The sequence below is a fragment of the Perna viridis genome, chromosome 2 (assembly GCF_037379345.1).
Source record: "Perna viridis isolate PV_CMFRI_1.1 ecotype Kerala chromosome 2, ASM3737934v1, whole genome shotgun sequence".
Classification (NCBI taxonomy): Eukaryota; Metazoa; Mollusca; class Bivalvia; order Mytilida; family Mytilidae; genus Perna; species Perna viridis.
The window spans coordinates 63081921-63200126 of NC_142446.1; the positions used below are offsets into that span (position 1 = coordinate 63081921).

The 118206-nt window shown below is 31.8% G+C and overlaps 4 protein-coding genes and 1 long non-coding RNA gene across 7 annotated transcripts; all 5 read right to left on the bottom strand.

Moving 5' to 3' along the window:
• Window positions 1–1281: 1281 nt before the first annotated feature.
• On the bottom strand, window positions 1282–4585 carry LOC148626404 (uncharacterized). Its single transcript, XM_088570371.1, has 2 exons — window positions 4432–4585; window positions 1282–2446 (listed from the first exon to the last, which is right to left on the bottom strand). The coding sequence occupies exon 2, from the start codon at window positions 2438–2440 to the stop codon at window positions 1433–1435; it is 1008 nt and encodes a 335-aa protein (XP_088426497.1). The 5' UTR covers window positions 2441–2446; window positions 4432–4585; the 3' UTR covers window positions 1282–1432.
• A 1035-nt stretch (window positions 4586–5620) lies between these two features.
• Window positions 5621–49344, bottom strand: LOC148626405 (mediator of RNA polymerase II transcription subunit 12-like protein). 2 transcript variants are annotated; one of them, XM_088570372.1, is made up of 41 exons: window positions 49226–49344; window positions 48264–48329; window positions 47518–47556; window positions 46777–46881; window positions 45368–45448; window positions 44659–44818; window positions 43081–43274; window positions 42617–42727; window positions 41886–42028; window positions 40724–41094; window positions 39334–39470; window positions 38318–38449; window positions 37539–37665; window positions 36905–37119; window positions 35606–35714; window positions 34873–35444; window positions 33670–33833; window positions 33135–33243; window positions 32399–32529; window positions 31566–31682; window positions 31081–31222; window positions 30010–30136; window positions 28941–29165; window positions 28361–28487; window positions 27555–27717; window positions 26727–26904; window positions 25341–25396; window positions 22774–22892; window positions 21450–21608; window positions 19970–20102; window positions 18910–18978; window positions 16833–16942; window positions 16132–16255; window positions 15430–15585; window positions 15127–15266; window positions 14339–14441; window positions 13334–13438; window positions 12607–12709; window positions 11427–11654; window positions 10324–10510; window positions 5621–8721 (listed from the first exon to the last, which is right to left on the bottom strand). In XM_088570372.1, the coding sequence occupies exons 1-41, from the start codon at window positions 49316–49318 to the stop codon at window positions 8430–8432; spliced, it is 6222 nt and encodes a 2073-aa protein (XP_088426498.1). In that variant the 5' UTR covers window positions 49319–49344; the 3' UTR covers window positions 5621–8429. The 2 variants fall into 2 exon arrangements, with proteins under 2 accessions (XP_088426498.1, XP_088426499.1); XM_088570373.1 differs by lacking the exon at window positions 25341–25396 and having other exon boundaries at window positions 26728–26904.
• A 6644-nt stretch (window positions 49345–55988) lies between these two features.
• LOC148626406 (protein phosphatase 1L-like) lies at window positions 55989–62399 on the bottom strand. Its single transcript, XM_088570374.1, has 5 exons — window positions 62086–62399; window positions 59328–59513; window positions 58586–58754; window positions 57710–57840; window positions 55989–57367 (listed from the first exon to the last, which is right to left on the bottom strand). The coding sequence occupies exons 1-5, from the start codon at window positions 62278–62280 to the stop codon at window positions 56978–56980; spliced, it is 1071 nt and encodes a 356-aa protein (XP_088426500.1). The 5' UTR covers window positions 62281–62399; the 3' UTR covers window positions 55989–56977.
• Window positions 62400–81078: 18679 nt separating this feature from the next.
• Window positions 81079–85945, bottom strand: LOC148626407 (uncharacterized). Of its 2 annotated transcripts, none has more exons than XR_015920207.1 (2): window positions 85807–85945; window positions 81079–81739 (listed from the first exon to the last, which is right to left on the bottom strand). It is a non-coding gene; the product is annotated as an uncharacterized LOC148626407 (long non-coding RNA). The 2 variants fall into 2 exon arrangements; XR_015920208.1 differs by lacking the exon at window positions 85807–85945 and adding an exon at window positions 82286–82413.
• Window positions 85946–100285: 14340 nt separating this feature from the next.
• LOC148626408 (uncharacterized) lies at window positions 100286–106091 on the bottom strand. Its single transcript, XM_088570375.1, has 2 exons — window positions 105867–106091; window positions 100286–101367 (listed from the first exon to the last, which is right to left on the bottom strand). The coding sequence occupies exons 1-2, from the start codon at window positions 105905–105907 to the stop codon at window positions 100437–100439; spliced, it is 972 nt and encodes a 323-aa protein (XP_088426501.1). The 5' UTR covers window positions 105908–106091; the 3' UTR covers window positions 100286–100436.
• Between the last annotated feature and the right edge of the window lie 12115 nt (window positions 106092–118206).

The following is a 118206-nucleotide window of genomic DNA, read 5'->3' on the forward strand; positions in this document are numbered from 1 at the left end:
TATTCATTCTTTTGTTACCATGTACAGCTAGGACAGCAAGAACGGCAAGGACAGCTAGGGCAGTATTTTTTATACTTTATACATTGATCAATTTACACTGTTTACCGGATAAGTTGTTGCTCCCCTTTAACTACCTTCGTTGCAATGATGAATAAAGGCTATAATTCAGACAAATAAACACTGGTGTCTTCTCAGCAATTACTCGAAATTCCTTTAAACAACCGTCAACGAACACCTGATGCAGTAATATCATATAAGCTTGCAGCATTATGCAGTCTGGGGGATTTGCCAGAGTGCATTGTTGCAGACAGATTAGATGCTCTCGGTAATGTTGTAAATTTGCAAAGTTGGTATCTGACCGAAATATTTTTTTTCAAGGCAGTCGTAATTTCAACAAATCCAAGAACGTATCACTACTATCAAAAACAATGTACCTATAAATATTCATGTAAACCCCATTTTAAATGTTCCAAAAAAGTGCTTTGTCGTTCGTTTACCTGCGATCAGCATCAGTCTAATTAAAATATGAACTATATGGTTTCCATTAAGTGTAAGCAGTGGTAAGAATCAGGCAAAATGTGAAAAATCAGAAACATGCATGTCAAACCCCGCCGATCTGACAATATAATTTATCAAATAATGCTATCTCTGTATGAAGAGAGCATAATTTGATCTCTAAATCATTGGATTTGTTCAGAAATGTTTCAATACAATGTTAGAAAAATGAGGTTTTGACAGAGTTGTCTGCCCTTTAAATATTCATTTACAGTGCATATCAATGAAATTATATCTCAATTTACCAACATGATATGGAAAATCTTGCCTGATTTCCTTGGCTCCTTGATGGTGCAAATATTCAAATTACTTTCATAATGATGGTTTCACCCACTGCCTGATTCTTACAGAGACTAACACGTAACGCCATATTATACTCAGACTGCGTCCTATAAACGAAGAATGTGTACTTATAAAAGTTTGTTTGATGTTTGCTTATGGCAAACTTTTCTACCAGTCTAAGGAAAGAGAGAGTCCACCATTCCAATTCAGAGTTTCTTCGTCACCAGTGAACTTTCTTAAACTTTTTGCAGTATTAGCCGAACAGAAAATTAAACCCTCATTAAAAAAGTCCTAAAGGTTCAATATTGGTGTCTGACCGAGATGCATTCAGTTGTTCTCCAGTCAGACGGAATTTTAAGTTAGGTATAACAACAGTCCGACACGCTACGTCGAATATTTAATGTACTGGCCCTCGCAGAATCATCATTTCTCAGCAGTCAAACAGATGATAATAAATATTTATCTGACTATTTATACATGTAGCTTACATATATATACATATAACTTACACATTTTTACGAAAGTGGATATCGAACAAAATCACATCAATCATGTCGTATACTCGTGCAATATTTATAATACTGAACGCTTATGTTTAAAGGCATTTTGGGGTTGGGAAATGTTTAGGCTGTCGACCAGGAATATGGACACATGTTTTCCGACCAGTTTCTCGCAGAATATGTTTCACTTTACCCGACCGACCTTTATTTAAGTTTCTTGCAGCATCAGGGGTGGTTACCCTCGGATCGGGTCTCGGACTTAACATTACTTTCCCCGTATGCATAAGTCTTTCCATTCTATGACCACGATCAAGTTCATAATTCGGATCCCCCTCAGGCTTTACCCTTGGGACGGGTCTAGCAGATAAAGGCATTTGTCCATATTCATAAAATAGCCTCTTCGCGCGTTTCCCTTTGTCGAGTTCGGCATTTTCGCTTCCTTCCGGTTTGACACGAGGGACTGCTGGTTCAGACATCATTCCATTCATGTAAAGTCCTGAATGAACGATCGGTTTCATCCGTTTTCCTGTGTGAATCAACGCTGTTTGCTCAGCCTCTGGTTTCACCCGAGGCACCGGACGAGCGGACAAAGGACCCGGGCAGCTATGAATAAGTATGTTCATTCGTCCACCTTTATGTACCTCTGCTGTTTGTTCAGCTTCTGGCTTAATTCGAGGTACTCTAGTTGAAGCCGGTGCCTGGCCAAACTCGTGCACAATTTTCTTCATTCGTTTCCCTCTGCTAATCGAAGCAATTGGTTCGCCCTCAGATTTGATTCTACAAGGTGCCGAATCTGGTCTTGGCGTTGCTTCTCCATTCAGCAAGGCACCAACCGAACCGTGCTTATCTCTGTTATAATATTCAACCGACTGAGCAGTCGGGCATCTTGGGACTGGTCTCGGAGACTCGTATGATTTGTCATTTCTTTTAAAGACCCATTTATCAATAGATCCCTTATTTTTCTGCGCGAAGTCCACTCCTTCAAATTTAAGTCTTGTTCCTGGTACAGGATTCCGATATGTTCCATGTTGATCAAATCCTGGATATGGTGAAACTGGGGACACAATACCGGAACTGACCGATCGGGATGTTTGGTAAACCATTTTATGCTAAAATAAAAAAATAACATTTACAAACAAATAAATAATTTTGATTTCTTGTCGACATCGCAGGGTAACATACACCATGTACATGTGCACATAGAAGTCGGTATTTTTGTTGTAATTCAAGAGACTTTACCAAAACTCTTAACTGAAACTAATAAAAAACATAATCTGACAAATTGATGAAAACAATGTAGACAAATCATTGAACACAATGTTATCTATGTTGTTGCAAATATCATGTAATGCGTCGGGCTATAAATCTGTTGGTTTGTATATGATGACCTTTATTGCTGGTTCTAGAATCATCAGATAGTTTATATAATGTCTACTAGGTAATCAAGGTGTTGACCGTATATACTATTGTTTGTTTTGACGTATTGGGCAGTTAGAGTAATTGATTACGGAACCAAAATTCTAGAGGAAATAAAAAATAATATCATCCTGGGACATAGACCTGACATGGGAAACAGACAAACACAACTAAGAACATAAAGTAACTGAAATGATACATGCAAAGTAACAAGAGTAAATAAGCAACTCAGACTCCACTAAAAACTTGGAGCATGGACCAGGTGCACCGGTAGGGTAAGCGTCCTCTGCTTTTCTAGAAACACCCGCCGAGTTGCTCATAAAAAAGTCAAGTCCGGGGTAGACGAAAGAGAAAAGGAAAACTATAACACATTGAACAAATCAGTTTTCATGGTGCAGATGAATACACCGTAACGATCCACGAGTTCATGAAGACGACCATAAAACTCTGTAGTGGTTACTTCAATCTTGACGCAACATAACCCTGTTCCAGAAGCCTAATTGCAAGAAGTCTAGCGCGATACAAAAAGTCTGCACAGTTACAGCAAGCGCTGGCATAATGTATGAGCCAAAGTACTGATTATTTTTTTTAAAGAATTTTAGCGGATTTCAGTCTATTATGGTCCTTTAGTATATTGCTGAAGTCGTTTTATGTGTGTAACGCGCATGTTCGTTCTTTCTTATTAAAAGTTATGAAAACATTCAGATCAGAATACAGAATAAGTGTAACCACAAAAACGCAAAAAAAAAAATAAATAAAAAAATAAAAAAAACAAAAAACAAAAACAAAACGAACTGAAACGAAACAAAACAAAATACTTCAAACCAGGTCAACCTGTAGTACATGTAGTTAACTTTGGCCTTTACATAGATGGGTAAGCGGATTTTGATCAGAAGAAACCTAAAGCTCCTTTGAATCAGGGTTTTAAGCACGAATTTTTATCAAATTGATATGTGTACATTATATAAATGGCCTTTTATGAATACGCTTGGCTTTGTTACAAACAGAGAGTGGTCTATGTATTAAATATTTGGCTCGGATCATTGGTCGCTTAGTGTTATACAATATTACATTAAAACACTTGTTAAAACGCCTGTTAAATTATTAATCGGTGACTTGTGTATGTTTATACAAAGATCAAACATTCAATTTGCTTTTACGGGTTAAGAAAGACAAAACTGAGAATGCATACCTGTCAACCTTAGTATACATTGCTGATATGGATGTATATACATATATTCATTGGTATTAGTCAGATAAAGTATTACTAGTGGAACTTGGTTCTGATCGATTTTTCAAATTATGTAATAAGTTTATTTGAATTCAGCATGTTAATTGTTGTTCAATGCCATTTTAAAATAGCAGTTTTCGTGCAGTGGACTGTCAAATATTTGCATGCGATCCCCTCAATTATCTCTGTAATATCTTAATGCAGTAAAATTGACAAAAAAAGAAATTAGAAACCAACGGAATAGCATTGAATTTCCATACACTCAATTTTTTTTTATCAAATTACAATACGTTTTTTGATAAATCCTAATTTAGTTTCATTCGCATTGCTACATGTACATGAATGTTATTATTGACTGGGAAAATCCTCCATTATAGCAGATGTGGCACGTTTTCCTACTGATTTAAAATTGATTTCTTACTTCCTTTCAATTAACAATTATCTTACCTTATTTCATTGTTTTCTAAACATATGATAGAAATCTACATCAAAGACTTTAATCTTCCGGATTCAATTATGTGCACATTTAATTTCCCGACCGATCAAAGCTGGATTTTTACGGTTCCTTAAGTTGTGGGGGCGGTATCAAAACATCGATTTATCTGTCGTCTGCTAATACGTACATGGCCGATCGTGGCCATTTCATTTGTCTAGGTCAACGGTTTCACTTGGATATTGACCAAGATAAGACAATATGTTACCATCCTTGTATGTTTAATTTAAATAAATAAGCCTTTAGAGGTTTGCATAGTGTAATGAACGTCAATTGTCATATAGATCACAATGTAGTTTCATTAGTGGTGTAATTTCTGTCTGAATGGTTTGAAATCGTATGTTGTGAGAAGAATACCTCATATAATGCTACTAAAATCAGACGACATTGTCAAATAACGTCCAACGACTGTTTCAGATATATATGTACCGGTAGCTATCTATATTTAACTTCTTGAGAATAATAATCAACACTGAATTGCATTCTTTTAAGAGTATAATTCAACAAAAAGCCATTTCAACATTTAGAAATCAAAATTACGTTGTTCAAAAACAATTTTCAAAATGATCCTTGATGGTGTTCCAATTGGTATTGAAACTGCTTGTTAACTACATGTAGCTGCCATATTATAGACTTATAGAAATACCAAAAACTTAAAACCAAACTTTTTGATGTTGAGTGTGGGGAGGGGGAATTAATCCAAAAGACAAGTAAAATACCCCCATTTTAATTTTGAAAAAAATATTCTAACAAAAGAGGGCCTCTGCATATTTGGCCAATACAAACCAATGGAAACAAAAGAACAGTGTTCCAATGTCCCCCATGACAAAAAAAAAGTGAAAAACTTGAAATTTACTGAAATTTTCTAAGTCCAAGAGCAATAACTTCCATAAAAATCAATCAACTGTAACAAAAGATAAAATTAATAGGTAAAAGCATTACAAAAAAAGTGTCGAAAACTAAATTCACCAACATTTTCTAAGTCCAAGGGCCATAACTTCCGTAAAAATCATTCAACCGTTACCAGAAACACTTATTTGGTAAAAGCATAACAAAAAAAAAGTGTGGAAAACAAGGACATCGCGGGGGAAAATAAAATCTTTTGAACATTCCATGTAAGAAGAATCTTATAAGAATTAGAAATCAAATTTAAGACATTTATTTATAACAATAACAATATACAAAATTTACAGAAATATACAATCATTAAAAATATACAACAAATATCTAGGAAAGTCTTTACCATTTTTTTCTATATGAAAATGTTCAATATCATGCAATTAAATTAAGAAAAGGAGGGGTTGCACTCCAAGTATACATAATTGGAAGCATATCTAATGGATACTAGGACAGGCAATGGAGACAATCTTAGTATGAAAGTATCTTGGAAGGGTGTCCAGAGATTTTTGAAAAGGGTGATCCTGAGGTGTCCATAAAAAAGGGTTCCAGGCTTTTATTTGCTCACATTTTGCATGAAATTAATACAATGTTTTAACAAAAGGACGGTAGGGTTCATCCTCTTGAACCTTAACCTACACGTAAATCCATAACTGCAGTTCCCTAGTATTCTAGGATTTTTTTTATTACATAGATGCCATCAATCATAATACATGTACTAAGCTTTCCTACAGCAAATTCCAGGTTATTCAGATTTTTTATTTTTAATTTTCTAAAATAATATTTCATTGAACAGTTTCTGTCAAAGGATATCAACAACTTGGGAACTTTGGAAGTAAAATAACCTGGCTTCTATTTTGTAATGAGATAGTTGAATATTAAAAAAAAAAAAAAACTCAGTAAATTAAATTATGAAAAAAGCATGGTTTATTAAAGTTTCAAAAAATCCATTTGCAATAAATAAATAAAAAAAAATTTATGAAAATGAGCAAGGAACCACTATTTATATAAATGTGACATGTAAAAATGTATGGACAAGAGGTCAAAGTTCAGGGTAAATATTGACCTTTACGTGACAGGAGGCCAGGATTGAACAACAGTAATGAAAAAAGACAAAAAAAAAAAAACATCATTATCAAGTCATGACATCTTTTCATAAAATTGATTTTACATTATAATTCAGATTGTTTAGTCTACTGATCAATGATAAAAACAGGCAGACATGAAACAAAGTTCAAAGTTCAATATATAAAATAAAAAAGGTCAAGGTCCTATTTACACATTCTTTATACTTACTACTTAGCACTTTAAAGCTATCATTTAGATAAAGCACCACTACTCAGCATGTAAAGCTGTGCAAAATTTACATTTATATCAATAGTAAAAAGGGTATATATATCAAGATTTTCAGGGCTTCTAATCAGCTTTCAGAGCTAGGTACATGACTTTTTTTTCAAATTTCAAGTCAAAGGTCCTCTTAAAAATAATAGGTATTCAATAAAAAGCCAATGTAAGAAGCTGGAGGTCCAGGGCTTAGGTCAAAAAAAGAATTTAAATGTCCTGGTTCAGAAATTGAAAGTTCTGAACCTCAGACCACTGCTTATTTAATCTCCGGATTTTTTTTTATATTTTACTGTCTGTATGTCTGTTATCACAACTTCCAGTGTTCAGATATGATGACGAGAGAGAATTATCATACCCAAATCAAGTGCAGCAAATACGTCTATGTATGGCTACCCGTTCCACATACTCCATAGTTTATATCATTGATTTTATGGAACTTCACAGTGATGCATATTTTCACAGACAGCTTAAAATATTTTTTAAAAGTCAAATGAAAATCTGTCTGTTTACAATAACTATATTGAAAATTTGAATATCAATTAACAAGATATGCTTTACAATCATTAATGCTAAGTTTACATTACATAATGCAATATGAAATTAACATACAATAATCAGCAGAGCATTAAAACCTATCTATTCAAACTGATAGTTTGAATCTTTCATATATGGTTAACTGAAATTTGCAATATTTACATGATTGAGGTTTTTTTTTTATTTATTCATGTCTTTCAGGAGATTAATATTAGTTTTTATCAAAATTTTACCTGTATAAACCAAAAATAAAATAATCATTTCAAAAAACATTGTTTATAAGTTAATCATTTGTTGCCCAAGTTTGAAAACTACTCACATATTAACTACCCAGTATTTAAACTGGTACTTTCTAAATAGTAACAACTGTTACTGCAAAATAACTGACAGGGGGATGCCACTGTACATGTTATGACCTTATTATAAGCCCCAGTTTTATGTTTGCAATGAATGAAAATAAATTGATATTTTAAACTAACAAAGAGAAATCTGGCATTCCATACTGTCAGCATTTGTTGCTGAACCATTCTGGCTATCCATAAATTACAACATCAATCATGGAAAGCCAGTTAAGACAGTTTCATTCATTTTGAATCCATTTTCCAACTAAATATTCTTTACTGAAAACAACATAACATTTAATGCTGAACTTATTTGAAGGATTTAATTAGCTGTTTCACACTATAATCCCTATCCATTGTTAGTTCATACATTGCACTTGAATCATGATGGAGGAAGGTCATATTGTTAACAGTTGTCAACTTACTTTCCAATGTTACCATTTGTCACCACTTTCCACTGTTAACAGTGGTCATCACTTTCTGATGTTAACATATGTCAACAGTTTCTGATGTTATCAGTTTTCAACACTTTCCAATATTAAAAGTTGTCAACACTTTCCAATATGTCCATCCAAAAATTACATTAACAGTCAACTTTGATACTGTGGTATCTGTCCATATCATAAATAACTGTCCATAAACTTGTCCATCTGCTAAATACATGCACTATATTACTGTAATGACTGGCCATATTATTAAAGTTGATAGATATTTCCTCCTAAAATATAACCATCCATTAAATTCATCAATATTGCATTTTATTACTATAGTGGCAGTCAACATAGTTAACAATTGTCAATAAGAACTCTCTCCTCCAAAATAAATGTCATTGCACTTTAATACTGTGGTGGCTGACCATACTGATTGTAAGTATTATTAGGCTGTTGACCTCCTCTAACCCCCATCTGTTGCTGAAGCTGGGCCATCAGTGCTGCTTGTTGTTGCTGTTGTGACTGTTGTTGTTGTGGCAACTGTTGAAGTCTCATTTGTTGAAGCCTCTGTTGTCGCTGTTGTTGGTTAGGAACCATACGTTGTGGCATGTATGACCCTTGACCTTGAGAGGTCATTCCCATCTGGTTGTAGCTGGACATGTTGTTCATCCCACCACTCTGCATGCCTGGCTGCATTCTGCAAAGATAAAACATTGTTTGGTAATTTTTTCTACAGGAATTCAATGGGAAACTCTTAACTTCTAAGACTTATAATACACAAAATACACATGTACATGTAGCTTTCCATAATCTAATATTCATATAATTTCATTACTCATTTATATATTAAAGAAAAACAATTACCATGTGTATCATTAATTCGTCAATTTGCATGTGCTACTTAAATTAGAAACAATAAACACAATAAAACAGACTTGGTCAGTACTTAGATTTATCAGTACTTCTCCGTCTAAAATTTGGGCAAAATGTGTACATGTGGCACATGAAGGAAAAAATACGCAGAGATTTTATTGTATTAACCAAGTATTTATACCTGATACCTCTCAAGAAATAATCATCAAAGTGTTTGTAAAATTTGCCTTTTTTAGATATCGATAGGTTAAATTTAGTTGAAATGCACTATGGAAAAATGGCAGGAAAATTTTCCCACACTTTTTTCTTATGTAAGCAGTCAAAAAATATCTATGTCACAGATGGTTCAGGATAAATTTAAATAACGTTTCAGTTGTTTTCTGGATGTATTGAATATATTTTAGGCAAAAAAAAAACCAAATTGAGAAATATAATGTGCCACCCATTGCCCGATTCTTACACAGAATGGTACATAAATCACACTTGTATATTACATTCTTATGGCAATGCATTTCACAATTAATGTGTTGATAAAGTAGAATTTGCGACATTTATTGAAGACAGCATACATCAAAAGAGTGAATCTTTTTAATTTGCCATTAATAGACATTCTACTGTACAGATTAATTTAAAATATATTTTTAAAAAATTCACTTTATTTTAGGGATTTAGCGCTAAACTAACACCTTGGGAAATAAGATATGTCATTACTTGTCTGTAAGAGCAAATAATTTTCTACATTATTTTTAAATAGTATGCTGATAATAAAATAATCTTTGAGACAAAGTAGTTTGTTTTTCCTCTAGGTGGCATCAAGCATTTAAGTACAATATCACCAAAATTATGGGGTTAACAAATGAGCAAGATAAAAAGTAATGAAGAAAAATTCAACCATTTAATTCACAGTATAACTTAAGAATTAGATCTTAAACAAATGATCTGAACAGATTATTCCATTGAGTGCAACCAAAGTGTCTACATTGTGCAAACAAGAAATGCCTAATGGTGAAAACCCTTTTAAAGTAGTAGTCTTTGTAAGAATCATGCAAATTCTGTAATATGTGATGCACCCTCAAAAAGGCTACACATTTTTATTTTTGTTATTAAGTTGCTTTATAGGTCTAGTAATGAAATGTATAATAATCCATTCCAACCTGTCTGCTCTTAGGAGATAATACAAATTGAAAATCCAACAGTTTCTATTGTATTTTAGTGTCATTTAGAGAGTTACCTCCCTTAATTTAGAATTCTACATAATTTGCATCTCCTAAGAACAAGAGTTGTATGAAAAGCCACATGTTAATTCCTGTTAACTATAACATTTTAAACAAAATATCAAAAATAAAAATGTATAGGCTTTCCAACCATGCATCACATTCTGCATGATTCTTAATTGGAGTGCTATTTAACTATTTAAATGACCCACCTTGTATTAAACTGTTGTTGCTGAGACATATAACCCTGTTGATTACCCATTTGCTGCATCATATTAGGATTCTGGGAGCCTTGATATGGTTGGTTGAATCCCTGAGATATCATCTGGTTCCCTGCCATATCTCCTCCTGTTGCTGGCTGTGGGCCCATGTTATACTGGTTGTAATTCTGCGACATACCTGCGGAAATACAAGAGCATGCACAAAATTCTGAATTTGGAGTTAATTTGTGTTCTGAGATTTTTGCAGTTTCTTTCACCCAGTCAAAAACTTGATATTAATATGAATCTACTGGTGCTGAAAAAGAGTGTCAGTCATTCTTACTGCAAATTTGTTTCTCAGGAAGTTGTCTGAAACTTTCCTGGAGGCTACAACCTACTGGCAACCCCTATTCACCTAACTGACTCATATGCATACTTTTATACCAGTCTAAGGGTACATGTATATCATCATTCTAGGTTGGAATTTATCCATCTTTTCTTCAGAAACCCATTCCTAACTTACCAGGTTGTTTCATGGTGTTAATGCACATCTCTCTTTAGAACAATTCTAACAACAATATGACAATTTTCCCTGTACTTTGTCTGATCAGTCTCCCTTTTTCCAAAAATCCCATTCAAAACATACCAGGTTACTATTAAAGTATTATTGTTCATGGGGAACCAATTTTCGTGGTATTCGTGGGTCTGGTAAACCACAAAATTTGGTTCCCAATGAAGAGGAACTTTCCTAGTCGTTCATGTGATTCAATAATACATAAACTGATATATTTTCCCTAAACCACTAAAATTGATACCCAGGAATAAAAGTACCTTCACAGTAGTTTATGGACTGACTGGCCCTGGAAACATAACATCCATCACCCTCATCTCTTTTTATCATTTAAACCAATCCCTACTTATCAGGCTGATTCATCGGCATCTGTCTCTGGAACATCCCAGGAGGCATATCCCCTACCTACCCCCTCCCAGTGCATTACTAAAACTGATCCCTACTCACCAGGCTGATTTATGGGCATCTGTCTCTGGAACATCCCTGGAGGCATATCCCCTACCTACTCCCTCCCAGTTCATTATTAAAATTAATCCCTACTTACCAGGCTGATTCATGGGCATCTGTCTCTGGAACATCCCTGGAGGCATATCCCCCATCCTTTGTCGGATTTGTGCCCTAACCATGTGTGATTTCTGTTGTTGCATCATCTGTAGCTGGTTATAGGGGGCCTGATTATTCCCTCCCATACCATAAGCATTGTTCCCTCGTGTCCTTATCATAGTTTGGAGGGCAACCTTTGGTGAATTATAAGGTAAGCCATGTCTTGGTCCTGGAAACACAAAACATGAAAGTTTTTAAAACAGTGCTCAAGAATTGTCTGTTTACTTTTTTATTTTACTTTGGGTTATTAGACATCAAAATTCATTTTTCTTATCCTACATGTAAAAGAATATACAGAACAATTCAGAACTGATTTCAGAAGGTCAAGAAAAATAGCAGAAACTGGCAAAATTGAAAGTTAATATTCAGTTAAAAAAGAACCATAAAATTAGGATTTGAAAAGCAGAAGAAAATCAGGTCAGAATATAACTTTCCCTTGGATAAATTTTAATTCCTCAATGAATGTAAAATCAGGATTCTAGATGTGATTTTTGAGCTTATCTCATGCCATTTTAAGTAAAACATTATTTTGTTTGAGTAATTCAAACACCAGAAAAACTTAGATTTTAATAGGTACATTACAATTTACATTACCTAAGGGCTATTCCAGAAATAAACATATTAAGGGGGGTGGGAATTAATTTTTAATTGGACCTCACCATGCATTCTAATTGATTATTTTCTTTTAACACTATCTAAATTAACAACCACCCATCAGACATTAATACAGCTGCCTCCCAACTGCCTTCACAATTAATTCTGGAAAACCTCTCATTAGCATCTTGTTGTAATTTCATGTACATGTATATCAACATGCTGTTTAATTTAAACACCTTTGTTGGCAAAGACTTCATTACACAAAGACATGTGTAAGTGTATTCAGGTTTACATGTATAGAAACTGATAAAGTTTTCACAACACAAGCAGTTTAAGATATATTTCTAATTAGTCTGGACAAAGTTTCGATAGGATGATCATTTAATCAATGATGAACTTTTCAACCACAAGCTGCATTGGAAATGTTACCCCAAAACATTAATATATGGTAACTACATGTGAAGTTCAACATTACTCAGGAACTCTACAACAAATTTACTTTATGAGACTGATAACCTTCTTACCTGGAGGCATATTTGGTGAGTAGATATTTGGTGGCGGCTGTGGTTGCATTCCCCATACAGATGGTGGTCGTGGTTGGTAGTCCATTCCACCATACAGTGATGTCTGAGAAAAAGCATGGTATGTGTAATATACATGTACTATTTAAAAAAAATGTGTTCAAATACATTAAAACATAACCAAAATAGATTATACATGTACAAGATATGTTAAGACTGCATCACATAGAGAAGTATTGTAAACCAATTTATTTTCAGAATTGATTTTTGTAAGCAAGGTAAAGTTGCGAAAATAAAATGCTATGAACATGATGAATAGTTCTTTCATTGCAGAATAATATTAAACAGAGGGTTTGTCAGAAAAAAAAATTGTAGCAAATTGAATTGATATCATGAAACAAAAAAAAATAAGTATTCCCAAAAATAAGTTGGTTGATAGAAATATGCAAACGTTGTAGACCATTTCAAAAAAGTCATAAGTGTAAAAATAAGTTGTATTAAAGTTATGACGTTATAATGCTTTTTCTATTATGACATCATAACTTACGACAAATTTTATAATAACGATTTTTGTGAAATGACATTATTATATGAAGAGTTAAATAAGATTTTGGTTGTACAACCACAGGAGGTTCAAAGTGAAGATGCATCCTGTCACACAATCACTAAAATATAAGGAAAATGAAAGAACAAAATGGGGTTTCTACAGAAATATACTATAAATATTTACCTGCATGTAAGAGCTACCACTACCACTGTTGGTACGTTTAACTTTAACCCTTTTCTTTTTCTTGTTGTCTGTGGGGGCTGACTCTGATTCTTTTGGTTTATCATCCTGAAAATACATGTACATGGTTTATCATCCTGAAAATACATGTACATGGTTTTTCATCCTGAAAATACATGGTTTATAATCCTGAAAATACATGTATTGTACATGGTTTATCATCCTGAAAATACATGTACATGGTTTATCATCCTGAAAATACATGTACATGGTTTTTCATCCTGAAAATACATGGTTTATAATCCTGAAAATACATGTACTGTACATGGTTTATCATCCTGAAAATACATGTACATGGTTCATCCTGAAAATACATGTACATGGTTTATCATCCTAAAAATACATGAAATGCTTGTTTTCTATTGACCAGTGAAAGTCTACATGCATTTTCAAGTATTCTACTTTCAGTTTATTTTGCACATCCTTTGAAATGAACTACATAAGTACTGTACAGGACAACATTAAAAGTTAATTTGAATGTAACCATACTATAAACAACTGAAGAAACATCTACTGAAATATGTAGCTGGAGAGGAAACTGAAGAAGGCCGATGATCGAAATGTTTTTCACAGGATGAAAAAGACAATTTAGAACAGAAACATTCCATAAGGAATTTGAAAACAATACCAAAAGGGACAAAAAAATGGAACTTGACCAACATATGAATGACTTTTACCTTGAATCTTTCATTCTAATATTTTTAATTTGGTTTTTATAAGACAAACCACATCTTATATACAAAAAGGATGTATACACAAGAAGGTCCTCATATATTAATGTTACATCCATACCCTATGCAAAGTCATTATTTTACAGACATGATATGATTGAAAGTTTTATCCAGAAAGGTTAATTTTCATAATCATTGCAGACAGATTATGCAACAATACCTCGTTTCTAATGGTAGAATTTGATTATTAAACTCATCTCAGATTTCATGTATTCACCTGTTTTTCCTGAGGAGGTTCCAGATCTTCAGGAGGTAAGTTTGGAGGTTCAAGGAAATAACTCAGACTCTTCCTTAAGGAGTGTGTATGGTAGAGGAGTAACCTGAAACAATCAAACACTATGGTCAACACTTTCTTCAAATACACCAAAGTCTTCTAAGCTTAAACGAATTTTTTACATGTGTAGTCTACACCAAACCCTGAATAGTTCGTAAATCTGTGTAAACCAGACACTTTTAAATGTCCCTTTAGATCAAATTAAATGTATTTTGGACCGGTGAAAACCAAATGTGATAATTTAAAGTCTAAATGGGATTTGCATTAGACAGATTTCACAGTAGATGGTTAGTATTATCATAAGAGCTTGTTTCCTTGGTTATACATATTTGTAACTCCTATAATTGTTTCATGTTTTTTTTCTGTATCCAAACCCTAGACTACAGCTAATTTAGAAAGTTTTAGAATTGTAAAAAAATATGACAGGGACGATTTTACAAGGTCAACCAGGAAAGCCGAAATTTGCAAATACAGTAAAAAAAGAATTGTAAAGGTAAAATCCAGATTTGAAATAGCAGAATTCTGCTAAAGAGCAGGGGAAAAAAATTATCACTGAAATGTCAGGGGGATTTCAATAATCATAACTTGTTTTTTTTTTTAAATTGGCATTTAGGTATAAAATTACAAAAATTGTAACAATACATGTAAATGTACACAATACACAAAATCTCTGAAGTGAAAGTATGTGTTTATCACAAGGAGACATTGTACATTTTATTCTATAGTTGTACCTGTGTTGTTCTTCATATTTCAAAGGCTTCTTCTCCAATCTAACAGCACCAAAGAAAGTCCAGGAGAGGGAAGGGGGATACTTAAATCCCTCTATCACCTCCCAGGGACTTATCTTCTCCTTCTTGGAGACTTGGAATCCCTAAAACACAATAAATATTGCTATAACTCACAATAATAAATAAAAAGACTGGCCAAGAAATTAAGGAAAAACAAAATACATGTATTGAAAAGACTTAAAAATTTATAATTAGAAAATAATGGTGTTTGACAATTATCAAATACTTATATAACTTGTTACTCACCTGTTTCTTGCCAAATCCATCATATTTATTGCCTTTACTATCCACCTGTGTACCATGCGGTTCACATACAATAACATCATAATATCTCTTAGGCAAGGGAAGTAACTGGCGGATTTTATCTAATGATTCAGACTGGAGCTTGTCACTAAATTCTTTCTACAATTATAAGATGAAGAAATCATGATAAAAAATTGTCTGATGATTCTGGAATTAAACAAATAAATTAAATGGCTATTGATAAATAACTTGAAAAATGTAATTTCGGACAAAGTATACATGAACATGAATTTTGTATAAGTACTGAACTAAGATGAATCTAATGTTCTGAGTTTAGTGGATGAGTCCAGTAAGAGAAAAATAAATTCATTTCAGAGATAACAGTAATGTATTTATGATATTGAGGGGTCAACAACGGGTTTTAAGTTACAAATTAAGTTTACTGGCAAAGGCTCAGTCAGTAAACAGCTGTGACCATCTATAAAGTTATCTACACTCTAATGTACATGTAGGTGTAAAAAACTCTTACAATTGCTATTAAAAAAATCAAATTAATATCTACACATGCTTTTATTAAAAACCTTGAGGAAATCAATCTTACCATTGACACTCTGAAATTTACAATATCAAATGAAAACCAACTTTTCCAAAAAAAACAAATTGCATTAGAACTTTATATCTATCCTGTTATCCATAAAAACGTACTCTAAGTTTCTTTATAAGAGCAGTATATGCCTTGGTATTCTCTTCACCTTTCTCCATGCTATCATTCACCAGAGTACCATGTATCAGAACACACAACATGTCCAGTATGTTGGTAAATAAGTCACTGTAAATATATATGTTATGGGTAGAAACAAACAGTTTTTACAAGAAAATAATATTAGAATAAAATGGCCATAACTTCCATACATAATAATTGAACCTGACCTGAATCAAATGCTTCACAGCAGAAGTTAGAAAGATTCAGTCATATGGTTCTTAATATACATGTCTCATACTAAAACCCAATGTAAGAGATGAACAGACAAACTGGTATGAAGATCATCGAAATCTTGTTAGGCTTCTGTGTTATTTAAATAGCTCTCTAGGTAGAAATCTGCCCTGCTTTATACCAGTGTATAATACTTTAGCACCTGTGCAGCCTTTTGGACACTGTCTTCCAAGTTGTAATATCTGTAAATTATGATAAGACTTGTCATAAATAATCCAATAATTGACAGCTATTCAAACTTGAAAGAGAGTGTCCAAAAGATCACACAGGTGTTGTGTTATAATGAAGTAGTGCAGATTTCTACCCAATATATCTAAATAAATCAGATACTTTACTAGATTTGTATGAAATCAGTATCACTCTATTTCAGATTGCTGTAAAAGTTTAGAACCAGTTTACTATGACAACTTACTTATTTGACTGAGAATCCACAATACCAACAGTAACAAGTTGTAGGAGTAGGAATGTCCAGTCTGTAGTGTTAGTATTGTTCCTCTGTATTGTATCAAACATACCACCAACCTAAATAAAGGGGAGGTAACCTTTATAGTACCTAAACATACCACTAACCTAAATAAAGGGGATAAACTTTACAGTATATAAAACAGACCACCAACCTAAATAAAGGGGAGGTAACCTTTATAGTACATACACAAACATACCAACAATCTCCATAAAGGAGAGGTTACCTTTTTAGTACATAAGTCTCACAAACCACTTCCGGGTCAAATGGCCACCCCACTATGTAGTACCAAAAACACACTGAACCTAGACCTATGCATTGTAAGTGCATTATTTGTGTATATTCTAATTAAAAGTAGTCAAAATAAAGCTGAGAATGGGTACTTTAAAATCATATACAGTCCTTGAACTGATCCGTGCAATGATTTGATAGATCGATGACCGTGGACTGATTGATCACTGACTGATCAATGACCGATGACCGGTGACCAATCTGATTGCACTTTCGTTATGCAAAATGATGTAAGATCGGTCTCAAATAAAAGAAGTGTAAAATAAAAGTATAAATTGATTTTTAAATCTATTACATTATGTAATTATGTGTACAATTGATAACGAAAACAACAAAAAGTGTAAAAACATTGACCGCTCTGTAATCACGTGATGCAATCACCAGTTAAATGGATCGGTTTGACGGATCGATGACTGACTGGAAACTGATCGGTGATCGATGAACGATCACAATTTTTGTTGCTTGGATTGGTTCAGGTACTGTATGTAATTTACTACAAAAGTGTATAAATATTGTTTACATGCATGAGTAATTTGCCTCCATGCTGTCAGTTAGCAGAAAAGGTAAAAATGTTGATTTTCAGTATTCTTTATTCAAGTAAATTTTGTGAAGAATTTCTAAGGACATCGTACCATTAGAGTAATGATTTTGAAAGCCTTCTTTTACAAGCTTTTCAATGGTATGCAACTTTAAAGTGTCATTTGTCCTGAAAATTACTTGTTTAACATGTTAAGTAATGGAAACGTTAGTGAGACCATAAACAAACATACTACCAACCTAAATAAAGGGGAGATAACCTTTTTCAGTATATAAACAAACATACCAGTAACCACCAACCTAAATAAAGGGGAGATAACCTTTATAGTACAAAAACAAACATAACACCAACCTAAATAAAGGACAGAATCTTTATTGTACATTTCAGCAGAATAAGTTAGTCAAAAATGCATGTCAGTAGGGTAAAAAATATGCTGTCTTCTAGTAAACAAAACAGTTCATAGAGACAGGTACAGTAAGATTCTTGCAACAAAGTGGCATGGGCTCAGCTACAGTAGAAAATGAAGAATCTAACACTGATGACTATGCAAGGTAGACAAATCTAAGGAACTCAGGGGTAAAACTTCAAGTTCTTTAAAAGGGCTTTACTGAGTAGAACATTGAAATCTTACACAAGGATGTCAGAATTTTTCAAGTCTTACATTTTCTAATGGAGGTTGATTTTATTTCTCATTTTCAAAATTAATCGTGCAATAATTAGGCCAATTCAAAATTACAAAACATGGGTTTTTTACAAGACATCATAATATGTTTTATTTTGACATCACAAACATTGTGTATTTTATCTCATTTATAGTTGAGATAAGAAAATCTCACATGGCGTAAAATAAGAAGACCTTTGTCCTAAAAAAAAACGAAAAAACAAATTAACAAGTTAATCAAGATTGCTACATATAGCCACACATCCCACACCGCAACAAAGAATTAATGTTCCAAAATTTCCATAACTCCTATAAAATTTGTTGAATCAAAATGGCAACTCAATATGATCAAATACATAAGTTGACTAACAATCATACACAATATGAACAAAATCCGCTGAGCGATTCTTGAGGAGTTGTGTCCTCAAGTTCAAGTGTGGTGGACAGACAGACAAACAGACAAATGCACAGACATCAGTATTTTTATGTCCCCTTCCGCTAGCATTGATGGACCAAAAAACTTAATTATAACATACCAGTGAAAGCCTAAGTTGTAAAGCTTCGTGAATATTCTGTCTTTCTTTAAATTCGTCTGGTGTTTTATCCTGAAGAAGAAAAAAATTGTTGATTTTTCATCTGCATTAAAAGAAATAAACAGTAATTTATGCAGCATCTCTGGGTCTTGTTTTTATGTAAATAGCAATACAATAATTTTTATCCAAAAAGCACAAATCAATTGATAGAATACTAAAGTATTTACATGTAAAAATATTTGTATTATTTACCATTTTGCATGTCTATCTTTGACTTTGACATATGACATCAATATTTTTTGAAGTGCCACTACTTCAAAACTCATACTGTGAAAGCACTATTGTTCATTGGGTACCAATTTTCGTGGTTTTCATGGGTAAGCCAAACCATGAAATTTGGTTCCCAATGAAAAGGAGATTTCCATTGCTGTGTATACTGAAAACCTCAAAACCAAGAATTAAAAAATCCACGAACTTGTGTTTCTTCCTTATCCATGAAAATTGGGACCCATGAATTAAAGTACAATGTACTTTCACAGTTATCAATCAGTTTGCATAACTTAAATGTTCCAACAAGGAAGGGCAATTACAGCACAATTCTATTAATACCAAAAGCTGTTATGTCACATGAGTTTTAGGCATTCCCTATAAAGGACAAAGCTATTTGTACTCAAATAGCATTTAACTTTATTAATAATGTACGGCTACATTGTTATAAGTATATACAAGATGTTTCAACCAACTGGAATATGCAATATTTCAAGTTCGAACAATCACTTCCTATCTGCATGCATTATTTCCAATATACTTCACTTCCAACTAAACAAATTTTGAGCCATTCTTGTTTTAGAGTATCTACATATATACTGGGATGATTTTACGAGATCATCAACCAAAATGGAAATCGGTAAAATTGGAAATAAATAAATAGTAAAAAAAGTATTGTAACAATAATATCCAGATTTCAATTAGCAGAATTCTGCTAAAAAGCTGAAAAAAATCATCCCTCATATATAGGATATATTAATCATACCAAAGCTGTATGCAACTGACTCTAACTTACCAGAGCATCTTTACAGTTGTTGATGAATTGCTGGTGTAATAAAGAGCAGAGAAGACCCTCTCTCTGTTCATCTTGTCCTTTCAAGCATGTCAGTACCAAAGACAGGAATGGCTGATGACCAAGTAAAGATTTACTGAAACAGAAACAGACAATTTTATAACCACATGTACCAGTTTTAGAACCCAATCTCTGAGTATATACATTGTATTAAACAAATCTTACCATAAAACAAGAGGCTCCCAGGAGCCGGAATCGCTCACCTGGTTGAATTTTGCCTTTAAGGGGCAATAAATTAAACAAGAAGTTGTCTAACAATTTTGACTCAAGAAAACCTTGATAGGACTTATCATAAGGAGCATTTCAGTAAATGAAAGTCTAAATCTATCATAGTTTTCAAGACATTGGCTGAAAACTGTAAACAAAAACGTCATTTTCCCCTGTCAAGGGCAATAACTCTTATAAGAAGGCGTCTGACAAATTTTAAGCCTGAAGACCTTTGTAGTCCTAAAAATAAGGATCATTTGAAAGAATTTGGCTAAACCTGACGATTTTGGAGATATATGCAAAAACTACTGTCTGACCCCTATGTTATATATTTATTAACAGTGGCCATGTTTTTCGACGGATCAAAAACCCCACTTCAATTCTATGCAAGATACCCCAAGGAACACTTATACAGAGTTTTGTTTCAATTGGTAAAATAGTGTCAGAGGAGAAGATTTTTGAAAGAAATAACATTAAAAATAGCAAAAAACTTTGAAAAAGGGCAGTAACTACTACATGGCTGAATAGATTAAAATGAAAATTTGACCGCAGATAGATCTCATCATGCTAAACACTTTAACCCCTTTCAAAATGAGCTTAACCTAACCGTTTTGGAGATATATGCGAAAAACTATAGTCTGACCCCTATGTTCTATTTTTAGTAACGACAGGATGCATCAAAAGTCCCCACATCAGTTCTATGCAGGATACCCAAGAAACATTCATACCAAGTTCGGTTCCAATTGGTCAAGTAGTTTCAGAGGAGATGAGTTTTGAAAAATTGTTAACGACAACAACGGACGACGATGGATGCCAAGTGATGGCAATAGGTCACATGGCCAGGTGAGCTAAAAAATGGGGGAAATATTGTGGATGCCAATTTTTGTTTCAAAATAGTAAAGCACTGATGAATAATGCAGAAAAGGTCCTTCATCTAATCCTATTCCATATCAGATTCAATTCCAGTAACTTCATTGCACTAGAAGTGGTCACATGACATGCATTACTTACAGTATTGTTTCTACCAGTCAATATAATGATAGTACCTGGTATTAAACAATATTGTCCATATGCAAAATTTGCCAGAAGAAATCAGTAGGCTATAAAATACTTCATTGTATAATGCAAAACTCCAACTGATTACAAAACATCATCTGTCAAATCAGTCAACACAAATAAAAACAATATAAGAACAACAACAAACACATCTCTTCACCTTTTCAGATTTCTCTCCTTGTCAAATTTTTTGTTAATGACATTATTACCAGCCTCCAGTAACTGAGCTGCTAGTTTGAGTATTCTTCCCTGAACTTGTCCTGGCAACTTGATTATTAATGGACCAAACATCCATACGCTGTCCTTATCCATCTTTACCCTACAAAATACATATGTCATTACAATGGGATTATCCATGTATGTAGTGTCTTCTTGAAGGTACTCAACCTTCTTTCAAATGGTATCAATATTTTCAAACATAAAGAGTTGGAAATAAAAGAAAATTAATGTGGGAGAAATGTGACAAAACTTTTTTTGTTACGACAGATTGACAATGTGTGAAAAGTATTTGCTCTAACCAACTTAATCAACAAAAAGGTGAAGTCCATAACAGATAACCCATAACACACAGCCAAATATAAATTGTTGGTATGGTCAGGTATAAATGCCTGATTGACTGTCATGTTAAATGGACTAAGAACCAAGGAATTAACTTTGAGTGGCCTTGTACATTACATGCATCATTTGTTACAGCCAAAATACTCAATGATAAAGGGACTTGAATGAACTCAGTGTAGAAATGTTTGATAGTTGCTCTACATTTTCTCTTTTTTTTAAAATCATGCAGATACAAAGTTTGAGTATACTGGTTAACTCTACACATGGGTTTATTGGAAAGTTGAACAAAAGTAAAATAATGTTACTCTATATCTGAACAACATTACTAACAAAGAGATAATTAGCAACTCCAATTCCTCAAAAAAATTAAGCAAAGACCAGGTGTTGCCCAAGAAACAACCACTGAGCATTCATAGCTTGACTTTCTGCACCAGTATTTATACCTACCTGTTTTGTTTCTGTGCCAGTATTTATACTTACCCGTTTTGTTTCTGTACCAGTATTTATACCTACCTATTTTGTTTCTGTGCCAGTATTTATACCTACATGTTTTGTTTCTGTGCCAGTATTTATACCTACCTGTTTTGTTTCTGTACCAGTATTTATATCTAACTGTTTTGTAGTTCTTCATTCATAGCTTTACCTTCCATACCAGTATTTATACCTACCTGTTTTTTTTCTGTACCAGTATTTATACCAACCTGTTTTGTTTCTGTGCCAGTATTTATACCTACCTGTGTAGTTGTTCATTCAAAGCTTGGCCTTCCATACCAGTATTTATACCTACCTGTTTTGTTGATCATTCATAGCTTGGCCTTCCGTACCAGTATTTATACCTATCTATTTTGTTTCTGTACCAGTAATTATACCTACCTGTGTAGTTGTTCATTCATAGCTTGGCCTTCTGTACCAGTATGAATACCTACCTATTTTGTTGTTCTGGTTTCATAATCATGCTGTAGGCTGATGGTTTACTGGTCTCTGTCTGCTGATGAAGAAGGTCAATAGTCCCTCTGGCAACTTGGTCCAAAATATAATTGGTTTCCTAAACATCAAATATTCTACGGTAAATGAATTTTTCATTGCTTTTCAGAACAATTAACAGCATTCGTTGCAAATATTATTTAATAGTTCTGCGCAATGCTTTAACTTGGCACACAACCACACACACTTATGAATGGACTTTCAATAAAAGCAACAAATGTTAATTAAGTACTTTTACATCAGTTTACCAGTATCGATCAGTGTACAATTCAAATTTTGCTATTTTGGAATATTTCCGGAAGATGAATCTTAAACTGTATGAATGAGATTAGTAAAAGCAGTAAAAGTTGGAACGTAGTGGAGTTACATCAAAACAAGAACATACTACGGCAACATTTTCTTAAATAATATACATATATACTGAAGAGCATCCAAAGAATTTGAAAAAAAGGGGGTTCTAGAACAAAAAAAAACAACACCAAATCCCCTGGATCTGTCACTGATATATATAGCAATAAGGATAGTTATGCTGCTATCACTTGTCACCTTTATCTGAAAGTCCACAATCAAAATGCATAGTTGTATCATTAACGCAAGGAACTGCTCTCAACTGCGAAAATTATAAAATATAAATGAAGAAAACGCTAAGAGATTAAACATTATAGTTTTGACCTATTAATCTTTGTCTACAAAAAAAATAGAAAACCACTGAGATATGAGAATGATACATGAATTTAATGCAATATCTTCCATTATAAAGAATCCAGTACCCAGGTGCTACCTTTCTAATATAAATTCATATTATGCATTGTTACAAAACTTTATATATCAATAAAAGTCGATAAAAGTGGTTATTGAACAAGTTCCCAATCAAAACACTGGTGTTACCATGGAAACAGTGCCATTAGATCATTTCATCTTGTAACATGGAGGTGTTTGGTTCAGGGTTTGGATGTGATATTTTCCAAATGTTTCGAAATGGTCAAATGAATACAATCAAGAGAGACAATGTATGTAGTTAGCAGGAAAAGAATTAGGATTATCTGGACTTCATAAAAAAAAAATTAAACAGAGCACAATGCATTTTTAACTTTTTTTTTTAAAGAATTTGTTATGAGTTGACATGAAGTAAAAAAATTAAGGTAAAATGACAGTTAATTGTTAAAATTATATCGACTTTAAAGCAGAAAATGTGTAATAATGTAAAATGTTTGCAAATAGGAGCATTCTTTATTTTTCATACATTTTTAATTTATTTATTTCAATAATAATTAATTATAATTTGAAAGATGAAAAGTTGAAAGTATGTTCAAATAACGTAATGAAAGAGCTGAGTGTCTTAGACACAAGATCAATGTTATTGCTTTTCAAATAACATTTTTATAATAAATTTTATTATAGAAGCAAGAGCCCAGAAAGTTTATAAAATGATTCATTCATACATATAAGTATATAAAATTCATTCAAATATAAGAAAAAAATTTATTTCTCATATTAAATAAATTTTCAAATTACATAATATACATTAAAATACAACTCAAGACTACAAATAAAAGGAACAATGGGAAAAAAATGAGGATACAATTTCAGTCATGTAAAATCGCTTATTTTAGGAAATATTTTTTTTCAGAAAAGAAAGGACATCGATTTTAAGAAAATAAAGTAAATGGTCAGAATATTTTTTTTTAGGTTTAAGGATTGCAATGAACTATTTTAGGCATTTCAGCTAACAGTCAGAAAGCCTCTTTTTTTTCAAAGACAAACCCAAAGCAATAATAACTCCATTGAAACTTTGTAAAATATAGAGACTGAATTTTTTTAATTCAGAGATTCAATTACAGATTCAATTACAGCTATACTTACATGTATTGTGGAAAAAAAGGGGGACTAACAATATACAAAATCTTGAAATTCAATTATAACTTTAGTTATTGTTGGTTACTCTTTCTGTGTAAAAATTACACAGCATTTGTGTATTCCATAGATCTTACATGTGTGTGAGGGTTTAAAGGGTATATCATAAATATGCAGGAAACAGGGCCTTTATTCAATTTTTTAATGAAATCAATATAAAACTTCTTGTAATAGACCACCTACTTCAGAAAATTGTTTTGATTTATGATATGGAGTTTATGATTTGAAATTAATATTTTTAGCTTATCCTTTTTACAAAACACAAAGAGTTATCTAACCTGACTTTTAGTAGATATCCCTATTCAGTATGGATTAAAATGGCTAAAGATAAAATATAGTTGGGTCATTTTTTCTAGATCAGTTATATGTCTCACAATTATTAACATATATCTAATGTAAAATGATACAAACAGGAAAAAAACTGAATAAATGACAGCCAAGTCAAAAATTTGTTCTACGATCAACCGTTTCTAGTTCAAACTCTCTAACCACAAGGTACAGATCTATAATTACATTGTGATTGTTTTTCTAAGGCACTACAATAATTTTAGGAACATGTCTTTGTGGCACAGCTGTCAATTTTTTGTTTACTCACGGCAGACTGTGTGCTGGATTTCTTTACGACGGACTTGTCATGGGTTGAAGTGGGGTCCAACAAAAACAAAAATAACATTTCATATCATGGCTGTTCAAGAATGAAAAGAAATGAGTGGGTAATTTATTCGAAACTTGAAGAAAGATTTCCATGAAACATTCTTTTCAGATTCCCTATTTGCAGTAAACAGAACACATTCCCTCTTTTCATAAATTGTATAATTTTTGATGATGTTCAATGTATAGAAAAATGTATACGAAAAGATGAACATTAATAATCTATTAATTGCTACTTTATCTATGATATTAACAGCATGTGTATTCTTAAATTTTTGCAATAATTTCTTTATTTTTCACTGACAAGGGAAATTATAAGTAAACAGTGATTCACTGAATTATCTCACTCTCTCTATAGAAAGCTCTTGTAAAATGCATTTTCACTGAAAATTTTCATGTGATTTCACTTCAAATGTTAACTACATTGCTCTTCAAAATTTAAGTAAAGTCATGAAATTGTTTATTTACAACACTTCAGCTTTAAAAAGAAAGATAACTGGTTTCTTATGGAAGGTAACTCTGTATTCTGCAACTAAGGAATGATCTAGTCACTTCCATTGAAAATTTGGATTTACAGAATTCACTTAAAATTGCCTCCTCATATTCCCACCCTTTCAATTCAAAAACAGCTCCCAAAGCAATTAAGACTTACTTGTAAGGCCATGAAAACTTGACTTTTAGGTTCTCATCTTTTTTAAGTCAAGCCCCTTTATTGATATTATAAATCTCACTAGTTTTTCTTGAAGAAACCCAACAGAAATCATGTAATGGAAAAATCTTTCCATGGAAAGAAAAAGAAGATGAAAACCTAAACGTACATGTAAATGGCCTGACCTTATTGATATGTTAGTTACCACCTATAACAATAACATCTCCCTTCACTACCAATTACAGGCACACTGTCAGTTACAATATATTTCTTCAATGACTTTTTATAGTAAGAAACCTCTCTAAGATTTCTGATATTCAAATTAGTCAATAGTGAAATAAAACAAATGCCAATTATTTTAGAATTTAAAATATCAAATTTATGAAATATACTGTAAGCAGTATGCCTGCAAACAGTTATTGCTTAACCATAAACAACTTACCAATTAATACACGTACATAATATATTTTTCTCCAAAAAATTACAATCCCTTCAGTAAATAACATGCATTCACTAATTTATAAAATTACCCAATAATAATCCTTCAGATTCAAGTTGTAAAATAACAATTCATCCAATAAAAACCCTACTGTCCTGTAAGCAAAACAACTTTCACCAAGCTTAAAAAATATTTAAAGGTCAAAGTTCATAGCATTAAAAAAAATATAACATCTCTACTTACTGCTTGTGTTGCACACTGCTTGAACATGAGCTGTAGCTCCAATGAGCAGACTCTGAAGTCCCAAAGATTAAGATTCTGTAACACTCGCTGAATGTTCTCCTTCGTTTCATGATCCTGGCCATCCACTTGGTTTGGTACACCATTTGGATAGCATATCATATGTAGTATTTGTTGTGCCTGATGAATAAGATACATTTAGAAAACATTTTTATCTCGTTGTTGTTCAGGGCTTCAAATTTAGTTTCAGGAGGAGGGGGATTTAGGCTGTTTAAAGTTTATAAATAAAGGGTCCACTTGAAGAAAATCAAAAGTCCTCAACAAAGTGTCAATTAAAAGGGTTGAAGGTCAAGGTCTGAGAATACTTCCTTGAGTGAAAGTATTTCGTGTTTTGGATTTCTCATTTTGCCTGATTCTTAAAAATGCTTGCGCTTTAGTGTTCTACATATTCAGTCCGTTGCTTACGCCTCCTCAAGCACAAATTTTCATTTTAGCATTATCATGTAATTTGTGAGTGTGTAATGTCTGTATCACGAGAATGAATGGTTACAAAAAAAATGTATACGCATTTATCAATAGATTCATGTCCATGCAACATTTATCAGTTATGTGTTTGTATCTCAATGCATCACTGCAAAAAAAAAAATCAATGATTAGCAATTTCTAATCATTAAAGTATAACATAATGTCTGCATCATTTCCCTTTAATATAAAAACATAAATATTTGTCGTAATCTAGGATTTAGAACAGATCATGTACCTTGTCAGTTTTGTGTAAAATGGTATTGTGTGCTGTGTGCCATGTGTGCATATTTCATGGAAATGCAAACCTGTTTGTTGGTCAACATCTGATCTAGGAGAAGATCAGAGCTTAGAACTGCATCTGGATCTTTCAAGAATTTCTCTCGTACCCATTCCTGACGACACATTTCTTTCATTGCATGGCGAGCAAAATCACTCAATGACGACTCCTTGGCTTTCCACTTTGTTGTCCTAAATAGAAGAAAATTGTAATAATGAATTTTATAATAAACTATGTGAAAGCATCAGAGAGAAAGAAAAGTTTTAATTGCTTTAATTCTACAAATTTCTGTTCAAGGTATGCAAAATCTAGACTTTTTATAATTCATTTAAATTTCCTAAAATTTGTAAAAATTTGAATATGTGATCAAATGTACTGTACCCAAGCCTACCAACAATATTGTTGGTATAGGAGACTGAATTGTCCAGATACATTTACATATGTGCATGAAAGACCTTCCCTGCAATATTATCAATTCAAACATTGCACTATTATCATACATGTATATGTTTTAATATCTTTGTCCTCCCAAATACTATCAAGTTTTGAAGCCATAAACCATTATGTTGACATTATCGTCTGCACTTTAACTGCCAAAAACTGTGGTCTTTCCCTAACATCATATTGGTAACATCATCATTATTATCCAGTATTAAAACCTTACCCTAATATCATATAGACATCATCATCCCCCTCAATACTATTGAATATAACCCCATACCCTAACATTGTATCGACATCATCATCCTCCCAAACACTACTGAGAATAAAACCCTACCCTAACATCATAACAAAACCATTGTCCTCCCCTTACTATTGAGTATAACCCCTTACCCTAACATCATATCAACATCATCATCTTCTCCAATACTATCGAGTAATGAGCTAATGATGTCTCTGTCACTCATGTTGTCTTTTTTACTGCCAGATTTACTTCTATTATCATCACTGCATACATCACCTAGAATTTGAAAGAAAAATAGTTTGATTTTAATGCAAAAACATGTGTCTCCTCCTTTTAATAGAATATGTAAACCCTGAACCACATATATGAAAATTCTGAATGCTTCTATATTCTCAGGTATAAATTTGTGGTCTGACAAAAATGTCAGACCATAAATAACTTCTGTCAATGATTTTTGAAGGAAGGGTGTCATTAAGTCTCTAAATTAGCCCATAATATATAAATAGTTTGAGTTTAAATTGTTTGCCATTTGCTGTTTTCATTTTATCATATTATCATGTCAAAATATCTTGTATTAAGATTTTGACTGTCCAAAAATGAGTAAAGTATTGGGCTAAATAAAAACCTTATTGACCCTTATCCTTTGAATTTTGTAGTTTGTCCTAACCATATAGACCATGAAAATTGATATCCCACAAAAAAGAACAGTTCTTCAACTGCAGTACTTACTAAGAACAAGCATAGCTTTAAGAACAGCTAATACAGGTCCTACTGATATACTGTCATGGGCTGCTATCAAGAGATGTTTGTCACATGACGACTTGATGTTACATTGGTTCGATTTCCCACAATTCCCATACCAGGAAAAAGTGTTCATGTCTGATGTCTTAAACAAACGTAACAATATCTGACATGTCAGTCTTGCTCCAGGTTCAGCATCTTGATCTCCTGATGCTGAAAGAAAAGAACAAAAGATTAATGTTAATTTATCTTCTAAGAAATTACCGTGAAAGAAAGTATTTTAATTAATTGGATACCAATTTTTGTGGATGAGGGGAGAAACACAAGTTCGTGGATCTTAAATTCGTGGTTGTGAGGTTTTCAGTATACACATCAATGGGAACCTCCTTTTAATTTGAAACCAAACTTTGTGGTTTGCCCTACCAATGAAAACCATGAAATTTGGTACCCCATGAAAAATAATACTATCACAGTACTCTACTAATGTTTTGGTAACAGTTTTACATATATGACAATAAGACCTACAGATTCTCAAAAGTACACTATACATGTAGGTGAATGGTGAGTATTCAGCCAAAATTTTGTTGTTGTTTTTGGAAATTTTCAAAATCAATCATTTGACAGAACCAGACATACGATATTTCTTCCATGTATCAAACTCTTCATGGTTTACCAATGATAAGTCCTTTTCTACCTTTCAAATGCATGAAAACTTTATCATCTAGAAAACGTCAAGTTCAGTAATAAAAGTAAATTATGTTTTTGTGTGAAATAACCACAAAAAAAGACAAAAATAAAATTCTACATGATTAAAGTTCTAGAACAAGTAATAAATAGAATATTTTGCAATAATGCACACTTTCCAGATACCAGATGTAAACAATACAATGCAGATCGGTCTACGGACTTCAATATGTTCCAGGAAAGTGTGAAACTAGAATGAGACTCACAAACCCTTTTGCCAAAAAAATTGATGAAAGAAGTGCATTTTTGTTTTGTCTAAAAAAAAAGACAAGGAAGGACCTAAGAACAACAAATCAATTTATGTTTGCCTTACCAGTTTTGACAGCTAGGAGAGATGGCAATATTACATGAATTACCAGATCTTGTAGAGAAAAACAGTGTCTGGCTACCAGTATAGTGGTGAATACAGCCAGGTTGTTGTGAATTGACATGTCACTCACCTAAAAAAATGAAACATGGTAGTGTAATTTGATTCAACAAATTGATAACAGTGTTGGATGTTTAAGAACTCTATGGTTGGAGCCCCCTATAGTTGGAAAATTTGTGAAATTTCATACATTGCTTGGACAAAATATACCAAATTTCTAGGAAATCTCCCTTATCAAAATCTACAAATCTGATCCTGAATGAAGAATTAAGTCATGAGGTAATTACATGATCATTTGATGAAAATTTTATCTTCTGTGTCCCATTCTAACCCAGACACTTTTTAAACCCTCTATATATAAAGTTTTATTGTATTTTGAACCTTGATAAACAAAACAACTGTCTAACCCCAGCTAATTTTAAAGTCCATTTTAGACAGGATAACTGTAATAACACTGAATTAAATATATCATTTATCTCAACAGCAACTTTCTTCTTTAGTAACTGATTCTTTATTTCATATGGTATTAAGTAGCAGTCTTTTTTAAACATCAGAGTTGATTCATGCATGTCAAACCCACCGATTAACTTTTATTTCTTATTCAGAATAAGTTCAGACCACATAACCACTCATAGTTTTTCATTTGAGTGTTGTGCTTTTGAGATAAAATTTATAGAGATTGCACATGAAATTAGCACTTTGCAAGAGATATCACTCTTGATTTGGCTTGATTTGGTTGACTATAGTGGGAAATAACTGTACGATTTTCTCAAAAGTACAGATCTGAATGTGGAAAGAACAACCATTATGTAAAAATACAGCATATGAAGACTGAAAAATCATTGTTTGTTTGGTGGGTTTTTCTTCACCATGAATCACTATTATATGGACGGTGTATGAATTTTATATGGACTGGTACTTAACAGATCTACAGATTAATAAAGCCAAAGCCATGATTGGACAAGCAACATAAAGACTTTATAACAACTAACCAATCACAACTTAGGATTTACTTACCTCACACTGTGTCAACAGATCTATAAATCCACAGCTATGATTGGACAGACAACAAAGAGACTGTAGAACTCCTAACCAATCAGAACTTAGAGCATTATATCGAGCAGTCAGTTCAGCACACAAGATAGATATCTCATTCAGTCTGAAATAATCATTATAAAAACTGAAATTAATCAACAGGTTTATAAATCAACAACTAGTTTGATACAAGTCTTAAAAGTTAACAATAATAAAGTTTGGAAAATATATTTTGCAAGTGGAAAGGAAAGGATCGATAAAAAACAGTTTTGCGGAAAGGCTCATCAAAAGAAAAATTTACATATAAGTTCAGCTTGTTAAAAAGAATATTTCTCTGACTTAATTCTGACAAAAACAGTAAATATCAATGACAAGGCCATCCTACATAATTGATGAGGGAAGTGCTGGATATACATTTTACATGGATAAAGGGCTACTGATAAGCACATGACTGTCATGTGACTTACCTTTCTATGGATGTAGAGTTACAAACATGGATGACAGCATTACAAACAAAGCTGTATCTATTGGCAGGTGTATCTGTCAGCTGTTTTATAACTGTAGATTCATGTTGGTGATGGGCTCTGTCAGAACATAATTAGATATAAAAATAATCATCCAGAATAAAAAGTTGATTTAAGAAAATATATCAATACAGCATTTTCTTGTTCATACCTATGATTTCAAAGCTCCCATAAAATTTCATTCCAACCCATTGAATGGTAAAGGATGAGTTGCACTTCGGCTAAAAAAAAATATGCTAGGTTCTCAGGCCCCAACGCATCCCTAAAACCCCTCCAGCATCTGGTTTTATTGCAGTGAAATCCGAAAATTTTAATATTTGGACCAAAATCGACTTTAAATCAGTTAACAGAATTGTCTGCGCCAATGAGGCTGTTATTTAACATTGATTATTAAAAAAGGAAGTTTGTCTCATGACATAGAGATGGCTCTTATTTCTTGCCACATCTCATAATTCAAATAAAGTATTAAAGCCATGGTGTATTTTATTTAACTTCTCAACATCCTGTACATTTACAGAATTCTTCACTTCGATGAAATTTTTTGAAAAAAAAGAAAAAACTTCCTTCTAATCAAAAGAAAAAACCTCCCTCCCTAAGCAATTTTTTTTAAAAAAGTGGCCTGAGAGCATAGGCATTTTTTTGTATGGCCTTAGGTTTCATTATGTAAAACTTTCATGTTGGATTATATCTTTTGCAGGCTATGGACAATAATTATCTTCTTTCTTGCACATCTACATATAATGCCTTAGTTTGAGATTATTAATACACAGACTTACTTTGTGTTATTGATGTAATCAATCATGAATGAAGGGTCCCATACAGCATTAGATGCAAGAGGTGTTGTGGTAGCATACAATGTCATCTTCATTTTACGGTAAGCATTGCTAAACATCTCAGAAAACTTTTCCTGTAAAGATAGTTTAGATAAAAGAATGAAACTATTTTAACATCTACCTATAGATGACAATTAAATCCTAAATTTTTTCCTTGAAAAGTATTGTGAGTACAAGACAAAGAAATCTCAGACACCCTCAAGTAAGATTTCAAGTTCTCTAAATAGGCCACACTGAGTTTAAGGACAGTTGAAATTTTACCTAATGGTGTCTGTCATTTCCTGGTGTTGCATTTTCTTCAACTTTGATTTCTTTCTCAGTTTTAAAATAATTTTCTGATAAGTATTCCCTGCTTGCTGCTATTTCTTTGCAAGATATCATGAAATATTTTATCCTGATATCTCAAACATCACAAGTTTAATCTTAACTGTATGTGTGATAGGAAAATTTCCCATTACTAGAAATAAGAGTATCCTTGTCTCAAAGTATGAAATCAGATTTGATCACATGTAGAATGCAGCAAAATGATTGGTTGAAAAAAGTTTCTTGCACAAATGGAAGAAATATTAGAAATTTGGTAGTGATGAATGTAAGAACCTATACCACTATATCAAACAGCTTATAGTCACTAATTTATGGGCAAATAAGTGTAAAAAAAGCTTTCAATACCCAAACTTACCACAAGATAGCAACATGATGTATAAGCATCATACAGGTAGGCAAGAATACATCTCTCTGATGATGAACAGTCCGCAGGGTTACAGACATGCTTAACTACACCAATCAGCCTGAAATAAATGTTAATACTCTATAGATGTAAATAAGTCAGGGAAGGCTGAACTGCATCCCTCTGATTAGGAACACTCAACTATAATACCAAAGTGATTTTTTAATGGGAATATTTGATGAGTAGGATGTTTATATCACATAAACCAGAATTTACTGTTATTTAGCAAATAATCTCTGATCAAATCATTTAATTACATGTAACTTGACTTGTAAACTGATTTCATGCAAGAATTATGTAACCACAAAAACTGTTTTTGAACATGATTAACTTTCACAACTTTACTGCTACTGTACATGTGTATCTAAGTACTAAAACTAACATGACGGTTGAAATGTTTTTTCCTAAAATCCTTTATTTAAAGAATTTACACACACTACACATGTAAGTTGCTAGTAACAACTTTCTGATTGTCTCAATCACTTACCCTTCAAAAGCCTGTATGGTAAGATCATTAGAGACCAGAAGATAAGCATGATACTTTCTAAACACACCAACAATACACAAACACAATGATGTAGTGTAAGTCCCACGTAGGTTGGATTTAAGCTCCATCAGTTTGTCATCAGCGTTACTCAGATCTTTTAACAACTACAAATCAAAAGAGATTATAAAGTACATGATTATTCAAATCTCATCACCAGATATGGTGAAAGTACTAATGTTTGTGGGGTACCAATTTTCATGGTTTTCATGGGTAGGCCAAACCACAAAATTTGGTTCCCGATGAAAAGGAGAATCCCATTCATGTGTATACCGAGAACCTCAAAACCATGAATTCAAGAATCCATGCACTTGTGTTTCTTCCCTAATCCATGAAAATTGGTATTCACGAATTAAAGTACTTTCACAGTACTATAAACATGTAGATTTGCATAGAATTTCTCATGAATAAATGAATATGTATCCAAGATGTTTTTACCACACAATTCGGAATTACAAAGTAGCATGAACACAGCATTGAATTTAAGGGGAAATACCTGAAATTCAATTTTGCTAGTAGAAACTATTTCCACTTGCAAAAATTTGCTAGTGGAATTCTGTATGTAATATAGGTCATGTCCAGAAATGGCCCAAAAAATTTAAATTAAACGAGTGTAAAATTTCAGTTTATGCTACATTTAGCTAGTGGAAAAAATTCTGAAATTCAATCCCTGTTTATAAAAAAAAAAAAATGATGTGTAACAAGCCTACTGATTAGTTTGTTCTCTTTAATCAAACCGAAGTATTATGTATAACCTGATTTGGTAAGGTGACGTCATTAACATCAGTCTGCACTCCATGATTCAAATAATCTCAAACAAAATATCATTTTGATTATGAACCTAATCTTATTATTTGGATTTGAATCCATATGGAATTATTTACATTATAAGAAATTTTTAAAATAAATTTTAACAGGTCATAGGAAATAACCTGGATTAGGCCAGATTACACTTTTTATAAACCGCTAGTGTAAACTGCCGCAAACCAGGTTATTTTGTATCACCAATTAAAAATTAGAAAACATTGTTTATAGTAAGTATAACATCATATATATGAAACCAATATTAATTTTTTTATCTAAGTGTATAAAAAAAATTTAACAAGTCTGCAAACTTTGTTTGTGAGCCTTGATAAATAAACTAACCTGAACAGAGAATTCAAGTAAACCATAAATATTACATGAGTATTCCATCAAATCAAACAGGAAAGAAATATTCTCCACTAAGGGGAGATAATCAGAGTTCTCATTAATAAAAGCACTGATCTGTTCAAGAACTGCAGATACACATGACTGCGTCACAACATGTTGATCAAAGTATGATAGTTTTTGAAACTTGTTAAAAATTCCTTCAAATACACTTTCAAAACTTCCAGCTGACTGAACTGAGCTGGCATCACCCAACTCTTTCTCCTTTTTCTTTTTATTTTTTCCTAAGTCACCACTAGAAACATCGATGCAGTTCTTTTTGCCAAATAATCGTAGTGTCTCTTTGGTCACTTTTTTGTTAATATGCCTAGCCTCTTCCCTGGCTTTACCCACTCCATACAACACTGTAATTCTCTGGTTACATTCATGTGAGGACATTTCATCTTGGGGAATAGGGAAGTGTTGTGCGTATAACATGTGACGAGATGGACCTTTGGGTTGCTGAACTTGCTCTGCAGCAGACACATTCATAGAAGTGTCCTTCTCAGATTTCACAGATTTTACAGAAGCTGAAAAAAAAAATTATTTTAACAAGATTAATGCTTTTTCCATTCAAATTTAATCATTTTAATGTACATGTACAAATATTTTCTTCCAATTAAATACATGTAATATGACATGACCTTTACAAACCCCTGCCCCTCCAAAAAATACCAATAACAAAACCTACCAGGTTGTTCAGGGCTAGTTTTCTGTTCATCTTTTACAACAGGACCAAACAAACTTCCAAAATCTGTGTCCATATTAATGTCAAAATCTATCTTTATGTCTTCTTGTGGCTGAAAAAGTTATAATTTATGAAGTAGCAGTCTTTATGAAAATCAGACAGAAGGTGATTCATACATGTCAAAAACCCATCCAATTCAGTTTTATTTCATGTTCAGAAACAGTTACTGATCACATAACCTGTCTTAGTTTTTAATTTGGTTGTTGCGCTTTTGAGATAAAATTTATATAGATTGTACAAGAAATAAGCATTTTGCAAGAGTTATCATTCTTGATTTGGTTTGATTTGGTTGATTTTAGTGGGAGATAAATGTATGATTTTCTCAAAAGTACAGATCTGAATGCAGAAATAATTATCGTTATGTGAAAGTATAGCACATGTAGACTGAAAAAGCATCATTTGTTTGGTGAGTTTTTTTACACCATGAATCACTTAACCATTGGTAGTGTCTGAATTTTATGTGGACTGGTACTTAAGTCAAGGAAATTTTTACAATTTGAATTTAATTTAAGAGGTAAACACTAAAGCATACATGTAACGAATTTACTTATCACATCATACATGTAACAAATTGACTCATCACATCATAGATATAACAAATTGACTCATCACATCATAGATGTAACAAATTGACTCATCACATCATAGATATAACAAATTGATTCATCACATCATAGATGTAACAAATTGACTCATCACATCATAGATATAACAAATTGACTCATCACATCATCCATGTAACAAATTGACTCATCACATCATCCATGTAACAAATTGACTCATCACATCATACATGTAACAAACTGACTTATCACATCATCCATGTAACAAATTGACTCATCACATCATCCATGTAACAAATTGACTCATCACATCATAGATGTAACAAATTGACTCATCACATCATCCATGTAACAAATTGATCTATCACATCATACATGTAACACACTGACTTATCACACAATCATGTCAAACATCCTTCAGAGTTGATTTTACAAGGTTAACAAACAAGGAGTAAGTATACAGTACAAAACTGACGGTAAAATCTGAATTTGAAAAGAAAATTAAGTCTAATCCTTAACACATAATTATGTTTCAAAAGTGGTCTGAATGAAACTGTTTCATATTCCTATTCAAAGTATACTAACTCCATGTATGATGAGATTTGTTTTATCTTCAACAGCAGACCAGATTAAAAGGGACTGAAGATGAATTTTAAGTTAATAAAATCTGAGTAAATACCTCATTCCTAATGCTCTCATTCTGACTCTTGACGCTGGAGAGGTCAATACTATCAGCCATTGAAGAGATGATGTCAGGAGAAGAGGACAAATCTCCTCTGGATATCAAAGTACACATGTATGCATCATGGGAGAAAACATCATGGCGAATCAGTTCACAGAATAACATGATCAGGTTGGCAAAACCTTGCTTGTTTTCATCTGTTGGATTTTCATCTGAAGTTTTTAATCAAGAAATGTCATTACATAAACAGGTGTAATTAAAAATATTTTGACTTCATTCTAACTTAAAATTTTACAAAATGTATCTTTCAGAAAATTGATTTTGATCTCAATAAACATTACACCTGACATTTGAGAGGACAGAATTTGACAAGCTGTTCACAATAAAATAAAAACAAATAATATGAATATAGATATTTCAACAAAATATATTTCCAATTAATCTGAGAGAGCAACAATTAAAAAATTCCCATTTGATAACTTTTTTTTTTAATAATGAAAGTAAGAAGAATACAATTATAGTGATTATTAAAACTGTATAAGTTTTACCAAAACAAATAAACACAACATCTTGCAGTGTAAGGAAGTACAATTCAATTTCAAACTTTAAAATACCATTTGATTTGAGTTACCTAAACAACAAGCCCTCTCATCTAAGAACTGGAAGAGAATATTCTGGAACACAGGAGTTTCTGTAGAGACCAGGGTATCAGAGGCTACAGACTCTTTGTCAGTCATCATATCAGATTCTCCATATTTCTGCAAACATTTAACCATACAATAGATCCTAGGTAACTCAAACTCAGAAGGACAATAAAAAATCAGTGCGGGAAATGCACAGCTTTCAAGTTATTGATGGCAAATAATATGGACTTATAAAGTGGTTTGCCAAACTGGTAGTATTCCAGCCATTTGGGCTCCAGAAATTGATTGTACATGTAAGCCACTGAGATACCAAAATCCATGTTATAGTGAAAGATTATACCTACTCTCATACTACTGACTTGGGAAAAGCTGGCCAAGTCATTGTAAACAGGTACAATATCAAAACATTTTACCTTAATTTGATGTTTTTTCAATCTGGTCCTTACAACTAGTCCAACCAAAGTTTGTGAATTTGGACTAAAATCCTAAAGAATGATCAAGTTAGCTTACTAACATAACTGGTTTTTATGGTTTAGTAAATGATAGACCTACATGTACATGTGCTGTAAATCAATGTACTATTGCAGATACTTATTGTCACAATTTAGGATGTCAAGCCAATTATGAAGCTATTTGATTTCCTACATGTACAAAAGCCTCAACTTAGCAGAGCCTATGTCTTGTTACAATGTACATGTATATACATGTAGTATGGTAAGTCAGATTATACTCCACGAATTCAACCCCTTAACATAATGTATTTTACCTCTGTCCTAAGTTCATTCTGTAATTTCTCTATAAGTTTGGCCACTACAACAGCTCTGTAGTTACCACTTCTCTGTGTACTTACTGCCCAATCTATCAACAAGTTAATTATTGGCTCTAAACTCAGGAAAGACTAAAAAACAAAATATGTATATACATTGTAGTACATGTATGTATGGTAAAAGTAATAACGTGTGAATGTTAATGTACATGCAATAAAATTTCCTAACCAAGTTTAATAAGTTAAATTTTCTATATAAAATTCTTAATATAACTTTCCTAAATTAAAAGTTCTACGGTTGTTTCCATGAAACATGTACACTGTTTATGACATGTTTATTTCTCACTAATTTTCTTGCTAGTAATGTCTGTTTTAAATCACTATGACATTGAAACTATAAAAATTGAAACAATATTTATTAACATGTAAGTCAAGAATCTCTTTTTCTGATTTCAAAATTCTGATATTTAGGCCTCACTTATACTGCTACAAATTACTGTACGGTTTTATAACAACAAGATGTGGTATGCTATGTCATACTATGAATACCCTAATTAAACTATTTCATTTATATGAAATGGAAGACATGGTATGAGTCATCAAAAAAAGAATGTATACCAAATATCTAAGCATTCCATCCAATAGAACCTGAGAAAAATTTATTATAAGAAAGTGTAACAGACAGACAGATGGAAAAAGGGCTGTTCCAGGAGAAATGTACAGGGAGGTTAGGCAGCACATTTTAAAAGTTGTATTGGTGGGGGCATTTCAAAGCATACACAGTCATACATTGTTATGAAAACTTTATATTGATTCTACGGGTAGTGGGGTGTTATATCATTTGCCGTCAAACCCTTCCATACAGGCTCTCTTAGAATAACCCTAAGGTGATTGCAATATAGCCCCCACTCTAATGAGTGCGGCTATAACTTGTCAACACTTGTGAATGATTATTTAAAATAAAATTACATTCAAAGACTGGACATTTCTTAATGTACAATGTACATGTACCATACCTCATTCCCATCTTTGTGTAGATTGGCTGCAAATATTTTATCATAGAGAGTATCTAAGGAACTATCAGTTTCCACTTTGTGGAAGTTATGTCTGTCTAAGGTATCCAGGACTTCTAGTACTTTAGATATTGTGTGCCCTGCAGAAAAGTGAAGCATAAAAAAGTAAAGAATTGCATTAGAATGAAGATTAATATTGCTCACATGAAATTACTATAGAAAATTGAGTAAATACTTTTATGTCTATACATAACATGACTGGGAAAATTGACCTAAGCGAAAATAATTCAATTTATACATAATTCTACCACAGCAAATTTCAAAGGAAATGGGGAATTCAAAATGTTATTCACTAATAAGACCTTCACTAATTAGTCTTTAAAGTATAAATAATGCTGACTTTGAAAAAAAATAAACTTCCTGAAATACTAATGCTCTGCTCGGTACTTTGTCATAAAGTTTTCTGTCAATTTGTTAAATTTATCATTCTGTTTTTTTTTTTCTCACTAAATGCATGTTTAACTTGAATAAAAAAGAAAAGCATGTATTAAAACTTGAAGTGTGATTGACAACAATATGGTAACAGATGTACAGACCAATATCTACATGTAAAATGCCCTAAGCATTAATGGCGGGGCAAAAAAAAATAGCAAAATCTATAAACTTTTAAAATGAAAAACAAATGCAAAAAATTAAAATCATTTTTCCTTGATTCTCAGTGGAAGTTAAAGAAAATGCAATAAATTTATTCAATTTTTTATCTTGCAGCATTGTCAAACTTTTGCATCACACTAAATTTTAAAAAAGAAAGTGTACAATAGTTTGAGAATCAAGGTTCTATTCTTTAATTGTAAAAATAGAAAGATAAACTCTGTCAATGTGTCATACCTGTAATATATCCTGAAATAAATTAACTTACATGTACATGTATCATACAATAAACATAGAAAATACTTTTTCCCCATCACAAAATAACATGGACAATTTACAGACATGAATTTAAGCAGCTGAAAAAATGAAAATCTGCAGTGGGAAGAAAGTACACTGTAAAAACAAGCATTGTAGTGGTAAATCCTGAATGAATAAAGTGGATTTCTGTTTTTGATGGGAAAAAGTCATGTCAGTATCTTTGTGTAATTTGGGAGTTAATGAAAGGAAATTTTCTATGTTTTCTTTGATTTATCAGGAATACTAGCATGACTGGTAGTTTTGTTGTTCATTTACTGATTGAAAACTAATTATTGCTTGCCATTTTAATGTTCCTTTATCGAGTTTAAGAATGCCAAAAACTTTTCATAACCTAAGGTCTTGTAAACCGCAAAATGAACAGCACTTTCAGTTATTAACAGAGATTGTTACACTATTAAAGCCATTTAATTGTTTTCCAGCATACCCCTTGTTGATTGTTGACATTTATCTGATGACCATTTCATTTCTGCTGACCTCCCTCTTGCCCTGATCTGGTTTTCTGCTGTCTTCAACTGGGCCCTGATCTGTGCCCTCTGAGGATTTTCAGGCATGGGCAATACAGATGGTGGGCAAGGTAACATGTCGAGGGGTGATGCACACATGAAGTGAGAGCTACGTCCCTCACCGAGGTTGTTCCAGACTAGAGCAGTTGGGCATTCAAGTGTGATACACTGTATAACAGCACTGAGACTAAGAATTATGGCTCTGTGTTGAGGACAGTTACTGTACTGTTGAAACACGGCACCCAAAGGGTTCTGTTGGGCTAACATCTGATTACTGTTTGCCGATGTCATTCTGAAAATTAGGTACATGTATCCTAATAAAAATCAATTATTACATTTAATAAAATGTCAGTTGTTTCATTACTTATGCTCAACCTCAATTCTCATTGAACTACCTATTAAAAAAACTGAACAAATATGCATAATATTAATATTTACTTCTAAAGATCAATATATATATTTTTTTTACATTTTTTACTAGTGCAACTAAAACATGTAATCTTAGTAGATGCCAATTCTCATTGGTCTTATACTTTCATTTAATTTCTTTTGAACTGCAACTAATTTTTTTATTTCAATGTTAATTATAGTTTTCTAAATATATTGTGTATTACAGCTAGTTGAAATAGACCAGTTCCAATTTTAATACAAATCTAGCTAGACTAGTAAGTAATTTAAATAACTGTCTAAGTAAAAATCTGCCCCATATTACACCTATATATATATATGTGTCCTACTTAAAAACCACAAAACACCTGTGTGGTCTTTGACATTGTCTTTTAAGTTTGAATAACTGTCAATTATGATGACCTTGAACCTTTAAATTTGCCATCCATCATCATAATTGACAGCTATTCAAACTTAAAAGACAGCTTCAAAAGATCACACAAGTGTCCCGTGGCCGATTTCTACCTAGAGAGCTATATTAATCAGTAATTAGCCAAGCTAGATTTGTATTGATATTAGAACTGTTCAATTTCAATTAGCTGTAAGCACAGCTTAGTTCATGGACATATTTTGTTAAATCTATATCACATGTAATACTCCTAATTTTAATAGGCTTTCAATAAATGGATAACCTACCCCTGACCATTACTGGCTAACATGGGAGATTCTGTTCTTGGGACAGAGAACTCAGACTCACTGCACAGTATAGCAATCTTCTTACAGGAATAATGAGCCAACTTTCTAGACAGAAATACTGACATTGTAATCTCATCCAGATACTAAAAATAGAAAACAGAAAAAAGTTATACTTACTAATGTAGAAGTAAACCAAACTAACTGATATGTTTTTTTTTCTATTTGTAAATGACAACCTGCATTATAATATTTTTTTACTACATAACCACACTTGAACATAGTATTTTCACATTTTCAAATACTGTAAACCGTGAAATTTGTGTGGCAGTTTAATTTCTCTATATTCGCGCAAAGATCCGTAATGCGAAAATCAAACTGTGCGCAAATATTTGTTTGAAGCACATTATAATGCAATATGATGAATGATCATGAATTAAAAACTGCCTGACAGCAGATTGATAGCAGAAACAGGGAAAAAATGATGGCACAAAATGTCCTGGCTTACAGTAGAAATGACCAATATTACAATAGTTATGGAGTCAAATAAAAAAAAATAAAAAATGGAACAGAACCAAAAAAATCCAGAAAAAGAAAAATATTCAAAGAGTTAGCCAAATCGTAAGGAATTTGACAAAAAGCGTAAGACATAAGGAGGCCTTAAAACTTGTGAGCCTTATGCCAATATTGTAAGGATAAGCAACTTTGACAGACAGATCATTGCTATACTATACCTCTAAAATCTGTGTAAGGAGCATCTTAATGACAGCATCATCTGGTTGTTTTAACTTATCTAGACTATCAATCAACCATGTGAGGAACTCATGTCTATCTAATAAACCCTCCTGTAAATTGTCAATAATTCATGATTTAAAAATAAATCTCATTTTATTTCACAAGGAATAAGTGCAAATATATATGTAAGTCAGCTGACACCAAGAAATGGAAAATGACCAACTTCCATAGCACAAAATATCACAAGCAAGAAGTTTCCATTTGGCTTATAAGTAGCACTCAACAGCAAGCTTTATTCTAAATTACTGGATAATTACTTTCCTAAGCAGTTACATGTATATTGGTCTTTCTCACACAATTATTGTTACATTAGGCAATTTTCTCAGATATTAATCAAATTTGTCTTATTATTGATGAAACAATATATATATAACTACATTCTATCTAAACAATTCATATTTACATCACATAAATGCCTGGCAAGTTTACATCCAAACTGCCACTGCTTCTGAGCCAGTTCTTGGTCCATTTTATAGGCTGGCTGTACAGACTGGACGGTCAGGAAACCAGAGGTTGGGCCTCCAGGGGCACTATGATGGGGCTCGTTTATCTTCTGAATCTGGTCACTTAGAAACTTCATCATAGAGTGGGACCATTCTAAAAAAAAAATATATATATATATATTCATATATAAATACATATATTAAATTGTTCACATGACTTCTCATAATCTAAAAAATGCATTTTTTCTGTCCAATAACAAAAATATTTTGCATATACATGTACATGTACTGTGAAAGTACTTTGATTTGTGAATACCAATTTTCATGGATTATGGAAGAAACACAAATTCATGGATTCTTTCATTAGTGGTTTTGAGATTTTCAGTATACACACCAATGAAAATTTCCTTTTTGTTGGGAACCAAATTTCATGGTTTAGCCTATCCATAAAAACCATGAAAACTGGTACCCCAAGAACAATAGTACTTTCACAGTATTGTAAATACATGAACAAAGAAGGGATGCATGTGTTTTCAATAAGTCTGATTTCTTTATTCCAGTCCAGCTTAGCAATAAGAGATTATAAACGTATTGCTGAGCTGGACTGGAATAAAGAAAATAGCTCTATTCATTCAAACGTTTTAATTAACTGTGATACTAGTTCTAATATTGTTTTGTTCTATTATGAGATTGAGAGTAATAAATATTAAATGTTAGTAAATGTATTCTTGAATTTGTTTTTACTTAAGGGAAAAGCTCCAATTGAAAATGAACTTTCGGGTAATTAATGACTCTTCCCCAAACTTATCAGATCCATTCTCTAGTTCAAGTTCTATATTAGCAATAGGAGATAGTGGGAGCATCATTAATAACTTTCATTCAATAAAATCTTACCAGCCCCACTTGACAGAAAATAGGTCAGGCAGAAATGGCTGATTTTCGTTAATCAGGAAGATGTGCGATAGGCCTGATGCTAGATAATAAAAATCAAGAGGCTGCAAATAGTATTTTACCCAGAAAAATGTTAAGAAAACAATTTCCTTGCCTTCTTGCATCTACCTGCCAGACCAACATTCACCATACTATAACCCAATTTTCACATGTGAAATTCAGCCAAAAAAGGATATCCTAGAGCAATGAATTCATTTTAATAGTGTCAACAACTTAACCTTACTTCGACCTTGGATTTATTTCAAGTATTAAGTGTCAGTCCCTGTAAGAATCAGGCAGTAGGTGAAACATGGTATGAAAAAACACATCATTTTGAAAGTGTAATTTGACTATTTGCACCATCAGAATCAAGGAAAACAGAAAAGATGTTCCATATCATGCTGGACCATCAAGTTACAATTTCATTGAAATTGAAATGTACAGAAAATGAACATTTCAAGATAAGTCTGTCAAAAATCTCATTTTCTAAGATTCTATTGAAAATTTCTGAGAAAATCCAATGATGTAGAGATAATGATGTAGAAATAATTGTCTTTTCCCATTTTGCATGATTCTTACAAATACTGACACTTAAGTGTTTCTCTTACCAACTGACTGATCTACAGCCTGTCTTTTCTTAGTCTTATTTTCCTGCATGGCAACATTGTATGCCCCAGTCATCTTAATGAACCAGGCACATTTATACATTGGGATGTTCTGCTCACAGAGTGTAGAAAATATCTCCTCCTTCTTGTTAAATGTTGGAACCTGAAAGTAAAAAAAAAACAATCTTCTAAAGATTCAAACATGCAGTTTCTTGAATAAAAAATTGGTAATGTCAGTGTTTTTTTTAATTGCCTTGTGTAAAGAAATTAATGTAAAAACCTTACTGAACTGTATTAATATGTATAATATCAATCTATAGTCTAGTCATTGGTAAAAGTTTGACCAAAATTTGCCAAACAGTTATCTACAAGTGTGTCAAACTGATAAATCACACATCAGCATTACTACATGTACAAGCCCATGACTTTAGCCAAATGGGGATATAAAAATTAATACACCACAATAAATACTATCAGTGGTCTTTATAGGACTTTATAGCACTATGCTTGGCAGTGCTAAAATTTTTAGCACTGTGCTATCTGATAATACTTTCAGTTACAATGCAATATGAGTACTGTCATGAATTGCTATAATTAAAAGAGGCATAAAGAGCTGTGCTATACATGTATGCCAGTTAGCACTGCTATTTGAAATTCATGGGGATAACAGTTCACTTCAGCCTAAGGTCTCACAGATAAATACATGTTATACCTTTTTACCAAGTTGATGAAGTGGCTTGTTTCCTGCTAAATCTTTAAACCAAGCTTCCATGGCACTCTTGTTTTTAGCTGCCTATAATGATACAAGAAATTACATGTACTGATAATTAGGTTTTAAAATCCCTCATTTCAAAAGTATATTTTATTGTAGAAAAAAAATAACAAGGGCAACGTGAACTGTAGAATCAAAATGACTTCTAATAATCTGGCTATGACCTTGATCTTTGACCAAAGGAATAAAAAATATGCTAAATATTCATAAAAACATAGAACTTTGTATGTTCTATAATTAGTCAAATCCATTTGATGTTGAAACTAGAGCTTTATAAGGTTGTTACCAAGGGAGTCATTACATCCCCTAGCAACTTCTTGGGTGACAAGAGGAAAAGGCAAGAACAACAACTGTCAAAGGATTTTACTGTTAGCCAGAAAAGACACTTTAGACTAACTTTGTATCTACAATGCAACTTTTCTAAACAATATCCCTATGGGAGTGAATAAACAAAATCCCTTTGGGAGTGAATAAACAAAATCCCTTTGGCAGTGAATAAACAAAATCCCTTTGGGAGTGAATAAACAAAATCCCTTTGGCAGTGAATAAACAAAATCCCTTTGGCAGTGAATAAACAAAATCCCTTTGGGAGTGAATCCCTTTGGGAGTGAATCCCTTTGGGAGTGAATAAACAAAATCCCTTTGGGAGTGAATAAACAAAATCACTTAGGGAGTGAATAATTTGTTGTTTTGGCAATTTTTCAGTTTACACTGGTTCAAAATTCATTGAATTTTTTTGTATTATTCAGTGTAAGAATCAGGCAATGGGTGGTACATCATATTTCTCAATTTGGTCTTTTTTCCTCAAATATATTAAATACATCTAAAAAAAACTGAAATTTTTTTTGAATTTATCCTGAAGCATTGGTAACGTAAATAGTTTTAGACTGCTTATATAAGGAAAAACTGCAGGAAAAGTTTGCCATCATTTTTCCATAGTCATTTCAACTAAATTTGACCTATCAATATCTTAAAAAGGCAAATTTTACAAACACTTTGATGCTTATATTTGGAGGTAATTGGGTATAAATACTTGGTTAATGCAATAAAATCTCTGCATTTTTTTTCTTCATGTGCCACACTTTATACACATTTTGCCTGATTCTTAAGACTGAGAAGTACTTAAATGAATGGACTTCAGAATATGTCGGTTTTAGACAGATTACTGGTATATCCAGGGTTTCATTGTATACATATACATGTAATATTAATTATCAATCACTTTATACCCAAAGTGACACACAAGATTATAAGATGAAGAAACACTATTTATCAGTGCAAAATAAAATTACAAAAACATCATTCTCCAAATGACACTACTGTCAATATATGTCAGCTCATGAACTTACTGGCCAGAAATTATCTTTAGATGGCTGCTGCTTCTTTTTGGATGTATCTTGAAATGTGTTAAACTCTTTCTTCTTGTTAAGCACATATATAAAATCCTGGCCAAACTACAAGACAAAAGAGGGAATTCAGTGTTTAATAATGTTAAGTACAATATAAGAGGGTATATCGAAAGTTGCTGTTTTCTTCTTTAAAATATCTTAATCTTTTTTAAGTGTTTTATCTTGCAAATAAAAAAAAAATTGGAAGGATTTGACTTAATATTCAATTTGCCAATTTTCACATACAATTTCCACTACCGAGAATATTGCATCTCACCTCACTTAATGACAGAAGAGTCATGAAATAAAACCTCAGATGGATCATAAAATGTCAGTTAAAACATTAAATCCTTCATGTGCATTCAAAAGCTTTAAGAGGTGTAGGGGTAAGTGCATGAATACTGGAGAATATTGATACAAGTAGTACAATATATAGCACAAGCTTGCCAGTGCAAAATATTTAAACGAGGGATAATATTCCCCAATTTTTATGCAATAACCCCTTTTTTGTATAGCAAAGCTTAATATGTTGTTAAAGATGAATTTCTGTCATCAATGAGGTCATGAATTTACTGATGATTGGATGCCATATTAAATTTATTTTTATAAAAATGCAAATTTATTGCTTGCTCTAACTTTTGGTTGCTTTCTGTGGTAAATAATATGGTGCTTTAACTGTACAGTAACACTACATGTACTTACCTTGTCCTGACTGACATTTTCTCTTCTAGCTGACCCATACTGCAATTAAACAAAACATCAAAATAATTGGTTAGAACTCAATGTCTTATAATTATATTCCATGACTATGTTTGAGTTTTTTTTTTCATTTTACTACGTTAAATTTACCATTAAATATCTAAATACAAGTAATATAATTTGTTTATTATGTCCCAGTCTCAATGTATTAATATAAAATTTTACTAGAATCAAGTTTTGAAAAATTTCAAATTGATTTTGATCCAGATACTCTTTAACCCTTAATCAAACCCTTGCAGACTTAATGTTTTGTTCAGCTTAAACTCATACTTGGTTTATATAGCCAAATGTGCCACATACATTGTATGATACATGTGATAATCATATGGCAACTGATTCATATGATAATCATGCAATAAACATACTGTAAATGAATGTGAAGTGAAACACAACTTCCCTATCACGCTCATTTCATATTATTACCATATGTTGCAAACCAATATGATTCTCATGTGAGGCACATTTGGCTACGAAGTAAGGTTCAAAATGTAATGGTACCAACATAAAGAATCTGGGACTTTAGAAAATGTTTTCTGTTTATCCTGGTCATGATTAAGCAAGCTATTACCCATTTATTAAAATTCTATTGGGACAAGATAGAATGCACAATTATGCATGATAGGAAATCAGTAATTGTTTGCTTCCACTATTGGCATTTCTACCAAATGAACAACTAAGATCACACATACTTCATCCATGTTAAACATTTGTGTATTGCTGAAGCCATGTTTGACACTTTTCTCTGTAAGTTCATCCTGAAAAAAAATCAAATGGATTAAATACTTGTAAGTTAGTTCAACTGTGCATATCTTGAAATATGTACATGTATAATTGTATACAGTTTAGGAAATACAGCCCAACATATTTGTTAAATTTTTCCTCATTGGCAGTCATATTTAGAAGTACATTGCATATATAAAGTATTTTACCACTTTGAAATTGAGATCTAACAGGCCTTGATAACCAAGTGATTTAGGGTGCTGGGCTTCTTACCTCAAGATCAAAACTATAATGGGTTTGAGCACCATATGGGTAAAGGTTTCCAGACACCTATACTAGATCAGGGTTTTACAAATTTTTCAGCAATCTTGTTAAAATCCTCTTTAAAAAGCATAGTGAGCATACAAGGAGCTCATAATTGCCACAGTCATTTATCTCATTGTTGCATAAAAAAACTCAATACAAATGCTGGACTTATTTCAGTTGTTGACTTGTAGACACCTAAATGCATTAACAGAGGTTAAGTAAAACTGACATTTTGTATCTCTGTGTTACAGCCTAGTTTCTATCAATGGATGGTTACTATTAAATATAAATATAGTAGCTTCATATTCAGTAGTAACTGGCCATTGATAGATACTGCCAGTGTAAGTGTACTTGGTCTTGGGATAAATATATGCCAAATTATGGCAAAACTACAACAAACTGAAGTGAAAAATCACATCCTTACAACATCTTCGTCTGAAACACAACTTCATTTTATTAACATTAACAAAGGGTAAGATTATAAGCATTTTAAAATTACATGAGAAGTATCAAAGTTTCTGGAGACATCCATTTTGTTCTTTGTTTACGGAGGAAGATCGAGAGATTGTGCACTCATCAACCAGAAAAATACCCCATATTATGCAATAAATCTTTGAATACTTACTTCCTTCTGTTTGTGTTCTTGTGGATAAACATCTGGTGGCCCCAGTCTGGGTTTTTTAAGGGGCCGAAATTCCTGAGAAGGGTAAGCAGCCATCCTTTGCAATTTACATTTTCGACGTTAAAACGTTCTTAGGCTGACCAAGGTAGTGGAAGCGTCGACAAGCGCTCATGTTACCTGGATAAAATAAGCAACTTCGTGATAGAGTTCTCTCTCTTTGGCTATTAACAACACAAGAATGCTATCTTATTTTTACTCAAGTTGTTTTACTATTTAGAAAAATATGAACAAGTGAACGAAACAATATTAACTAGACAAACAATGCAAACACATTTTGTTCTGTACTTATTTTGAACAGAGAGTGTATTGTAATATTATTACTAATATTGGCTAGTTTTTTTTAGTTATGCTGTTTTTTTCCCAGGAATTTGAAAGCTTTAGTCACTTCAGCGTGAGAAAATGAGGACCATTATATTGATATATTTTTTTAAAGTACAGTAGTATTTGCATCCTACATGCCTGGAATTTAATTTAAAAAAAGAAACCCAGCTTTTAAGAATCATCAAAAATAGAAATCTCTTTACACTCTTATACATTAATCAGACATACAAGTGTGCATCCCTGACAGTTTTAAATGTACATATATTTCATATAAAAAATGCTGTTCTGCATTGCCACCCTTTTGTAGAAACACAAAAATATATGTAACACAGTTTAGATATAGAAATGCCTTAACATGCACCAGTGCTACATTGGAAAGATATATATTTTTTCAAATATCATATTTCCCTATTGTTGCCTCATAAAATTCTATTTTAGCACAATTTTCAACTGTGCTTTTGACAAATTTATGTCATTATTTTTCAGTTTTTAAGAGATTTCCCTAACATGGAAAGACCTTATTGTTTTTCTGTTTGTTTGTTTGTTTGTTTTGTTTGTTTGATTGTTTGTTTTATTATTATTCTTCTTCCGTTATTTGCAAAATTTTCTTTCACATGCTGTATCTTATTCATCTTTCAAGATATCATTACCAAATTTGGACCATCGATAGGGCTCATTAAGGACTTTTACCAGTAGAAGTTATCTCCCTTTTAATGCCTTTTTTTAACATGGTCCCCCAAACTCACTTTTCAGGATATCATGACCATATTTGGTGAACATGTCGATGTCATCAGGTTTAATTAGGAAATGACCCTGCTAAGGATTTCATTACCATTTTTAAGAGTTGTGTGCCTTTAAAACAGTTTCTTTTACTCGCTCATATCTTAAAAACCATAAGAGATAGAATAATTCTGGAAACAGTTTCATGCACATTAGCAATCGGCCTAATCAATAAACATAAATTTGTATTTTGTTATCAAACAATACGGGAGTTATATCCCTTGAAATATCATACTTAAGTTTTAAAAATTTATATTTTGAGAACCGGAAGTTGTAGAGACGTGGGACCTTCATCAATGATCTTTGGTTCATGTGACCTTTCATTTGCACCCAAGGTCCAAAGAGTGCTAGAAAGCCTTCTCACTGCAATCTTCAGGCATTAATATTGAGAAAACAGTAAGAGATATGTGCATACATACAGCGTGTGAAATGACACTCTCGTTTTGAGAGAAAATTTACAACTGTCAGACCGTCTGTTCTAATAAGGTAAGGTTGTTCAATATCAAATGAAAGGTCTTAAAACGTACATCGAAATAAGTAACTTGGGTAAGGTCAATGTGTGCAAAACTTATTAAAAATTAGGTTGTCGCATATCAAATCAAAGATCATAATGTGTTCATCTCAAATTTCCATTTATTTATATAGAAAAATAACCCAGTTGGGTTTAATAAGTGCAAAATTCTAAAGTTTACAGAAAGTAGGGTTGTTGTATATCTAATGAAAGGTCGTCGAGTTGACTATTTCAGGTCATGATTGGAACATCGACAATTGCATTTGACAAGGTCACCAAGTGCAAAAAGTCAAACTGTTACAGATATTTTAATGTGTATAACACAAAGAGGAAGTTTTTCAAGGGAAAGACCTTTCAATTGTTTAAAAACAATTGACATACTAGTACTTAGTATTGGTCCCTGAGGAATTCATCGATAGTATAAATGAGATTTTCAAAATTGTAAATATTGGTGACATGCAACTACAAAATGTAGTGACAAAATTACCTACATTTGGTTTACACTCAAGTTTGATGTACAAAAATAAATGATAAATTACTTTTTATGTCATTTTGAGACAAAGTGAATGAGAAGTAAAGGAATTTTCAAAGCAGCAATTGTTACCAGCATTTGAGCTTTCACGCTTGAGTGGCGAATTAGGTGATTATTTACACAAAAATTTGACACCTGTTGAGAGTTGTAATTAGGTTGTGGTAATTAAATTGTCACTTTCGCCACTTGAATCAATGTTGGGCTTACAGCGCTAAATGTGTTTTGTACTTTCAAAGATTTCAAGTGACGAAATGAGACTCGATTATTTTCGTCATTCTGAAAAGTCCTTCGTCATTGGCGAAAATGACGAGCGCCAGAAAAATCACAATTATGTCAATTACCATGTAATCTCTGCACCTGTACATGATGATGATAATAAAGATGTGTGTTCAAAATATTCAGTTCAATGTAGTTGGTCACTAATTATCATGACTAATTGTAGATAAAGATTGTGAAAGGTTGAATGATGTTTCACCTTTAAAAGATAGTTAAAAGCACCATAAAAGCATTATTAGCTCAGTTGCAGGGTGAGCTTTGTTTGTTTACATGGTGCATAACAGTATTAAAGGCATCACATTTTTTTATGTAAAAATTATGGATTTTTTTAATTCACTTGTATTCAGATAAAAAATGAAAATTTTTGTGCTGGTATTTTGACAATAACTTTTTTTTCAGATGTCAAACTAATTTTACACTAAAAGATTTCTTATCTTACACTCTCATGCAGATGTTATAGAGACAAGCTGCAACTTATTTCTGCAGTTTGTTCTTGCTTCCTAATTAAGCAACAACAAAAAAAAAAAACTGGGTTTACATCAATAAATTCAGTACCAATCCATAAAAATTGAGACACTGCCAATGATAGAGGTGATTCATTGTGTAGAAAATCCGGCAAACAATGATGTGTCTTCAATCTACATACACTCTATTGTTCTGTAAGTAAAGTTATTTCTGCATATAGATCTGTATTTTGGAGAAAACCATATTCATCTCCCACTAAAGTCAACCAAATCAAGAACAATAACTCTTCCAAAGAGCCAATTTTATGAACGATCTCAAAAATGCAACAACCCAAAGACTGATTATGTGGCCTGTAACTCTTTCTAAATAAGAAATTAAGGTGTAATTTGTGGATTTTTGACATGCATAAATCATTGTCTGATAAATACAAAGACTGCCTACCTAACAAATAATGAACACTCAGTTCTATGTAATGGTCTTATTTTATCCGTCAGTTCTATGTAATGGTTTTATTTTATCAGTCAGTTCTATGTAATGGTTTTTGTTTTATCAGTCAGTTCTATGTAATGGTTTTGTTTTATCAGTCAGTTCTATGTAATGTTTTTTTTTTATTTTATCAGTCAGTTCTATGTAATGGTTTTGTTTTATCAGTCAGTTCTATGTAATGTTTTTTTTATTTTATCAGTCAGTTCTATGTAATGTTTTTTTTTTTATTTTATCAGTCAGTTCTATGTAATGGTTTTGTTTTATCAGTCAGTTCTATGTAATGTTTTTTTTTATTTTATCAGTCAGTTCTATGTAATTTTTTTTATTTTATCAGTCAGTTCTATGTAATGGTTTTGTTTCATCAGTCAGTTCTATGTAATGTTTTTATTTTATCAGTCAGTTCTATGTAATGGTTTTATTTTATCAGTCAACTACTTCAATAACAATACTTAATATCAACAAATCAACAGAATTTGTGAGGCTGTAAAATTAAAGTAAATGGATTTACTGCTCTTCTTAACCCTATATATATATATGTATACATGTAAAATTCTGTATTGTAAAAAATATTATGGGATACATCACAACAAAATTCTTAATTCTTGAATCCAAAATTGTTACTGATTTCACAGAACAAGTAGACCAGATTAAAATTGTCAGACATAATGTGTATGTTTCAAAAAATAAATTTCACATATCAGGCCAAAATAATAAAATATCCTAGATTTTCATCTCCTGACCCAATTTTTCATCCTAGATTCTCATCCCCTCCCGACTCAATTTTTTCACCCTCCCCAAAAAATTTATTTTGACATTTTCCCAATTTAGGACAATTTCTTTCAAATTGACATCATTTTTCATTTAAATTGATTAAAAATAAAAAAAATAAAATTCAAAAAATGATGGATGATAATCTTGGAATATTTCTATAACAAGCAGTTATTACAATATCATATAACCTATTAATAAATCATTTTTTGAGCTGAAGTTACAGTAAGTAAAGAATAAAAGACTGAAGTATTGACTAGATGAAAGAGCACCAATCCTAAAATATACCCACCACTTTCGAAAAAAAGCCTATAGATGCAATGTACAAATAAATAAGAAATGATACAGACAAAAATTACAAGGGGAAATATACTAAATACCAAACTGTGCCCAAATATATTAATTATATCGTATACAGTGATTTTCTAAGAGCTTTTTTAACTACAGTGAAACTTCTCTATACGAAACCCATTATGCACTGGACTTTGTCCAGTTTAGACAGGTGTTTGGTATAACCATGTTAAATTAGCATGAAGAACATAAAAAAGATATTTGGTTTAGACAGGTTTTTTGCTGTAATAAGGGTTCAGTTTAGACAGGTTTCATGATACAAGATTCACCTGTTTTAGATCCTGTATCAGGTTATCAATCTTCAAAACATTCAACAGGTTAAAAGTTGAGTTTAGACTGGTTTCACTAGAATTACAAGCACTCAAGGATAATAACAGTGATCACCCAAAACATGCCTCTGCAGAGGACAGGCGATCTAGAACATCTCTGTACGACATATGAATACTCTAAATAGAGAAAATTTTACAAGAAGCAGACATATATAATATAAAGAAAAATACAGTATTGACAGACAAAGTGATTCAAAAAAGGAAACACATTTATGAATATTGAAATCCTTACTTATAGCAGGATCTTCATATACAATGTATCAATAAGAATTGTAAAATGGGATATAACATAACAAAAAATAACATTTGCCAAAAACAAATACTGAATTCACCAGATTGTAAGAAATATGTTTAAAACTTTTTGCTGATCTCTCAAGTTGAATCAGTATATAGCATTTTACTTGGGCTTTAAAAACGAAAATTCCATTAATATCATTTACATGTAAGAATGAAAAAAATTATTCTAATATCATTAAACATCAAGAAATAAAGACAATTTCATTCATTCAAGAAAAACTTGAAATTTACTTTAATATCAGAAATAAATGAAATCATTATCAAAACTCATATCCCAACAAAAGTGCACTATTGCAGTCAATGGAGAATCATAAGATATTGCACACTAAATTGTAATAACAATTTATACAAAATATAAAATACAATTACACCAAATTGACCAATACACAACTCAGAATACAATCGCTGATATGTTCCTTGGAATGTATATCACATATGATTTTAAAGCATAGAACACAGATTATTTTTAAGAAACATTTTAGTTTGAATGAAAGTTACATATACATAGCCAAATGTACCACACATGAAAATGATATGGTTTGCAACATATGATCATCATATGCCTTTGACAAACATATGTTTATCATATGTTTCAAAGCCAAAATTAACATATGATAAACATATAACTATTATATGTTAATTACCCTATGATTATTAAAGCACTAAATGATTATCATATGTGACATATTTGGCTGTGTACACCTCTATTATGTTTATAAACCTGGGTACAACAGTATACCCTCATCCTTTAGGGCAGGGAAATAAAAATCTTCGAGTCCTAACGGCTATTAAATTTCGAATTCAACACATAATAGTTATACTCCTGACCATAATATTGCAATCAATACTGACTTCTGAACATTACTACCAGTGTTCTAGGATTTTTCAGAAATTGACGTTTCCTTGGGAAAAATCCATATAAAACCAACTTTCCCACAGTCAATGACTGCTTTCCTAACAAAACAAATCCTTACAGCATATGAAGTTTTCACTTGCCACAGGAAAGTATAACTAAGTACTAAACTTTCTCTGATCCAAATTTCACTTGCCCCGGGTAACGGGAACTAGGAATCCTAGAACACTGTGCTACCTCGCAATGCCACAGAATGAAATGCATAAGCACAAATATAACAGATTTTAATGAACAGCCTAAGTCAATTTTTTTGGTAGATCGAAAGTTTCATGTCAAAATAGTTTTAAAAAAATACAAATACAAACAACAAAGCACCAGACATTCTCGATACTGAATTTTAAGATTCAAGCTCCTGAGAAAACATGAATTACCTAACACTATCTAATAAAACAATCCCAGTCAGCATAAACATACCTAACACACTAACAGTAAAACAATCTACCAAACTAATCTAAAGAAAGGCATGCTCCACAGAACTATATATATTGCTCATCTTCATGAAGACACAAAACTTATGCAAAAATATTTTGTATTGTTACATTACATTGAAAAAAATCATGATACATGTATAAGTACGCAAATTGTAGTTTGGAACAGCATGAAAAAGTGCTTTAAGCACAATGTGGCTTAGATGTTGCCAATAAACAACATAACATCAATTTTGGATATCTTTACAAAAAAATATCAAGAATCACATCCCACCATAATTATAAGGGTTAGCTGTAATTGTGTAATACTATCTGTTTCAACTGAAAACTACCATTATTCTGTATTTACTTTCTAATCAAATTAATGCAAAACTAATCTTTCAAAGTTTTCAAATAATCATAATACGATCATTTAATAAGAAAAGATTTTAGTAACAAATACAAATTGACAATAAGCCAGAACCAAGATAAGAAAAAAAAAATGGCCTGCATGTAACAATGAACTCATTCTTTAATATGGTTTTCTCTATTTATGATATCTATTAACAGTTCCTACATACAGCCTAGCATAAATATTACATTAATTATCTACTAAGATTAACTGCTAAAGTTATTACTCTAAATTCAGAAATTATTGTTTTATTGTTGACTTTAATTATTGTGATTTTGTCATAATTAAAAGCAAAAATGTGATTTTAATTTTTGCGATTTAGAGAAAAAAATCCCACATCAATTCAGTAAAACATTCCATAATGCAAGCATAAATTATATATACTACAACTTTTATGTCCATTACATTTTTTGCAATGATAAAAACACAACAATAATTTCTAACTTTACTGTGTTCTGTCAGTTTGTGTTCAGCATCCAGGAGAACTAAAGGTACCAAAGTTGAAAATAGAATTTTATTTTGGCTAAAAAGTTTTATCTCAGTATGATAATGATTTTTTTAGACTCAGATCTAGAGAGAGAAAGTTTTAATCAGTGAATCAGTATATTTTCAATAATGAAGGCTTTACTACACATTCAGTGGTTCTTTTCACAAAAAATTGTACCTGTAAGTGTAAATTGGTTGTAAACTATCAAAAATGTCACGATACTATTCTCTTCAATGACATCACAACTTGCAACCTATTTTTACACTTAAAATTTTTGTGAAATTGACTACTAAATTTACATATACACTTGCAATTGTACCTAATATACCTAAGATTTCGCCTAATTATAGCCCTTCATACTTATCGATTTGGCATTTTATCAAAGGCAAATGAATTGTCCTTGAAATTGACTACCAAAACCGAGATATTATCCAGAGATCCTTTGTAATATGCCTGAAGGACAAGACTCTTTGCCCCAAAATGAGGCTCGTGTAATCGCTCACGGATATAATCCACAGCTTCTTGGTTGCTGAAGACATCCCATAATCCATCCGTAGCAAGAATCAAGAACTGAGGTTGAAGGTCATTGATGTTAAAGGTTAAAATGTCAGGGTTGGCTATGACAAGGTTTTTATCTTTTAGAGGGTAGTCTCCAAAAGCACGAGAGGTTGCTAAGATACCAGCTACTCTCCAAACACCATTAAAACTGACAAACCCACCTGCCTCTCTTATTCGCTTTCTTTCCTGAATCTGAAATAAGTATAAAATTATTTTTCATTCATCCAAAATTACCACATTTTAATTAAAACAAAAAACAAAATACATATAAAAACTTCCATGAAAATTTTCATCAAATTAAAGTGTTAGCAATACTAAATACATATACGTCCATGCAAGTTTTCACAATCTTTTTACTAAACATATATGTATCACTACACAGATCTTTTGGTGTAAATTAAAAGAAAACCAGTTAGAAAATGGTATTGTTGTATAATGTCTATGTGAAACCTTATTTAAAAAAACTTGTAAAGTACCTATACATCTCTCCAAACTTTGTATATCTGATGGTAAAATTAAACAGAAATATCTTACCATATGTGGCTTGTGATCAAAGGAAACGGGAATGGCCTTCCCTGATTGATCACAAAGAACTCCCCTGGAGTCTCCAACATTGGCTACTGTTATAATACCATCCTGTATTAAGGCTAGGATAGCTGTTGTACCTACAACAGCGACTAAAAATACTTCAAAACATTGCAATGCTAATGCACTTTTGAAAGAGTTTTTCAAGCACCAGCAAGCCTACACTGTCCTAGAAATGCTACTTTTTAGCATGGCTTTACTTTGAATTTAACAAAGAAATGTATACAGGTAGTTCAGAGCTAGTTAAAATTTGAAACTATGTTTAAGATCTAGTACCAATTACAAATTATTTTCCATTAAGGATAATACAGAAATTAAGTTTGTATCCCCTTACCCTACCAACCCATAAAATTTACCCCAGCCAAATAATAAATTGCCATTCTCGGACATGTTTTTTTATTATTATTATTTTCCAAGTGATATTTTTCACTTGTTTGATCATGGTTTTACAGAATTAGATGAACTTTGGAAAAAAAATTTTACCTACCTACCCAAAGCCATGGTAACGAAATTATGGTGGGATAAGGGGAAACAAACATTAATTTAAGTGTGGCCTAACTGAAATGACATTAATGAGGTGTTTTAGTCCAAAAGAGCTGATTAAAGCCTTACCACTGCACATGGTCTGTGCATCTACATCTTAAATTTTTTTTTAATGGTTTACCTTCAGATTAATGGAGAGGGTGACCATTTTTTTCAATTATTCATTGATGTGGCAATAAAATGGGTTAATGAGGTATCATTAAAGGAGAAGATGAATCCCCTGAATACCAAATAAAATACTTAAAGCTGGCCTCACATTATATATCATCCATTATAACATACCTGAGATGTCCATGTTAGACCTTGTAACCTTAAGAAGTTGAGAATCAACATTTAACATCTCTTGTGTAATCATCTGTGAGACATTTTCTTTTCTGTCATTGAGAGAAGACTTTAACAATCTGATCATCATTTTCTTAATCAAGGTCTTTTCTACATAATCAGCAGCAAACTGAAATATAAAAGAGAAATTAATTATCAACTACAAAAATTACAAGCAAGAACCCATAATATTGCAAATACTATTCGTTTATTTGGTTCTAGCAATCTCTGTTTTATAAGCAGCCCTGTTTTTTGGGTCAGGGTAAACATTTTGCTCTTCTGCTGCTTGCCTAAGATTTGCAGCTTACTGCTGATGTTAATTTTGCCTAATAATTAACATGACCTAACTATAGACCTAACTATCTGTTGTTGTACAAAATTCAAATTTAAGGAACTTTAAAATTTTTATTGGCAGATACATGTATCTGACTGAAAATCTGTTAGGCAATTCTGCTAAAAAATCTTGTTATTTTTTGTCAATAAAATCTACAGAACCAATACTTTTCAGGGCTATTACTTCTACATCTACCTCATACCGAAGAAAGACACACATTTCTTTACCCAGCCAATTAAAAAGTGATTTTGAATTTGGGTTCAATTTTCTATTTAAAGAGTAAAATAAATTTGCCTAGGTATGGAAGTGATTTATTTTCCCTCCCTTTGGGTACAGCTACATGTATTTCTTCCTGGCCCAATACCCTACCTCTCCACCATGTCCATCAAAGATTCCATAAATGGAAGATTTAGTGTGTTCTAAGTCGTAAACAATGTTAAACCGATCCTCCATATGGGGTCGTCTCCCTTGAATTGCATACACAGCAGCGTTTCCTTTCTTAGTTTCCCATGCATCACTGTCCTTTGTTGTGGTTAATGAACTAGAGTCATGAACCTGAAATTTTTAATAATGATATATATGATGAAAAGCTGCTGCAGTCAAGAAAATGCTGCATGAATTATTGCATACAATCTGATTAAAACATGAAGTTGCACATGTCATGCTAGGTATGTCCCCGTCGATACAGAATTTGACAGCGACTAGCAACTCAAATCACTTACAATGTAAAAATAATCTATGTTGTGAAGTGGCCCAAATTTAACGTCAATAAGAATAATCAATGTGTGAACGATAGCCATGTTTAAAAGGTAAAAAAGGAACTAAACACAAATAAAATGAATAAAACATGAAAACAATTATATAGATAAATGTGAGCCCAAATTTTCTGCCTTGCGGTCCTCATCAGGGGCAAAGAGTATTGAAGATAAAACTGTCAATCCCTACCTTAGAGACAAGGTGCCCTTCAAAATTGATCTTGAATATTATGATATGCATCAAGTTCAAGATGAAAATTGCTAAAACGAAAAGTAGTAAAAAACAGGATTATTTTAAACAGGGCTATCATTCACACTTACAATGTACATGTACATGTATGCCCCATTCATTATACAAAGTCACATACCAAATTTGAAATCAAACCATACACTGGATGGCGAGATAATTGTGATGAAATTTGTACCAAAGGATGGACAGACAGACAGACAAGGTGATTCCAAATCCAATATACCACCCACTCGAGTGTGGGTATGATTAAATTGTTATATTCAAGTACTGCATATTGAATATAAAATTACTACTAGTGTTAACAGCAGTATTAGAAATAGGCAGAGCAATGTGTACATGTATGTAGCATGTAAGGAGCAATTTGCATCATGCATGCACTACAAAAACACGTACATCAAATTTCTAGTGAAGATTTGAAAATAAAGGGGTGCAGGGAAGAGGGAACTTTAACACATAGCATATTTTTTTTCAAACCAAAAAAAAGCCAAATCAGAAATCAGCTCTGAACACTGAATTCCAAATGAGATTTTGACAATTACCTGAAGTTTTACAACAGGTTATATTTAATGAAGGTGACACTTCTTAACTGGCTGGGGTAATTAACAAGAGGGCAATCTTTAAGGGACATTCAGGTAAATGTTATAGGGCAGAAAGGTGGTGCACAGTTCTCCTCCATTTTGTCGTAGCTAAGGCACTGTACATATACACTGTATATAGGGAAATTTGACAGAAAAGGGCATCACCAAATCAGTTTATAGGGAACATTAACTTCAATCTACCTGTACTTTATGATAAGGTGACAATAAGTAAATATGAAGGATTAATTTCAACGACGTATCATTGTTATAAGTGTTTTTTTTTAATAATTCCCTATCAACATCCACTGTACACAATGTTCATACTGTTACAGAGATAATAGAAAAGCTGTCAACACAGTTCACCCACATTGAAAAAATGACCAAATTGTTTTAAGTAGTTGAAAATGGCAATTTGACATTTAGTCATTTGACTGGGGAGTTATGAATGCATTGTGACTGGATTTTTACAGTGTGCTGTAATAAGTATAGATCACAAAGTATAAAATCCTGTTGTGCACCATTTTTATTTTTTGGCTAAGACAAAATGTACATGTAATAGCTTTTAACCATTCAAATGATCAATCATAATATAGATTCCATTACAATATCATTTTCCTGACAGGATTTTTCAAGTCAAATTGAATGGATGTGTAGTTAAAAATTTTAACATCACATCCATGTTTTGACCATCCCTATCTTAAAAAAGCTAAGATTCAATTTGAATTTTAATCATTGAAGCTAGCTAATGTTTCCAAGACTGGTGTGGTTCTCAATTGCATTTACCAAAAAGACGAGAATGAAACTGCAATGATGCTATTTTTAAGCTCCAAAACAAACCAGATATTGATGGTTTTTCTGGCCACAAGTATACTGAACCCAAATGATAATGTAACCATTAACACTCCCAAGGGAGCGTATCAATACCAGACAATTTTACTCCGACATTTCGGACCATGACAACCCATAATTCCTTACCAATGCTGGACATTTTGCCCATACAAACAAAATGTATTTCAGACTATCAGATAATTAGAACAATTAAAAACGGTATATCATAACATTAACAAATTTTACCATTTTGGAGGGCTGACAAAAATAATGAAAGGACTTATTAATTTGTTTTTCTTCACGAGCATTTATGGCTTCATCTTCCACATAATAGTTAAGATTTAAAGTCAGGAGGGTAAAAAAAATCATAGGCCTTATATTTATTATAGGCTAAAATGGTTTACTGCAAGATGACAAAACAAGGAGTATTCAGCATGCCCCTAGGCCTAATTTAATGATGGAATAACAAAACATGTTAACAGGTCAACCAATGGTTCATCAGATCAAGCAGCTCCAATACTATTTAAAGCATGTGCTCACTATTTTCTGTGGAAGAGTGGTTTCAAACATCAATCACTGTACTAGTAACGAATGTGACTGATAATCCCAAAACTGGCAAAAGACTGTAAATGTGCATGAAAATTGAAATATGTTAAATGAAAGGGTTAAAGTAAGATCTTAGAATATAAGAGACCACCATTTGAGTCTTGAAGTACCTTGCTATAGTACTGGCCCTGCCATCGAAGCTGAATGTTTAGTTTGGTTCGCTGTATATATCGCCATATTGGTTTGACGTGGAAAACCGACTGGTACAAAATGATCAAAAATATGCATGACAATAGAACTTCTTGCGTGAAAACATATTTGCGTATGTATCTGCTGATCGCAGCAGTTATTGTCATCTCGTGCATTTAATCATTGCACGCTTTTATCGTGCTTAATTGGCTCAGTCGGCTTCAAATGTTTGGCGGAAACTTTTGAGTGTCAAAACAAACTCCATGTTGAGTAGTGGAAGATGGGAATGATACTTCAAATCAGGATAACTCGGCACTTCGCAGACACGACACTTTGTAATTATGTGAACCAAATATTATTCTTTTTTAAAGTCGTTTCGAAAACGCACCATGTCATTGTTTTTTGTTTACATAAAAAGCCGCACTGTATTGCGATTTCGGTATAGGGATCTAATTAATTTAAAAAGAATCTGTTTTCAGCAAATCCGAAGAAAGTATATTCATTTGCAATTTTACCATCTTTTTCCCTTTATTATAAGGTCTGAGTATTTTCTAGTCTTGCAGTTGGAATGCCAGGCGCGGATCCAAGGACTGGGGTACCGGGCGTACGCCCCCTAAATTGGTAAGAAAAATATTTTTTTCACCACAAGTTTCACCCCATAATAGTTTTTGCTTTATAATTGCTTTGCACGGCAATTAATTCAATTAACGCCCCCTAAACTCAAACCCTTGATCCGCCCCTGAATGCATTGTTAATTTCCTTATAGTGCAGTATTGTACTATTGAAATTGTTCCTTTTGTTATACGGTGTAGCTGAACATCTTAACAGCATTCTGAGAAAATGTGTACATACTGGTCAGGGTGTAGATTTCCCCGTATTCAAAACAGAAATAATTCTCTTGCCAATCAGCTAATCATTTTTTTCCTCAATGAAAATTGTTGTATGATAGCTCAGTTTTCAGAGTATGATATCAACAAAATGTTAGACGTTTAGTCTTCAATTCTGAGCAATGCATTTGTTTTGCAGGAGAGGATGAAAACTTCGTTGGTTGGCGAAAATGACTTGTCGGTGAAAACTAATTCTTGACCAGTACATGCAGCTTAGGATAATAAACAGTTTTTCGACAGAAGGGCTAGAATTAAAAAAATATGATAATAATACATTTCCCCTGTTTGTTAGTCAAAACATAATTTTGGCATAATACAACTGCACTAAAAAAAAATAAACCCATGAAGATGTCAATTTTTTCCTATTAAAAGGAAGGGCGCCAACCTCCCTGCACCCTGGACCTGCCACAGGAAAAAAGTTATTTTATACCAGGTAGTGTCCCTGATCATTCTTAGAGTACGTGCAAGCTATTTCATTTTAATTTTGAGAATCAACACTTCATTTTAATGCATGTAACACAAACCATGAAATCAAATTCAAGCAATTTAAAAATGTATGGTATACGGAATGAAATAATTTAAGTCAAATCACTATCAATATATATATAAAACACACACACACAGACTTAAATATAAGTGGAAATGAAAGAAAAGAATATAACTGAAATAGCGGATCATCTCAAAAGTCCAAATCAATGCTTGCGCGGTATCATTCTGGAGATACAAATCTATAAGTTTACAGCAATTATGCTGTAAGAATAACAAAAAAAACTAAACAATTAACATACAAGATCTTTGACAAGCGCACCAGACCACAACATCTTCACAACTGTATTGCTGTCTTGTTGTTTATAGCTTGAAGCAGTTCTTCACAAGTTGCATGCCCGATCGTTTCCGTTTGTGAAGTTACAAACTTGTTCTGTAAATTCATGAACACATTAAATACACACTGAAGTTTTGAAATGTCATAATTTTAAGCATGCATCATACCTTGTTTTTCCTGTGCCTTTTCCTTTGTAAATTATCATCGCTGACTGTTGAGATAAAAACACAGCACATCATTCCAACGCGAATTGTTCTTCCAAAAAACTTAAAATTATTCTCTTAGAAAAAAATGCTACCATCCAAAATTTCTTTATACATGCAATATGGTACTCATATCTTAGATGAATAAACTAAAATTAATCTGATAATTTAATTGAAATCTCGGATATCACTTTATGAAACCTTCCTTTTGTTTCACAAACTAACACATGTTCATTAGTTGATTAATTTGGCATTAGAAAGATGTGCTGTCGTCACGCGACTTTTAGGAAACGTGAGGCAGAGTCACTTGTTACCATTATCACTGTAGATTACCTCTATATTTTTCTCTTCAGGGACCGATTCCGTTATTTTTGGGTTTGTCCTTCAAAGGATAGACGCATTTTATTGAATAAAATATGGCTATACATGTATCTTTAAGAAAAAAAATATAGCTAGATTGGAATAATTATGAAATATATGCAACCGTTGAGTGATATATAACATATATTGTACATTCAAAGGATATATCTACAACACATATTTTATCAAAATCAATAGAAATTAATAAACTAACTGGTGAAGACATGTAGTAAATGTTAGATCTGGTTTACTTTGTTTTGGTTTAAAGGGTAACCAAGGGAACCAATATTCTGGCGGAAATCAAAAGAATCCAGGGACAAAGACCAAACATGAAAAACAGACAAACACGACAAAGAACATAAAGTAACTAAAATAATACATACAAAGTAACAAAAGTAAATGAGCAACTCGGACTCCACTAAAAAAGGAAGCATGGACCAGGTGCCCCGGCAGTGTAAGCGTCGTCTGCTTTTCTAGAAACACCCGTCGAGTTGCTCATAAAAAGTCAAGTCCGGGGTAGAGGTGAGGAAGACTATGGCACGTTGAAGACCGGCGCGGATCCAAGGACTGGCGTACTGGGCGTACGCCCCTCCCACTAAATCGGTAAGAAAATGAATTTCACCACAAGTTTCACCCAATAATATTTTTTGCCTTGCTTTGCACGGCATTTAATTCAACCAACGCCCCCCCCCATAAACTCAAATCATGGATCCGGCCTGGAAAAAAATCAGTTTTCGTGGTGCAGATGGGTACACCGTAACGATCCACGAGTGTCTCGTGTTTTTTTCCACATCTTAGTGCAAACCTATTGTCATGTAGTGTTCGTTGTTTATACATAGCATATTTGTCATATTGTCCAGTATATCTCAGAATTACTAGGTAGGCCTGCCAAAAAATAATATGTCTGTTTCCTGCATGATACCCTACGTACCCTAGTTTGTTTGTGCCTACACTAAATATTCTATGAAAATTTTAGCTCCAGCGCTGTTAAAGTCTACATTGTTTCCCCATTAACTCAATGCAAAATGTTTTTGAAAATAATATAACTTCACTACCTACATATCGTATTTTTTTTCTTGCTTGTAGCAGAAAACAAGACCATTTTCTTGTCTTATTTACTGTTTTTAATTACTATAGTTGTATGCTAAATTTGTGGTTTTTTATATAGTATGCATGTACATTGCTTTGAACATTTTTACCATATATGAAAAGAGCACAATGAAATGTGATTCCATATAAATTTCATATTCATCTTTGCTGTTCATTGTTTATTCATACATTTAATGTTTTTATTTGTTTATTATTAATGAATAATTTTTCTTTTTCATTTTATTTTATTATTTTCTTATGGGGGAGGGGTATAATTTATACATGCAAAAAATGGGGGTAGAATATTTTAACTAAAAGTTAATATACTGCGTATTGTAAACGATTTATTTTGTAATTTCACCAAAAACTACAATAGTTATTTCCCTTGCCCCAATGAAAACACCATTTTAAGCCTAAAAGTACTAGCATTTTTTACTTTTCCGCTAACAGTGACCTAAAGATAAATACATTTGTACACATTCGGGCGAATTACTGTCCATGTGTTTGTTTACTAGCCTTTGAATGGTATAAACTAGAATTTTTCAAAATATTCCAACTCCTAATATTCCCATTGCCCATGCCCATAATTCGATTTCCCATGAAAAAATCCCCATACCCCATACGATCACAATTGGATTTTTTATTATCATAGATAATGCATATTACATTATGAACTAAAAATTATAGTTCTAAATTCAAAATTCGTCCTACCCAAATTAATCGAAATCTGAGTATATTAACTTCAAAGTTTCTTACAACAGTGAAAGAGGGGCAAAAAAAGATACTGTGAAACTGCATACTAGCTCAATGGCATTAATTATATATCAAAGATCATCAACAATATCTGATATATCGGCCATTCACTGAAATTACATTTATCAAACAAAATCTTAGACTTTTCCGACTCTATACACTACCTTCCCCCATGATAAATAAAACCCCGCCTGAAATCCTAAAAGCCTATAATAACAAAAAAGGCAACTTTAATCGTTCCATTGTACATGGATACAATAAAAAGTATTTTCCGACAATAGACCTAAAGGTACAACTTGCTACAATTTTTACAAATTTTGACTCAGTTTTGTATATACACAACACAAATCTATACCGGAACTCGTACGGCCACTTTGGTAGCGAGAGGTTAGGCTAACCATACAACCTGGTTTAACCCACCATTTCGCTTCCTGTACCATGTCAGGAACATACGGTGGCTATTTCCATTTTTACGGTTTATTCTTGACTTTGCCAGTTCATGTACTATTGAATATGTCCATCAGATTTATGACTGATTTATGAACTGTTCAATGGACCACGCAAAAGTAATTTTGAGACATTTTCAGACTTCAAATTTCATATTAATCTAAATATTTCTAATACATGTTACTCATAACTTAAAGTAAATTTCATTTCAATTTGATTTATATCATTTCAAATTTATGTCAAATTTAGTGCACGAGAGCCTTTAGATATTATTTGAAATTGATGTAATGTAAACGAGTAACTCTGTAACGAAGGTTATTTTATCACCGTAACGCTAACCGATTTCGAATTCGCTTTTGCAATGTGTGAACACAAGCGAGGTAGGGAAAGCGTATTCAATTATAATGCAAGAAAAATGTTTTCTTCCCATACTGCTTCCCACTTGCCGCTAATTTTTTCAATTTATTGGTCCTACATCTGTTTTCAATTCACTCTTGTCTGCCTCGTTATAAATGGAGAATGATAACTGGAAGAAATTGCTGCCACAACACAAGATTTTCCTCAGATTTAACAAAGTATTGTACAACTGGAGGCGATGTCACATGTACTTGTACCTAAATCAGCCTCTGGTGTAAACGCACAAACCAGAAGAGGGTTAACGTAGACGTTTTGAAGCAATACAATTATTATTCGGTATTCATTTGTGTCATATTGCGTTTTATAATATTTAATTATAAGCAATGAAAACATATCTTTGAGCAAAATAGACATTAAATGCAAATTCTACTCTGTTTGGTTCGCAATAGATGTTTCTCTTATCTTTTGACTAGACCTATTATTAAGATTCAGTTTCCGATTATCCGCCCCAAGTAAGCCATTTTACACGACAGAATATCAACTTAGGCAATAATTATTGGGTGATTTTACTTAAATTATAGGAATATACATATTGATTCCTAGATTACGTCGATGAAAACATTTCATAAAGCGTTAAATGCTGTTGACACTGTGTCGTTTATCTTTGATATGAATTTTCCATCGCTAACTACGAATGCTGATATCTCTTATCAACGTCCGTAAATAGCGGCTCCTAGAGGCGCGCCGGAAGTGGTGGATGAAATATGAACCGCCTCACGCGTCGTGAGCAAAACTTGTACAATAATGATTTCAAAGTTTGCCTTTGTATATTATGAATAATTGACACCTATAAAAACTACGTGATCTGTGATTTGATTAAAGGAGAAAACTGCCAATCTTTAATGAAAAATCTATAGTCTGCGAGAGTATAATTTGATACACATTGTATCTGGAGAAAAATCTTAACCACTCCATCATTCTAACAACCTGCTCAATATTCAACAGTTCACAAGCATACCTCTGTACTCAATGTGTCAGAGGTTCTTACACATTAAAAAAAAAAAAAGAAAATTGGTGTCAGATATATGTGCGTTTCTATGAAAGCTTTATAAAATGTCTGATGATGATACTGCAGATTCTGGGTTTCAAAACGATTATTACTCTCTTTGCTTAAGTTGCTACAAGTTTCTCTGTAATAAATAACTTTTGTTTTAATCAATATCATTACTATTAAAATCACTATCCGTTCACTATCCAGATTCGGTACACATGTTTATCATGGATATTCCCGAGCATATTAAACAGTTTTTGCCGTTAGCAACCTCCAAGTTTGGTTTTATTCGTTTGTGAGTTGTTTTGTTGTTTGTTGTTGTTGTTGCAGTTGTTGTTGTTTTTTTTGTCTTCGTTTTTAAATAGTTTCTTGGTTGAAAACCCTTAACCCTAAAGTCTGCCACATTCTATATAGGTATGACTGAAACACCTTACATTATCGACAAAACTGTAGGTTTGTTGTCGCGTTGGTAAACGTAGATTTGTTGAGGACAGAATCCATCGATTCAGCGTCAAAGAGTGCGTCAAAGAGTGCGTCAAAAATGTTGAATTTTGTTTTTAACAGATGAAATTGTTAAGAGAAATTGCAGTTATTTCTTTAAAAGTTGTCAAATAGATATTCACTGATTTCGGTAAGATAATTTGACAAAACAAATTGTTAAAGTAAAACAAATAAAGCATTGTGTCTTTACGTAATACTTTATTTGCGCCAGTCTTGGATCTCTCAAGCAGTATTTGCATGCATTTAAGTGTTTTGTGTTTAAGTTGCCTTTTCCAATATCGTTTTAAGTTTTATTTCTTTATCAAACATGGTTGTCTGATGATACAGCAGATTCAAAATGATTATATCTCTCTTTGCTTAAGTTGCTACTTATTTCAAAAGCAGAGGACGCTAACCCTACCGGTGCACTTGGTCCATGCTCCTAGAATATAGTGGAGTCCGAGTTGCTCATTTACTTTTGTTACTTTGTGTGTATTATTTTAGTTACTTTATGCTCTTTGTTGTGATTGTCTGTTTTCCATGTCTGGTCTTTGTTACTGTATTACATTCTTTTGATTTCCGCTAGAATATTTTTCCCCGAGAGAAAAAGCATATTTAGGATATCCTAGGAAGACCTTGAAAAACTACAAATCCGTCAAAAATATTGAAAACTATAACAGAGAATGCATTCAGACACAAACTACTGATATATTTCCCCAAACGCTGTTCAGTCTTTACAAATCGCACTGTCATGGAAGAAATGAAAAAAAATATACCTTAGTTCTACAGGGATATAGTAATAGAGTGCGTTCGTACAATGACCGGAATCAATAAGTTACAAAAATGTCAAAAAGGCCCATCCATGCACCTCGTAAATTGTTAGACAATGGAAGGACTACAGAGATATAAGAAAGAAGTACAATGTCTTGAGGAAAAATTGATAAAAAATAAAAGGAAAAGAAAGCAAAAGCGAAAAACATAAACAAAAAGAAATAAAACATGTTTTCTCATATTTTCAATACAACAATTTCTTGAATCATAAAACAAGAAATAACTATTACTTGGTTTTATAATATCAATATGACACATTTTCTTAACAGTTTTTTATATGAGTTTGAAATGCAGATCTATTTGTACAGCTCTGTGATTTCACAGACGGAAATATATTTTTCGCCATCGGTGAAAGCAGGTTAAGTAGTAACTAACATCCGTCCCTCCGTCCGTCCATTCGTCCGCCATGTTTTAGGTCCTACATTATTTGTGTAGTTTGTAACTCAAAGAGTACTGAACCAATATTATTCAAACTTAATTCTATGTTAAAATGCAACTATTAGAGACAAATTTGATTATATTTCATCACAACTTATCATGTTGAACTTCGACATTTTAAGGAGTATGTTCTATCATTAGTACATTACTTTAGGAAATTTGAAACACAGTAGTTTCTTAACTTGCTTATTGTTTATATACATTTTGAAGATAACTGAGGGGTGGACCCTGGGGTAATTTTGTACCGTACATTCTCTCCTTCCTCCACCTCTTTATCCTTCCTCCCATTGCCTTCTTTTTCCCGGTCTCCTTTTACCATGTCCATGTACTGACGGTGACAGAGGTGCAGACACGTATTGGTCTTGTGTGTTCAGTATTCTGTTTGCATCATATTAATTGTAAATAAATAGTTATTCTATTTTTTAAATTTCCTGTTGTGCATATACAAATATTTCCGATCAATGTATATGTATATATATATATATATATTATATATATATATATATATATATATATATGTATATGTATATATATATATATATATTATATATATATATTACTGCTTGTATATGGTGAACTTCTGTATCAAAGACCTTCATTAAAACTTTCCTTGTACCTGCAATTTACTTAAAACGGCATATCTTATTCCCTACTTATTACAATGAAAATAAAGAACATCTTTTTGTTTGTTGCTTTTCGATATTAGATGTTTCATCTCACTCAAAACGAACCGATCTCTTTCTGTTTCCAAATAACATGTCCTTTCCTACGGAGTATTTTTTACTACACACCTGGGACGGCAGTTATTCGCAAAATAGTTCTCTAGTAAAATGATGTATACATGTTCAAAGATATGATGTAATTGATATGATCGATGACAGGTTCATCTTTTAACACAGAAAGTGCAACATGCCAGTCGCCCCAGTGTCTTTGTGTCCCTAGTGCAAATTTAATTACCTCATTTTCATAATTAATAAAGTTTAAGGATTAAATATCTAGATTGAAGAGTCTGATACCAGAATACGCCACCGATACAAAAGAAGTCTGTCTTAAAAGCCATCTTGGTTTCATTTCAGAAGTTGATTCATGACCGTGGCAGCCGGTAAACTATTTATTGCCTTTCTAAGTAGTATGTTTCATAATGATGATGAAATACACAGAGTTAGATATACTCGCTCATATCCGATTTTATAACTTAAAGAGTCGTAAAAGTGTCAGGTCTATTGGATCCGCGTTAAAAACTATGGATAGGCCTTTATTCCAGATGGATCGTAAAACAGTTATAAAATTACCCCAAAAGAACGTTTTGTCAATAGGCATATTAATTTTTTGTTGTTGATATTAAATACTGTGATATTTAATATTTCAAACAAAATGCCTTTTATCGACTTGAAATTGCTTCCATCAATTTTATCTACGTCATTGAGATAGGCATTGATGTCCACCTAACCTCTGGATAGGGACAGTCATTGGATTGGAATGTTACTTTAAATGATTGATGCCCTATCCTAAAAGAAAAAAAAACACCTTTGGTCTCTGTTTTGTTGCATCCCATTTTCTATTACTCGCATTTGTTCGAGTTCCTTTCTTTCATATATCAGAAAAATGAGCGAAGTCATGTGACGATTTAGGTAATTAATAAGGTATAATTTCAATGAGTGATATAGGACGGAAAACTATACATATAACACAAATTCTACCAAGCTTAGGAAGCAGACTAATAAGGAAAATTTCTACCAAACATAGGAAGCTAAAATGTAACGAAGACGACACAAACAACCACATTTCTGAAATAACCATTTCATCCCTATTGCCATTTTGGTATCACACAGATACTTCATTTGAAACGCGATATCAATTGTTCAGGTATTTATATTTTGTGGTAACCATCTATGGTCTTTAAACATAAAAACAAAAGATTACCCTTTCAAAATGTTTGATTATATTACAATTCCATGTCTCGATGTTGCAGTATTATGGAAGAGTAATCAAGGGAACCAAGGTTATAGCGGTAATCTAAAGAATGTAATCCAGGTACAAAGACCAGACATGGCAAACACACATACACAACAAAGAACATGAAGTAACTAAAACCATACATACAAAGTAACAAAAGTAAATGAGCAACTCGGACTCCACTAAAAACTGAAAGCATGGACCAGGTGCACCGGTAGGGTAAGCGTCCTCTGCTTTTCTAGAAACACCCGCCGAGTTGCTCATAAAATGTGGAAGGAGGTTATTTTCGGAAAATGTTTTAAACTTTAAAACTTAACCTCAAGATATTCCTGTTCTGAAAACACCTTGTTATATTTATTTATTTAAGATGGATATCTACCTTACCGGTGCACCTGTTACATGCTCCCGGTTTTTAGTGGAGTCATTGACTTTTGTTTCTTTGTATTTATTATTTTGGTTATTTCATGTTCTATGTTATGTGTGTCTGTTTTACTTGTCTGGTCTTTGTCCCTGGATTGCGTTCTTTTGATTTCCGCTAGAATCTTGGTACTCTTAATTACGCTCATCTATATTTGACTTGATGTTGTTTCTTAGAATTTATATATTCACTTCGAAAGTGAGTATTTGTCAAACCGCCTTTTGTTCACAGTAATGTACTTTTTTTTTTAGAAATGAACTCTGTATAAAGTATTTTAAGTTAAACGTTTTCATCTTTATATTATAGATATAGAGAAGACCAAAACTTTCAATATTTTTATTAATGTATTTTGGGAATGGTAACCACATATGGAGAATAAAGGCAATAGATGATCTGCTGACAGTTGTAATAATTTTCCATTAACGGTTGCATGTGGAACATGTCATTAGGAGCAATTTCTGCGAAATCATATTCGGTCAAATGCATTTTGCACTCATTGTCAATCCCTAGTAATAAAACGTTTCTAAGAACCCGCAATCACAATTGATAGGAACTCTTTTATGTTTACCGTACTTCCATAATGGCAATATAGTTGCAATCTAAATGGCGGTTTCTAATAATCCGGATGATGGTAACTAAAGAGCGACGATAAAAGAGAAAAATTATACCTCAACAATTCTCACAGAGGTATTAAACTAATCCTCACAGAGAATTACTATGCTGACTGTTTCTTAGCCATCAAATCTAAACAAATAAATCATTATATGCCAGTATTTATCTTATTATAGTAATTGATCAAACCGGATTTAATGCAACAATTATTTTGATGTCTCATACAAGAGTAGAGTCTATTAAATGTAAATCTGTGGAATCATAGAGGGATTTCTTCCTAGAAAAATACAATAGGAGTAAAGTTACGACCATCAGAGCAGATATATTAAATGAGGAGGGTCTTGAGGAGGACACATTTAGTTTACCATATCATGTTGGATATCTATCGACATGTTACCATATTGTCCTTTGGAACACCTAATTGGAGAACTTCATTGAAATGTGTGCAGGGTGAAGTCAGCTTTGTTATATCTATAGTAGCTTTAACTATATTTCTTAGAATGTCTCACCCTGTCATAGTTTTCCTGTTCTTTTTCATCTTCCAAGGACTTGACATTTTATAAGTAACTCGGCAAGTTTTTCTAGAAAAAGCAGCAGACGATTACCCTACAGGTGCACCTGGTAATGCTCCCAGTTTTTAGTGGAGTCCGAGTTACTCATTTACTTTTTGTTTATTTGTTGTTTTGTATTGTTTTGTTTTTTTCATGTTCTTTGTTGTGTATGCATTTTTTCCTTAATCTTTTGATTTCTGCTAGAGTCTTGGTTCCCATGATTACTCTTTCAGTAATAGATGTGTCTGTTAAATGAAATGTCAAACACTTTAGCCCCTATTGCCAAGCAAATGCTTGTAGACATGATCTAACTGTATAATACATCTTTATTGTTCATAACAAAGTAAAATGTCCAATATTACTATCTGTGCACAGAATGCCATGTTAAGGAAACACACAACATGTTTGCTTATTCTTTTAATACCAGTTGTAGTCATTGAATAAGACAACTACAACTAGAAAGATAAACATGTACTTTAATACGTTAAAAACATGTCACAGTAGGTTTGCTTGTGTATTGCGTAAGGGGGATGATGTCTATGAAGGATAGGGTGCACTTATAAAAAAATGTACCCTACCCATAAAAATAACAACGAAAATATTTTACTAACAATTAAATAAACTCAATGCATAACATTCCTTTTTCACAGTGACACATTGAGAAGTTACAATATTTCAGCACTAGAAAATCAATATTAATCCTTATCTTATAATAATTTAAGACAATGCCAATTCGGAGCCTTTCTGTAAACTTCTTACTAATAGGTGGATTCCTTCCAATCACTTCAGAAAATAGTTACTACCTACTGCTTTAGAAATACATATAACTTTTACAATTAAGGTATGATGTGGATGGTGAGCATTTCCCCTTCCCTTCTTCGATAATCTAGCCTTCTCTCGTCATTAGAAAGCAACCAAAAGTTATCTACCTTTCGGCTACCGTTCAAGAATTCCTGCTTCGAAAACCATAACACCCTCAGCCTTAGGGTATCAGCTCACTGCCAACTATGCTATATCTGTAATATTTAAAAAAAATGTGTTGCTTTAATATTTTGTGGCATTATGTGCCATTTCTCCCCATTTTGAATGAAGCGATGAAAGTACAATTCTAGGTTTGGATTTGACGCTTAACAGAAGCGCCATCAATACCACCGTTTTATTTCTCCCAGAGCGAAGTCCCCATCGCTTTAACCCGATTAATAAGTTAATGATCATCCATGTAATGTTCTCATATTGTATTGCATTGTTGTTCATCTTTCTAGAATCTGAGACAAATTAACAAACGACAGACCGCAATTATATTAAGGAAATATCTCACAAATATTAAGAACGAATTATCAAATGAGAAACCACAAAGAGGTTCAGTGCTTCTTTGAATTATAAATGAGAATTGGGTCTTGGTCATAATTCATCATTACTCTGGAATTACTGGCTTGCAAATACAAAACAATTCGATTTAATAGGATTGATCACACCACTAGTTTATTTTGTAGTTGTGATGGTACAGCCTGTACATCCATTGACAAAAACTTCAAAATAGTGCTCCCCCAAAATTGGAGCTTAAATAGCCAGCAGTCGGTTACATTTTATGAAAGAGTAATCAAGGGAACCAAGGTTATAGCGGTAATCAAAAGAACGTAATTTAGGGACAAAGACCAGACATGGAAAACAGACATACACAACGAAGAACATAAAGTAACTAAAATCATACATAAAAAGTAACAAAAGTAAATGAGCAACTCGAACTCCACTAAAAAACTGGGAGCATGGACCAGGTGCACCGGTAGGGTAGGCGTCCTCTATGAAATAAATGTCAATATCAAAACTTAATATGTTGAAGTTACTCCTGATTTATGGACCTTGTCGTATTTTCTGGTCCTTGACATAAATTCTGGTTCTTATCGTTGGTGCAAGTTCTTAGTGTTACGCCATAAAATAGGGAACTTTCTGATCCACATGGTGTATCTTTATTCATCTTGAATTATTATTCCTGTCAGCACAAATCTCTCCCATGGACTAAAAGACATGACAGTATTTACAGTTCATTTTAAAATGCAGATGCTGTCTTTTTTACTGTAATAGCTCAAGCTAATTTACTTTTAAAGTAGTTTTCTGCTTGTTATCTTTTGATTTTGGGACTTTTGTGTAAATTGGTTTGTCTAGCTGTGATTTAAAATATGACTGTAATATGTTTATGACTATGACAAATACCCTCAAACCCTAACAACGGTTTTTTTCTAAAGACTGAAAGACATGAAATGAAGTAATTAGGAATAAAAAGAGCAAAAATGACAGCAATTCCTTTTAGTTTAATACAAATGCCGAAATTGAACAAGAATATTTGACGATATCGCTGTCACATGGAAAAACTACACCAAACAAATCCTAATTAAACCCAATCGATGTTTATTGAAAGAAATCTCCTGCGCAATGAAGTTTAACATGAGCGATTGTACATACATAACATATAGTACATAACATATAGTACATAACACATAGTACATAACATACAGTACATAACATATAGTACATAACATATAGTACATAACACATTTACAATATACGTAATTTACAATGGTATACTAATACAACATTACTTACAGTTTGAATTTTATGGAGCAAAATGAGTAAAGACCTCAATGTAGAATGTTTTTTTTCTGACAACACGTTTCTCCTATATTATTTGTTTTAAATATATTTCATAAATTATTAATAATGTAATGTTCCCCTAGTTTTCAACTTAGGCACAATGTATTATTTAAAGATTTCTTACTGATGATTTTTCGTTTGTAGAATTCTTTTTCGGATAATTTATACTTAACATTGTCAACCCAAAAGCAATTATCATCATACTGTATATTACGTGATGGTTGAACTTACCAAATGTTTTGGTATGTTCTTCTGACTCTATTTAAAAGTGTAATTTTGATACACAATCAAAAAGCATATATTGGAAAAAAAAATAAACAAATAAAAATATATCTTTTTATTATAATTGTCAATGGAACATGTGGACATAGTATATCCGGAAGTATTGATTATTTAAATTTCATTTGACTGTTTTCCATTTAAAGCATATAATTTTCTTATTAGATTTAAAATGAATTAATGTGGTTTTACATGAAATTAGACATAGCTAAGTTATCAAAAATACCGATCATTTAAAAATAATTGTATACATGAAGTACTCAAAACCAAAACTGTCGATCTGGTTTAAGAGTAATCAAGGGAACCAAGGTTATAGCGGTAATCAAATGAATGTAATTCAGGGACAAAGACCAGACATGGAAAACAGACATACACAACAAAGAACATAAAGTAACTAAAATCATACATACAAAGTGACAAAAGCAAATGAGCAACTCGGACTCCACTAAAAACTGAGAGCATGGACCAGGTGCACCGGTAGGGTAAGCCTCCTCTGTTTTTCTAGAAACTTCCGTCGAGTTGATCATAAAAAGTCAAGTCCGGGGTAGACAAACGAGGAAAGGAAAAGTATGACCCTTCGAATAAATCAGTTTTCATGGTGCAGATGGATACACCATAACGATCCACGAGTTCATGATGATGACAATAAAACGTCTGTCGTTATGACTTCAATCTTGTAGTAACATAACCCTGTTCCAGAGCCTATTTGTGTTAGAGTTCAAGCGCGATACAAAAAGTCTGCGTAGTTTCGGCAAGCTCTGGCATAACTTTTGAGTCGTGATATGAACACTCCATACGCAGGTGCTGAAGTGATGTTGCCACAGATGAAAGGAAAATTGACAATTTTGAATGAAAAGTCATCACGTTTGTCGTAAAGTTTCGTCAATAGTTTTCCTTTACCACCAATTTCTAAGTGTAGGTCAAGATATGAGGCTGATTTAACAGTATCTGTAGTATCCTTTATCTCAAGTTCTTTGATATTTTCCTGGGTATTTAAGTTTACATAGCTACAAGAAACAATAAGCCATGGCATGAAACACTCGATGAATGACCTTAAATACGTACACCAATTTCTCAATTACTGCATTTGGTCCATGTCTTAAAATTCACATGGCTATTACCCTAAAAATGCGCTATATGTATACGTACCCAGATTTGGTTGAATTTTTCAATTTCTTTTGTCTGCTTTTTTAGTTGAATTGTATATTTGTTTGTTACCTCTATAATTGTAACAAGGGAAATTTCTTCAATGGTATTTTGTCTTCCTGTAAAGAGTAATCAAGGGAACCAAGATCTTAGTGGAAATTAAAGGAATGAAATCCAGGGATACAGACCAGAAATGGAAAACAGACAAACACAACAAAGAATATAAAATAACCAAAATAATACAAAGTAACAAAAGAACTCAGACTCCACCAAAATTGAGAGCATGGACCTCGTACACCGGAAGGGTAAGCGACCTCTGCTTTTCTAAAAACAAAACATTGCGAAACATTAACCCCTACCGAGCATATTACAGACCTACTCTTATATACATCTTTTATCACTGGTTGAGTTGTTTTTTTTACGACAAATTTTGGTATTTATTTATTTACATTAATGAAAAATATTTTTTAAGCGAACCTGATTTTCTCTTTTTGTTATCAAATGTTCCTTTTAATTGCCCCTTTTAAAAGAACGTATATTTTTCCAAGGATGTAGAAACGATATATAAAACCATATGCATGTTTTTAATGCGATATTCTGTAAATTTTATCCAATTACTGTTTTACCAAGATTATACAATGAATAATGTATCCTTCTTGAGTGTTCTTAGTCAATGTTTGACCAAAGCATTAGTTTTGCTCGTGGAATTATATTTTCAATACTGTACGTCATAGTAATTCGTTTTATTTCATCAATTCATTGGGTCCAATATTCGATATGACTAATTTGGAAACACAAGACATGGAATTTAGAAAGGACAGAGTTTAAACACACCCATAAAAGTATATTTAAAACTGTGAGTAGAACGAATATATGCTTTAATAATCGCCATGAAACTCTATCATGTAGTTTAAGAGAAATATTTTTTAAACGTAATTACGTAAGTGCTACCTATAAATTATATGGGGTTATAGAATAGAAAACTCAGTAAATTTCATGGGCCACAACATGACGTAATACTATAATTTTTATAGCAATGAATAAAAATCATAACAATAATATTACCTAATAGCCACGCAAATATAGATAAAAAGTCCATGAATATAGGTGTGAATACGTTTATGTGTGAGCGTTAAGCCTTTTGTCACATGTTTGAAACATATCTGAACCAAACATTTTCCAACAAATAGTGTTCACTTGAAACTGGTGAATTGAAGTGATGATTGGTATAGTGCAGTAGAAACTGAAACTCACTGCTGATTTTGTTACAGAGTAATAGTAACCCCCAACAAAAAAACCCTCAGACCACGAAAACATCAACAATTTTACAAGAAATCGACGAACAAACATAAATTTAAAGAAAACATCAGAAATGTTTGATTCGAGGTACTTCAACTTAAATGTATTCCAAAATATTTTTACAAAATTGATTATAGTTCCACTTTGATTTTATCTTTTTGTTTTAAGTTATTTTGGAACTTTGTCCTTGATTTGGGTAATTCATAACTATTATGGTTTCACTTAAAGAGTAATCAAGGGAACCAAGGTTATAGCGGTAATCAAAAGAATGTAATCCAGGGACAAAGACCAGACATGGAAAACAGACATACACAAAAAAGAACATAAAGTAACTAATATCATACATACAAAGTAACAAAAGTAAATGAGCAACTCGGACTTCACTAAAAACTGAAAGCATGGACCAGGTGCACCGGTAGTGTAAGCCTCCTCTGTTTTTCTAGAAACCCCCGTCGAGTTGATCATAAAAAGTCAAGTCCGGGGTAGACAAACGAGGAAAGGAAAAGTATGATCCGTTGAATACATCAGTTTTCATGGTGCTGATGGATACACCATAACGATCCACGAGTTCATGATGACGACCATAAAACTTCTGTAGTGATGACTTCAATCTTGTAGTTACCTAACCCTGTTCCAGAAGCCTATTTGTTAGAGTTCTAGCGTGATACAAAAAGCCTGCGTAGTTTCGGCAAGCTCTGGCATGACGTATGAGTTGTGATATGAACACTCCATATTTAAAATAATAAATAAATATTTCACCCTCAAATTCACTGAGTGAAGCAAGCTACTAGGTTCATTGCACATTATACAGGTGGCAAGGCTATTGAAACGAAGAGAAAAGAGATACCAAAGATAAAATTACGGTTATAAAATTTGATAACAATTAATTCGGTAAAACGTTCCGTGAAAACTATTCGATGACCTCTCTTGGGCGATTCACATCAATTCCGTCATTGTTTTGTGACTTACTCCCGCCTGTGATACAGAGGCTGCCTGGTATAATTTTACATGCCAGGTACCAATTGAATGACATGCGATGTATTCAACAGAGTGCTTTGCTATCAATTTTTACTTTAATATCGCATCAAATTAAGGTATCATAAAACAGTGTACAAATGACAAATGTTGCTTGGCACGTAAACGTCAAGTTATTTGTACAAACATAACCCAAGTCGAAATAACACCAGAAAAATAAAATAGCTCAAAAGGGAAATGATTTAATTCTGATAGGTTAGAATTATCTAAAGCCGCGTTCATATTGGCTGAAATGCAATTTTATACTAGCTAAGCTTTGTTTGATAAAAAAGTCACCTGATATGATACAAATATGAAATTCCTGTATTTTTATCAGGCTGAATAGATAAATCCCTTTTGTTAACCACGGGAGTAAAATATGAGATTGCACTTCTTTTATGAGTCATTTTCTCTCCATGTTTTACCTAAAAAGTGTTTGTACTGTTTTTAAACGTGCGTCTCTTTTAGAATTTTAACATCACATCTAAGTTTGAAAGGTAATATAAACGTTCTAAATTTTATATGTTGAACATGGCTCTGAAGAATACTAATGAATAATCATAATTTAGTTGAAACATGTCTGCATAGATTTTTTCCCTGTGATATTCCTAAACAATTAAAGTTGCTTTCATCATTTTAGTTTCTACTTCTCCAATGCTTAAACTAAATGAGAATTTAACCTTTTGATAAAAAATCACAATAGACGAAAACGATTAACAGTCAATACAGTATTCAAAAAGATGTTGATTGCATAAAATGTTACGGATTCTAAAACCATTTTAATTTCCGAATGAAACTGATTAAATGAAACATGACATTGATACAAAAATGACACACAAGATAATTATGGCAATTACAAATGATTATGTGGTCTTATGAATACAACCATCAAACGCTTGTTCAATGACACGGAACAAAAGATCCGCATCCGATTTAACCCTTATTGTATCTGTTCTATGACGTCGATTATGGAAGAACAATTATGATTTGAGATTGTAAATTGCCGAACAAACGGGAACACTCTGCATAAAGACATCCGCCATAACGTAAATTATTTTGAAATGATGTTGTGATTTCTTTTGAGAAACGGAAATGCATCCGAAACGGCCATACAAGCATACCTTTTTTCTCTGGCGGATGAACATAGTGCTGGATTAGTACAAAGTGGTTCAACTGTCAGGTTACTAATGAGCTTAAAGTAACATGCATTCAAAAACATTTATAATACTAATTACCACTATTGTGAGATAAAACCTCATAATTTCAAAGTAAATATTAATGACATTTTGATGACTGTAAATTGAACGTAGTTGAAAGAATATTTGAACTAATTATGCAAGTACTTCCGGCAGATTTCCAGAATTTTATTTTTCTAACATTTAAATTGATAAGTGAAGACTCACGTTATTTGCAGAAATGAACCATGACGTACATGTATAATCATAATACAAAGAATATTTTCAATCTATCACAAAGACAGTAAAGTGCATATTTATAATTATATCAATTAGATAAAGAATAATGAAAATGTTATATTAATTAATCTTGTGACGTCCGTAACGCAACTTTCATATTTGAACTTCCTTTTAAGTAGATGAACAAACTTTAAAAAATAAAAAAGATATTTATGATACAAAAATAAAAACGGCAATTTAAGACGACGTACTTTTACCAAGAAATTACCAAAATATTACAAAACACAAGAAAAAAAAACAAAGCAAATCAAAACAAAGAAGTTTCATAATGACTTCACATATTTTGTAACACTGTGATATTTTGGAAACTCGATCGATTATTTGAGTTCTAAGATTTATAGCATGATAAGTTCCCATCTAGAATTCCAGCATAGAGACCAAAAAGTGACAAGCTGCCCCGCTAATGTAGTCATGTGACCAAGGAGACTGTCTGTAGTCTCACCCATGTCCGTACTATAAATCACGTTTCTAATATAAAGTTCTTCTAGTAGCACAAGATAAAAGCTATTTTTCATCTCTACAAAAAAAGAAAGAAAATAAAATAAATAACAAGCTGTGATAATGTGGTAACAATGGCTATATTATAGAATTGATAGGGTACACATACAACGATAACATAATTTTTTTTCTATCATGTAGTTTTCAAAGTTAGCTAACTATTATACACAAAAGCAAAATCAGTTTGGATGCTTACAAACAAATTTCATATTACATTTTCGAAACTACGCTGATAATTATGATTGGTACTCTAATCACCAACAGCTCCAGAATTTTACAGAGGTGCTTAACTCGAGGCCGCTAATGTTCCCTAAGAAATGTGTGAAATATGTTCAGCAAAATAATATAATGCTTGATGACAATTTTTGTTAGTTGTTTATATAACTATATTGCTTTATGAGTATTTTCAAATCTATTTAAACTTAGTATGAAATATGGTTTAAATATTAAGGGGGCACCCGACTACCCATGGACCCGCTATTACCAATATAAGTTCAGGACAAAATTAACACCAACGTTATGTTTGTGTTACATCCTGCAGTATGACGGAGCACATTCCACTTACATTCATTTCAATGCTCGTAAAATTAACTTCAAACGGAATAGATAAATCTGATCCACATGCCCCTATTTAACAAAATTCGACAACTCTTTTTTTCACGTCTAGGTTCCAATAACAAATTTGCAAGCCTCTAATCTTTTTCAAATTGGTTTTAACTTCATTGATACTTCAACAAAATTTCTCGCCTACCTAATAGAAATTTGACGCTTAATTTAAATGAAAGATATGATACCTATCAAGGAGTAAATATACCGATTATTTTCTTAAACTACGCATAACACAGCTGTTTATTGCGGTGTGACGTGGGGATAAACTGTTGTGCCAATAATTATCGTTATTTTATTTCATAACACATGGAGTTTGAGGTATACTCAACCAAACACGAAATCCCCTATATGACCACCTGCGTCCGATGTTTTCCCATACCCTTTGCTATGTGGTTTTAATATTACATTCGAATACCATGGAGAAAAAAGTATGAAATGCTCAGTATAATGTTCATATTACATCCAGAGGTTTATTAATTGCCCAAATGGGTTGTGTTATTTTATCCATTCGATGTCAAGTAGTCTTGATGTTCACGCCATTTTGAAAAATGATACCTTAATACGCGGAAACTTGTTTAATCAATGTAAATTATCAAAATTATCATATTTATATCAAAAGGAATAAATTCTTGTTTGACATTTCAATTTTATCACTTAGCACTCACTGCACGGAACCCGTCAAATGTCTTGAATATGCCGTCAACACATGATGTGAGGAGAGATTTAACATTAACTGACTAAGGACAAAAAACAAAACAAAACAAAAACAAAACAAACAACAAAAAAAAAACAAAAAAACAAAAAGCAAGCAAAGTTTTACTTCATTTTATTTTATCAAAGCCAGGGAGCAAAACTATTGGTTTAAAATATAATTCAAAGGCTGTTAGTATTGTGTATTAAAAGTACTTATGAATTAAGATTTTGATTGATAGATTCATAAGATCTGGTATCGTCGGTATTATTTTTAGTATTCTAATATGAAGTGCTTCAAAGCTCTTTACACCACAGCCGTGGTAAAACAGTGATAAACAAATGAACAATATTTCGTTCAACACATAAGTTGCTTCTATTCAAAGATATGAAGAAACTAGTCCCAATAGAATCAAAATAAATAGTACATTATTTTTAAATGGAATCTGATTCCAATTTTTTTCCAAATCAAAACTGAAAATAAATTATAGAGACATATAGTAAAACATAATGCTTGAGAAAAATATTTTTATTGACTTGCTTTGCCATAATTATTTCCAATAATTTCTTAACAATGTTTTCAATAGAAGTAGGGTTCTTTGCACAATTTTAATCATTTTTTGTTATATAAGAGTGAATGTAATAGTAGTGACCAATCTATGAATACTTTAGTAGTAGTCCATGTTAGAATCATGTAAGAATTATCTCCCTTAATTTTGAATTCTACAGTATATTCTATATAATTTTGATCTCCTAAGAGCACAAGTTATATGAAACTCGCATGTTAATTTCTATTTGCTATAACATTTTGAACAAAATATCATAAACGAAAATTATGTAGGCTTTCCAACCAAGAATCACATTTTGCATGAATCGTATGTGGAGTGCTACATAATTCCTTAAAAATAATGAATTAACATATTTATCATTTTTCTTATTATTTTCTTCAGTCAAAATTGAAACCATTCCTTTGGTGTTGTATCATTGCGGTAGACACTTTCCATATTTGTGAGGTATCCCGACGTTCTGTAGATATCTTAACATGTGAGCTCTTTGACGTACAAATAAAGCACGGTATTTTATTTTTTATATTATCAGCGTGGTAGTTGTTGGTTGAACATTACATTTACAACCGCAAATTACAACTCAATACCGAACAAAGTCGGTTGACAAGATTCCTATAATTATTTCCAATATTCCGAATGGTCAGTGCAATAACAATTTGGGACTGACCGCAGATGCTAAATATAATTATAACCTTGATTTTCCATCAGACGCTTCATCTGACATTTGGGACCTCTCTGGGTGGCAGGTCGAAAGGAAGGGTCTTGAAACCAAACATTTTACTACAATTTTATTATTTGATTTTATTTCGCCTTAATTATCATACCATCGTGAAGTATTTCTCTTATGGAGAAAATTTCTCACGAAGACAGTTATGTTTGTTTGATGGCAGATCTTTACTGCATTGTGATCCTCCTTTAAAGCCGATACTCTGAAGTCTATCATTGAGTACACTATGTCTTAAATAGTTATTTTATTGCACATCATATCCTATCATTTCGAATTAAACTAACTATTAAGATCAAAAGTTGATTTTTATCACTAAGAAGAAAACGACGAAGACATTACTCAGTCGGCAATTCAGAGTCTCATTGTTAAGAATAGTTGTTAAGGTACAAAAAAAGAGGTATTCATAACTGAAATGTACGTAATTATTAAGGGTAAAATATACAATCAAATAAGACTTAAATATTTCAGAAAATTGGGACGGCTGAATTTATTGTTATTTCTATACATGTAATAGTTTTTCATGGAAATAAAGTAAAAATATGCAATGTTACATATCTTTATTATAAACATGAATTTACCCAATATTTCTTTATGATAAATCAAATAAAAAGAACAATAATTTTATTTGAAAATGTGAAGTATGCCCTAGGAAATCATACTTTCGATTTGAATAAGGTTACTTAATCAATTTTGATCTGAATATATTCATTATATCTGTATAAGACATAATTATATATTATTTTCTTATTATTACTTAATTCAATATGATGCTATTGACATATTTTTAATTTATATTACAACATAATTTCCATAAATTATTTTATTAGTTCAATGTGACTCCATGCATATTTTACGTAAAAAATATTTAACCATTGATATACCATCAATTCATTGTGCCAGTTGAATCGAAGTTTATATAATTGTTGAAAAGATGTAATAACGATTGAGGTATCCTTCTAACAAGGCATTTGTCATCACATATAAAATTCGAAATATCAGTATATGACGTGACAACATCAATTACGACAAAAGATTGATAAAAATTACAACCCGATATGATAATAATAATGATAATAATATCAGAAATATTTGAATTAATAAAATACAATATAATAAAGAGTTACGGATTTTGATCGTTTTGCTCTTGGTCAGATTGTTATTGATATGTGGTTTGTTCTCTGACAGTATCGGAGTAAACTGTTTGAATGGGGAAATTTCATTCACCAAAATGACACGGATTCCTACTGAGCTAAGAACTACTCTGAAAATAGAGCGAATTGTTTACATGTTGTAAAATAACACAGAATCTGGGAGGAAACAAAAGGAGAATGATTAATAGTATTCTCATAATTGAAAATGGAAAACAATCTTTAAATTCAATTAATCTAAGAGCTTCTATTAACCCCTGTTTAGACGTTTAAAAGATGCTGTCAGTTGAGAAAAATACAACGACAGAAATAGCTGAATAAATTGGTGGTAAATGAAATACTATACCCTGTGAAATTTTCTGTGATCGTCAAAATTCCATCTCACCAACAGAAATGACTCAGATCGAATAATGCGATGAAACAATTAGAAGGACTCTATCAAACTTGAAGGAAAAGAATCTGTTGATTTTACTTGTAATGTTACATCTAATAATAATACTCTGGTAGTGTAATTATGTATTGTAAAATAGCGATATATTATCGTCCAAGAAATTTTCACTGAGATCTTGATAACGAGATGTTTTTTTTTAGATATCATTCGAGAATTTAATACCAGCGTTATTTATTTCACTTTAACAGAAGAGCAACGGACATTGATTAATGATATTTATGATTATTATATAGATAGCAGTAATTTACCGAATATTCCCAATGTAAATATTTTTCGGTAATTCACACTGTGAATTAAATTCGGTAGTTTTACTCTCGCACTTTCTCCCGCCAAAATGTCACAACACGAATATTAATCCGCCGTTCACAAAATTTTTAATTTCTGTTGAAAATAGCAAAGAATAATGGAGGAAATCTAACTAATTGATGTGGTCATAAACAAATATCTAGTAGTACCTCAATTAATGAGCTAGCGTTGTCTTTTTTTTTACTAATTCGAAATGAATAAAAAGGAAGATATTATAGCGTAACCAAAATCTAAATTCTCTTGTGAACACTAAAAGCTTGATTGTTTCCCTGGACAATTTTTGATAATAAAAGCCTTCAGTGTTCGTTTCTTAACTCATTTACTAGTCACGAAAGTCATCACCAATATGTCAGCGTACGTATGGTGAAAATATACCTTACGAGTCACTAAAAATAAAATATGGCTAATAACCACATTTTTGTACCACCCGAAAGGATGCAACGACACCATTGGGTATACGTCGCGAAATTCAATATGTTCCGTGAGATGCAAGCACGGAAATGTGTCAAATTCTACCGATAACGAAATAATTTGAAAGGAAAATATTTTATGAGGTGATTCTCAACAAGCGAAGCCCATATATTATTTATTTACAACTTGTCGGGATTGAAATCTTGTTACATAAAACGTTCCACTATGGAATAGAATTGTCAAATATGATATTTTAGTTATAGAGTTTAGCCACATCATACCCTGTCGATGGGGAATATTCTTGCAAACAAATACAGAAAAACAAATATGTACCTGACATTTTTGAAAATATATTTTTTTTTTAAATATTTTAAATCGAAATATAGATTGTCCATTGGTCTTTTCTGCTAACTTTTAAAATATTAGTTGAAAGATGTAGAACAATTTCTCAAAATTTTGTAGAATAACCATACGTAAAGACATAAGCTTTACATACCAACAACAAGCAACCAGAATGAAAAGCAAAACAATTTTCTTCAATGGATGCCCCCTTCCGAAATTCGTAGGTTCGTGACTAATTAATTGTTTGGAACATTTTTGTTAATTTCCGTTGAATTTTAATGCTATTTGCCTTTATTAATTCATTTATTTGCTATCCATTTTAATCCTACTTATATTTCTGTTTCTATAAATTACCTGTTGCATGCCCAAGTTTGTACAAAAATCTTCAATTTCAGTGCCTGATTTCGTACAGGTGGGTAGCAATCTAATATACATCAATACACCATTCATAAAGGAAATATGTTAACATTATAAGAATAAATGTTCAAAATATAGCTATAAATTATTCCTAAGCCAAAGGTTATCATCTTATATCGGCTTGATTGACCTTAACGAGTAATATGTTCGAGATAAGATCTAACTATGATAAAAGGAGAGATCTCTATCTTAATTTTGGTGGAGGTAAAATAAAACACTTTGTATTGAATTTCTATAAAAAGTTCAAATTGTCACATATTTGAATAATTACGTGCTACTGTTTATACCTCTCCAATGATAGTAGTTTGGATACAACGAACAGGTGTGATAAGGGAAGGGTATAATTTACGTTTTTAACCAAATAGCTTTAAGCAGTAATTTCAATTCAGGGTGGTTTATATTTGCGCAATATATGGGCATTTAAATTGCAAATTTCTCCAGTTAGTCCATTACTAATTTCTAATTTGAATTACCTTTTTCCTTAAATTTTTAATCAATGTTGATATAGCATGAAACATTTTTAGAGAAGGTATTGCCAAATCCTGGTGTTTAGTCAAAATGTTACCTAATCACAGATGCTAACTGAAAGAGATTCTTGCTCCAGGTATTACTACAGAGTTGTAAATTTGTAATATCAATTCGTCAAAGAGGGGGTCTACTATTTTTTATTAGTCAGAAATTTCCCTACCGTATATCTGTAGCATTACTCATCGAAATATGCCTTGTACAAAATGCTTATGCGTCACTTTGTAGTGGGGGCAACATATTACAATATAATTCGTAATATATGACACCATCACAAACATATCCTACGCCAAAACAGAAAACTGTTTAAAATATAAATTGGTCAGACCTTTCTTGAGCTTGAATTTTTATCATTTTGATCGGACAAATATGTCGTTTTTAATTGCTCCTAAAACATATCAAGTAATTATAATTACATATTTTTTATTTACTTTTTGAATAATGCAATGCCTTTGAAATTACCTACATAAGTACTATTAATCGTGTATTTAAATATAAATTTACTTTAAATAGTATATGAGATGTTATAACATGATCATGCATTTGTTTTTGGTAGCACAATAATAAATTATTTGTCATTTAGAAATTAATTTTCTCTGAATCAGCATTAATGAGTTTGTAAGATATTAGTTACAATACCGCTTGATATTTAGTTATAAACACTCTCTTGAAAACACATCTTGCAGGTTCAAAATGCCATTTATTTTATAACACTAATTGCATTATATAATGTCGTTTGTACCCACACATTTGTTATGAAAAGCACAGGTGTTCGACAAGGTGAAATTATATCCCCCGTATCATTTAATAATTGTCGTATAGGATAGTCTTTTTACGATTTGATATCATGTTTTATAGCTTACGATGTAACAACTCGTACAGTATCTATCCTATATTTAAGAAATTTGTTCTCAACAAATCTTTTCATCACGACAGGCTAAGATTGACATAATCTTTAATTATATTTCACGGTATACAAATACTTGCATTTAATTTCGTACCCTATATACTTCAGCTGCTCATAACAGTCGGTAAATACTAAAGTCACGTAATATTGTAAACATAATGCTTTGGACGTGTATATTGTTAGCTATTGTGAGCTAATGAGAAATGGTTTTTATGAACATAAAATATTCAGCATTTAGTCCTGACATTATATTAGGTGATATTCAACCTGTCCTGGAACACAAAATGTCATTGCATTATGCGGTACAGTGTTGCAATAAATAGAGAAAACTGAATATTTAGTTTCAACACTATACGTGTTCTTTTGTTATATTAAAATTCCTGTCATGTGTATCAACAATTTTCCTTTCATTTGTTCCTTGTCCTAACTACGTTTTCAATTGATTTAAACTGCGTTTTAGTGAGTCTATCCGAAGTTAAAATAAAATGTCGTTCGCTACTAAGTCATATACTATTTTATTAGTTTCGATCATATCTATTATATCAGTCAATGTATTTCCCTACTATTTTTTCTAAAAGATGACCGTAAATGAACATATTCAAAATTTAGATTCTAAAATAATTTGAGAAAGACGACTATTAATGTTGAGAGTTTTCTTATAACATTTACTAGAGGTTATATAGGGAATTTTCCATTTCCAAAAATTTTAAGAATTTATCAAAAAAATTATTAAAAAAAATACTTATCTGGCATTCTCTCATATTGTTTAAAGAAAACTGGGGTCATCCAACATTTTGTTTGGTATGTTTAAAAATTCCCAATAGACTTCTGTGAGATTTTTTTTGACCAGTTATCTCCTCTCGAAAGAGGCTTTTTGAATATTTGTTGTGAGAATTACTTAGTTTTATGACAAATCTTCTCTTAAACTAAGAAAGATAACTTTTCTCACACCATACCGATCACTACCTTCTAATTATGAATACATATTTCTATATGAATTTGTAAAACAACAGTACAAAGATGTTCCTTGTCATAAGTATGATCTACCTTAAGTGAAGACCTGAAGTGTTACGAAGAAAGGACATAAATAGATACGCAATTAGGAGGACCTCAAGTAATAGGCTGGTACGTAAAAATCTCGTGTAATTCGCTGGTGCGTGAAATTTTCGAGTAATACACATAGTAAAGACCTTGGGTAAAACAATATTTAGTGAAGACCTTGAGTGAAACTCTGAAAAAAGAAAGACGAAACGATATGTTATCAATAACATAAATGCGTTCACATTTCATAGCAAAGCAATATTTCCACCAAGTATTTAAAAGAATTTCGAAGCCACCAGACTTTATGTTGCTTTGCATCTACTTGTATTTTTATATAATGATGCCTGTATTTAATTGTGCTTTGTTGTGCTTAATATTCAGGCATTATGTATGACACATTTTCTATAAATCTGATAAATGTTATAGTTTGCTTATGATATCACTGTACGATATAAAACAACAAAACAAAACAGCAAGACGGAAATATGCTGCTGATCTCTCAGCCATTCATCTCATATGTTTTCTATTTTTATTATTCAAGAAATAAATTACGGAACTCCATTTTTCATTGTTTTACAACGGGCTGGCCTTTGTATAACAATGATACAATGGAGTTTTCGTGATATATATCGATTCTAATGGGACTATTTTCTTCCTATTTTCAAATAGACGCAGCCTACAAGTTGCACGAAATGTTGGTCATGTGTTTATCACTATTTTACTATGGCTGTGGTCTAAAGAGCTTTAAATCACGTCATATTAGAATATTAAAGTTTGTCTTTCGTGAAGTACTTAGGGCTTGTTCAAAAACGGAAGAATTAAGATAGCACTTTTATTACCTGTAACACCTATTTATATAAACTGACTAATTTAATATGAATGTTTCAACTTCTGGCGCTACTTATGAAGTTGAAACCAAACGCATCATACCAAATTTGTTTGTGCAGAAGACGAGGCAACTAGTAGCAACACGACTATCATCAAATATATTATTGGTCAAAGAAATGAAAATACTGTTTATATCAATTAAGTACATTCTTACAAAATTTACATTTTGAAATAGCTTGCCAAATGCTACTAGTACTTTGTATTTCTTTCATTCACTGAGTTGAAAAAAGATGTTTTCGACCTAATGGCAATAATATGGTTTTAAACCTGTCCCCTTTCGTTGAAAATTTCACAATTTTACAACCATTTAAATCTATAAGAGGAACAATTCACAAAGACAAGAACTATTGAACGACAGTATCATCTCTTTATAATGGGCGCGAAAGGACGAAACGCCTTCTATTAAACCCAACAACAAATTTAACTTTGACTGGATTTAAATCTGAAAATCCCATTAAACTAGTAAAGCACTGATATTGATGTTAACAACCCACTTCATTATTCCCTTACAATCCTAAAGTTAATTATATCCATTGAAATAACACCACTGTAACAATTCTATTTGTTATTGAAAGAATGACCCAATAGGCATGCTTGTCGTAGCGCTGTAACGTTTAAAATTCTCAATCACGCTTGATTAGTAAAGCTGAATGGTCCAAGAAGGTGACAGAAATACTAAAATAACGAATGGATGGTTTCGTCAGATGCAATGTCTATTTTATTACATCTGAATTAAAAGGTAAAATTATTACTCCTACAGTATTGAATGTTAAGGTCTTAATGATGAAGTAAAAGAATTTTTATAGTCCCTTAAATGTTGTTTCTTTCCTTTAATATATGCGACAGGCTCTCTTTAAACCTGCAAGATTATTTATTTTAAAATACACGTAACTTTTTATAAAATCAGCCTATAATAGATGAATGAATTATAACGAAATGTTTCGTAAAACTATAAATCTAATCTTTACTTAATGCAAAAAAAAAAAGAAGAAAGTTGTATATTAATCTTTATAATTTCTAAAGTAAAGCCAATTAAGATATTAACTTCATAACATATGAGTAGCAAGCAGGTTCTTGTTCGTACTGCTCACTATTTAAGTAGTTAAGGATCATGCAAAATGTGATTCATGGGTAAAAGCCTACATATTTTTATTTTTGATATTTTGTTTAAATTGCCATATTAAACAGAAATTAACATTCATTTTTTTTATATTACCCGTGTTCTTAGGAGATAAAAAGTATATAGAATGCAGTGTAGATTTCAAAATTAAGGGAGATAACTCTCTAAATAACACTCAAATACAATGGAATCTATTGGATTTTCAGTGTTGATTATCTCCTTAGAGCAGACAGATTGGAATGTATAATTACACATTTCATAGTATAGACCCATAAAACAACTTAATTACAAAAATAAAGATATGTAGCCTTTTTTGGGGTGTATCACATTTTTTAGATTTTGCATGATTCTTACAAAGACAGCTAGTTAACTGTTTTAGTTCGGGAATTAACACCATCAAATTCCCGACAATTTATAAACACTTTAATCAACAAGATCATTCAATCCTCTCCATGAAAGTTCGTATTTTAGAAAAAAATTACCATCCTACGAACAGTCCCGTTCTAAGTAAAAACTATCGTAGGGAAAGAGAGGAGTACTGGATACGCAGACTAGGTACTGCAATACCTTACGGATGCAATGACAACATCAAAAGTATAGGAAACCTTTCAAGCCAATATAAAAATAACATAAATGTGATGAATTTATTTGACAAAAATCCAAGACGGGAAAGGAATCATGGCCATCGCCACTATACGTCACCTAAGTTACATGATGTCTCCATAGATGGTCTCCTTCCTCCGTCCAGCGAAAATGAAATACGAGAGAGCACACACACACAAGGTATAATACAGAATTTACTGCGAAAAAAACGTAATCTCTAGAAAACAATATCTAATAAGTGCAAAGAAAATCAAATTAATTGCTTCTGAAAATTATGAGTTATTCATTTTGAGAAGAGGCGTGTAGCAAATTATGCAATCTCTTCACGGACAGAAAGGATAGTTCAAAATAATGACGAATCCACGTGCCGTAGGAAAACATTGAATTGTTCACCGTGTCACCAATACTGCTTTGTATGATCTAAAAGATTAAATCTTTTCGCATTAATCTACTATATGCATTAACTGTCATTTATTCTATTATACTCTTCCCAAATTTTGCACCAAACGCGACTCTGGGGCGTGAATGTCTAAATTCCCTGCGCACATCAGAAAATTTCTCTCATTAGCAACTTTCACTTTCAATTATTTTCATCGATACTGTTGTTATTATTCTATTAAAGGTGATTAACAGTAGAATTGTGTAGATTATCATAGGCCCACGTGTTGATTGTATCTGGAATTCTACTGTTTTGAACATTGCCTGACGCAGACTAAGAATCGGAAAATAATGCGATCGCTCCCGGAGGCACATGAGCATTAAAATGAGTGAAAAATGATTCCAAGTATGGCTGAAAAGTGAGCTTTCATAGTGAAGTGAATATTTTGATTAATGTTGTATCATAATATAATGGCACGCAACGTTTGTAGGCTTGTTTACAGAATGGATGGAATCAATTCTAATAATAATACTTAGAGCGTACATTGCTAGTTGATGCGTGAGAGTGTCAAATACATATACGAATTCTGCTAAATCTGATTCTATTTTTATATAGAAATACCATATTTCAACATGAAAACAATTTTAAGTATTCAAAAATCGAAAAGTAAGTTGCACCAAATTTATTTCCGAATTATTTAGAAAAGTTCACATTTCAAGTTGAATTTGTAACAGAAAACCCAAATTACATTGAAAGCACATATCAATTACACATGAATAATAATTACACGATGGCGTACATGAGTGGTTACTATTATATTAAAACGTCTATCACTGTAGCAAAAATATCTTTATATAGGATAATGTTTTTTTTTCGTAAAAATAAAATTCAGAGTATTTTGATATCTAAAAGTACATGCTCTTAGTTGAACAGGAGTGCATGTCCTTAGTGGGATAGACGATGTAAGATGAATCTGGTATATGGACATGGTTTTTCATGATTGTTGAAAGCGTCTTTATAAATACCATATATGTGTGATCAGGATGATATATTTATACTTTTAGATAAACATTTTAAAAAATCATATGTATATGTCATTTTTTACGTGTAATCTATTTTATTCGGTTCACTACTTTGCGTATGTAGATTATTTTTGTTACATGTTTTTTCGCATTTAGGCCAGGTTTGTGGACTTTGGCGTATTTGACTCATCCCACTGCTGACGCTTCGGTATTTTTTTGCCGGAATGGCTAAATGCATTCAACTAGTCCAAAACACTTTTGTTGCAAATAATGATGTTCAGAGATTGAGTCTGTTATATGAAACTAATAAATGTAATTTGTAAACTAAATTATACTCATTCAAAATGAATGGCTACCATTTCATGTACGGATTCCGATATTGTCATTGAAGTTTAGAATTTAATAAAACATATATCAAAATTAATCCCCAAAAATAAAACAAAAAAACAAAATATTTGAATAAATTAAAAAGTTGTTGTGTACAATGAATAAATAGATAAATAATAATAATTAAACAACAACATCAATAATAATAATAATAATAATAATAATAATAATAATAGAAATGATTACATAAATAATGATAATTATTATTCTAATGATAATAATAGGAAAACTAGAAATATATATATACAACTGTTACAATCTTGAATAAACTAAACAATAGTCAACAGCTAATTTTAAAGGGAAATAATTCCAATTACTGTAAGTTTGAATTCTTGTGGAATCAGCGATTTAACATGGAAGAATTATTGTTTTCTCTCAACCACATATAACGTTTAGTCAGAAAAGAAAACAACATGACGAAACATAAAATATTAAATCGAACTTAGTACCTGAAAAATCGGTGAGCGTTAAGGCTCAAATGCACTTTACCATTAAACATATACATCTTTTTATAAATGAAATTAATTTTTTATTCAATTACCATTTTTAATACATAAAATAGTAATTAATTAGAAGCGTAAAATCAGAGCAAACGAATTGAAGCCTTATCGGCTGAAACATTCATCAGTTATTATTCTGCTGTCTTTATGGACAGGAGTGATGTCACTTGGCGATAAACAGTTTTTTACACACTCAATTGAATTCTTCGCAGGGATACATCAGAAAAAAGCAACAAAGGTAATTTTGATGAAAAGTGATAAATCAACAACACTGTTTTTACCATTTATCTGTGGATTTTTGATAGTTTTGTAGTAGAAATTCTAAACCGCAACATGAGAAATTTCCAACAGTGTTGTAAATTAAATGAGAAACTGAAGTTAATGAAGTAGGCAATCAGAATAATTCAATCAGCTTGAATGCAAACGAGTGCAAATGTTTGATTCATTGAAAGTCATGCTGATGCACTTTTACATTATAGTGAAAATAAACCTTTGATTATTTAATGTTACTTTTATAGAAATAAAACTTTCACAAATTTTATTTCATGATATATACCTTTGAACAGTAGTGTTTGGTACAATACACAATTTCAATACCGGAAGGTATAAAAGTAAACTTAGACGGCATCGAAATTCTCAAAAACAGACATTACACTACAAAACGTTTTTGCGGAGATCCGCAAAATTTTCACTTTATTAGAGGACAAAGTCCTCGTAACGGTGATTAATACGAACTTGACATATGACCTTACCAAAACTGTGAGCCTGATTTTAGTCTGACAAAAAAGTAAACTTGTAATACCAAATAAGGATCTTTACCAGTTTCGTATCAAAATCAAAATATTCATAGCTCGCATCTTACAATCTGCCTTTAACAAGTCCTTAAAATAATTATATGAAAGCTTTGCCTGTTTTTAAACAAAATCCAAAAAAAAATGTAAGAAAATTAAGTAATACAAATTAACTATATTTTATCCATTTGGAAAATCAAGTCATAGAAGTACTAAGTATTTAATTACATTGCATTTTCTATATCGGGCCATTTGATCAACACGGGCAGCAATATCAAGCCCGAAAGCTGTGCTCGAGGGTTGATGCAAAGGGCGATATGTAACAATGCATTGTTATAATCGCGTAATCACATAATTAAATCTCTGCATTGATATTTCAAGGAACACTTTGAAAGTGAAGTCTTCATAATAATAATATTATGAAAACATTTTTTGATTTACATTTAGAGCGTTACTGCCTATACTGATGGCGTTACAATTTACGACGGGAGTTATCAGCACGGGAATGATAATGCCTTGCAACTTCCAGTGTTATCAAAGGAGCAGAAACGCCAATATCACTTCCAAATAATTGAGAAACAAGGTTTTATCCATATAAAAGATAAAACTAAATAATCGTATTTGACATGATGTATTCGATTCTACTCTTAGAATAAGAATCATTAATGGTTTAAAAAACATGCGAGTCTTCTACACTGCACGTCATTGCCTTATTGATCAACCTAATATATTACACAATATTACATCTGGAGTTATATATAACGGCAAAACATTTGATATACTTGTGTAATTTTGATATGTGTAGGGTTAGTAAGTTGTTGCCAATTTTAGTTAAAATAATCAACAATTTGTAAAGTCAACGAAATAGAATTACAGTCATCTTTGAACTATGAATCTCATATTTTTGGTAACATTTGTTCTAATTTCGTCTTTCGGTTACAAAAGAAATAAAGATGTAACAAAGAAGAATGAAAATCATTAAGACATTCTGCATGTTCTATTGTTAAGTATGAGGATGATAACCCAATAAACACACGATGTGCTTGTATTGCATGTTTAGTTGTTAGTGTCGTATTCGACAATTTGTAAAACGATGTCTAAAATGAGACTAGTGTAGGTGACAGTGGAACGGGAACAGGTCTAAGTTACTACTATTCAATAGGATGACACATGTCTTAAATATATGAAATAAAGGTGTGCCTTCATGTTTTCTAGTACCAATATTTTGTAAACTAATCATAAATCGACATATCTAATGAGTATTCTTTTTCAGGTTTTCATTCACGTTTTGTTGTAGTTTTTTAAATTTTTATCATAGTTGTATTTATTTTTCACAATGGAAATTATAGGTTATATACTTTCAGATCCGTAGATTTGGAGATCTTTTACACCTGAAGTACCAAAGTGTGACCTGAGCATATTGAAGGTGTTCAAAATCTTCATATCTTTGGTCATGAATATTTGTTACAAATTTATCCCCGACAATAGTCCAAAAATGTCTATTTCATTCTCAGAGGGTCAAAATCAGGCGACGTAAAAGTAATTTTTTTAATGATATTTTATTATACTGTTTCCAGTTTTAGAAAATAGGTTTTTATTCAAGTATAGGGATTTATCTTTGGTAGATACTGAAAATACTAGGTTGTATGGGTTGTTTCTTTGGACTTTGACAATCTTGTTCTTAGCGTTATATTTCATCGTTAATGCCGTCATAACTACATGACGTCGTAATTTGCATATACCATTGATAATTATTCTATTGTAATATAAGATTTATTTAAAATCATTCGAATGTACGTTTTTTATGTTGCTAGAAAATGTTTCAAGTGTTTTATCTAAAACACAAAAGTCAACAAGAAACATAATCTCCCGATATATTTGAAATGAATATTGTGTGATTTCTAAATAGTGCGTGACGTTCCGCGGGAAATGGTTAGTACTTTGTATGTATTATTTTAGTTACTTTATGTTCTTTGTTGTGTATTCCTGTTATCTATGTCTGGTATTTGTCCCTGGATTACATTTCTTTGATTACCGCTAGAACCGTGGTTCCCTTGATCAATCTTTCCACCCGGTTAAATGACCTAGCAACACACGGGAATATTAGATTTGTAAAGGCATGTTTCTAGTAGACCAAAATCCTATAGAATTACTAGTGTGGGGATTAAGACAGTTTAAATGCCGTGTAAAACGTGGTTTGACTGTTTAGTCAAAGCAAAAAATATAAATTCAAGTTCACAAAAAGTGTTTAGATGAATATAAGCGATTGTTGTGCAAATTTAACTGGTTTGATTATCTTTTCAATATTCCATGGATATTTAAGTTCCTGCTTTTCTTTCGCACTTTAATTAAGACGCCTGGCCAATCTTTGCTAACGTACACTATTGGATTATTAAAAGTTCTTAAGGAAATGTGATTTTTTTTTAAATGGATATATTTTAATATCTTGTTCCTTGTTTTTCATATTTTCCTATATTTTGATTCAAAACTGTTCTGTTAAAAACTGTAATTGATTTACATTAAAGATCGATGCCTTTTAATGTTTTTATATATTATTTGACAATTACTTTACAAATCTTCATTCATATAAATCAATGTAATATACCTTACAACTGAAACCGTTGCATTTGATTCCATACGGTTTGCGTGCAGGATGCGAATATTAACCAACCGATCTCGACCAAATCATGATTAACCAAGACAACAAAATTGTAAATATATAACGAATAGCGGGAAATTTTCGCGAGGTACTCAATGTCGCTATATTCGCGAAAATAAAAGTTCGCCAAATTTACGGTCAGATATTTTACAGTAAACTCCTGTAAATCATATATATATGGACACATAAATAAAGACCGCGAAAAATGTTCTACATTTATTAATAGAGCAAATCGCGAGATTTAGTCCCACAAAAAATGCCCCCTTTACAACAAGACCATCGCTTAAATGAAACACAGAGGAATCAAACTTAAGTTGAACACAAAAACATAAACTTGATTACATTACCCATTCTATCTCGTTATAACTGAATATGTGAAGGAGTATTTCATCCCTTAATTTTTATATATTATAATGTTGATACCTAAATACAATAGATCACGTAAATATTATATTACATTGCTGTCTCTGCCTACCATATGCCCTCTGATAATCAACTTTGGTAGAATTTTATGAGTCGCCAAATGATCTGAGTGCTCTTGGCTTTTTAGAAATTAAATAAATCCAGAGTATCTGATAGCACCAGACCTATCTAGTAGTCATTTAACTGACCATCGTAAAGTCTTCATATGGGATTACATTTAGACGAATAGGAGGAAAATCAATGGTTAACTTCTTATACTTGCCTTTAGGAGATAGACCTAGGATAAGGGACACAACTCTTACAAATCATTGGAACGTTTATATTCAGCATTTCACATCAATCTCATGTTATCACCATTGAAACTGAATTCATTCTGTTTCAAATGAAAGCTTGATAGGTTTTCGTGAAATTGAATATGATACAAGCATATCACTGATTTCAAGAGTTGTGTCCCTTACCCAAGGTCTATCTTCGTAAGTAAAGATACACCGCATGGAGGAGGTTTTGATAGTTTGTTGGTTTTGATGTTCGTGAAAATTTTGTAGACAATCTAGTCTATGCCGATTTTATTTACATGAAGAGATTTGAAATCCTTAACAATCACAATAAGATTATCCCAATTTACTAATGTGATATCAAGAGAAACAATGGTTTAAAAAAATCCTAGTTACAATACAAATATGATACAGAAACTAAATTTTAAAACAAAACACACATGATTTACATTTAAAACATCCCTAAAAAGTCAATAAGCTACCAAAATGAATTTCCAGAACCTCTATCTGCTTTGAAATGTGACAAAAAAACTGTTATAAGCATCAGCAAAAAGAATATCGCTGTATCAAAACAGACACAATTAAGAGATATGCAAATCCAATCGAATTAAGAAAAAAAATCAAAGAAATTCCATTTTATCATTGTTTTACCAGGGGATGGGCATTTATTTCGCACTGTTTTACTTCGAAAAGTAGCGAGAGATTACATTTACGACACAAATGGCCAGCGCCTGGTAAAAAAAAACCGATAAAATTGAGTTTCCGTGATTTATTTTGATTCTAATAGGACTAGTGTCACCATATTTTTAATAGACGCAGCCTATGAGTTGCACGAAATGTTGGTCATGTGTTTATCACTGTTTTACCATTGCTATGGTCTAAAGAGCTTTAAAGCTATTAGAACTACATAGCAGGAAACAGGGACAATCAACATACACAATGAAGATAAATAAAAAACAAACTACAAATACAAAAGTTAATTAATCTACGGACAAAACAAGACAGCATAAAACAAACAAAAAAAAGACCGAAAGAAAAAAGAAAAAAAAACTCATAAGAACACCAATAACACCGGAGGTGACATCCGGTGCTCTGCAAAAGTAAACAATAATTGCTTTTTCGGAAATAATTGGCTATAACTTTATCTGTTTAGTATATAATGATTCATGCTTAATTTGTATTTGACCATTCCGTTATTCCTTTTTAATAAATTGGCAAAGAACCTTTGGTGTTATGAAATGGTCTTTCACATCTTACTGCAACAGCGTTAGCATATTTGTTAGCTTATACATGTTCATGCTAATATTGATACGATTGTAGTTTGTAAATAACAAACATGACTTCTTTTTTTTTTATAAAAAAAACTTTTTTGATCCAATAAATTTTGAATTTAATCTTTATTGCCACAATCATTCAACATGAAAATAAATACAACAATGCACCAACATAATTGTCAAACGACCATATCATATCACAATATCAACTTAGGTAAATAGCGTATTAAGATAGAACGAAATTTGTTTATGACATTAATCAGACTGAACATTTATTTCTTCGTCACTTGACGAACACACCGAAAGTTCTTCATTACTGTCCTGATCAAGTTCATCATGAACAACAATGTCACTATCGGTCTGTTCATGATCGTCTTTTGATTTTACATCGGATTCACACGAACCATCTGATTTTATATCATCATGTCGAGCATGTACCCTACGATGTCTTTCTAAATTACTCTTATGGCTTGTTGCGTAATCACAAATTGAGCATACGAAGTCTTTTTGTCCGTTATGTACCGATAGATGACGTTTCAGCAATGCCTTCCGACAGAATCGTCGTCCACAATAAAAACAAGTGTAGCCGTGATAGTGGAAAATCATAGCGTGTTCACGTAGGGACGCTTTAGTATTAAAAAGTATTCCACAACACTCCAAAAGCTTGGAACACGTTTGATGCATTGTAAGCATATGCCGCTTCAGGTTATTTCTTCGATCTGTTGTGTACCGACACTGTGGACATGGAAACAGTTTACGACCAATAGATATCTGCTGGGACACATTCTCCGAATAATTAACATTGTTTCCTTTGACACTTGAACTTATATCTGTTCCAGTAAATTTGGTAGCAAAAGATTCCACAGATAAATTTAACGGAGCGCCCCCTATAGGGAATGGTGGCCGTGGTATAGGAAAATGACCTGTTGATAATTGTGGTGGTGGAAATGAGTGAGCAGGAGTATCTAGAAGCTTCATGCTGCTTTCCTGTCGAAGTCGTTTGATATGTTCAGTTACTGCTAGACTATACGGCGACATAGCAATGGATGAATCTAAAGCCGACTCAGTTTGACCATTGTCTCCAAACTTCAATGGCGACGGCCGTAAACATCCATTTAAAGAGGCGCAATGTGTAGCAAGCCTGTGAAGGTCAAACGTCGTTGGCTGACCATATATTGGTATTGGCCTAAAATTAATAAGATGGTGAAAATACATGCCAATAACAAAATCAAATGTAACAAAATAGAAAGATATTGACCCCTGGTGTTCCAATTTGAGTAAACTTAGACTTGTTCTTTCTACTTCTTCTTTTCGACATATATTACATCAAATTATATTGCAAATAATAACAATATGTTACTGCATTCATTCCGCCAACACTACCTCTTTTTCAACAGTAGGTGCACATTATTAATTTATTATAAAGTTTCTCCAAGCTGTCTTTTTTGTAGACCGAGAAGAAAGTATTCAATACTGAAGACAATACTGCTCGGCGCTTATGTTTAGAAGAAAAGGTAAAAAAATACTATTTACTGGTAACATTTCGAACAAAAGGGGAAAGGAATTATATCATCAGATTGAGACATCTAAAACTGATAAGTGTTCATCTTGTTATATATTGTTTCTTATTAAACGAGATTTTGTTTCTTCATATATTTTTGTGCATTCTATTTTAACAAGTGGAAATTTCTGTCATTTCACAAAGCTACGAAGACGACTTGGAGTACTCGAATATTTACGCAAAAATCATGTAGCATGTTTTTGTATCCTATTCTACTATATAGACTTTCCTTTCGACTGTTTCTATAGACTGATGTACGAGTTGATCTGTTAGGTATTTTTGTTCTTACCGTTTATTGTGTATTATGAGAAACTTAAATACAATTAGGTATGCATATATTGAGTTCAAATAAATGCATGTATTTTCTATGAGAAATGTATACTTTTATAACAATTGTAAATTAATATTTTTAAAATAAAATCGCATGTTCGTTCATTTAAAGATCATGCCTATGTATGTGTGACAATTAAGATGCAAAATAGAACAAAACATATACTCCAGCTATTCTTTAAAAAAAAAAATTATGAACACTTAATGGCCATAAACTAGATTTATTTATTTGTAATTATTATAAAGCATTTTTTTAGAGTATATGCTATGCGTTACTCTTTTAAAACTGCTTTCAATTATTTTGTAAAAGAACACTGAACTGGCACAGTCATTTAGTATATTATTATTTTATCCGCAATTTATCCAAAATGAAAAAAAATTGTATTCAGTGCATTAAAACTTTATAATATAACATTACCTATTTCTTATATATATTTATTTATCTTAACGGACCAAAAGCCGTCGAAAAATATATTATTTATCATTTGCTGGCAGGTTTTGTCAAGTCAAATCCTTTTATAAGGAGTTAAAATATCTAGAATTTCACTAAATCAGTTTTGAGCTGTTATCGTTTAGAGAAACTGCATTATTAATAAGCTAAAGGTATCTGTTTCGACTAGATAGCACTTTAATGAAGTTGATTTGATGAGTTTTATTGCAATGAGTGAGTTGAGATACGGGAGTTCTCAATCGTTAGTCTAGAATATGTCATTAAATTTGCATGATTTGAGCTCACCTTGACTATTTTTGTCGTTTCAGGTATAGGGCATCATTGAATTCTACACATACGGACTAAAACGATTTTTAATTCCATGTTGGATTCGATGGTAACAGAGGAAAACAAGGCCATAGTAACCACAGATTAATTAAATTCAATTAAATCCATAAAATGAGTAAACATGCCCGTACAATGTGATTACCTCCGTGTTCCTGCAATATAGGTTTTTTGTCGGAACTAAACTGGAATATAATAACCAAACTTTATAGATTTTTTAAACACTATTATCAAGGAAAACATTTATATTCCAACAGAACAGCTTTACTCGTCCTTGATGTAATTTGAACTCAAATTTTAAATACTTTACTGTTGCATTAGATGGTAATATGAAGACTTTAAGATTAAAAAAAAACAAACTATAAAACACTCGCATATGAATACCACTGATCAAAACATATCAAAACGTCAGGTAAAAGACATAGAAATGTTGAATGCAAACAACGGCGATATTCCATTTCAATTTTCATATCAAATGAAACACTTGAAAGAGTAATCAAAGGAACCAAGGTTATATCGGTAATCAAAAGAATGTAATCCAGGGACAAAGACCAGACATGGAAAACAGACATACACAACAAAGAACATCAAGTAACTAAAATCATACATACAAAGTAACAAAAGCAAATGTGCAACTCGGACTCCACTAAAAACTGGGTGCATGGACCACGTGCACCGGTAGGGTAAGCGTCCTCTGCTTTTCTAGAAACACCCGCCGAGTTGCTCATAAAAAGTCAAATCCGGGGTAGACAAACGAGGAAAGGAAACCTATGACCCGTTGAATAAATCAGTTTTCATGGTGCAGATGGATACACCATAACGATCCACGAGTTCATGATGACGACCATAAAACTTCTGTAGTAAATTGTAAATTCATGTGAATTGAATTGTCTATTTTAATGTTACTCCATGATTCAATGGACATGCCAATAGGTTTACAATATATATAACGATTTCAATTTCAGTACTTTTCTAATTGTCATACTTTGCACGAATCATCCTTGATGCCATTATATATATATTATCTTTCTTCCGGTGTTTATTTCCATGTAACAAATTGTAATATTTTAGTAGCAAATACAACTGACTGACTTAGAATATACCAACTTTGTGAAAACAAACAACGTAAACATAAAATATATGGCTGACATCATGACCATAGCAATACAGTTTTGATATGATGACTTTATAAAGGATCACTATCACATATTCTTCCTGATAAAAAACACAAGAATGCCAAATTTAAAAGAAACAACCACTTGAAAATCACTTTTCAACTTATCAATAGATTAGCAATTCACGCTGCAAGTATCGAAAAATAGTTTGTGTATTACGAAATAACTACACAAATCAAATCCTTATTTTTTCTTAGAGGAATGAATGGTTAACCCATGGACAATAGTCATATTTATCAGTACTTTACCATTTCATTCGATGTATTTATTCAATCTCTGAAAACCTGACACAATTTGGAATAGACGAGACTTCAAACAAACGACTTGCAAGGAATTATATTTTCTTATTCCAGATTTTGTATAAATATTTTCTCGTTTGTTTGTTTTTGTTTTTGTTATGTAAACTTTGAAGATTAAAAAGCAAAATTATCATTTAATCGATGCACAATTAGGAATAATTTGGTATATCATGATGACATTGATTAATAATATGTTTCAATAATATGACAGTTAAAAGATACATGTATCTTTGAAGGAAAACAATATTTTGGTATTGAATCAAAACGTACTGTTTTGGTAACATATACTATTATAAGAGTAACCAAGATTTTAGTGTAAATCAAGAGTATAAGGAAATGCGCTGTTGGAAGTTATTTCAACATGATGTTAGATAAGACAGCCTTCTACAAGAAATGTCTTAATATTTTAACTTTATAAAATAATATTTTAAATATTCAAATATAAATTTGTACCCTAAATGCAAATGTTGTGTTCCCACGTGTTGCAGGTCAATTATTTGCCACAAGAATGTGTCTGGTATGTGTTGCTTTCTTGGATATTCTATGTTTATCTTCAGTCTAATTTTGCTCTCATATAAGTTCAATTCAACATTTTGGATTTTGTTTTGTGCGCTATCTTTAACAGATCAGTTGCACTTCATTATTTTACTTATTACTTACAGATTTGTTCCTTTCAACTTATGTTTGAAAAAAATAAATTCAATCGTTATCAGACAAAACGAAATGAAAGCAAATTAAATTATGACACTTGATAATTTATTATTGCAAATATAATATATTTTTTGCATTTCACTTCCTTTTGTGACGTTTGATAGAAATGTAATTTAATACACGAAACATCCGTTAATATTATTGAACTTTTAACTTATATTCAATAACGGGCTTGTAAATAATATCATGATGTTTTATAAAAAAAATTGCAATGTCTAAAAAGGGAAATATGGGAAATTTTAATAGCTAAAAAGCACTTTACCGTAGCTGGGAACAGCAATAAACGTTCTATGTGCAAAATGATAGAAGACTAAAGGACGTTTAAGTAACCGAAAATTATTACATGTCTACTGAATGAGGAGCATAACTAATTTAACCAGATTATGACAACTTGTAATGTTTATACACACGAGTAGGAGTATATATTATGATTTTTATGATTATTTTTTTCTGGCAAAATCGCAACATATGTCGTTTTGGTACACCGTTTATAAATATATAATCACAAAACTGTATATTTGGTTCAATTATGAATGTATATTTATTTATAATAAAACCAACATTTACCTTTTATAAAAACATCTGAAACTTTTAAAATCATTTCAATGGTACACTTGAATAGGTATATCTACATATGTCTTAATTTCCATTGTTTCAAAATTTTCTAAAACGTTTTCCGCTTTTGTTATATTTCTATGAATCCCTATTTCAGTATATTGTGAAAACTTATCATTCTTTAAAATCGAAATTATATATATATAAAAAAAAAAAAGATGACCTGCTTTTTCTGATTTCAACTTATAAAATTTTATTAATCTAATATTAAATAAGTACCTGAAGGGCGTAGGATAAACGAATAAGGAAGCAGCGTCCATCTTCTGAATTCTCAGCTCGTTAAAAGTGACACAACATTTGATTCGTAACACTTAAAACCAATGGATCACTTTGAACGGAATAAATTTTCCTAGCAATACAGAAAATGTCAAGTCAAGTGTTTCCAGATTTCAGTTCTTAAGCTAATATAGAAACCACAGTACTCAATAAAGGAGATATTCTGTTGTGATTAGTCCGGGTTAATCCACCCAATCAAAAGACAATAAATATCACGTGATATTCAGTATACAAACATGAGTAATGGCGCATAAAATAACCATAAAAGACTGTATTTGATACCGGTTAAAATAGGCGTGGTTTAAACGCTGGTAAATCATTTTCTTTAATTTTCTACTTCTATTACTTTATTCTGCATTAGCGATCTGAAAATTCTTTTGAGCTATGATACTACTGGAACCGAATAAAATACATCGTGCGTATTTAATTTCTTTGTTTATTAAGTTTTTGAAATGTTGATTCAAAACATTTCGGAATGACTTTACTTAAAACTTTTTTTTCAATTGAAAACATTGTTTGGTTTTCCTCAGAAATATTAGTACATATAAAATCACTTCATTTCTAATGGAAATATTGATCATTAATAGATTTGGTATGATGTTTTTATCAAACATGTGAAATTACGTAAAGGTTGACGAATTTATCTCAGATTTATGCCAAGCAGTATTCAAAGCATCTGTAAGTAGCGAACAGAAATTTTAAAAAATATATATACATTTAAATTACAATTAGTATAGACATAACATAGAAAGAAAAAAGTTAAATTGAAATTGATTCTAGAAAAAGTTGTTTTCCTTTTTTATGAATGTTTTCATCAATTTCAAAATAAATATACGTTTCCACTTTTGTGGTACATAACTTGAAAGTTTAAATTAAATTATGTGTATTTTTATTTAAAGGAATGTTAAATTAGACCAGAAAAAAACCAAAGGAAGTGTGTTTTTTTTTTGTTTTTTTTCTAAATACCTTATAAATAATTTTAACTATTATTCTTTAATGTGCATGTAACAACTTTTGTGGAATTTAGCTCATTAATGTTCAGAGCAACTATCAAAATTCGGATGTCAAGGACAAAACTAATATTAAATATAACATTATCATTTTATTTTTTTTATGATAATATTTATTTTAATTCAGAAAGGATCCTCTTCATTTGAATCATTTTAAAACTGAAAAAGATAACATTTATCTTTTATTATTTTATGAGGATATGAAACTCGTAAACAATTTCGGAAATGGTTGAATTTTGTTAAAAAACCAACATTTTACAGACAAACGACGCCTTTGAGAGGTTGGAGAGTTTTCAAAATTGAAATTTTTAATTTTCCTTAATGTTTACATAAATGACCTTTCCGATGCTCGTTGCCCTTTGGGAACAATTTTACTCTTCCTAACTCCATTGTTACTATATAAAGTAGTGTATCTCAGATTAACATCGACTCAGTAGGAACCATAATATAACTCGTGTCAGTTACACCAATGTGGCGCGAACAATATATTGAAATTCATATACTCTGCATGAAACATTAAATCATCTGTATGTAGACTGTCATAAATATGTTTGGAAGACGGAAATTTCTTTGTAAAGAAATAATGTATATAAACTACATCGGCGCCTGAATAAATCTAAAAATGTTTTTTTTTACATTTAAAATGCTGGGTTTTATTACATCTAAATTAAATATATGGGATGTATACCATTTACGTAATTAATTATGAATACAAAATACGTCTTTCAAATAAAGAAACATATAGTGCACGTTTATATATACCCTAATTATATTGATCTCAAAATAAAGTTGTTATACATAACAGTTACAATTGACTGCTTAAATGTTATATAGGACAGTTGCTTTTCTATTGGAGTAAGGATATTACAATGTTTGAAAATCCTTATATGTAAGAATTGACAAACATTTACTTGGAAATTGATGAGTCAACGAAAGAAATCTTAGATATTGTAAGTACAAACAATAGCTAAAATATATCCATCTAGTCGATTCAAAAACATCCGCGAATGAGTAATCTTTCAGTGACCCATTTGCTACATAATAAACAATACAGGACAAGAAAAATCAGTTCCAAGACATAACCTTGCAGTAGACAGCATCCAACGATTCCCTTCAGTAACTAGTTTACGTTGTTTTGTTGATAGATGTGAGTTATTGAATATTTTCTTTGTAACAAGTTTTGACTACTTCCCTTGTGAAGTGAATTCTGTAATTTCACTCTCGGAAAGTCTCCCGTCAAAATATCACAACGTTTAATATTGTGATGTACGTTTATTTGACGCCACTGATGATTTGAATATGAATTGTCGTATCACAAATTTTAAAATTGATTTGAAAATAGCAATAACATTTTGACAAAATCTATATAATAAATAGAATAATCATAGTGATTGTTGTGAATAACGAAAATAAAATTACTCGCACACTCGCCAACTCTTGACATTCGTCGGTACTCGTAATCATAATTTGTGTTATTTACTCTTTCCAATTAATTATCCTGCTATAAATAATATTTTTAAAACCATTAAAGACTGGATTTATTACACAATCAATTTCCACTATTTTTTCTTTATTTGAAGGAACAATGATTTTCTTTATACTATCATCTATAATATGTTAAGGTTTGTGACGTATTTGATTGTTTTTAAATCATTAGGATTTTGAATATGTTTATTCGATGACACCTACTACTAGCATGTTGACGTACAGCTTGTTACTGAATCACGTTTAATGGAATTAATAAGAAAGTGAGTCGATTCGTTTCATTAATAGTGAAGGGAAGTTATTCTGCTGCTATCAAAACAAAGCTAAGAAAAAAATATTTTAGACAATATCATTGGTTAAATGTTGCCTTCGTGGAACAAACTGTGGGTTGTAAACTCGAGAATTTAAACACTATATTTTTTTTTGCTTTAATATTCATATAAAAAATGTAAAAATACTTTTTAAAATTATATATATGTATATTTTTGGGCATCGAAGTAAACACATATCAATCATATATATTGTAACTTTCGATATGCAGAACACGTGTTTAAATATGTAACATCTCTTCAGCCTCAAAACATAGCATTGCTTTAACATCCTGAACGTAATAAATATGTATTTTGTTTGCTTGTATTTGATATTGACAATACAAACAAAATTAAAAAGATCAAACTTGATATTCTGACCATAAACTACATGTGTTAGTTTATGTGCGGTTTTCACAAAGTATTGAAAGTAAAGTTAAAAGTGAAACGAAATAAGTCAAATAATTGTGACAATAAACTTTTAAAGGAGAATATTATTAAATAAAGTATATTTCAATGTAAACGATTTGTTTTGTTTCCCTTATTTTTAGTTTTATGTGATTTTTTTCTTATTTGGTTCGTTACATGGTGAATGTAGATCATCTCTGTTTCATGTGGTAACGTTTTGAGGTTATGGTGTATTTGAATCATACCACTGCTGACGCTTCGGTATTTTTTGCCGATATTTATTGTCCATTAACGATTAGCATTTTGCAGGTTGTGGTGTAATACAGTGATAAATTTTTTTTGATAAATATTTTTTTTTCTTTCCGTTTTGGTTATTTTAGTTTTAGTTAGGTAAACGCATATTCTCGTGGTTGTTATTTCTCGCGGGTTCTTTAAAATGAATGGGTATAATTTTTTTGCGGTTTTAAAAATTTCCAAAAATTTAACTTCGAGGATATATTTATTCACTATTTTGCTCATCCAGAAAACAGCGAAAATTGGCATTACTGTAAACGTATTACCTTAAGCTGTAGCTAATTTACGCGGATTCTGTCAGGTGAAAACATTCAAGTGTATTTATGCGCGTGGTCTCAAAAAATGGTTAACGTTATACAGTGTTTAAAATCAATTTCGCGGGCACATTTATTTCGCGATTTTCTATCCAACGCGAAAATAGCGAGAATTAATACGTTTAAAGAAATTCATATTCGTTTTGTTCATGATTTGATTCATTCAACACGGGACTTACTGTGTAAGGTATTTGACAGTATACTTATACAAGCAAAATGTATTGAAATTTATAAAATTCATTTATATTATAGTTTACAAATATTTGTTTAACATATACACTTAAATAACCATAAGTTCATTTTAATACCAAAATGTGAAAGTAAGTTTTAAACAACGTTTCTGTGTTCCATCATACCTCTCAGATGGCAGCTGCATGAATACTTACAATTAAACGGGATTCTTGTACAGAGAGTTGATTAATACCCAAACTTGCAGGTGTGCTCGTATAAAATTCAGAGTACATGCAATGTTATACTGAATATTGACATCATAAAATAAAAGAGTATACCCAAACATGCATAAATTAAGTGTAAGTAATTTATGTGCACGTTTCATTAAGGAGAATGCACCGTACAATAAGACACTAAAGATTTTAACAATTTTGTATAGATTAACTCCTACATAATGGACAACCAAATTAACCGATAAACTCTAGGTAGTATTCAAAAGGAAACAAAGTCACACAAATGGCAATATCAAGGTAAGCACCAGAAATTTTGAAACAACCATACTGGTCCTTTCTTGGTACAGATATGTGTATTCCAAATATCTGAAAAACAGAAAGGTATGGAAAATCATCTTAAAAATTTCAGATCTCTCCAGAATCTAACTGATCGAGACCAAACATGAGGTTACCTTCTTGCATTCAACGTCATATGACCTGGGACAAATCTGAAGCGTTTATGGACCGAACTGTGCAAATATAGACCAACACAAATACATACAAGAACCCAATATGCCTGAAAATGACGGGACCAAGAACAAACTATAGACATATGCACATTGTGATGTATGTGTCTCTTAGAGCTCAATCTCACTATTACTTCAGTAGAAAAAAAGATACTCAGACAAGAAACAGATTATCATTTGTCAACATTTTTCACTACACGTAGGTTGAAACAATGAAAAGCAAAAGTACTAGAGTGTCAATAAAAAGAGGAAAGAGGGAATATCAGAGATGAGAAATACAGCCTCAAAAACGTGTTCGAGAACACTGGTACAAGGAAGAACAGGAAAACTAAAAAAACAAATAGGCACGGAGACGGGAAGTATGAACCAAAATAAAAGCAGGGGCTGCACTCAGTGTCTTCGAAATGATGAACAAAACGACCACCGTGCTGTATATATACCAAATTTCATGTTAATGGTTGGATAAGTTATTACTCTGTTTAGTTACCTAGATTTTAAGATAGAACTACAGATTATTATTTAACAACTCGCTGGCAGAATTATTTTTTTCTTAATTTACCTGTCCATCCATATGTTATACAAGCGGAATAGCGATGTGTAATTAGGCAAACACCAAAATGACATGTTTTGTTCGTTCCAAAAAGACGGCATTTTACTCCACACGTATGCACGTATGTTATTTTTGTCAGTGATGCTATGTTTAAAAACATTCATTTGACACAAATGAATTAACCAAAACGTCTGATAAATATATATTAAATTTCTAGCAAAATGCAAAAAAAACCATATCTTTCCGACACGTTTTCATACAAAACAGATTAACAATAACTAATCTATAAAGTATAGATAATTCCAGAATACTTCAGATAGAATAGAATTTCAATTACAAATGTATAATATTTCTGGTATTGTACTACATTAAACAAAGAAAACTAAGCCTCGAATATTTCAAATAAAAACAGTGGGCACATGTTGTGTGACTCTTCATAATGAATGCAAATAATTACATAAGTGAGCATTAAATATGTTATTAATATGTAAGTTTCAGTCTGCAAGGTGTTGGTAATTTCTCTAAGAAAAACAGGATGATTACAGATGTTTTAACTGGACATTCTTTGTGCTTTTATTTTTATTTTCGTTATTTTTTTTTTTTTATTTCATTACTTCTTTATTTTGTTTTGTTTTTGGTATTTCCGATACTTATTCCGTCCATTTAGCCCATTTCTAAAGTCAGTATTTCATAAATAAATACAATAGTATCTAAAAGTCCTCAATTGTATTCTAATAGAATGGTGTCCATGTAAAAACCAGGCAGTAGGTAACGCACTTATTTCTTGTTTCCAAACAATTTTCATCCATTTAACATCACAAATACATCAATGCTTAAACTTCCGGAGCACCTGATGTCATTCCCGTTTTGTTTGTTTGTTTTTTTTCGTGGGAGTACATATTGCAAGTAATTTAGTTTTTTTGTTTAACGTCGACTGTTGCTTCTCTTATCTTTAACTTTTTATATGTATTCTATTTTATTCGGTTCGCTACATTGTGTATGTAAATCGTATTTAAATTGGTTTCATGTGTTCACGTTTAGGCCATGTTTTTAGAATTTTGACCTATTTGAACTTTCCCACTGCTGACGTTTCGGCAATTATTTTTTTTTTACTTTTTGACATTTTTTTTCAAAGTTTAAAGTTGGTTTGTGACTAACTACAACGAAAAGGAAATAAACTACTTAGAAAACATTAAATTGCATCGAAAAAGAGAGATAGCTCTTTATTTTGTGCACAATTTGGCTGCTTTGTTAGGAAACTTTTAATCTTTTTCAACGTCATCCATTGTTGGTTTTTAAAGACGTTTTGACGTACATAACTTTTGTATGATATAAACATTACATTGGAACCAAAACCTCACTGGAAATGAATTTATATTGTGCCTCTTATATCATTGTATTTGCCTGATTTTTAATACGACAGCCTTTTAAAGTTAAATCTCTATTGGACCAATTCCGGTGCTCCTCCTACTCAACCACATTGTGGTTTCTGCATGTTAAATCTTCTTCTATATCTTCTTTCTTATTATCAATTATCACAATCATCGTGGTCTCGTTATACATGCACAGGAAACTGCACAGGTGTACCTTGGACTAGGGAGGATTATGTATTGGTTACATACAATATATTAATTACATTAAATTGTGATTGTCACGCAACTCCTGTTTGTTGATATTTTCTGATATCCCCAGGTGCATTATCCGAAACAGAGGCCATTGTATCTCCTTCGTCATTCCATTAGGACGACAAAAATATGACTTCTGTTTCGGAGACATTCAAAGATGCACACTTTTTTTAGCATTCTGATTCATTTGGCTTTATTTTCGTTGTAGGATACTTAAAATTTCCAGGATAAGTCTTTTTGCAAGGAAACGGGTACAATGCATTTGTTCTTCACATCGACGCATGCACAAATTTTATGAACAAATATGTCTTAAACACAAAAAATACTAAAATACTAATCATATTGATATTATACATTTCGATATGATGCTCACGTGTCTCAGAGTAACCTCTCATCTGTAGCATTAAAATAATATACATACGGATGTCTAAATCAAACTTTTGATTGTATACAACAAGTACTAAAAACCTAATCAATCGAAATGGGAACTCAAAAGTTAAATTGCGTAGTAACCAAAAGTTTACTACTGAAAATTAAAGCAAGATTGGATTTTTTATATTTGTTCCAAAATCTATTAAATTATATTGTTGTCTAACGACGGATAAAATTATGAGAATGTATGCTGTATAAGTAAACTCCCTAAATAAGTTTTGATTAGTTCCTGGCTGGATAACGTAGAAGGAATGTTGTAGTTACAATCCATGGGAAATCCTCAGACAAGACAGCACTGGGCACTCCAAAATTAAAACAATCGAAAAACGCAAAAGAAAAAAACCTAATTCTTAGTACAATGTAAAACGACAAATATTCCACAATTAGTATCGAGTTCAAAATATGTGTGAAAAAATAACTTCGATGTCACGTTAATGTCAAAACAACAGATTTACTGCATGTTTCATGCAGAGTTAGAAATTTTTTAAATAAAAGAATCAGTATCCATTTCATCGGGCTATTCATGAGGTGTTCAATATTTTACAAATAATTATAAGGGACTTAATTATGTGACAAATTAGATATGCATTGTCCTTTGAATTATTATTGAGATAACCACAAGCTGAAGAAACATGTCGAAATTTTATGAGTATTGTGATTTTTTATGGGAAGTAGTGACATTTCTAGATATCGAAAGTATGTTAATGTTTTGATATGGGTTTTAAACATGTATGGAACTTTCATGGTTGTGGAAAAACATTTTTTTTTTCTATTCTAATGTCATAAGCGTTCTAGAGCAGCTGTAAGTATGTTGCTTAAGTCTTCCGACATTCAATATCGTGTGTTGATTTAAGATCAAAACATAACTTGTGGGGATAGAAAGACACTTAAGGTCGAAATGAAAAAAAATTAGAAAAATAATTGAACGCGTTTTGCTTTTCAAAATTCAATTAAAATTTTGTTCCATTGAATGGTTCCCATGTGACGTGAATATAAGTAATTGATCGTTAGGTAAATTGCGAGTCTCTCTTAATAATATAACAATATAATAAATCACACAAACATATACACTTTGCAAAACAAAACATGAATGTGCAGTTGGTGCCACTGACAGAACAGGACATGCTTACTACATAGCTTACCGGAGTACTTTATGTCTCTCCTGTTTTTTTATGTTCAATTGCAGTTTAGATAGATTTGATCCCACTACTGACGCTTCGGTATTTTTTGTCCAATATTGTATCTAGTTTAGTGGGATTTCCTTGTGTTGGATTTCTTTTTTTTTACAAAGATTAGTTTGTCCTGAATGTGTTTCCCGCTTTGTCGTCACCTTGGGTTTTCCGTTATTTGGTTGTATGGTATTTCTTCATTTTCCATATCGCTTATAAAGCAACAGAGAGATAGGACGAAATATACCGATAGATAAAATGCAATTTGGTTTTCTACATGATACATCAGCCGAGCTGAGCCTTGTTACCGTACCTTGAAGAACTTTTTATCCTTGTATGTCATAACCCTTATGAAAAATTATACGTAACATATGTTCAAATTGTCCCAGTGCAAGCATGGAAAAGTAATAAAAAGAATGTAACATTTGTTAGTATTGATACGTTTTCTCATTAAGATTTTTAAGGTAGCATATTCATTGATGGAAATATAGAACTGCATTAGTTTTGCATTTTGATTTGTCAATAGTGGATAGTATAAAATGAAACAAGTAATCCTAGAATGTAAGACAAACTTTGAAATCTATATGATGCAATAAATATTTTCCCATTTTCTACTAGACAGTTATTGGTTTAAAGCCTTTATTATGTAATGTTTTATCTATCGTTCAATTTAACAGATGTGTTAGCAAACCCTAGTCAAAGTCAAAAATGCTAGTTATTATGTTTTGGTCTTTAGTCATTCTGTTTTTATGTTTTTCCTTACATAATACAATTTGAAAATAAAAACACCAATCATATATATTGCAAATTTCGATATGCTGTATACGTGTTTCAAGGCGTAACCTCTCATTAGCAGCATCAGAATCAAAGTTATTGGAAGATTTAAATTTTAAAAAATAATATATTTATATGATGTACTCAAAACTGACGCTATCGTAATAGGAAGCCAAATTGTTAAAATTTTGAAAGAGTAATCAAGGGAACCAAGGTTATAGCAGAAATCGAAAGAATGTAATCCAGGGACAAAGACCAGACATGGAAAACAGACATATACAACAAAGAACATAAAGTAACTAAAATCATACATACAAAGTAACAAAAGCAAATGAGCAACTCGGACTCAACTGGGAGCATGGACCAGGTGCACCGGTAGGGTAAGCGTCCTCTGCTTTTCTAGAAACACCCGCCGAGTTGCTCATAAAAAGTCAAAGCCTATAATGAAACCTGTCAAAACTGAACCCAGAATAATCCAAAAACTTGTCTACCCAAACTACTTTTTAAAGTCCTTTCACATCAAATTTAATGTATTTTAAACCTTGGCAAACCGAAAACCTGTCTATTCCGAATGGTTTTCGTTGTCGACATGTTTCACAGTACAAACCCGGTGTCTGTAAGCTAGTTTACAGTTCGGAATGGTTCTTTCATTAACAAAAAATAAACGATGAGATAATATATGAAGAAGAAGTAATTTGGACATATTTTAAATTCCTTCACCACATAAAAAGTTGACTTAATTAGTTTCAGTAGAGGAAGGGGTGTGCTGTGTTTAAAATATCAAATAGGCTCAAATGTATCATTCTGCAATTGTTTCTCCAATCTTGATAGTTTTATACATGTTTCTAATGCTAATATGATATTTAACAAAGACCAAAATGAATACAATTCATTTGTCAGAGGTTAAGGTGTCTATTTGATTAAGTGGTTCTTTTTACAAGCAATCACCCTTTGAAGAGATCAAGCATTGTAGGACAATATTTTGGACAGTACCCCGCTATGAAATTTTGTCAGTTTGCATTGTTAGGATAAATTGTTTAATCTGCTCGGGAACAAGTTATATGCTCCCTACTGAGATTAATAGACTCAACGAGAGTTTCTTTACTCTTGAATTATACGGTTTAATGTTTATTAAGTTGAAAGGTCAGGTCATTACTTTAAACCTTGATCATACTTTTCCATCTGTGCTCTTAAATCTCAAAATATGGCATCTCTCTGAAAATGATTTACTTGATCAACATGAACATTCGTTACTATAGCATCCGCAATGTAAGTGATCATGATATTTTGCCCAAAATGTTGCATATGAACATGTGTAATTGTAATTTTACAATGAAACAAAAGTCAATAATTTTGGATTTCTAGAAACGTCTGAAAATAAACAAGTCTTAGCATATTGATGACATATTACAACGTGTATTTTTCTGCCTAATGAGAACATTTATTACTTTCGTCTTTGTTTAATTTTGGTACGTATTTTTGTTTTCTCTCAGTATATTTTGGTTTAATGTGTTAATTACATTAATGACATGAGAAACGAATTATTATATTTTTATTAGAGCTGATGACGCTTACCCTTTCAGTACAACTGGTCAGAGAGCCATAAAACTTGAGTCTAAGACTATTCTTAACTTTCATGCTAACTCCACACAGAGTTTGTAGATTTTATGGCGTCACAAAAGGTCGAGAATATTATCAGACCTAAATATTTTTTTTGCTTTGTGGCATGAAAAGACTGTAGAGTAAAGTAATAAAAAGGAGGTGTTTTTCAAAACATGCATACATAATTGATCGAAATAACTCGAAACTTGCGAAGTAAAATACAAAGTCAAATTGAAGCACCCTTAGTTCGTAAAAAATGAAAAGCAAAGAGATTCTCTCTGCATGACAAGCTTTTGTATTGTAAATAGTTATGTTGCCAAGGAAACTTGACTGAAATATATAAAAAAGAATACAAAGAATCTAATTGCATTCCTGGTTTATGTGAGGCATACAGAACGATACAGCTAAAACGTTGATTTATAAATAATATTATCTTTATTAACATGAACAATGTAAAGTAGGAAAAGCATAAATTGAAATGCATAGTATTCCATTCTGAATTTCAGGATTAATCAATGGAGTTTCTATGCATAAAGTTTGATTGGCTGTCAAAATATGACGTATGCAATTACCTCGATGAATACATGTGTTGTTTAATTTTTCTCGTGGGGATCTGAGAGTGCTGGTTCGAGATTTTATATTCGATTTATATCACGTGACTTGTAAAAATAAAACACTTTGAAAACCCCAAATCACAGTTTGTCCATCTGTCACATGCAGAATTGTGAATAAATGTTCAGAGGTCGTGTATCTAGAAAATATAAATCTTCTCGCAGACAAATTGGAAATTATTCATTTTAGTTTATGACATGTGTATTGTATTATACTGTAATTTAGTATGTTTCGCTTTTTAAAGCCAGTTTTTGGTTTACGATAAGTAACAAAGGGACGTTATCCTTACAAAGATTTATTTTGTTTTGTCCGGTCGTGGTTCGTAAGTGGTTTGTACATACAATTACAACTGCGAAGGTCCTGACTTGGGAGTGCTTTGTCGGTCGTACCTTGTGCCCATCGGTTGCTATTTTCATACCTGTTGCATTTGTTTCCCTTTATTTATTTAATATAAACAATAATTCTTTTTGGATTTCGGTTCTACCAGTTCTTTTTTTTTTTGGTTTTAAGCAATAGCTGTTGTTTGTGCGTCAAACAAAAATTATCAATGCTAATAATGAGAAAATGAGAACAACTTCGCAGAATTATACTAGTATGTTCTTTATAATAGATAATGGAAAGCCTTTGTTTGTCAAAAAGTAAGTCTGTTAATACAGAAACGGAAAACCGCAAAAGAAGGAAGGAACTCGGACCATATTTTTGCGTTTAAACATTATGATTTTATTGGTATGAAAATATTCCACCATTAAATATACATGACTATGGCTAATCCTACACAAACCTAAACAGA

What these genes read in the sequence shown, in the direction of transcription:
- LOC148626408 (XM_088570375.1), bottom strand. Translation starts at nt 105,907, where the DNA reads ATGGACGCTGCTTCCTTATTCGTTTATCCTACGCCCTTCAG. An exon ending in GTTTATCCTACGCCCTTCAG is followed by an intron (nt 101,368 to 105,866) that starts GTACTTATTTAA and finishes TATTAATTTTAG; the next exon opens with GCCAATACCAATATATGGTC.
- LOC148626405 (XM_088570372.1), bottom strand. Translation starts at nt 49,318, where the DNA reads ATGGCTGCTTACCCTTCTCAGGAATTTCGGCCCCTTAAAAAACCCAGA. An exon ending in GATGTTGATATGATGTTAGG is followed by an intron (nt 27,718 to 28,360) that starts GTAAGGGGTTAT and finishes TCTTCTATTTAG; the next exon opens with GACAACAAAGTGGAAAGCCA. An exon ending in AATCCAGCACACAGTCTGCC is followed by an intron (nt 22,893 to 25,340) that starts GTGAGTAAACAA and finishes TTTGATGTTTAG; the next exon opens with GAAACCAATTATATTTTGGA.
- LOC148626406 (XM_088570374.1), bottom strand. Translation starts at nt 62,280, where the DNA reads ATGCACGAGATGACAATAACTGCTGCGATCAGCAGATACATACGCAAA. An exon ending in AGGGCCAGTACTATAGCAAG is followed by an intron (nt 59,514 to 62,085) that starts GTACTTCAAGAC and finishes TAAAAATTTCAG; the next exon opens with GTTCATGACTCTAGTTCATT. An exon ending in TTGATCACAAGCCACATATG is followed by an intron (nt 57,368 to 57,709) that starts GTAAGATATTTC and finishes TACTTATTTCAG; the next exon opens with ATTCAGGAAAGAAAGCGAAT.
- LOC148626404 (XM_088570371.1), bottom strand. Translation starts at nt 2,440, where the DNA reads ATGGTTTACCAAACATCCCGATCGGTCAGTTCCGGTATTGTGTCCCCA.